Source organism: Lampris incognitus, chromosome 13 (assembly GCF_029633865.1).
Source record: "Lampris incognitus isolate fLamInc1 chromosome 13, fLamInc1.hap2, whole genome shotgun sequence".
In the NCBI taxonomy this organism is placed as follows: Eukaryota; Metazoa; Chordata; class Actinopteri; order Lampriformes; family Lampridae; genus Lampris; species Lampris incognitus.
In genome coordinates, this window is record NC_079223.1 from 38,360,989 (window position 1) to 38,505,167 (window position 144,179).

At 43.2% G+C, this 144,179-nt stretch overlaps 1 protein-coding gene across 1 annotated transcript; it reads right to left on the reverse strand.

The window, feature by feature from the left end:
* Positions 1-25,043: 25,043 nt before the first annotated feature.
* plpp4 (phospholipid phosphatase 4) lies at positions 25,044-97,607 on the reverse strand. The gene is made up of 7 exons (XM_056292143.1): positions 97,519-97,607; positions 60,570-60,678; positions 50,623-50,713; positions 46,900-46,963; positions 46,174-46,298; positions 36,389-36,559; positions 25,044-25,252 (listed from the first exon to the last, which is right to left on the reverse strand). The coding sequence occupies exons 1-7, from the start codon at positions 97,605-97,607 to the stop codon at positions 25,044-25,046; spliced, it is 858 nt and encodes a 285-aa protein (XP_056148118.1).
* Positions 97,608-144,179: the final 46,572 nt, after the last annotated feature.

A 144,179-nucleotide genomic window follows, 5' to 3' on the forward strand; every position in this document is an offset into this window, starting at 1 on the left:
CACCCCAAGGAATGGACAAGTAGACATGTACATGATATACCAAATGTGCAAAACTTTGCTGTTATTATATTTGATGGCTTTAGGGAAATTCAGGTGGAATTTTTTTTTCTTTTTAATCATTTCCTCCTGTCACACTATTACTTTTTCAAACCGGAGACCTCGAACAGAAAAAAACCCCCAAGTTCTATGGCTGATCCATTAAATATGAAACATTTCAATGAGACCTTTATTTGCTTCTCGCTTCCGATTTTACTCTCATCAATTATTTACAAGACGTCGGTCTGTCGAAAACAGATGAAAGTGTTAATCATTTAAGACTTGCGCTGTTATCGGTTGAAAAAAATGCACCTTACGAGTACACTGCTCATTTAGTTCATGATAAGGGAACAAGGTTAGGACACTGTTATTAAGAAATACATACATGAGCCCCAGGGGTTTGTGATTTGCCCACCTGTCTGAAGATAAGACAAGCTAAAACAGCCAGGCTATAAGAATTTCACTTAAATCTCACCTCCGGTGCTCTCAATAGGTGTGAACATAATATAGTGGAGGGATGAATTTATAATCTTTTAATTTCCCTCTTGGTTTGTTGTTTCCCTTTTTTGTATTTAGCCCACAGTATTAATTCTGGATTGTGAAATGGCTCTTCCCATATAGCTCAAGGGCATCCTTGTCCATGACCGGTAAACACTTAAGCTCAACCCCATGTCTCCCGAGGATGGGCGCATATTACCAAAAGTGGTGGAGGAGCATGGTATCTAAGTGCAGATATTCATCACACTGGAGCCACAGTGTTAGCAGCCCGTTTTACAGCTACAGTATACTGGAAGGTAAGTGGGCAAAGGCTTAGTCACTACTGATGAACATGCAGATGCTTACACTCTTACAACTGTTCAACTAATGCCAGATCTCATCTCCACATAAACTGTTTTTGACAGTCTTGTTAGTGTGTGCATTTTCCACAATGCTGCCATTTAGCGCTGCAGCAGAACAGCTGGCTAGCATAGACACCGGCCACTACGATGCTCAAGGACTGTAAATTACATTTTGCACTGCAAGTTTCACTTTTCACTTCACACTTGTGTGGTCATGTTCAATTATATCAAATCATAGTCTGTTGGCTCAGTGAGAAAATGCACATGCAATACTGTTTGAAATGGGGAGAGGGTACGATTTCTGGCTGAGGGGTGGAGATAGGTTTTACTATCGTGATTTAGATTTTTCTCACACAACAGAATGTGCCGGCGGGAGACAGCATTTATATATAGTACACTTTTAAAATTTATAGGGTGAAAGCGATCCTATGTCCACAATTTTCTATGTGCACCATTTTGTTATCCACGTCACATATAAGCTGTTCCCTGTGCCCTAATGGTGGGCACTAATGTTACTGCAGGTCTGTGAGACCTCCATCTACATAGCATTTGGATGGTTAGAAAGTACAAAGCGAGATGGAACATAATGTCTGGCATGCTGAAAGGCATTTCAATGTTAAGTGATATTACACACCTGCTATTTGTTGATGCATTAGATTCAATTTGATCTGACTGGCTGAGAATCAGTGCTCATACCTGGACAGCTACCCTTGAAGGGTAGAACGAATGATGTGAATTTTTTGTTTGTTTGTTTGTTGTTTTTTTTCCTTTTAATTTCCCCCATTTTCTCCCAATTGTACTTGGCCAATTACCCCACTCCTCCAAGCCATCTCGATCTCTGGTCCACCCCCTCTGCCGATCCAGGGAGGGCTCCAGACTACCACATGCCTCCTCCGATACACGTGGAGTTGCCAGCCACTTCTTTTCACCTGACAGTGAGGAGTTTCACCAGGGGGACATAGCACGTGGGAAGATCACGCGTTTCCTCCAAGTTCCCCCCCCCCCTGCAGGCGCCCCGACCAACCAGAGGCGCTAGTGCAGCAACCAGGACAAATACCCACATCCGGCTTCCCACCCACAGACACGGCTAATTGTGTCTGTAGGGACGCCCGACCAAGCCGGAGGTAGCAATAGAAAAGTGCAACATAAATGTAATAATAATAATAACAATAACATGGAGGTAACATGGGGATTCGAACCGGCGATCCCCGTGTTGGTAGGCAACGTAATAGACGATGTGGATGTTTGACACGCGTGTCTGTGACAGAGCACCTGAGGCATAATTTCCAATGCTTTTCAAAATCCCATTTGAGTCCTCCCCACTTTCAAAATCTTTTTATTGTTATTTTTTTCAACCGCAAAAATCATGCTTAAGATTCTGGCTGAGAATGTGAATTGTAATGATGTGCGAGTCATGAACGAATCGTTGAAAACGAACGACTCTTTACTGAGTCTGGAGTGACAACTGCTTGTCTCCATGAACTCGTTCACTTACTCGTCCCTCCCGCTAGCTAGTGCAAACCGCAAAGATGAGGCGAGACAATGCGTCACGATTGTGCAACTCTTATATAATAACTGTATTTGTGGACATTTATCAAGTTATTGTATTAACCTAGCCCTGTGAGAAAAGGAACCACTTTGGTGCTTGTTTCAACTCTGTACTCTCTCTCCCGGCATGAATTTGAAGGTCTCAGGCTGCATGAATCACTTGCTCACTCACTACTCGCTCCCCCAGCCCGGAGCCCGCTCCCTGCCATGAGCTGAAGGTCTAACTCGGGCTGCACGAACCACTCAATCCCCCACAAGATGGACAGGATTAGGAATGAGTGTATTAGGGACAGCTCAGGTTGGACGGTTTGGAGACAAAGCAAGAGAGGCGAGATTGAGGTGTTTCAGACATGTGTGGAGGAGAGATGCTGTGTATATTGGGAGAAGGATGCTGAAGATGGAGCTGCCAGGGAAGAGGTAAAGAGGAAGTCCAAAGACAAGGTGTATGGATGTGGTGAGAGATGACATGAGGGTGGTTGGCATAAGAGTGGAAGATGCAGACGACAGGAGGAGATGGAAAAGGATGACCCATTGTGGCGACCCCTAATGGCAGAAAAGAAAAAGATGTAACTTGAAAACGAGTCCACCCTTAACCACAGTAACTATCCGTCAACAATGTATGAAAACCAGAGTCTCTCTCACTGCTACTTCACTTAAATATTAGACTCACGCGTGGTGTCCGGGTGGTGTGGCAGTCTATTCCATTGCCTACCAACACGGGGATCACCGGTTCAAATCCTCGTGTTACCTCCGGCTTGGTCAGGCGTCCCTACGGACAAAATTGGCCATGTCTGCAGTTGGGAAGCCGGATGTGGCTATGTGTTCTGGTCGCTGCACTAGCGCCTCCTCTGGTCGGTTGGGGCACCTGTTTGGGGGGAGAAGGAACTGGGGGAAATAGTGTGATCCTCCCATGTGCTAGTGCCCCTGGCGAAACTCCTCACTGTCAGGTGAAAAGGAGCGGCTGGTGACTCCACATGTATCGGAGGAAGGATGTGATAGTCTGCAGCCCTCCCCGGATAAGCAGAGGGGGTGGAGCAGCGACCGGGATTGCTCGGAAGAGTGGGGTAATTGGTTGGTTACAACTGGGGAGGGAAAAAAAGGGAGGGGATGTTAGACTCACACCACAAGCTCAACAGGATAACTCGACTATGCTTTCATATCAGAGATCAGATCATAGGAGGTGTCTATGGTAGATGGAGGGCAAGGCAGGGAGACGCAGCACTGAGCTGCAGCTAAGTTATGATGACCAACGTATAATTATTTCCCGGATTTTGCACTGGTTAGCGTAGTCCCTAAATGTGTGTAAAAACTGGATGAAAGACCATCCAGCCATCCATCCATCCATTATCCAAACCGCTTATCCTTATTCAGGGTCACGGGGTTGCTGGAGCCTATCCCAGCAGTCATTGGGCGGCAGGCGGGGAGACACCCTGGACAGGCCGACAGGCCATCACAGAGGGCCCCCACCCCCCCACACACATACACACACACGCTATACGATTTGCGTGCTAAAAACTCTGCTGACACCAATTTAACTTCAGAGACGCGAATGCGCCGCTGCAGCGGTTTATATGTTAATTAATGAGCAGAAGAAAGTCTCTTTTTTGCTTATGCAGCAACATAAATGGCAGCTCGCAAGAAAACTGCACCATTTATTCTGGTTCGTTCTCAACTCCCCCCCCCCCCCCCCAAAAGGTAGAGAAGATAGTATTCTGGATTCTGGAAAAAATATTGATGCAAATATGCGAGACTGAATCAAGAATGATCACAGCCAGCCATTTTTAGAGTGACTTTTGAACTGATTTAATGATTTCTGATTCTCTAAATGTTTGAATTTCAATTGTTTTAATATTTGTTCAGGGCAGCATACTCGTGAGGTAGACTTTGTTAACACACGGGGCTTAAAATAATTACATTTTGTTGTAGTTTATTTGGATTATTGCAGCTTTATAATTTACCAGACGAGGGAATGCAGCCTTAAAAAAAAAATCACCGAATCACAATATTTAGAATATCTTATCATTAGATCTGAAAAATTAAAATGCGTATCGATTTGGCACTACAACATTGTTGTGACATCTGATCAGGAGGTACCTGCCGACTCCCAGCCCTACTTTCCTATCTATGGAAAACAGACGCACAGCATCCCCGAGTCGGATCGGAAGGGTTGCTATGAGACGGCGCTCATCAGAAAGTTCTCCATCAGCCGTGTTTAAGAGGAGGCTTATTTTACCTTTTATCTTCCCCCTCCTGTTAACTCAGCCTTGGGCTCTCTACCGGTGTCATTGGTTCTTTATCAAGCATTGAAAATGAAACACAATAGTGAAATGTAATGGCGTACCAACACACTTTGCTACAGATTAAGCCATGTTGATCTGTGGAATCTTTATCTTGTTTTCTGTTTTTGTCAGGTAAAGGAGGGCTAGTGTAGACTTGGAAAACAAAAGAAAAAAAAGAAAAAGGAAAAGAAACAAAGGCGCACTGTCATAGATGCAAAGCATAGCTGTTGTGTGACTTTGTTGTGAACATAACAAGGATACGGGATCATTAAGTTTGTGGTTGGAAGTAGACCTGGTATTGACTGCACATTGTCTAACTTTATATATTTTTTACATCATATCCTGACTGGATGCTTAACATTGACAGTGTAATTCTTCTTCTTCCCCTCCTTTTGGCTGCTAGGGGTCGCCACAGTGGCTCATTCGTTTCCATTTCTTCCTGTCCTCTGCATCTTCCTCTGTCACACCAGCCACCTGCATGTCCTCTCTCACCACATCCATAAACCTCCTCTTTGGCCTTCCTCTTTTCCTCTTCCCTGGCAGCTCCATATTCAGCATTCTTCTCCCAATATAACCAGCATCTCTCCTCCACACATGTCCAAGCCATCTCAATCTTGCCTCTCTTGCTTTGCCTCCAAACCGTCCAACCTGAGCTGTCCCTCTAATATACTCGTTACTAATCCTGTCCTTCTTCGTCACTCCCCAACGAAAATCTTCACATCTTCAACTCTGCCACCTCCAGCTCTGCCTCCTGTCTTTTCAACAGTGCCACTGTCTCCAAACCATATAACATAGCTGGTCTCACTACCATCTTGTAAACCTTCCCTTTAACTCTTGCTGGTACCCTTCTGTCCCAAATCGCTAGTCTTAGAGTAGGTGCTCTCACCCATGTTAGTGAACTGTAACAAATACCTTGGTATGTTTTTCTGTTAATATCACAGCTCATATAAAATCATATCACAGCTGGGTATACTGGTAGGCTGATGTCTATAAGCTGTGATTGCATTAGGCTACATATATCTATAACTCATACCCCCTCAACCATATAGGTGCTCAAACCACTGTGATAGTTATTCCTCGAGTGAATACTTGTAAAATACTTTACATTTCTGCTTTATTAAACTATTAGGGGAGCGCGGCAGTGATTGATAGTAGACATTGATGGGAAGAGTGTGGAAAGAGAGGAGGGATGACACATTTGTTCACATAAGGAATAAAATTGGTGACACAGTCACCGTGAAAACCCTAGTGTACTGTAATTACTTACCCATCCTTGGCTGGTAAGTAATTCTGGGTGGTGGTAATTGCTTAAGGTCTGGCCAAATGTCCAAGATGCACTCTGCAAGGAGCTTTGGGTGGCAGTCAAACGTCCATTATGCACTCTATGATGGCATAAGTAACAATTTAAAACTATTAAAACATTGTATGTATGGTTTACATTAGGCCAGCATGAATTATGGCTAATATTTCAGAATGTCAGACAACATTTAGCCACACTGCCTTACGAAAGCTAGCAAGTACAAAGACACAACTGTGCCACCCTTAACGAATCATATAGCTTTAACCGCCATGAGATTTGTTGTTTAAAAATAACAAATAAAAAAGAAAGATAATTTGTGTGATGATATGAAATGTTTTTCATCCTGTGGTAATTGTTTTGTATATATACTGTTCCAGCATGATGATTGGTTGATGTGATTGGGTGGTGAGAGGAAGTTGAGAGGCGACAGGAGAGCGTTTCAGGGCTGCCAGACTGGGTGGGTGCCTGCCCACTTGGACGTGTTTGAATCCACTCGGCAGGGGAAGAAGCCTTGGGTGAATGCATTCAATTTGGCTACTTTTCACAATATAGGGCAGTTTTTGTTTTCTGGCAAATTACACATTATAACCAAACATGTTTTCTAACAATAAATTAATACATTTCAAAAATTGTTTTGTCTTGCTTTTGTTTCTGCACTGAAACATTGACCTCCGATGATACATTTAAAAAACAAAGCTGCCAAAGCTAGGATTAATACCACCCACACCATCAGTTTTTCAACTTGGATAGCTATGTTGAAGTGAGGACCCAGGGCTTTCTTGCCGTGAGGCAGCCGCGCTAACCACTGCGCCACCTTGCCGCCCAGGCCTTGGCCCACCTCTTCAAGCAAGCCAGGGCACGGTACGCTTAACAGGGCCCAAGCATGGTACGGAGCGATCACACTAGACAAATGAACAGGACTTTGAGTGTCAAACCTGCTCGGGCCTAGCATGGATCATCTCATGTGAATACGCTGAGAAATGTCGCATCAGCAGGCTTCTCAAGTGACCAGACCATCGACACATTTTGGTTGGAGGTTGAAGACACTGGGGTAAATGAGTGTTTAACAGTTAGCCCTGGGTGCCATCAGAATGTTGGCTCTGCCAATATCCAACGCTCATGCAGAGAGAGCTTTTTCCAAAGTGACCCTGCTGAACGATGACACAAGGAACTGCATGGAGCTGAAAATCTTGTCTAGTCTAATGGATGTGTGCTCTGGCCTAAGAAGGAATGGATGGACATGAGCTACTTTCAAACTTCCCCAGCAGTTGTCGGGGAGATTTGATTCTTCCGATTTATTCGCAGCTTTTCTGGCTTGCATAGTGACTGTACATAGTTCTCAAGCTATTCTGTTGCGCAGCTGGAGCTCAGTGTTTTGTCTAGAATATTTTGGATATGTAGGCCTACACGCCCGCAGGAAACGTCAGCGCTGGATTCTGTTTAAGATTAGACCATTTTCATACTGGCCTATTGTTGCTCGTTTAATTGACCATGGGTGACAAATTGAGACGGGGGCGGGGGAAAATTTGGTCTGAATAGATTTGATTATCAATTACTCTGTACTGTTTATTAACGAATTAGGCTACATTAAAGACAAATGAAAAATGCAGAGAGAGAGAGAGAGAGAGAGAGAGAGAGAAAGAGAGATGAGCTTTTGGAAAAGATGAATGGGTTATGTTGAGCGAGCAATTTGTGCCAGTCTTGAGATATCACTTTCATTTGGCCATGATTTTCTAATGTAAAGCCCACTATTAATGTAAAACGATAATGTGTTTCATGTGTTTGTAGAGGTATTCTAAGTTTTAAGCAATGTTAGAACTGTCTTGCTCTCAAATGGTTTCTTATTGGATGAATCTTGGGTGCTTTTTTTATTGAAATGCGGGTTTTAACCTGCTGGTAGGTTTTCAGACGCGATTGGGCGGAAACCTGTCAGTCCAATCTGGCAACACTGGCTTCAGTCAGTCATTTGTTGTCAGGCAAACAAACAACAACTCATGTTGACATAATTATTTCATTCGATAAATGTGAGTTTATGTTGTTTGTGCAGACATTTTGAAACTTGGTATTTTCCGTGGATTAATTAACAGTAAGTTTTGACACATTAGAGTTATGTGTATGTTATGAAGAATACTACGCCAAGGAACATTTCGGTGGGGCTAACTAGCTTATGCAGCTAGCAGATGCACAGTCAGATGGCGCACGCCTCTGATGGAGACGCGGAAGAGATGAACTGGGTTGCTTAAAGTGCAGTACTAGTACTGAGTTTTGTGAGTACAGTGTTTTATTTTCTTTGCTCAAGTTGAGTAACGGGGCAGTTTGTTTGTTGCCACACCGCTCACAAGCAACAACCAGGCCTGCAACAGGGTTTATGTCAGTTGTGTGTTTGTGAATGTGCATGTGGGCCCACATTCTGATTTCATTAAATGTGTTGAGCGACCTAGTTAAGGGTTGATACTGAAATTTAATTGCAGTGTTTGACAATAACATTGAATAGTTATTGGTAATATTTTGTGTTGCAAGGAGAGGGCATTTAATTTAAATGTTTTGGTTTCTGGGATAGGCTCCAGCATCCTGCGACCTTTAGAGCAGGATAAGCGGTTCGGATAATGGATGGATGGTTTCTTATGGTGAGTTAGTAATATTTTTATGAGTATATTTCTAAAGGGTTAAACAATTGATGAAAGGGCATGATAAAAATGTGTACGCTCTTTTCCAACTTATCCTCAACATGAGACACTGCCTCCATAAATACAAAAAATAAACAAATAAACAGAAATAAGAATGAGGAAATAGAAAACAAGACAGAAGGTTCATACAATTAAGTATAACAAGGGTAATCAGACATAATGAAGGGATCATGGCATATTAAACACCAAGACCTACACTACCGTTCAAAAGTTTGGGATCACATTGAAATGTCCATATTTTTGAAGGAAAAGCACTGTACTTTTCAATGAAGATAACTTTAAACTAGTCTTAACTTTAAAGAAATACACTCTATACATTGCTAATGTGGTAAATGACTATTCTAGCTGCAAATGTCTGGTTTTTCGTGCAATATCTACATAGGTGTATAGAGGCCCATTTCAAGCAACTATCACTCCAGTGTTCTAATGGTACAATGTGTTTGCTCATTGGCTCAGAAGGCTAATTGATGATTAGAAAACCCTTGTGCAATCATGTTCACACATCTGAAAACAGTGTAGCTCGTTACAGAAGCTACAAAACTGACCTTCCTTTGAGCAGATTGAGTTTCTGGAGCATCACATTTGTGGGGTCAATTAAACGCTCAAAATGGCCAGAAAAAGAGAACTTTCATCTGAAACTCGACAGTCTATTCTTGTTCTTAGAAATGAAGGCTATTCCATGCGAGAAATTGCTAAGAAATTGAAGATTTCCTAAACCGGTGTGTACTACTCCCTTCAGAGGACAGCACAAACAGGCTCTAACCAGAGTAGAAAAAGAAGTGGGAGGCCGCGTTGCACAACTGAGCAAGAAGATAAGTAAATTAGAGTCTCTAGTTTGAGAAACAGACGCCTCACAGGTCCCCAACTGGCATCTTCATTAAATAGTACCCGCAAAACACCAGTGTCAACATCTACAGTGAAGAGGCGGCTGCGGGATTCTGGGCTTCAGGGCAGAGTGGCAAAGAAAAAGCCATATCTGAGACTGACCAATAAAAGAAAAAGATTAAGATGGGCAAAAGAACACAGACATTGGACAGAGGAAGACTGGAAAAAAGTGTTGTGGACGGATGAATCCAAGTTTGAGGTGTTTGGATCACAAAGAAGAACGTTTGTGAGACGCAGAACAAATGAAAAGATGCTGGAAGAATGCCTGACGCCATCTGTTAAGCATGGTGGAGGTAATGTGATGGTCTGGGGTTGCTTTGGTGCTGGTAAGGTGGGAGATTTGTACAGGGTAAAAGGGATTCTGAATAAGGAAGGCTATCACTCCATTTTGCAACGCCATGCCATACCCAGTGGACAGCGCTTGATTGGAGCCAATTTCATCCTACAACAGGACAATGACCCTAAACACACCTCCAAATTGTGCAAGAACTATTTAGAGCAGAAGCAGGCAGCTGGTATTCTATCGGTAATGGAGTGGCCAGCGCAGTCACCAGATCTGAACCCCATTGAGCTGTTGTGGGAGCAGCTTGACCGTATGGTACGCAAGAAGTGCCCATCCAACCAATCCAACTTGTGGGAGCTGCTTCTGGAAGCGTGGGGTGCAATTTCTCCAGATTACCTCAACAAATTAACAGCTAGAATGCCAAAGGTCTGCAATGCTGTAATTGCTGCAAATGGAGGATTCTTTGACGAAAGCAAAGTTTGATGTAAAAAAAATCTTATTTCAAATACAAATCATTATTTCTAACCATGTCAATGTCTTGACTCTATTTTCTATTCATTTCACAACATATGGTGGTGAATAAGTGTGACTTTTCATGGAAAACACAAAATTGTTTGGGTGATCCCAAACTTTTGAACGGTAGTGTACATGGAAATGTTCCTCGAGATCTCAGACCATGCTAGTCCGTAGAGACCACTCCAAAGGGCCTGGGCCCCGTCATCTCCAATATAGTGCGGAAAGGGGTACCAAATATGAAAGAACTTAAATGGTTTGTCCTTGAGCCCAGAAGCTTATAACTTTTAAAGGGATGAGTTCCATAACACTCCGAATCCAAAGTGAAACCATCGGGACAGTGTTGGAAATCCACTGAAGAACACATCTTGCACTAAAGAGAAGCACCTTAAGCCAGGGGTGTTGTTTCAGGAAAAGCCAAGATTTGGCAACATGACATGACGTTAACGACTAACTACACGCCTGTCCTCCGCTCCTCCTATTGCTTTGTCCTCCACGCTGAATCCAGTGGCATGTCTGAAAGGCCTATTACACATTACTACTAGGTACCAAACATGGCCACAAACACACACATGCAAAACATGCAATATTTATAGGCCACGTATCTTTATTTACTCAGGGAAGATTTGTTGAGCACAAATGAGTAATTTCAAGGTAATACATGTGAAATTATTTTCCTTTTGGGGGGAGGGGGATTTCCCCCCCCTCTTCTGAGCCATCCCGGTTGCTGCTCCACCCCCTCTGCCAATCCGGGGAGGGCTGCAGACTACCACATGCCACATGTGGAGTCGCCAGCCACGTCTTTTCAACTGACTGGGGAGTTTCGCCAGGGGGATATAGCGCATGGGAAGGTCACGCTATTTACCCCAGTCCCCCCCCCCAACAGGCGCCCCGACTAACCAGAGGAGGAGCTGGTGCAGCAACCTGGACCCATACTCACATGCAGCTTCCCACCTGTAGACACAGCCAATTGTGTCTGTAGGGATGCCCGACCAAGCTGGAGGTAACAAAGGGATTCAAACCAGCAATCCCTGTGTTGGTTGGCAACGGAATAGACCGCCACGCCACACAGACACCGTGAAATTACTTTCTTCATTTTATTTATTTATAAAAAAGAAAAACTGATTCCAAGATATGGCAGCTTCAGTGAAGAGAGGCGAAGGTTCAGTGCTGCTGACTGTATTCCAAGAATGCAGAAGATAGGTTCAAGGGCCAGTTTAAATATGCCAGTTTCTTTACACACTTTGACCCAGAAGTCATAGACAAGAGGGAATTGAAAAATACAATGGAAATACGAACCTTCAGTGGTTTTACACTTATTACAGTATTTTGAAAGTAAAGGGTTAAACTTGTTACGTTTCACCGGAGGAATTTGAAGCCTATGTATATAACCTTGAATTGCAACTCCCAAGCTTTGCTGGTAAATAAGCAACCTGAAGAGCTTGACCAAACACTGCCCCACTCATCATCCAGAATCGTCTCCAAAATCAACTTCCCAGAGAGACCTGATACGAGCTGTGCATTCTTTTTTTTTTTTTGGGCTTGACAGGGCCCTATAAATCCTGATGATAAGTTTTCTGGTATCAGGATTGTGAATAGCCTCCTCCACAGCCGAAAGAGAAAACCCATTGGGGTGCAACTAAATAGCAGAAGTGATAAAACTGCATATTTGCAACTATCTGAAAACATTATTCTGAGGAAGATTATACTTCTCTCTGAGCTGATCAAAAAATGTCACAATGCCATTCATCACCAAGTCACCCACAGTCCTTATACCCCTTCCAGACCACAAGGAAAAGGCATGGTCGCCCAAACCAGAGGAACATTCTGGGTTTAAGTGGACAGGTGTGAGGAGAGAAATGGAGCCCTTTGGTTTACTAGTTTTCTTGTTAGTCTCCAGACTTTGAGTGTCTGTAGGATAAATTACCCTTTACATTAATATGAACCCATTTCTTAGAAGCATATACAATGTATACGTAGAGTAATAGGGGCCACTGGGGCAGCCTCCAAGGTAAGCTATGTAGATTCAGGGTCGTCTCTAAACCATTACCACAGGTAACTACAGAGGCATGCAATTTGGTAGCATTTAATATCCAGCACCGCCATACCCCCTTCCTCAAGAGGGCGTTGTAGCATACTAAGTTTCAACCTAGCCCACTTATTTCTCCAAAAAAAAAGGAAGTGAAAGAGCTGTTTATAGCCAAATGTGATCTCCTTGTGAAAAGAACTGGGATCATTTGAAAGGGGTACAACAACCGTGGAAGTATATTAATCTTAAAAAAGGTTCACTCTTCCTAGGAAAGACAGCGGCAAGGCTGTCCAGCAAGCCAGGTCTTCTCTAATCTTGTGAATTAGGGGCAGGAAATTAGCTCTGTAAAGGCCAGAGAGGGTGGGGGGTAATATATATACATGTATACCCAAGTAGAAAAAAACCTGATTGGGACCAATGAAAAAGGGTCAGAGCAAGTTGGGGACCAGGATAAATTAGGTGCTAGCCATTGGAAATAATAGGTTTCAGAGTGCAGTGATGTTGTTTTCACATCGTGTCTGAAAGACACCAGCGATTGTCCGACCAATGAGAATTTGGTCAGACGAGAGCATAACATCAACCAATCGACCGGGAAACTACAGCCCTTGTAATAACTGAGGCATGAGGGTCAGCATATAGAAGAGAAATCCATTTAATAAAGATGTCACCAAAGTTAAATTTTGAGAGGACACCCAAGAGGTAAGGCCACTCAATCTTGTTAAAGCCCTTCTCCGCGTCAAGGGAACTAACTAGAGATTTGGCCTTCAACTTTGTGCCATACTGTATGAGGTTTAGGAGTCTCCTTACATTATAGCATGAATTAAGACCTAACATAAGATCAGTCTGATCCACTGAAATTATAACTGGGAGGATACCTTCAAGCCTTCTGGCCAGTATTTTAGCAAGTAATTTTCGGTTCACATCCACCAAAGCAACTGGCATGTAGGAGGTGCACTCATCTGCAGGCTTGGGCTTTTTTAAAATTAATGAAATATTTGCATCCATCACTGTGTTGGACAGAGCCCCAATTCAAAGGAGTAGGACAACATTTTGAGCAGCGGATCGATCTGCAGGCTCTGGAGAGCTTAATAAAATTCAGGAATCAGACCATTAGGCTCCGGGGCCTTGTTATGTTATAGATCATTGATAGCCTCTACGATTTCCTCACGATTAATAGGCCTGTTCAGCAGCTCTTTCTGTGTGTCTGAGGCTTGAGGGAGATTAATAGATGAAAAGAATTTATACATCAAAGCCCCAGAATGACAATCTGACTCAGAATTGTATGAGCATTCATAGAATTCAAGGAATGAGTTATTAATACCCTTGTTGTTATAAACTCTTTTACCAGATCTGTCTTTTATAACTGGAATAGCCTGGGACTTGGCTTATTCCCGAATTCATACATCCTATGCTTAGCAAACAGAATGGATTTCTGAGCCTCTGTAGACAGGAGAGTGTTTAGAGCTGCTGTAGCGGTGTCAGTTAGAAGTCTCAGGTCCTCTGAAGGGTTGAGGTTATTAAACTCTCCCCGAAGCTTGCTTAAATGTTGTTCAAGAATCAGTTGTTTAGCCTTCTGCTTTTTTCTTTTTTTTTAGATTTGCTGAAAACTATATAGTAAAGCCATGGCTAGCAGCCTTAGCGGTTTCCCAGAGTAAACTAGGAGACACACCAGGGGTTTCATTCTCAGTGATAAAATGATTAAACTCCTGTCCGTGGTGGTGTAGCGGTCTAAGCATCGGCTTTGTGTCGATGCAGCTGCCCACTGGGGACCGGGGTTCGCGCCCCGGTCTCCTCAGATCTGACAATGGCCGGACTCGATGAAGCAGCAATAACTGGCAACACTGTCTTCAGGAGGGGGGTGGAGTCGGCTTGTGTTCGTCACATGAATGCGTCTCTGTGTGTGTTGGAAAAAGCAGTGGTTCGGCCTGTATTCGCCTCATCTCCTTCGAGACTGCCGGCCGCAGAGATGCAATTGGTGAACACATGCAGTACGGGGGTGGGCGTTTGAACTAAAATAAGGATTGATTGGCCACTAAATTGGGAGAAAAAGGGAAAAATCAGAAATAAATTCATAAAGAATAAAATGATTAAACTGCTCTGTAAGATACAGTCTAAAATTAGGATTCTTAAGAAGGTGATTCGTAAACCGCCATTGCCCCTTGGGGCGTTGTACTTTGCTGGACATGACCAAAAACACTGGAGAGTGATCGCTACTAACAATATTGTCAATCGAGCAGGAAAGCACTCTCTGGACAGCGTATTTATGTGTGAAAAAATAATCCATTCTAGAATATGAATCTTGAACCCTTGAATAAAATGTATACTGCCTGTCGGTGGGGTGAAAAGTCCTCCATATGTCAGTAAAATGTCACTGCAGCAGCCAAGTGGAGACTGACCATGCCCCAAGTTAGACTGTGCTGTTTTATAAGATCTATCCAGATGCGGGTTTAGGCAACAACGACTGAAGTCACCAGCAACCACAGAGGACTCAACAATCCACTCTGAGAACAGGGAAAATACTTAAGAGTAAAAATAAGGGGAATGAATGGGGGGGGCCTTTAAAAATGAAACAGCATTCCTGTAGATTGTCCCCTTAATCATAACATACGATGTGTCAGCTTTAACTTCCACCTCTGTCAGGGGTAAGGACTTATGACCTAGGATGGCTACCCCCTTGCTCCTAGTAGTAAAGGAGGAATAGTAGACCTGGCCCTCCAATTCTCTTTTTAATGTTGAATGCTCACAGTCATTTAGATGAGTATCTTGGATCAGCGCTATCTGTGCCTTCTCCTTTTTTAAATAGTTAAGAATTTTCTTGTAATAGGGCACTGAATCCTGTGGACATTCCAAGAACACAGTTTAATTGGTGTGTTTTCAGCCATAATTCCAATTGGTGTATGCAATAAGTCTGTCTGAATCGCCAAGTGCTCCGTAAAGACTCCAAAAACCTTCTGACAAAAACAAAAATGAGGAAAAAAAACCCCTGACAAACCCTCTCCAAACGAAGCGTCTTATATACCCCACACTGTGCATCTTAATTGGGCACTAAACCAGTACTCCACATGTCAAGTCAAGTCAATTTCATCTGTACAGCCCATTATCACAAATTGGTTGCAAACGTCTAGAAAAATACCGTAACAAAAATAGGTTATAAACAAAACAGAACCGAGATGTTCTTCCAACTCACCACGCTCAGACGTGTAGGATAATGATGACTTAAAAAGGAATAATTTTAACATAGGTCCCAAATGTCTTTGCTCCTCTTCATTGGACAGCCTAAGCGGCTGTTATATAATAGAAACTGGAAGTTGATGAAACTTTATCTAGGGTTGGGCATCGTTTGGATTTTAACGATCCTGATTCCGATTCCGGGCGGCACGGTGGCGCAGTGGTTAGCGCGGTCGCCTCACAGCAAGAAGGTCCTGGGTTTGAGCCCCAGGGTAGTCCAACCTTGGTGGGTCATCCCGGGTCGTCCTCTGTGTGGAGTTTGCATGTTCTCACCGTGTGTGTGTGGGTTTCCTCCAGGAGCTCCGGTTTCCTCCCACAGTCCAAAGACATGTAGGTGAAGTGAATTGGCCGTACTAAATTGTCCCTAGATATGAATGTGTGCGGGTGTGTGTGTGTGTCGGCCCGGTGATGGCCTGGCGGCCTGTCCAGGGTGTCTCCCCGCCTGCCGCCCAGTGACTGCTGGAATAGGCTCCAGCATCCCCGTGATCCTGAGAGCAGGATAAGCGGTTCAGATAATGGATGGATGGATGGATGGATGATTCCGATTCTGCTTTTCAATTCAGGCTCTTAACGATTCTCGACTCCGGTTCTTTGAGAGGCGGGGTCAAAACAGGTCACATGCTTATTTCACAGAAGAACATTTTATTGAAAAAAAAACCTTTATACAAGCCATTCTGTTTTAAGAATGGATCGTTCATGTGAATGTCTCATTCTTATATTTACATTTACAACAACTGTCTTCATAAATGAAGTTGAAGTAATAAAGACACTGTCACAACCTGGTCCGGACTGCCAGGTATTAAACTCCTTTAATTAGAAACAGTTCTCGTTTAGGAAAAATGAGCATATCTGCCTTCTCAGGCTGTATACGCGAGCGTTCGGTGTTAGTGTCCTGTAATGTTTATCTTGTAACGCCGCTAGGGGGCACTGCTGGATAATTAAATGTGTGTTCTACGTTAATACAGTAAGAAGAGGAGAATATAAGATGGTGGCTACGCATGTAACGTTGAACGCTTAGCGATCTCAGTAAACCTTTTCTTAACATTACCTGCTGTCGTCACTGAAATCTACTACGATACCACAAATTGGCGACGAGGATCCCCAGCGTTTTATTGCTGACTGACCGGCAAAATGTCACATTTCAGTATCTGCATACAGTTTATAGCAATTCGTTCAACGTATAAGTTATCTGCTGTCTCGCTGTTGCGAATAAGACAAACGTTATTAATTTTCACTTACCCAGTTGCGACGAGGTGCTGCTTGTTGTTTGTTCCGGGTTGGTTGAAGACGACGCCGCGGCAGGAGATGGGACACCGGCGCAACGTGTCAAACACGGTACACTGGTTCATTTGTACACCGTGTAGGCGAAGATGTTTGGCTATATTTGTTGCGCATCCTCCCTCGCACGAAATAGTTTTGCCACATGCGTTGCACTGTGCCAACCCGTCATTTTTCAACGCAAAATGACGTCATACTTCCGACCGCCGCTCGCTCTGGTCCACGATGGCGCACATTTAGCTCGCGGAGGCGGAAACTACGGAAGCTGCATGCCGCCACCATGGCAACTGAAACAAACTTTAGCGCGAGTGAAATTCATCTAGGAATCGATAGGCAGGAGCGACTATGAATTTTTTAACGATTCCTTTGGGATCGGAATTTTGGAAGCGGTCCTCGATGCCCAACCCCCATTTGTCCGTTAAGCACCGTCTGCTTGACCTGCCAAGAGTGTCGGGGCTATGGTCTCCACGTAGAACAACACCTGTAGCCCGAAAAGGAAACAGTAGACCAGTGGTTCTCAACCTTTTTGGGGTGCTGGACCCCCTGCGTATTTTTGATCTACCCTGAGGACCCCTCCACCTGATCTTGGGGGAGGGGGGTTGCAATTTGATAGAAACAGTAGAAACTGCATTTTAAATTGCATTATAGCATTTATTCACTCTTTGGGGCAAAAATAAGAGCTTTCAGTTGTAACTTAGATATAGTTAACAAAACAGAATTCGTATGCAGTAACTTTCAGATATATATGTAACAAAACAAAATATGTATTCAGTAACTTTCAGATATATGTAACAACAGCATTTTTATGCAGTAACTTTTAACAATGCAAACAGGAGCGAGATATCTTATTAAAATACAATAAATTACACTTGTGAAACAGATGTAATTAGAGAAAAAAGTCCTGTTTTATAGTTTAGGTAGATAAAGGTCTCAGTCACATTTGAGTAAAATAATCCTATTTCTATAAATGTCATAGGATCTTTTTTTTAAAGATATTTTATTTTCACTGACCTCTTGCAATTACACCACGGACCACTAGGGGTCCGCGGACCCCCGGTTGAGAAACACTGCAGTAGACCATATCTGATGTGGGCAGCCTGGAGCTTCTGCTCGATATTGTTGAATGATGCTCTCCATTTAGCAACTTCCGTTGTAAAATCCGGCAAAATGTGCAACGGCTGTTCGTGGAATGTAAGCGGACCGTTTCCACTGATCAGCTGGCGGATGCGCTGCTTTACTCTGAAATGGTGTACCTCTACAATCATAGGTCTGATGGGCATCCTGAGTCTGGCCAAGAAGCAAGGCGATGTGCCGGTCTACATCTCTGGTCCATCAGGAATATCCATACCCAGCGTCTCATCGAAAAAGTCGTTGAATGACGTGCCTCGTGGCCCTTCCAAGTTCTCCGGAATATCAAACACGCGTGGACTCTGGCATCTACTCCTTGACTCCAGGTCCTCCGTTTTTGCCATTAGCAACTGGCGGCATTCCTCCAGTGCCTCACACTTGGCCCCAAGTACAACAATCCTGTGGTCACAATGCTGAAGTGAGGTCTCAACCACAGTGAGATATGAGCCAAAAGAGTCCATAGTAGACTGTGAAGTGCCCATTGAGCAGCGGGTTTCAGCTCACAAGGTTTCAACAAGTTTGACCACCGACAGGAGCGATGGGTGCTATTCATCATCGCCACGTTTGGGTGGTGGTGAAGGGTTGGCTTTCTCGCTAACATGTCCAGGCTCCACCTGGACCGTCGTGATGAGAACTACCTTCCCCTCTCATACCAAGATGTATCTTGAGTGGTTTGAATTTTTTTTTTAAATTGAGAGCTAAAATGACGTCTGCTACTCTATTAATGAATAAATACGTAGGAGCTGGTAAAGAGGCATCTACTCACTACCCATGCCCCATGCTGCCACGTGCCTCGAATTTGTAATAATTATATATATATATATATATATATATATATATATATATACTACCGTTCAAAAGTTTGGGATCACCCAAACAATTTCGTGTTTTCCATGAAAAGTCACACTTATTCACCACCATATGTTGTGAAATGAATAGAAAATAGAGTCAAGACATTGACAAGGTTAGAAATAATGATTTGTATTTGAAATAAGATTTTTTTTACATCAAACTTTGCTTTCGTCAAAGAATCCTCCATTTGCAGCAATTACAGCATTGCAGACCTTTGGCATTCTAGCTGTTAATTTGTTGAGGTAATCTGGAGAAATTGCACCCCACGCTTCCAGAAGCAGCTCCCACAAGTTGGATTGGTTGGATGGGCACTTCTTTGAGCAGATTGAGTTTCTGGAGCATCACATTTGTGGGGTCAATTAAACGCTCAAAATGGGCAGAAAAAGAGAACTTTCATCTGAAACTCGACAGTCTATTCTTGTTCTTAGAAATGAAGGCTATTCCATGCGAGAAATTGCTAAGAAATTGAAGATTTCCTACACCGGTGTGTACTACTCCCTTCAGAGGACAGCACAAACAGGCTCTAACAGGTACTATTTAATGAAGATGCCAGTTGGGGACCTGTGAGGCGTCTGTTTCTCAAACTAGAGACTCTAATGTACTTATCTTCTTGCTCAGTTGTGCAACGCGGCCTCCCACTTCTTTTTCTACTCTGGTTAGAGCCTGTTTGTGCTGTCCTCTGAAGGGAGTAGTACACACCGGTGTAGGAAATCTTCAATTTCTTAGCAATTTCTCGCATGGAATAGCCTTCATTTCTAAGAACAAGAATAGACTGTCGAGTTTCAGATGAAAGTTCTCTTTTTCTGGCCATTTTGAGCGTTTAATTGACCCCACAAATGTGATGCTCCAGAAACTCAATCTGCTCAAAGAAGTGCCCATCCAACCAATCCAACTTGTGGGAGCTGCTTCTGGAAGCGTGGGGTGCAATTTCTCCAGATTACCTCAACAAATTAACAGCTAGAATGCCAAAGGTCTGCAATGCTGTAATTGCTGCAAATGGAGGATTCTTTGACGAAAGCAAAGTTTGATGTAAAAAAAATCTTATTTCAAATACAAATCATTATTTCTAACCTTGTCAATGTCTTGACTCTATTTTCTATTCATTTCACAACATATGGTGGTGAATAAGTGTGACTTTTCATGGAAAACACAAAATTGTTTGGGTGATCCCAAACTTTTGAACGGTAGTGTATATATATATATATATATATATATATATATATATATATATATATATATATATTGGTGTTGTTGACAAAACAAAAATACTTAAAACAGACATGTTTTAATTAAAACATCATCTCCTATAAAGCGGTGCTGGGTTGGTTATTTAAAATTAGAGTGACAAGTATTCATTGTAATATTCAAACCCATAGTCCCACTCCTATTGTCCATCTCTACTTTACCCCAGTAACTGACGCTGAATAGAGGGGCTGGGCGCTATAGCCTACATTAAAACTCACTCCAGAGGGACTTCTATCTTGCAGCAGTCATAGGTGGCTTTCTACCACTTTGTGATGAATAGGCCTACATGGTGTTTTGAAATACAGTACTGGCAATACCTGATAGGAGAGAGACTGATGGTTGCCTGGAAACTGCCAATTTGAATTCTCTGACTTTTGGGGCTTTAAACTAAATCAAACACCTCCCTTAAAACGTAGTTGTTTGTCATTATATAGATGCTTATGCACCAGTTCAACAGAGCTAGTTAGCTCGTCTGAATCATGTTTCTTAGTGAACCAACAACCCAGAAAGGCAAACTGCCACATCAGACACACATTTATCAAAAGACTGTTTTGTTTGAGCAGGTTAAACGTGATAGAGCACCTCTACATCTCTGCCGATGGTGTTTCTGTGAAATCCTAAATCTCATAAAACTGCATGGGCAATACCAAGTGACAGGATATGAGGGACAGGCTGAGAGAAAAGTGGTGGAGGTGCAGAAAAAAATGTTTTGCCAGTTTTCTTAATTATGATGTTAATTAAAAAAACAAAACAAAAAAACCCCCAAAATCTTTCATGTTGTACCACATCATATATTTTTAGATGCACTCACTTGCAAACATTTTTGGAAGGGTCTCTCACACACACACACACACACACACACACACACACGCATCTACTACACAAATGGTACAGCTAAACGTTAGACTAAATGTCAGTTTGTGAGTGAGTTAGAAGTCAAGATTCATGAGATGCTTTGCATCTAAAACTATCAAATTAGGTTTCTGCCCTTGGAGTTACCTGAATGTGTCAGTTTAAAACAATACTGGCAGCCCTGTCATAATGCTTTTTGATGAAGATACAACAGTCAGCCGTAGGCATGTACACGTTTATTGGAAACACTCTATACAAGAGTGCGGCACGACCGTTGCAGGATAACACAACACACCTTCACTGAGAACACAACACACACACACACGCACGCACGCACGCACACACACACGCACACACACACACACACATTTCCTTCTCTGCAGCTCTTTCTGATTGAACAGTTCTATGTCCATTTACTTTTTGCAGGGAACTTGGGATATATTTTGTTTTTCAAACATCTGCTGCTGCATAATATAAGATTGTTCAATTGCATATGATGAGGAACATTTAATAAGGTCTACTTTCTGACCACTCCGTACACAGCATTTGTTTTATACAGATATTTTCAGATTGCATCACAGGATGTGTTGGACCCAGTGAAGTGGCTTGCATTTGTGACCCATAATTCCATCACAGCTACCAATGCAGGTTCCATCACAATCAGGTCCTTTGTTGTCATCATGGACAATTTTCACATTACTGCAGTCCTTTGTTGTACATAAAATATATATAAACAGCAAAACACAATTCAAAGAGTTCTCAAGGCCAGACATGCTTACCCATAGAAAACAGTCTTTTCTCACAAATGGTACTGGCATGCCATGGTCAATTAAGCATCTAGTTTTGTATTCTTTTTAACTCCAAAGACATCTATTCATTATGTGTGTATTCATGTATCTTTTTTTATTGTCTTTAATCATAGGATTGGTTAAATGACACTAAAAGCATACTTCCAAGAGTAAAAAGCCTTGTTCACCCTTGAACATCTGCTTTGGAAAAACTGATATATGCAACAATAATGTTATATAAGTTTTTACACTTGTGTTACATCTATTTTTGCTGTAGAAAATGACTTTCATTTCAAAATAAAAAAATCCACCGTTGGAAAAAAGTGATACCTATTCCTACAAAATGATTGATAGCACCAAATTAAAACAAGGTGTGGTACATGTTGAGAGATAGTGGCTAATGTGAGTCCTTACTGTACATGACGCGATGAGGCAACACTTTAAGACACTAAATTGTACATTATTTATGGAGAAATATATCCAATGAATGATGTTTTTTTTCCCCCGCCCCAGTAGAAAGAACTTCTAGCTCTTTATGGATGAAAACTTAAAACTTACTATACTAACTCGAGAAAATAAATGGCAAACCAGAAAATGGTAAATGTCTGGTGGCTCAGTCCAGCAACATGTAGGTTTGTGGAACATAATGTGTGACAGGCAAGAATGATCTCACCTAATATCTTCCATTTCACGTTCCAGATGGTAACATGATTTCCGGGGATCTTGTCAAAAGATGTAAGTCTCATAACACGTAGCTTTCAGGTGAAGCTCTCGGCAGTATATATCGGAGAATCACTGCAGACCTGTATGTGTCCAGAGTCGGGCACTTATTCAGTCGTATTCCACTGAAGATGTCCGCGAGCCTTTCTCGTCAAGAATTAGGCTTTGCACCTTTATGGCATGACCTTACCATACACGCCTGGCAAAGGCATGCTTAAACATACACACACACACATACACACACACACACACACCCGTAAGCATGCACGCACACACACACACACACACACACACACACACACGCACACACTTAAAAAGCTGCCAATGAGTAGAACTGATTGTGATAAAAGGCTTAATTATTGACTCGTTTGAATATTTTATATTTGAAAAAAATAAAAAAAAATAAAACAGGTCTTTCGTCAATCTTCATAAAAGCTAGCAGCCTAGTTGTGTCCATAGCGTACACATGGGTCTTCTGTGCACTTGACATTTCTCTTGATACTTGTATGCATTACAAGGTCATTATGAAGTCCGTTGACTGTGGAGATGGCCAAATACTTCAAATCAGGCATGGCAGAAATCATAGCTGTATAACAACAACACAAAATATGTATTTTAGATTTGTTTTACCGATTCAAAAACTGCATTGTTTAGAGTGTGCAACCTGCTAGTTTGTCATTTCCAATTTAACTATTTCGTCTAGTCTTTGTCTTGTTGTCACAGCTACTTATGTCAGGGAGCAAGGTGAGGTTGCATATCCCACTTAATGTCACAGCAACGTGAGAATAAAAAAAAATACCAAGAAGGAAAAAAAAATTAAAATCAAAGTGAGACTAAAAAGAGGCTACGGACCGCTTGGTTTGGTGTAAAGCCCACTGAGACAAATTTCTAATTTGTGATGTTGGGCTATACAAATAAAATTGATTTGACTTGACTTGACTTGGCTGTTGGTAAGGAAGCTATCATCATATCATATGTCATCTTCCAAAATGTGAATGGAATGGACCACAAACACTTTCAATTGCTGGGCAGCTAGCCACAAATCTTTGAGACACGCTGCTTCTAAACTGTCACCTGAAAATTAAGACTCTAAACAAGAAATATGGAGACACACACCTCTGAATATTTTTTTCAAAAGTTTGATCTTGGTTCTCACCTATTGCCTCTTAAATATCAGATTTTGATTAATTTTTGTGGGGTTACAGTGGGCTGAAAGGTATTTGCAATGCTTGTACTGTCTGCAGGTCACCTCATATGGCCTTCATGTTCTTACACGAAGCGCACGCAAACCTCCAATAATGAGGATTAATGCAGGATCAGATTGGAGTTCATGCCTGCCCAGATATATTTCCACCACGTCAACCCCGCATCCCTGTTTTTGATTAGATTGAATAAGGTGCAATTTGGGTCAAAATCCATGTACAGCGCCTGGGCACACGTTAAATACGGGGCTTGTAAGAAATTATGTTTTTGACAACAGAGAGAGAGAGAGAGAGAGAGAGAGAGAGAGAGAGAGAGAGAGAGAGAGAGAGAGAGAGAGAGAGAGAGAGAGAGAGAGAGAGAGAGAGAGAGAGAGAGAGAGAGAGAGAGAGAGAGAGAGAGAGCGAGCGAGCTTACACCAAGCAATCACCCAGGTTTGCAAAGACATCATTGTCAGCCAACTGCTGTCTAAATTCAGGGGTTACCCAGGTTCTACGCTGGTCTCTGAGACAAAATCCAGGGCTAAAAAAAACCCCATGGGTGTGTAAGAACAAATTTGTACCTACGAACAATTGATGAATGAGGCCCATTGTCCTTATCATCATAGCACTTCTGTCATCGATTGGACAGATTCTAAATTCATCATCATGTTTTGATTTATAAACTCTGATCTTTAAAAATCACTAAAGGGGAGACTGCAGTACCTTAATCCCTGGCTCCAGTCAATACAACTCATGACTGAAGAAGAAGAAGAAGAAGAAGAGAAAAAAAAGTGTATGTCAAGCGTCTTGTGAAACATATAAACTGTTAATACTGTGAAATCAACTTAAAGTTGACATGTTTAATTGCTATGTATTATGGTTTTATTGCTGTGACATTGATGGGATTTTGTGGCATATCTTGCCAAACTCCTTAACCCTCCCCCAAATTAACTAGATTGCAGTGTTGAAACACCAGATAACCCCATTTCACCACTAAGAAGACGTGAAACATTCCAACAAAAGCTGGCAGGAATTTCGTATTCATCAAATCCTCCCTTACTAACAGCCACCACGAGTCCTCTTAAATAACTCTTTCCTCAGGTTTTCAGTGTTTTTAGCCTCTTTCGCAGCAGTGGTGTCCCATATTTTTAGTCTCCTCTCATATATCAAATCTAAATATAGACTGGCAAGGCTGCTGATTCAGAAAGGGTTTAACAAATAAGGGAAAAGGATGTAGGCGGTGGAGCAAGGAACCGTAAAAAGCTTGGCTAGGTGAAGTACCGTCCACTGGAATGTATACAAGTTTTCGTCAGACAGTCGCTGGGGATGAGCAGGAGGGCTGGGTGGCAAAGGGGGTCTGGGTGGGGACTAGTCATACGGGCCCCTCCGTCAGCCCCTCCAGGGGTAGGGTGGTGGCGTTGTCAGTGGGCTGGGGGTCATCTTGGGCATGAGAGGGGATGTGGGTGGCAGCCGCCAGGCTGGCATAAGGCAGGTGGCAGTCCATGTGCAAAAATGGTGGGTAGTGTTGCCGGTAGCAGATGTAGGCAAAGACCAACCCAATCACTCCTCCAACAAAGGCGTCTGTGAAGTTAAAAATAAACAGTCAGAAGTTAAAAATAAAGTTTTTTTTATTAATTTTTATTTGTAATTGATTTTTTTTCCTTTTCACCCTTGTCTGTGTTTATGTGAATGAGGTCATTGTATATCTGTCACATATTTATCTGTACTTGATGTCATTTTGGAGGATGTTGGGGGGGCATGTTAGGGAGCAGGGGAGGGATGGGAATTATACTGGATTTATTTCATGATTGATTCTGTGATTTGTAAAATGCAAAATCCAACAAATATAAGTTTAAAAAAATTAAACAGTCACATCTGAGGATTTGTCCATAGCTGGTTTTAAATGTTGTGTTCTGTGGAAGTGGCAAAATGAAATTCGGCTCTTAGAATGAGCACAATTTTACACTCTGAGAGTTATTCCAGTTGACATTTGTTTGTTATCTGGCTAGTTGTGAGGATGATAAAATCAAATTGAAAAGGAAGATTATGCCTCTGTCTTGGGGCATGTTCAATAACCCAGGTAAGGAAATCAAAGAAGGTTGCATCAGGTCATCTGGATACAACGTTTATTGACAGATACTTTTCTTCACTCATCTAAGTGACCTCTTCAGTCTAAACTGACTGCAAGTATCCCCCCACCCCTTATAAACAATACAGTACAATACAGTTGTATAATGACCGAAACCAACGACCAGTTTCATATGCAAATGTCAGTGTGACCATTAACTAGAGTTGTCTGTGAATGTTCTCATTCATCCAGGTCATGGTTATCCAAAGGAATTGAATCGAGTGCAACTGGACTTGGTATATTTCCGTGAAGACGTTTCGCCTCTCATCCAAGAGGCTTCATCAGTTTGTGCCTTTCTGACTAGACCAAGCTAGCCTGACTGGCTGGTGATGAAACTCAGATATTTATCCTCTTTGCTCTGACAACAACTCCAAAGAGGATAAATATCTGAGTTTAATCACCAGCCAGTCAGACTAGCTTGGTCTAGTCAGAAAGGCACGAACTGATGAAGCCTCTTGGATGAGAGGCGAAACGTCTTCATGGATATATACCAAGTCCAGTTGCACTTGATTCAATTCCTTTGGATTAACTAGAGTTTTAATGGCCACGTGTACTGTTCACAGAGGATAAGGGATTGTTGCAATCACAGCATTGTAAGATGGTGACAGATGTATAACAACCGAAACCAACGGTCAGTTTCATGTGCAAATATGGGTGTGACCATTAACTAGAGTTTCGATGGGATGGTCGTGTGTACTATTCACAGAGGATTTTGGAATGTTTGTAATCACAGCATTGTAAGATGGTGACAGATGTACTCTTAGCCCCCCCCCCTTCTCAGTCTCAGCGGCTTTCAAACCCTAAAACACGCTGCACCAGAAGTTGGTCCACCCCAAGGATCAGATCCCCCGGCACAAACAGAGCAATATAGTGTACGCTGTTAAATGCCGGGAGGATTGCCGTGACTTAATATACATTGGGGAAACTAAACAGATGCTGGCCAAAAGAATGGCACAACACACGACAGCTAACACGTCAGGCCAGGACTCCACAGTCTATACCCATCTATAGACCAGTAGCCACTCTTTCAAGGATGAGGATGTGCACATCCTTGGTAGGGAGGAACGCCGTTTTGAATGGGGAGTCAAAGAGGCCATCTATGTGAAGAGGGAATGACCATCCCTGAACAGAGGGGGGTGGGGCCAAGAGTACATCCGTCAGCATCTTACAATGCTGTGATAGCAAACATTCCCAAATCCTCTGTGAATAGTACACATGGCCATTGAAACTCTAGTTAATGGTCACACCCATATTTGCATATTAAATTGGTCATTGGTTTCGGTCGTTAGGCAACTGTATTGTACAGTATTGTTTATAAGGGGTGGGGGTACCTGCAGTCAGTTTAGACTGAAGAGGTCACTAAGTTGATTGACGAAACGTATCTGTCAATAAACGTTGTATCCAGATGAACTGATTCAACCCTCTTCGAAGATTATGCCTCTATTCTGCTGAGTGCTCAGCTATCACCTCTAATTCAATTTGCATTTGGAAAGGCTCGCTCCCTCTCTTTTTTTTTGTTCTTATCTAGTGTAAAGCGTCCTTGGGTTCCTTGAAAGGCGCTATAAAAATAAGTTGTTGTTGTATGTCTCCAAAGGCTTTCTCTTTCTTTATGTCACCAACGCTGACATCTTGGACTGTAACTGACCATCTTTAGGCTATAATAATCATAATGTCAAACTGCCAGATATGGTTACAAATACGTACATCAAAAAGTATCTTGTTACAAATACTTGCTCATCAAATGTATCAAAATAAAATACAATACTGGTATGAGAAAATGTATTTGATCAAAATACAAGTAATTTGGAATTTGAAAATACAAAAAATACGTTCTATACAAACTGATATCACATTTTAGGCATTTAATAGCCTCAATATGGGTCTGACCTTAACCCCCCCCCCCACACACACACACATTGAAAAGATGAGCTCTGCTAATTTTCCCACATCATACATTTGAAGTAAGATATCTTGGAGATGGGAGGCTGCGAATTCAGGGGTACATACTGGGTGGTTTCTGTCAGTCAAAGCGGCCATTGACTGACTGAGTGAACAGCCAATTGAAATGCAACTGGGGTAACTGAACAGATAGGCCACTTGATGTACTAGGTCTTTCAAAAGACAATAAGACTGGGCATTTAGCAGATGCCTTCTTTAAGAGCAATAAATGTAAGGGCAGTGGAGTAAGTACATTTCTGAGAGCTCTAACTTTATTTGTTTGATATCTTATTTACTGTATTTGTTGTTAGGGTTAATACTCCTGTCTGTGTCCCTGAGCAAGGCAGTGTGAAGAAGACCTGGAGTTGGTCCCCATGTGCTGCAGCTGCCCACTGCTCCTACACAATAGGATGGGTTAAATGAAGAGAGCATATTCATTGTAAGAATACAATGACAAAATAAAGTAGCTTTATTTATTTCTTCTTCTTTACAAGCAATCAATTGAAAGAGTGCAACTGACACAACGGTACCATTACAGCAGAGTGTGATACAGGACAAAATAGCAGAAGAGAAAGAAAAGCACCCCCTTTACCCCCCAATGCCAACTGCCAACACTGCAGTCCTTGCATTTCCATTTGTTGTTTTTCAGCACAACTAATATCTAACAATTTTCTTTTTTTTTTTACATTTCAGTTTTCATTGTTTTTCAGCACAACTAATTTCTCCATCAGTTCATCTGTTAATCGCCTTCTGTGAGGGTGGTAAACCATGCCTGCAAAGATGCTCAACTGGTGTTGATGATGGCAAAGTGGCATTGAATCTCACAAAGAGTAGCTTGATCAGTGGATAAGAATCCAGCGAAGAAAGGTCCTTTCTGGGGTCCTCCAGAAAGTTAAGGGTCTCCAACTCTGCTTTGTTGGGGCTGGGCAACATCTCTCTGCCCAACTGGCTCTCAGTTCCTGTTGTTGGGATTGGAAACAGTAGAGGCAAACAAGGTTGCTATGAATTTGAATTCAAAGATTTTTGATATCACAAAAATATTTAAAACTGTGACATGAAACTAGCTACTTATTTTTTTAATTGAGGTAGTATATTCAATTTTGATGATTAATTCATGAAACTGCAGTTTAACTTTAAGACACTTAAGTGAGAGTAGTGTACTTATACCGTGGTCAGAGATGATGAAGAAGCTGTCTTCATTCTCTTCAGCAGTAATGAGGCAGTCTAACTTTCTGACAAGGCCAAGCGCTTCAGCTGAGTGCAGAAACAGGTGATATATCTATCCTCTTCTTCTCTGCAGCTAGTTTGGGAGGCAACCACCTCATCTTGAAAAACGGGTGGGTTGCTGTAACCAGGATGGCTTCACTGACACCAGTCTTCAGCTGTAAGAGGCTACTGAACCTTTTCTCAAAGCCAGCTATGGTGGCTTGTACGATATGTGAATACCACTGCAGGTTTGAAGCAGGCAGGTCATGTAGTTTAGCCTGAAGAACAAAGAGTGGGTATGAGCTCACCATAGTAGCATGAGGTTTGACCTTGAAGGTGGCGATCAATTGCAATGGGCTTGAGGACTTGGCAGTATTCCTCAAGGAAATCAAGCTATACCTCTTTTGTATGGTGGGAGTTACAAGGCAGGCGGGATCTCAGGAAGCTTCTCTCGAAGAAATGTCAGCTGACTCAAACAGTCAATTCCACCTACAAACGCAGGGTGTCTTCAGTTGCTGGTTTGTCAAGTCCTTTGAGTATTTCTGCATATTTTGGTCTGCTAGAAACATTCCATAGGGCTGAACACTTTACCATGGATGAATGATTCAGCCTGGAGAGAGTTGAATTGTCTTGGCGTCTGGATAGCGTAGTGGTCCATTCCATTGCCTACCAACACAGGGATCGCCAGTTCGAATCCCCGTGTTACCTCTGGCTTGGTCGGGCATCCCTACTGATACAATTGGCCGTGTCTGTGGTTGGGAAGCCGGATGTGGGTATGTGTCCTGGTCACTACACTAGCGCCTCCTCCGGTCGGTCGGGAGGATAACAGAGGATAACAGAATTATAATGGACATAAAATGTATGAAGAATATGATACGCAGGATGCCAAGCAGTGTCCAGATGCCATCGGAACAGTCCAGCACCCAAGCCACGTGACCAGCATCATCATGTTAAAAATATATATATAGATATAGATTTATAAAAATAAAATGTGATGAGGGGAATGGCAGGCAGCATCCAAGTGGTGACCACCATCACAACAGAGACCTGGGAGGAGAACTGACTGTATATGCACACAAGGGAGACTCACATGACACCATTCACACACAGAAAAAGAGAAAGGAGAAGACATCATTCAGAGAGAGAGAAAAAAACATGTGAGAGAAGAGAACAGTTTTCAACAGTAATTAGTCATAATCAGTTAAGTCATCAACTAGTCATAATCTATACTCTATAATCTCGTCAGCAGAACAATGCTTGGTAAATTCATTGAGACAGAAAACCAACCCGCCATGCAGTACAGGTTGTGAAGCACTCAACTTAAAGGCAACTAATTGTAAGCTAAGGCAAAAAGATGAGTTTTAAGTTTGGATTTATAGGACTCAACAGACTCTGATCGTCTGATGGCAGCAAGCAGGTTATTCCACAAGAACGGAGCAAGATAGAAAAAGGCCCTGCCACCAGCTGACTTCTTTTTAACTTTGAGTACACACAGGAGCCCTGTATTTTGAGAGCAAAGAGCTCAAGATGGAATGTACGGTTTAAAGAGATCAGACAGGTAAGATGGGGCCAGCCCATTTAGGATTTTATAAGTCAGCAGAAGCAGCTTGCATTCTGATCTAACATGGATAGGAATCCAATGAAGGGAGGCAAGAATTGGTGTAATATGGTCAAATTTCCTAGATTTAGTTAGGATTCTAGCAGCAGCATTCTGAACCATCTGAAGACTTTTAGTACTAGAATGTGGCAGACCTGAAAACAGAACATTACAATAATCAAGTCTGGATGAAACAAATGCATGTATTCGAGTCTCTACGTCAGCCATGGAGAGAAAAGACCAAATTTTAGCTATGTTACGTGAGTGGAAAAAGGCAGTCTTGGTGATTTCTTTAATGTGCTTATCAAAGGAAAGGCTGGGATCAAACGTAACACCAAGATTTTTGTCTGCCACACTTTGTGAAACCACAGAGTTGTCGATCGTTATCATTACTTGATCAAATTGGTGTCTGTGTCTAGCAGGCCAATGACCAGCATCTCGGTTTTATCCGAATTTAAAAGCAGAAAGTTAAGTGACATCCAGTTTTTCACAGTAGCCAAGCAGGCCTCTAAGTTAGTCATTTGAGTATGATCATCAGCCCTTATAGGCACATACAGCTGAGTATCAACAGCATAGACAAGGAAATTTATTCCATAACTGTGTAAAATTTGGCCAAGAGGTGTAATGTAAAGAGAGAAAAGTCGAGGGCCAAGAACTGAGCCCTGAGGCACACCATATTTAACGTCAGAAAATGTTGATATAATATTACTATAGCAGACACAATGTGTTCTTCCAGATAAGTAGGACTTAAGCCAAGAGAGAGCTAAGCCAGAGACACCAAAATTATAATTTAATCTATCTAATAGTATATAGTGATTAATGGTGTCAAATGTTGCACTGAGGTCCAATAGTAGAAGCACAGAAGTGGAATCAGAGTCCATAGCTAGTAGTAAAAGATCGTTCACCACTCTGGTCAGAGCAGTTTCAGTGGAGTGACAGGGCCTGAAAGCCAACTGAAAATGTTCATATAGATGGTTTTCTTTTATATGGGTGGAAGGTTGTTGATACACAACTCTCTAGTACTTTAGAAAAGAATGGAAGATTAGAGACTGGTCGATAGTTATTAAGACCCTGAATCGAGGTGCGGTTTTTTTAAGTAGAGGTTTAACCACAGCTGTCTTAAAACTGCTGGGAACAATGCCAGCAGGAAGTGATAAATTAACAATGTCTAGCATTGTAGGTCCAAGAAAAGGCCAGTGGTCTTTAAAAAGTTTTGCTGGTAAGGGGTAAAGTAGGCAAGCAGTTGGTTTAGAAGCTGACACAAGCTTAGCCAAAGTATCAAGAGAGATAGTCTCAAAAGCTGTAATAACTGGGACTGTCAGTAACTCATTGTATAGATATGAATTTGGTAAGACAGGATTTGCAGGAGTAGCTGGAGTTGAAGAACTAATTTTATTTAATATCTCATCAACCTTATTGCAGAAAAAAATCTAGAAATTCATGAGCTGTGAATGGTGAGCAGTTAATAGATGGCTGCTTTTTAGTAAGTTTAGATACAGTGTCAAAGAGAAATCTGGGGTTATGTTTATTAATATTGGTTAAGTGAGAGAGATACGCTGTTTTTGCTGCGTATCTCTCTCACTTAAGGGACAGAGCCATCTCTACTTTTTGAGGAGGCTGAGGTCCTTCAAAATCTGCCAGATAATACTCAGGATGTGGTATGAGTCTGTGGTGGCCAGTGCTCTCTTGTTTGTTGGTGTGTGTTGGGGCAGCAGATTGAGGATAGCGGATGCAAACAGGCTCAATAAACTGATCCGCAAGGCCTGTGACATTGTGGGGGTGGAACTGGATTCTCTGGGGGCGGTTTCTGAGAGGAGGATGCTGTTGAAATTACGTGCCATCATGGACAATGTCTCCAACCCACTCTATGACATGCTGGTTGGGCACAGGAGTACTTTTAGTAATAGACTCATTCTGCCGAAAAGCACCACAGAGCGCCACAGGAGGTCATTCCTGTCTGTGACTATCAAACTTTACAACTCCTCCCTCAAAGTGTCAGACACTCGGAGTTAATGATCATTGGACTGGCCCTTCAACTTGTTTTACCCTGTCGGGTTTTGTTTGTGCCGTTTGTTTTGTGCTGCGATAGTGCAGTATAGATAGGGTGTTATGTGCACCATGCTTGTTGATATATTTTGCTCTTATTTCAATTTCCTATCTTTTATTCTTGTTTGTTTCTGTTTTTCTAGTTTCTATTTGCTTGTTATCTTGTATCTTGTTAGTTTTTTCTTACTAGAGCTCGAGTGTCTGTAACAGAACCCAATTTCCTCTCAGGGATGAATAAAGTATTCTGATTCTGATTGGCAGAGGGGATGGAGCAGAGATCGGGACGACTCTGAAAATAGGGTAATTGGCCAAGTACAATCGGGGAGAAAAAGAGGAGAAAAAAAAGCCAAAAAAAAAGAGAATTGTCTTTAATTGCCCTTTTGGCATCAGTGGCTGAAACCAAACTGTGTTAGTGGAGGTGAGGTGGAAGAATAATAACACACTCTAAAACTTCTTCTCCATCTGGATCTATTATTACAAATGAAAGATCGTGTTCCTGCTCATCTGTCTCATCCTGTTCCTCTGAAATGACTGTGATATTGAACTCTCGAAATGCTTTTGAGAAGTTTGATGCATTGTCAGTTACAGTAGCCACAATAGTATCAGTTGTGAGTCCACATTCTGAATAATTTCCGCCATTAGTTCTGCAATGCGACTGTAGGTATGTGGACTGGGAAAATGTCTGCAAACAGGAGCAGCCGATTCACGTTCTAGCGTGTTTTTATCCAATGTACAGTGACTCCCATATAACTTGTTTTTTTTTAGTTAACTAGATATTTATAGTGGTGCAAACATGTATGCACACAAGCCTGTCCTTCAAATTTGCTGTTTTATTATTAAAGTCTTCATCGATTCTTCCCCCAAGTGTCCTACTGGACATAACTTAGCACCTTGGCAAAGTCCCTGTTCCAAGTCTATAAATGTTTTATGTTCAACAGTGGCCAAAGGGTACATGCCTTTAGTGACAAAGGATGTGACAAGAGTGTCAATTTTATTTTGTGTCAGTGGATCACGTTCAAAGAGAGTAGTTTGTATGACGTCCTGGTTTTTTGCTTTTCCCACTGGCAAATTCCTTTTTGTGGTCTTCAAATTCTTTTATTTTGTCAGGGTGCCAGTCGGTTTTAAAATTTGATGTTGCTGCAAGAGAGTCACATATTATGACTTTTTTGTTAATGCACAGCTGACACTCAGCCTCTATCTTTCCGTTTGGGATCTGCTTCACTACCAGAATTAGAATCAGAATACTTTATTCATCCCCAAGGGGAAATTGGGTATTTGGAAGTATTTCCCATCCAGCATAGCACATCTGAGCATTGGTGTGGCTTCTTCTTCTGCAGATTATGGGCCAGCTTGGCCAGGCTCTGATGGTCCATTGCCACTCATCTGCTGAGATGACTGATTTCTACCTAAAGAAAAATGTATAATGATGCCATTAAATTGATTAGGCCTACTAGCTGCAACTTAAAACCAGCAGCGTTTAAAAAATATTAACAACTCACATAATAGACACTAAAATGCAATCATTTATGTGTTACTTAAGCATTATCCCGTAATTGAGTCAATTCACTTTGAATTGTATTAACTCTATAATCCATATTGTAAAACATTTTGTACAAAACAATGAACAACATTTAGCTTTAGAGGAAAGATTTTTGATTGATACATGACTTGTTTTCTTAATATCTATGTTGAGTTTTTTTACCTAAACATTAACCTGACCATCCCCTTGGCATAGCAAACACTGTAAAATGTTATCCTCACCTCAAGCTATTTCCCTGAGAACTACTAAGAATGGCCACTATAAAACGCCTAAATGTAATTATGCTAGAAATTAAATTTGTCCCGAGTTACAGAAGTTGCTAACAATGAATTAATCTCACTAATGAGGCTTCCCATATGATGACTAACAACGAGATGCCACTGTTCCAGGCTCCCTGAGCATGTCTGTGATGTTAGCTGGTATGCTAACGTTACTAGCTAGTAAGTATATTTGCAAGTTCAAGAGCATGTGTTTGCTAATTGCTCTTTTCTTCTGTTGTATTTTAGAGTCATTCAGAAAGCTTGCCTTAGCATGCAATATCTGATCATATTTTCATTACATACCTTTATTTTAAGGGACATTTTCACCAAACACCAAAGCAGCTTCTTTCCTCAAGCGGTCACAAGGAACACAAATGAAATACGGTAGTTCAACAACGAGGGCATTGGTGGGCCCGACAGGACGTGTCACGAGACTCACTTGCATTTAGCCTAAGACTGATTAGGCGAATTGTTTGTTATACAGTTATTTTCTACAGTTTAAACCTGGGGATAAAAATGTGTCTTATTTGAGAATAAAGTGACATTAATAATGTATTTTATGTATTTCAAATACACAAATACAAGCTCTTATTTTGTTACAAATTACATCTTTTTTTCTGTCCAACAAAATACAAAATACTCAAAAAGTAATTAAATACATATTTTAAATACATTTAATTGAAATACTTCCCATCTCTGCACACTGCCTATAGTGTGGCTATGCTTCTGCATATCAAAATGATATTGCCAGTTGACATAGAGCTTACCACAACACAAAAACCACATAATACTAAAATATGTTCTCTTTTTGGGTAAATAAAAACACAACATAGCTTTGATTTCTACCATTCAGAAACCAATGCATGCTATTTCTCTGAAATTTTATTGACTACTGTCAACGGAATTTAACAGACTGTGACTTGATAAAATATACTAGTACAGTGGCCTCATCCAGGTGGCGATTGGAAGCCCAGCATTTCCCCCTGAGGACAGATAGTCCTTCAAAGTGCTGAGGGAGTGCGAGTATACCATTTTCAGTCAGGAATGGCTCAGTGGCCAGGCTAATGGGGGTTCCCAGCTTGTATTTACCCTGAGAGAAGATTGAGAATCCTCAAGTTTAATGGACCCCACCAGTACTGCTTACTTACAGTCTATTCACAGCTGGGAAGAAGGAGGAGAGGGGTTGACTCATGGGGAAAGTACAGGAATAGAACACCTCTGCACCAAAACTAAGGAGGACTCAAGGGAGGTACTTTTCTTGTTAGAAACTTTACATGGCTGGGATTTTAATGTAAATGGGGCGCTGATAGAGGAGTTTCCTAGTTGCCCTGTCTTCCATGCACACATCAGATCAGTACATGAGACGATTATCATCAAATTGCTACAGCCTTCTCTTTCTCAACTCCCTATCTGCTTCTGCCCCTCCCACCACCCCTTCCTCCATCAAAGACCGTTTTAAACTTTTTTTTTCTGAAGCGATAGGAGAAAAAGACAGTCGCAATTATTTTCTACCTCCCAGGGTGACATCTCCTGTGCTACCTTTTAGTCATGCAGGAAATCAAACCCACTCATCATCATCCTCTTGCTCACAGAAACAACCTTATTTAGCAGCAGTCTGGGCTGACACCCCAGGGATTGGGCAGGTAAGCAAGCAGTCTGTCATTTGACATTTACATTTTCTGGCCTTCGCCTCTTTCTGGAGGCTGTCTTAATTGCTTTACAAATTTGTATGCTTACAACTGAGCAGTTTTGCTGTTTGTCATGTGCATGACAGTGTTTTGTTTAGGCATTAAAAGTTTAGGACCGCTGGGAGTGTGTATTGAGCCAGACTTGGACACAGTACCCAATCCTCCATAAATTGAGATCAACAGATTTAAGAGTCTTTTTAACCTTTTGACAGTTGAGTTGGTTTGATTTTTTTCCCCCAGGAGCTCTAGCTCAAGCAGTGAAATTACATGAAGACTGTATCTCCTGCTGTGTCGAAGTAGTACGTGCCACTAACCTTGCCAGTGGTGTTTGTAGTCACAGGTACGGGACAACGCAATCATCAGGGCACAATAGAGGGGCAGCAACATGGCACACAGACGCCAGCTACGCCCCCGACCCTGCTCCGTGAAGCACTGCAGCTTACCCGCCAGGTAGAAGGAGGTGAAGCCAAGGCCAGAGAATGCAACTAGCAGGGCGACAAAGCAGAAGAGAAAGCGAGAGAACACTTTATCAAAAACCTTGAATATCATAAAAATTTTGCACTCAAAGTACCGCTTTTAAATCACATGCTTTCTTTCAAATGGAAAATATAGAACCATTTTCAAATCACACTTCCTCAACTGGCTGCCTGAGATTGGTGGCTTGGTGGTTAACACTGTTGCCTCTCAGCGAGAGTCCGGTGTTCGATTCCAGCCCATCTGTGTGATGTTTGCATGTTTTCCTTGTGTTTGCTTGTTTCCTCCCACAGTTCAATGACATGTATGTTAAGTAGTTGGACTCTATCAACTGCCTACAGGTGTGAATGGTGTGCGAGTGACTAAGTCCCATGTATGTTAAGTAGTTGGACTCTATAAACTGCCTACAGGTGTGAATGGTGTGCGAGTGACTATGTCCCATGTATGTTAAGTAGTTGGACTCTATAAACTGCCCACAGGTGTGAATGGTGTGCGAGTGACTATGTGTCATGTATGTTAAGTAATTGGACTCTATTAACTGCCCACAGGTGTGAATGGTGTGAGAGTTACTATATGTGTGGGCCCTGTGATGGACTATTGACCTGTCCAGGGTGTTTCCTTCTGCCCAATGCCTGCTGGGATAGCCCCAATCGCTTGCAACATTGAATTGGATTACATTGGTATAAATACTGTAGTGTATGGATGAATGGTAGCCAGAGAAGGCCCGAAGATAATTTTTTTATATACAACTAAGGTGACCTAGGTGCTTGGCTTTCTGTGCTCCAGGGGGTCTGTGTCTCCATTGACGGTGATGAGTACAGGAGCAGCAGTGCCGCTTTAATTGTATGACTTAAAGGGGCTGTGATGGAGCTGTAGAGGGTGGTGTGGAGACAGGGTCATTTGTTTATTGCCGCAGCAGGCCAAACAGCACCCATCAGCACCCATCAGCTGCCCATTTGTCACTCGACCCCCAAAACCGGCCACGAATACTAAGGAAGGCACAACACGTGTGCAGCCTGGAGAGAAAGTGAGGGGAGGAAAAGAGCATGAAAGGGAGAATGGGTGGAAGAGTGCAGAGAGAGATGGTACAGCTCTCCCCGTAGCAATCTCACTGACAGAGTTGGTACCATTAATAATTAAACCTTCTGTTTCACTACGACCTGTGTGATACCATACCATACCACATCACACCATATCATACAATATCACACCATACAATACCATATTACACCATACAATACCATACCACACCACACCTTATCACACCACACAATACCATACAATATCACAGTATACCATAGCATATCACACCGTATAATACCATACATATCACACTATACAATACCATGCCAGATAACACCATACCATACCACACCATGTAATGCCATATCATATCACACCCTACCATACCATGCCATATCACACCATCCATCCATCCATTATCCAAACCGCTTATCCTGCTCTCAGGGTCACGGGAATGCTGGAGCCTATCCCAACAGGCGGGGAGATACCCCGGACAGGCCACCAGGCCATTACAGGGCCAACACACACACACACACACACACACACACACACACACGCACACACGCACACACACACACCGAGGGACAATTCAGTATGGCCAATTCACCTGACCTATAAGTCTTTGGACTGTGGGAGGAAACCCACACAGACACGGGGAGAACATACAAACTCCACACAGAGGATGACCCGGGATGACCCCCAAGGTTGGACTACCCCAGGGCTCGAACCCAGGACCTTCTTGCTGTGAGGGGACCGCACTAACCACTGCGCCACCATGCCACCCTCATATCACACCATGTAATACCAAATACCATACCACATCATATCACATCATGTCATACCAAATACCATACCATATCACATCATACAATACCATATCACACCGCATAATATCAAATGTTTTTGCACCTCTTGAGTTGTATTTTATCGTTAACTGTGTTGTATTTTATACCTTATACTGCTTATATTTTTTGCTTATATTGTTTAGACTGTACTTTTTATTGCTGGCATTTTATATTTTCTTTTTTATATATATGCACCATTTTGAGGTTGACACAACTGTAATTTCATTGTGCAAGCACAATGACAAAGTTCTTGAATCTTGAATAACATACCATACCATACCATAAAAAACCATATCACACCATACAACACCATGGCATATCACACCATACCATTCCATACAATACCATTCACTAGCATAGCATAGCATATCATACCATGCCATACTAAACCATAGCACATTATACTATATTATACAATACCATGTCACACCACACTGTACTGTACAATTTTCTGTCCCTAGTTAAGTGTAGTGTACCATTTACAAACCAAGACATTAACTGTACAAAGTGCAAGAGCACACAAGGCAAGAAAATGCTTGTTGTTTGCAAAAGAAGACATGAAGGGATGTGAAAACTAGACCATTGTCTGCACACAACATCACACATAAATCTTTGGAGGGTTCATTAGAAAAAAAGAGTTTGAGTCTTTCATATACATTCAATGTGTTCAGTCAGTGTTCGCAGTGACAAAAGCAGTTAAAGACCTGTGATGTGGACATGTATAATGCATTTGTGACAACATGTATGCCTGTCTCATGCATTATTACAGCACACTGACTTTTATATGTCATTTGCATGATGAATTCTTGAGCACTTTTTAAATCAGCTGAGTAATGCCATGTGCATTATCATTTTTCATCATCTGCGCAGCAGGAAAGCAAACCTGGGTGCACAGTACATACTGACAAGTGAAGGAAGATCCTGGGGGTGGGGGTACAGAATCTGGAAACAAGGACGGAGAGGAGACCCGGGAAGAGAAACCTCATGGTAATGAATCTATTTCATGCAAATTAAAAGCTTTGACAAGTGAGTCAATAAAGTCAAAACAGACAGCTGTCTAATGAGAGTGGGGGCTTCAAGAACATCATCACATCATGTTTTGTTCTCATTTTATTTTCAAACAGACACAAAGATTTGGTCAACACATCGATAGCGCCGAGTGCTGTGATTGCACATAGACTTTTCAGAGCTGAATGAGTAATCTGTTTTTGGTATAAATCGCAAAATACATACATTACGGAGACAACAGTATGATATCACAATGTCTCAAAAATGTCTATAAAATACCAAAACACAAATGACAAATGACCTCCAGATAGTTATTTGTCTGCGGTCATGTCATAAAAAGAGGAGATCTAGAATTCTTCATTGCCTTGAAAAGAGTAGATAAAAATCTCTCGGCTAACAGTAAAGCAACATGAAACTCTGTGATCTAGTATGAAACAGACAGCCACGGTGTGCATGTTAAACATCCTGGCTAATCTGCTCATTGTGATTAAGGTGAACAGGTTAATGGGTTATTCATCACTGATTCTGCACTGCGAATGGCTTTGACCATATCATTTTACGGCTCATCACCTGCCACACAAAAGAGAATGACAAAATATCTAAAATATGAATACATCGATCACATGGGGTATATCCATCCATCCATTATCCATGCTGCTTATCCTACTTAGGGTCGTGGGAATCAATAAATATAATAAAACAGAAATCATTAATTGTAAGATGCAGTCTGTCTGTGTACAGGTGGACAGACATACAGACAGAGATATAGATAGATAGATAGATAGATAGATAGATAGATAGATAGATAGATAGATAGATAGATAGACAGACAGACAGGATTTAAGTGCTCAGACGGTGATGTGGACAGACAAGAAAGATGGAAACCTTATGCAACTGAAGAGGGCTTGTAGTAAATGTATCTTGTAGGTCTAAGGTCATCTTAATATGGTCAACAGGATGTCTCCTAAACGCCAGTTTATATTTGCAAAATCGATTGGTTTTTAATCTCTCACTGAGTCCTTGTCCGCTGGCAAGCAATAATCTAAGCAATGTCATATTCACATTTATTGTTTGCATTTGAGGAGCTGGCGTGAATGGCTCCGATAAAAAAAAAAAAAAAATTGAGGAGGCATTTTATACAAAGGAAACATACTCGAACTGCAGTATGTTTACCACTGGGCTGCCGGGCGGCACAGTGGTCCAGTGGTTAGCGCTGTTGCCTGACAGCAAGAAGGTCCTGGGTTTGAACCCCAGGCCATCCCAGGTCCTTTCTGTGTGGAGTTTGCATGTTCTCCCTGTGTCTGTGTGGGTTTTCTCCACGCGCCCCGGTTTCCTCCCACCATCAGAAAGACATGCATGTTAGGGTTAATGTTCCTGTCTGTGCCCCTAGGCAAGGCAATAGGAAGAAATAACTGGAGTTGGTTCCTGGGTGCTGCACGGCGGATGCCCACTGCTCCTAGCTACACAGCTAGGATGGATTAAATGCAGACAGTACATTTCATTTGTATATATGTACAAACTGACTAATAATAAGTACTCTATTCTATTCTATTCTATTCTACTACTACTTTTGGCTGCTCCCGTTAGGGGTCGCCACAGCGGATCATCCGTTTCCATCTCTTCCTGTCCTCTGCATCTTCCTTTGTTACACCAGCCACCTGCATGTCCTCTCTCACCACATCCATAAACCTCCTCTTTGGCCTTCCTCTTTCCCTCTTGTGTGGCAGCTCCATATTCAGCATCCTTCTCCCAATATGCATCTCTCCTCCACACATTTCCAAGCCATCTCAATCTTGCCTCTCTTGCTTTGTCTCCAAACCATCCAACCTGAGCTGTCCCTCCAATATACTCATTCCTAATCCTGTCCCTCTTCATCACTCCCAATAAAAATCTTAGCATCTTCAACTCTGCCACCTCCAGCTCTGCCTCCTGTCTTTTCATCAGTGTCACTGTTTCCAAACCATATAACATAGCTGGTCTCACAACCATCTTGTAAACCTTCCCTTTAACTCTTGCTGGTACCCTTCTGTCACAAATCACTCCTGACACTCTTCTCCACCCACTCCACCCTGCCTGCACTCTCTTCTTCACCTCTCATCTGCACTCCTCATTACTTTGTACAGTTGACCTCAAGTATTTAAACTCGTATGCCTTTGTCACCTCTACTCCTTGCATCCTCACCATTCCACTGCGCTCCCTCTCATTCACGTATATGTATTCTGTCTTGCTCCTACTGACTTTCATTCCTCTTCTCTCCAGTGCATACCTCCACCTCTGCAGACTCTCCTCAACCTGCAACCTACTCTCGCTACAGAGCACAATGTCATCCACAAACATCAATGTCCACGGAGACTCCTGCCTGTTCTCGTCTGTCAACCTGTCCATCACCATTGCAAATAAGAAAGGACTCAGAGTCGATCCTTGATGTAATCCCACCTCCACCTTGAACCCATCTGTCTTTCCAACCGCACACCTCACCACTGTCACACTTCCCTCATACATATCCTGCACCGCTCCTACATACTTCTCTGCAACTCCCGACTTCCTCATACAATACCACACCTCCTCTCTCGGCACCCTGTCATATGCTTTCTCTAAATCCACAAAGAATGGATTATTCTACTCTATTCTATTATGAATCAAGGGTTGCTTTTGCGGGGAAAGAGGATTTGGCCAAACAGGATTTAGCTTTGATGGCGCAAAACCTCTGCAGACCTTTTAACTTGGCTCAATTTGTGCTTGTCAATATATTTTTTTTTTGGTCTTCTTTTGAATTAGCTAACCAGACAGGCAGCACAGGGTTTGTGTAACCTCTACCTCCTGTCGTCAAGTTCAACTTTATTGTCGCGTGTTAGAATACAGTGAAATTCCTGCGCTCTGGCTCTCTGCATTAACACAAAGGACACACTGGGAGGAACTGCATGCTGCCTGGTGACCAGGACACGCATGCTGCTTCCTTTACTAACACACAAGGGTATGATGACAACTCTTCATCATCAGTCTATCGTGAAGGCTCTACTTCCCTGTAGAGTAGCTACTCCAAACCCCTTCGGGTAATCCACGATGACCGAAGCATGGCAAATTGTGGTCTCTGTGATAGTAGACAAATGAAAATTTGTTTTGCAGAGGTAAAACAATAAAATAAAAATCACTCTTGGTACTGAAGTAATATGATGATCAAACCAGATTAAATGCAAAATGGATGTTAAAATGAAAGAGGGGTTTAGTGAGGCGTCGGGACAATTTAATCAAATTTGTGCTGTCACATAGGATTAAAATAGGCAACTGGAGGAGAGACTGTTATCAAGAAAGCTTTAAAAAATTGCATTTTAACTGATTATTTCTAATGTCTTCCGATGCACTGAGGGAGGACTTTAGATAAAGTATTTCTATGGTGGATGAGTGTATGAATAACAAGGAGGCAATTTCATATCGCTCGGCCGAAGCCAGGGACATGCCGGTTTCCTGTGGTCTTTATTGGTGCACTGATTCTGGCTGGTTTGTTTTCAGCTTTTTGTTTTTCTCTTTCCGAGAGCTGTCTCTTCCAATTTCTCTTCCTCTTACACTTGCCTACAGAGAATAACAGCGAATCTAATTTCTGAACATCCACGCAGCGCCGGGAACTTTAAAATGTAATTGCATTTCATCCACTTTGAACACTGCTGCTCAGCTTTACAATTTGGGACAGCTGAGTCTGAGTGTCAAGCTTGAGTGATATTCATCCCCTGGATGATCTGCACTCTTTTCTTTTCTTTTTTTTTTTGAGATTTTTTTTTGGGTTTTTTTTGGAGAAATTTAAAGATTCTGTGCATGTTTAGCGAGTTATTTTAACCGATATCTGTCACGGTCTTATTAACCCAACGTCTTTGTCAGCAAGAAGGGAGGTTAATAAGGAAGGTCCCCTCACAGTCAGGTGTCATTTTAGCTGGAGCCAAGTCTGCTTTCAAATCTATTCACCTTTATCTTCCTCCAATCTCTGATGATTGTGGCTTTTATTTAGTGAGGCACACTGCAGCACACGCAGGGTCCAACAAGGCGTTGCGCCGGTGAAAGGGGACACAGACAGGAAATTGGATTTCTTTTACTCTCTGGATGTGGCGTGTGGGTGCTCTGCCTTGCCCCGACTGGGCGGCTCTCAGTCACACCGCGACTCAGCGTGCTGAGCAGGAAGGCCATTAGAGCAGCCCTGCAGTTGAATGCAATGCATACACAGAGGAGAGAGTTACCGAGCAATCTACCTCTCCGCCATATCTAATGGGATGCGGAGGGCACTTCTAACAGCTACCTTCTTACAGCAGGTGTCTGAGAAGCTGCTGTAAGTATATGCACCTTTAATGTTATGCTCAAACATCAATTTGGAACGAGACTCGGCTGTGAAATTGCATCCATCTTGAATGTCAGTAAAATAAAAAACGTCAATAAAAATCCCCGGCATGTCGTCTCCAACAGCACACTGTATATAGGGCACACGTTCAACCATGGTGGCATGTTGCTGTAATAGGTTCACACAGAAAGTCCAAGCAATCCCATATTATATTTGATATCCCCCCCCCCCCGTTTTTTTTCTCTCTCCAATTGTACCCGGCCAATTACCCCGCTCTTCTGAACCATCCTGGTCGCTGCTCCACTCCCTCTGTCAAGCCGGGGAGGGCTGCAGACTACCACATGCCTCCTCTGATACATGTGGAGTCGCCAGCCACTTCTTTTCACCTGACAGTGAGGAGTTTCACCAAGGGGATGCAGCGCATGGAAGGATCACGCTATTCCCCCCAGTTCCCCTTCCCCCCCAAACAGGCTGACCGGAAGAGGCACTAGTGCAGCGACCAGGACACATACTGACATCCGGCTTCCCACCCGCAGACACGGTCAATTGTGTCTGTAGGGACGCCCGACCAAGCCGGAGGTAACACGGGGATTCGAACCGGCAATCCCTGTGTTGGTAGGTTACGGAATAGACTGCCACGCCACCCGGACGCTGCCTATATTTAATATCCTGTATATATAGTCAGTGAAGAAGTCAAGTCTGTTACACTATCGGCAGGATTACATGTAAAAACAGTGCTCCGCAAATAATGGACAAGCTGAGACTAACAACAAAAAAATGCATGTGTGCAAACAAGTACTCATGTGTACGCATACAAATATGCACACACTGTAATAGGCATGGATGCACATATAGAGAGACATGCACAAACAATCAAAGCACACAAACACATGCACAAATACAGAGAGAGGGAGAATCCTCCCTCCTCATAGTGTGGGTTCAGTACGCGGTGCAGCCCTTTAACCCTCGTCAGCTGCACATTTTAGACAGACAACAAAACAGGGGCAACAAAAATCTAATTTCCAATAAGAAAATCGAACAACAAAAAGGATTTATCATTTTCAAAGCACCCCAGATTGCCACTTTTCTTCGACGAGTCTTTGCATATTTTCCATACCGGATGAATCACTTGGATGAAATCGTCGCATTATTTACTATTCTCTCCCGAGCACGCTCCCCTGATGAATTCTGCATGGTTATCTTGTTTGCTGTCAATATGTATCTAGTTTCACAGCATGGCAGGGATTTTGAACAAGAAAAGAAACAATGGTGTGACATGAATTTTGAATGCACGCGGCAGAAATAAGATGTAACATCAGAGAGCAAGCATATCTGTAATGCAATGTACTGTAGTATGCAAAACTACGAACACCCATCTGAACCTCACCATGTTTGCGTAATAGGATACGGTGACACGAGATGGAAGATTAGGGAGAGATAAGTGAAAAATTTAAACCCATCCTGTCACGAATGCTGTCGTTTCTGTGGTAAGTCTTTATAAGTACTGCACAGTTATACATATGCCATACATTTCTTTTGCATTTATTCAGCGACACTAGCATCTGTGCTGTTCATAGCAGACACCTAATACACAACAAACTTTTAGTTGACCACAAAGCGTGAATTATTCAACACACTGCTGGGCCAAGAAGAGTTTTGAGGGCAATATAGACTGGAAGATGTCCTGCATTGGTTCACACAGCAGATGCAATTTAATGATGTTGAAACGGCGCAAGCGCCTCCCGCACTCCCAAAGTGAGCAAACATAACTGAATATAAATAAATCCAGCTTAAAAACTATTCTTTACGCTGTATGAGAATTAAATGACACTTTATAATGGATACCTTTTGAAGAAAGGCCCCAACTAGATTATCATATGAGATTGTGAAATTGTACAGCCAACTTCTTGTACATGCGCCAAGGCATAAGAAAGCCACTTTATTTTTGTCATTGTACAGTTGTTGGGTTACAGTGAAATTTGTCTCCTGCATTTAAGCCATCCTATTGTATAGGAGCAGTGGGCAGCTTCAGCACCTGGGGACCAACTCCACTTCTTCTTTCCATTGCCTTGCTCAGGGGCACAGGCAGGAGTATGAACCCTAACATGCATGTCTTTTTGATGGTGGGAGGAAACCGGAGCACCCTGAGGAAACCCATGCAGACATGGGGAGAACATGCAAACTCCACACAGACAGGACCTGGGACGGCCTGGGGTTCGAACCCAGGACCTTCTTGCTGTGAGGCAACAGTGCTAGTCGCTGGGCCAACTTGCCACCCAAAAAAGTGAGGGATTATTTCCTGTTTGATAAGATGATCCCCAAGACCTCCAGGATCAAGCATGGCAAATATCTATTAGTTCTCGGTTACCATGTCTGCTCTAATATCACTGCATTACCAGTAATAATAATAACTGATGTTACTCACAGGATGAGTGGCTACTTGGGAAGCTCTTGCGTCCTTCGGACACTAGATCTGGCTCTCCGGTGCACAGCATTTTAGCATTCATCTGTCCATCTGGGAAGCAGCGCTGGAAATAGTCTGGCCTTGGCCTGTGAGATAAATAAAAACATCCAGAAATACTTTAAGTAGCTAGTTAAAGAGACCTCGGTATTAGGCAAAGAGACTTTTCTGTACCTTACGAGGGATTGGTTCGCTCCTGGACATATTCACAGACACAACATCTATCCATCCATCCATTAGCCAAGCCGCTTATCCGAATTTGGGTCGCGGAATGCTGGAGCCCATCCCACCAGTCATTGGGTGGCAGGCGGGGAGACACCCCAGACAAGCCACCAAGCCATCACATTCAGACCTAGGGACAATTTAGTATGACCAATTCACCTGACCTACATGTCTTTGGACTGTGGGAGGAAACCAGAGCCCCCAGAGGAAACCCACGCAGATATGGGGAGAACATGCAAACTCCACACAGAGGACGACCTGGGATGACGCCCCTAAGGTTGGACAACCCCGGGGTTCGAACCCAGGACCTTCTTGCTGTGAGGCGACCGCACTAACCACTGTGCCCCCCGGACACAACATAAGATGGTGTTTTCATTTGCTTGGCCCTATTCGTTGTCTGTCGAAACAAAAAAAAACAAAACATGAATGGTGTCTACAGAGCCATGTGTGTAAATCTGTCCAGCATACCTGCCGACAATCAATTTGATAGTGTTTGTGAAGACTCCATTCAGGGCCAGAGCCAGGGAAACAGCTGTGAAGAAAGAGAGACAAATATGCTTTCTAAAAAATGATGTCAACTTTACCCCTATAGTGAAACAGACGTGGTTGACATTGCATTAGCAACATATTCAATTAACAGGGAGCGACCAATGATTTATGGGAGAAAAGCTGTCTGCCAAATATTCTGCCTCACTGTACTATCTATGCAAAAAAGATTCTGGCATGGTGCCTGCTCCTCTGAGATGATAGAAGGATAATAATAACAGTAGCCACCATCCTCTGAGGTCTCTCAGGCAAATGAAAGGATAGGTATCTTATTATGACTCCTGTTTATAACCGCTGCTCATTTGTCAGCAGCCTTTACGAGCAAGGTAACATATTTTTACATTATAGGCTGAAAAAGTTACACACACACACGAGCGCACACACACAAGTTCATTTGTACACCCTTTCATCTGCACCAGATCCCCGGTGATGCAAAATGAATAGAGGTTCAATTTACTTTACCAACGGCGTGCCTTCTGTCCTCACATTATATTCAAATGAGGATGAAGTCTGACTCAAAAATAAGGCGAGAATGAAGCAAGAGCTTCCCTCATTAGGAAAACATCCATCAAACCTCTCACATCGGCAGGACACAGCCCGGAAAATGTCCTTTTCATTAGCACTGGTCAAAAAGACACTGCCTAGTTTGTGCTTTAATGCCACTAAGCTCGCTGCAAAATTTGAGCATAAAACCCTAATTAAACTTGGTTAATAGCACAAGCCTTGTCTGCAGTTTGTTGACAGGTAGACATTGCACAGTAAGTGTACACCCATTTAATTAGGAGTGTGGCAAACTGCGGGGACTCGTCATTAGGCATCATGCCTGCCTTCATGGGATAATCTCAGCAGTCTGCAGGCCAATTACGTTCACCCCATGTAACCAAGACCGAGTGGTATTATCTCCCCGGCCCGGAGAGCGGAGCACAGCCTCAATATCATCTAACAGCTTATTCATTTGGGCGTATCGGCTCAAAGCGCAGAACAGGACATGTGCCTCATTAACCAAATGGAGTGATCAGTTTGCAGCATTCCCTCTATTTCCACGCAGAGTGGAGGACTGATTCTGCACCTCCAGAAAGTGTTTCTGGGTGTGCTGGATCAGGGGAAAACTATCTACCAAGGTAAGAGGCAACAATTACCTTAACAAAAAAAGGAAAGAGGTGAAGATGCTGATTTCACAACTCCATGTATTTTTCTCCTTTTACTTCATATTTGCGTATGCAGAAAGCGTAGAGCGTAAATATGTCTGCCTTGGCCCGACAAGTAGACTACACTGAAATTTTTGCCTCGGTTCTGTGTATGAAACTTTTTTTTTCGTAAAGGAAAATATAGAGTGAAGGAAATAGAAGATTTTGACCTGTGAAATCAGCCTTTCTCTTTCTTCTTACTTCAGAGTGTTTTTTTCCCCCTGAACTTGTGAGGAGTGCGGTTTCCCCTTATATACCCTCGATTTCATCTCCCCATCTGTATACGAAACAGACCGAGCACAACAGACGGCACGATGGCGGCCTGAAAAGAAACCTGCATCATGGGCTGCAGACAACACTTCAGCCCTCACATGCAGACCGGCCTTGTGTGTACATTTTTTTCAGCCTGTAAATGGACAGTGATTGTTTAACGCTTTCCTAGCTGCAACAGGCCACTCAGAGTGCTTTACATTCACTGAATTCCTCACATTCACCCGTGCACACACGCATTCTTACACCGGTGGCGGTGTCAACCGTGCACGGTAACCACCAGCTCACCGGGGGCAGTTAGGGGTTTTGCTCACGGACACCGCGACGTTTTTGCAAGGAGCCGAGGATCGAACCCGCAACCCTCCAGTTACCAGACAGCTCAGTTACGTCGGAGTCACTGTCGCCTGTGTGCGCCTACTCACATTTAGAAAAAAGGATATAAAAAAAATGGGGGTGTAGATGAAGAGGACAGTGATGGTGGTATTTGTGTGAGGGGGTGAAGGTGGGAGTACTGTGGCAAAAATACCCCACTTCCTCAGAAAGCTACCCTGGGAGTTTAGGAGGTTAACATTGACTTATGTGATCCATTGATACAGGTGTGGATTAGCTAAAGCCTGTTAGGCTTGCATAAATCACTGAAAGTTGTCCTACGACTAGATTAACTGGCAGATCAGAGTAGTTCTGCAAACAGCAGATGCTGCCGTGGTTCTCCTCCTTCATGATCTTGCATTTAGTACATACGTAATAGTCTTAATGCCATATAGCCTAGATAAAGAAGGCTATGCAGTACTCTAATCCACTTAAGCTAATGTATGGCAGACTACACTCTAACAGAAGCTTAATGCACGACTTTAGCAGGCTAAATTCTCTTTTTTTATATCATACGGCTGGCATAAATCTTACTCAGAGGTGCTAATGTACACCAGCTCAGTCTTATTTGCATGAATATGTCCGGTATGTCCTTAATTATTGGACCCAAAGACTAACTCTGAGTATGAGCAAACAAATGGTGGAATAGTAATAGTGATTTATCCCCACCATGATCTTTGAAGGTCCAACCTGTGATTTATTGGACCATGTAAACTGAGAGTTTCAGTTTCGAAGTGAAAACAAGCATTTTTGTGTCTTTCGCAACTGGTTGTAATAGAAAATATGGACTTGTTTTACGCCGACCTTTGCGAACATTACAAATATCAATAAACCTTTTACAACACTGTAAAACATTAAAAACTCAGATGTGTTGTTTAGTGTTACTCCTTTGTATTGAGACTTTTCAATCAATATGGGAGTGATAGCAGGTTCCAATCAGTATATATTATATTTTGGTAGCGGGGCTATCATTTAGTTTCCATTGGAATTAAGGATTTCACCTTTAACTTCAGAATGCAAAGGCTTTGACAAAAAAAGGAGCAGGTCTTAATGAGGACTGGGAGCCACACGACCTTCTACATGATTATACATCTGGACCCTGCTGTAGATGGCTGTAATTTGCCAGGATAATTGTCTCCTATCTCCTTTTTGGTTCTTTCGATGGATGATATTTTCCTTGGCTGAGCTGAAGCCTTGTAGCGGCGTTACTTTGCGGGCCGTAATAGGCCTGTTAAGTAATTCGCAGGGCCGACGCACAAAGCCATCTTCTCTCTCCATTGCCTCATCTTTCTGTGTCTCCTTAATTGGGTTTGTGTTAAACCTTCCTAATGCTCTCCGGTGTGCCTTTGCCTCTGCATTTGTCGATCTTCCAACATGAGGGATGCACAGGGAAGAATCGACAACAAAGCAGTGGCCCGACCGCTGACTGAGACTTGAACAAATTGCGTGATATTTCAAATGGGTGCAAATGTTCGTCACTGCCATAATCCCATATTGCCTGTAGAGATGAATCAGATAAATAAGCGATCGGCATCATTAAACACACATTTGCCAGTAAAATGGAGCTGGATGAACAATTATACCTCATTTCCAGGCAGTAATAGGAAAAAGATGGGAGGCAGTTATGTATAAGCAGCAAAACAGGCAGGAGAACAGACGTTTCAGAGGTTGTTTATATGATTTCCAGGCGACTAATATTCTCGCAGCACATAAATTCAGGAATCTTATGAATAATTACTGTTGCCAATAATTTTCTTATTTACGCGCAGAAAGCAGGTGTAAATAAAACCGAGGATTTCACGTCACCGGCTGCACATACCTAAACACGCCTCCTTGATCTCGGTCTTGTCCGTCCTCCTAATGATCTTCACCACAAATATCACCGCCAAAGGGGTAAGGAAGGAAATTGCCTGAGAGGAAATAAAGACAAAAAAAAAAGTACAGTCATTACAGTGACATAAGAGATGTGCCCCAGCGTTTCCCAGAGTCCGGTTTTCTGGTTTATCACAAAATGGTCTCCCGTGCTCAAGGGTTCGACACGGAAGCAATTTTTTTATTCCGAGTTAGATTTAACGAGGCAAACTGAAATGCCAAACTCGGGGCTTGTTATTGTTCTCTGGAGTGAAAAGATAGGTTTATTTTCCCCCCGTCGCTTGATAGGAAATTTTGGCCTTCGCAGCAATCAGGTAATTATTCATGCCTCAGAAAGTATTAATTACTTCCAGGATAAATTCAATTTTATCTTTGCCTTAAGCAGCTATGCTAGTGAATACAAAGGCCAAGTTTCAATGCCATTATTATGCCACACACAATTTGTCAGAGGTGCAAGTTTCCTGAATAATTTTGTGCTAAATTATTATCATTTCAGCTATCTGTACAGCAAACATATTTTTTTTCCTCTGCTGCTCATTATGCGTCTTTGCTTTCCCCACACTTTTTATTCACATTTGTAATTTGTGATGTTGGGCTACACAGATAAAATTGACTTGACTTGACTTGACATTCACTGCTGGAGTCAGAATCAAAACTAGGGTGCGACACAAGTTGTCCGTCAAGCACAATAAATGTTGAAAACACAAATTTGCCTTGGTGACAGGTGTCTGAACAAGTGACAATAATAATAAAATGGACAACTTCCATGGTTATATACAGACATGCATACGTCAAGGATGATAAGACCCTACAAACAAATTAGAGGAACAGTGCTAGGGATGGTAGAAAGTGAGCCCTTCACTAAATGTGTGTGTGGTCAATATTCACAGAGAATCAACAGCCTCCTCACTGATAGCAGAGACGCACAGCACTTGTGGAAGGGCATCCAGGCCCTTACTGGCTACAAGCCTCCTTCTCAGAACTGTGGTGGTACCCCCACCTTCCCAGATGCACTGGATGACTTCTATGCATGATATGACAGACTGAACAATGTGCCGGTGGTGAATACTACATCCCTGATGGATGACCATGTTCTGCAGGTGACTGCAGATGACGTGAGAAAAACCCTCTCCAGAGTCAACCCACACAAAGCTGCGGGTCCAGACAGAATCCCAGGCCGAGCCATCAGGGACTGTGCTGAGCAGCTTGCCGATGTTCTTGCTGACATCGTCAACATCTTGCTGTCCCAGGCAGTCATCCCCACGTGTTTCAAGTCTGCCACCATCATACCAGTGCCAAAGAAGTCCCCTGTGTCCTACCACAACAACTACCACCCTATTGCACTGACTCCCATCATCATGAAGCGCTTTGAGGGGCTGGTCATGAAGCATATCAAGTCCAGCCTCCCCTCCACTCTGGACCCTCTCCAGTTTGTATACCATGCTAACCACTCCACCTAAGATGCCATAACCTCTGCCCTTCATCCACCTGGAGAGAATTAACAGCTATGTGAGAATGTTGTTCATCGACTTCAGCTCAGCTTGTAACATAATCATACCACAACACCTGATCAGAAAACTGAGTCAGCTGGCCGTTAACACCTCCCTCTGCAACTGGGTGCTGGACTTCCTCATAGGAGGCCACAGTCAGTAAAAATTAGCAAGACCACCTCCAGGACCATCACACTGAGCACCGGCATGCCACAGGGCTGTGTGCTTAGTCCGCTCTTGTTCACCCTGCTGACTCACGACTGCACAGCATCATCCACCTCCAACCTCATCATAAAGTTTGTTGATGATACTACAGTGGTCGGTCTCATCAGCAACAACGATGAATCAACATACAGAGCGGAGGTGGATCAACTGGCGGTGAAATGCAAAAACAACAACCTCTCTCTACATATAGAGAAAACTAAGGAGATTATTATTGACTTTAGAAAGACCAGCGCCCACCATACCCCTCTGACCATCGATGGTATGGACGTGGAGAGAGTCAGCAGTGCTAAGTTCCTGGGAGTTCACATCACAGAGGACCTCTCCTGGTCCTCACATGTCACATGTCACTGAACTCTCCAAGAAGGCCCAGCAGTGTCTTCATTTCCTGCGGCATCTGAAGAAGGCGAGTCCCCCCCCCCCCCATATCACATTCTACAGAGGCACCATAGCGCATTTAGACCAGCTGTATCACTGTCTGGCATGGGAAATGCAAGGCCTCCGACCACAAATCCCTACAGCGGATAGTGAAAACAGCTGCAAAGATCATAGGAGCTGCTCTCCCATCCATCCAGGCCATCTATGATGCACGGTGCACCCGGACGGCTCCAATATTGTGAAGGACCCCACCCACCCTTCCAACATACACTTCACCCTCCTACCCTCTGGCAGGAGGTACCGGAGCATCCGTGCTGCCCCCACCAGACTATGCAACCATTTCATTGCTCAGGCTGTGAGGTTCCTCAACAGCCTGAACACTTAGACCTTCCACAAAATGACGTTTTGACCTTCTCACTGTCCGTGTCAGGTGTGCTTGTGATGTTTAGGTCTGTTTTTAATGTACTTTTTGTTTTTAATATTTACTGCTTGTTATTTGTTTTTATGTGGCACTGTGGTCAATGTGAAACCTAATCTCATTCCCCTGTATGTTTGAGACATGCGCATGAAGCAACGATAAATAAAAGCAGTCTAAGTCTAACATGTTTGGAATACAGTAGAACAATGACTGCAGATGGAACATTTTTTACGTCTTTGTGCGTTAGTATAATGCCTGAAATAGTCGTACTGAATAGAATGGACAGCAAGAGCTGTAAACATCTAAATACACATTCATCCACATTTTCAAGGCCATTTTTAACACACAGTCAGATGGATACATGGATCTAACCAAGACCGAGGCCCTCACACTGACTTTGCCTTAACCCTTTGACTCATTATAAGGGTGGTGATGCACTTTTTATCATTGTAGATGGGCAATGCTCCCAGTAAAATGTTACCAAATGAGACATCGGGGAGGCGTTCATGTTCTTAAATGTCCCCGAAAACAATATGTGACCATGTGACGGAAGCAACAATACTGACGCAGCTTGATGGGTAATGTTACCCACCGGAGTAGCTGAAAACATTTCCCTGTTTTCAGCTACTCCCTTTTAGACAGCTCCGTCCCGCCAATTAAACACTAAAAAGTAGGGGGCAAATTGTCAGGGAGCTCTCCACATGAGAGGACCACGTTTAATTATAATCTACCCAGTGGTCACCATCAACCCTTGTAGTATCAGTGATCATTTCTTACCTACCACTACCTATGGCTTACTAATCAGAAACATGTATTCATCCCCTCCAAACAGCATCTCCAGGTGGCCGTCAGACAGTCAACATTAACCAGCATTGTCCTCTGAGGACAATTACAGCTGTCAAAGTTGTGAAGAGTCATACTAAGCTGAGCAGACCAGTAATTAGCCTTATATGACAGGTCCCTTTACACAGCCTCACCTCACATCTCTAATAACTAATATTGGATATGAATCACCATGGAAACACCTTCATAAATATATTCAAAGATCCAAAATATTACATTTTCAAAAAAAAATGAAGATTAATTCAAACACTGAGCACTGCATACTTTTCAAATTGAAGGCCCTAAGAAATATGAAATTATCCCAGCTTATGAAAAAAAAAACAATTCATCTAAAAAATGTGAAAAGAACAAAAATGGAAGGTACAAGGTTTTCCTGATTACAGCTTGCATCTCCTATGGGGAGACTGATAGCTTGTGTGTGTGTGTGTGTGTGTGTGTGTGTGTGTGTGTGTGTGTGTGTGTGTGTGTGTGTATGTGTATGTGTATGTGTGTGTGTATGTGTGTGTATGTGTGTGGCTGTGCCAGTATAGGATTCAAGATTCAAGGATTCAAGGACCTCTATTGTCATCTCACCACGATTACATTTATACTTTTCAGTGTCAAATGCTGCCTGTGAAGAAGAAATGAAATTGCTTTGGTGAAATGGTAGCATAAATGCACAGGTATTAAATACATTAGAAGAATTAAAATATAAGGTTAAAAAAGAAAGAAAAAGTAGAAAAACATATAATAAATAGAGAATATTAAAAAAAAATCTGGTGTGCCAGGTTAAATTGATAGAGGTATAAAAGAGAAAATAGCAGTGTTCATGAACATGGATTGTGCAAAAGATTTAAATAGATCTAGCTCATGTTCTACAATGCAGAAGTACGGAATAGACAGAGTCTATTCTCCTGCACTACTGCGGAGTCAGATCCTCCTGCAATAGTACAGGAGGATCCTCCTGTACTATTACTAACTATACATCCGGGGAGGGTAGTGCAATTTGATTTAATGTGTAAGACTATGTATAGGGGTGGTATTAGGGCCATGGGGTAGTTGTGTGTAGAGAGTCTCTCTAAAAGTGTCTGTCGGGTGCTAGGTGGTAGCAGGGTGTTGAGGAGTCTCACAGTCTGTGGGAAAAAGCCGTTTCACATGCGGAAGGTTCTGGCTTTCAGGCTGCAGAACCTCTTCTTGGTGGGGGGGGGGGGTGAAGATGTTGTGGGAGTGGTGTGAGCTATCCAGTACAATGCTGCCGGCTCTGTGGATGCAGCTCTTTTGAATGGATGGCAGACAGAAGGGCTCCAATGATGCGCCCAGCTGACCCTCTCCACTGTTGTGCGATCCGCAGAGGTGCATGACCTGAAACATGTGGAGATGGAGTTTGTAAATACGCTCTCAATAGTGCTTCAGTAAAAGGCGGTGAGGATGAGGTGGGGCTGGGGGGGCTGCTCGCTTCAGGCATCGCAGAAAGTAGAGGCACTGTTGTGCCTTCTTGGCCATAGATGTGACATGGCAGGCCCAGCTGAGATCCTCAATGAGGTTTACACCAAGAAATTTTGTGCTGGCCACTCTCTCCACTATGGGGTTGATGGTATGTAGAGGAGGACAGATGTCTCCGGATCGCCTGAAGTCCACCACTATTTATTTTTTCTTTGATTTTCCCCCCTTTTTCTCCCCAACTGTATCTGGCCAATACCCCACTCTTCCGAGCCTTCCCGGTTGCTGCTCCACCCCCTCTGCTGATCCGGGGAGGGCTGCAGACTACCACATGCCTCCTCCAATGCATGTGGAGTCGCCAGCTGCTTCTTTTCACCTGACAGTTAGGAGTTTCACAGGGGGGACGTAGCATGTGGGAGGATCACACTATTCCCCCCAGTCCCCCCCCCAAACAGGTGCCCTGAACGACCAGATGAGGCGCTAGTGCAGCGACCAGGACACATACCCACATCTGGCTTCCCATCCGCAGACACAGCCAATTGTGTCTGTAGGGATGCCCGACCAAGCCGGAGGCTGCCAACATTTCTTTGGTTTTGGCAACACTGAGAGTCAAGTTATTCAAGCTGCACCAGCTCACCAAATGGTCCACCTCAGCTCTGTACGTGGACTCGTCATTCTGACTGATAACACCCACCACAGTTGTGTCATCAGCAAACTTCATTAAGGTATTTGAGCTGTACCTGGCACAGTAATCATGGGTCATCAGAGTGAATAGTAAAGGCTAAGCATGAAGCCCTGGAGGGAGCCGGTTCTCAGTCTGATGACGCCAGAGGTGTTGTTGCTGACCTTCACAACCTGTGCTCTATCAGTCAGAAAATCCAGGGTCCAATTACAGAGAGTGATATTGAAGCCAAGCAGGTTCATCTTTCCAATCAGCTTCCATGGGATTATGGTATTGAAGGCAGAGCTGAATTTCAGAAAAAGCATCCTTGTGTCGGTGTCCCTTCTGTCCAGGTGAGTTGGTGTGGTGTGGAGTGTGTGGTGGAGATTAAGTCCTCCACACATCGGTTGGAGCGGTATGCAAACTGGAGGGGATCATGTGTGATGGGGAGGCTGGATTTGATGTGTCTGGAGACTAATCGCTTGAAGCATTTTATGACAGCTGAAGTCAGTGCTGCTGGGCGATAGTTATTCAGACAAGTCAAAGTTGATTTCTTGGGGGATGGGGATGAAGATGGCGGACTTGAAACCACAGGGGACAATGGCCTAGCTCAGGGAGATATTAAAGATGTCGGTGAGCACATCCGCCAGCTGGTTTGCACATTCCCCGAGGACACGGCCTGGAATGTTGTCAGGACCCATTGCTCTGTAAGGCGTCACACTGGAGAGCATGCTCCTCACCTCAGCTGTGGTTAGGCAGAGGGTCTGCTCATCTGATCGGGGGGAGGGGATTTTTCCTTGCAGGAATGTTGCTGAGCTCCTCGAAGCGTGCATATAAGTGATTGACTCTATCAGGGAGCGTCCTATCGCTGTCATGGGCCTGCAGGTTTGATTCGTGGCCAGTGATGGAGAGGATGCCCTGCCACATACGCTGGTTGTCAACTGTGTCACTGAAGTGTTGTTGTATTTTCAGTGCGTGGGTGCGTTTTGCTTTCCTGATCGCCCGAGACAGACTGGCTCCAGCCGACCTTAAGTTCAGCCTCATTACCCGCTTTAAAGGCAGTGCCCCGGGTTTTCAGTAGTGCATCCACCTCTGCTGTGAGCCAGGGCCTCTGGTTAAGGGTGTACAGTGATGGTCTTAGTGACACTGACATCCTCCACACACTTGCTAATGTATCACACACTTGCTAATTAATGTAAGTACTGTATTAACATAAGTACTGTAAGCTAAGTACTAATTAATACTCATGATTAAGTACCAAGTACTGTAAGCTAAGTACTAATTAATGTAAGTACTGCATTAATGTAAGTACTGTAAGCTAATTAATGTAAGTAATGTAAGTGTGTGTGTGTGTGTTGTGTGTGTGTGTATGTGTGTGTGTGTGTGTGTGTGTGTGTGAGTATTGGGCACTCACATAATATATTAGGCCCTCATCTTAATCCAGTCCCTTGCGTCACTTATTTTCTTCATTTTTTTTAACCATGTGATCATTTATACTTTCCAGGGTTTGCTCTGAGGAGGAATTTGAATTTCAGCAGTTATTTAGGACTCCGGCTAGATTTTCCAACTGGATATCATGAGCATGATTTTCCATGTACCAATATATGAGAATTGCAACCATTTGTTGCTGCTACTGATAAAAAAAAAAAAAAAAAAAAACAGACTGACGATCACTGTGGTAAGAAAACAAGATCCAGAGACAAGCCTGTCGATCTAATGAACTCTGTCCATCCATCCATTATCTAAACCACTTATCCTGCTCTCAGGGTCGCGGGGATGCTGGAGCCCATCCCAGCAGTCATTGGGTGGCAGGCGGGGAGACACCCCAGACAGGCCGCCAAGGCATCAAAGGGCCAACACATTCACACCTAGGGGCAATTCAGTACGGCCGATTCATCTGACCTACACGTTACGGAAACCAGAGCACCCAGAGGAAACCCACGCAGACACGGGGAGAACATGCAAACTCCACACAGAGCACGACCCGGGACGACCCCCAAGGTTGAACTACCCCAGGGCTCGAACCCAGGACTTTCTTGCTGTGAGGCGACCATGCTGACCACTGTGCCACCGTGCCGCCCCCTATGAACTCAAAAATGTTGGAATTTAAGTGAAAACAAACAAGAGTGACTCATGAGGCTTTTATCTGCGGCTGATATTTTAGAGGCATGTCATTGTCAGAGATTCACAGGCGTTCAAGTTCATCACATCCCACAGTTGAAAATGCAAACGAGAAAGGGGAGTGCAGATGATAGCTCATGGGCTTATCTTGTTGTCACTGTCTGCCTTCCTGTGAGTCCAGATGATTGGCATAGGGAAATTAATTGCAGGTATCAATATTGCTCTGTGTTGTCAGCCTGACAAGTGGGGTTTTTAATGTTCCCTGGGGGGGATTTTTGGCTAACTGACGCACTTCCAAATGTTTATGCCAAACAGCCAGCAATCACCATGATTCACAGCTCACCTTTTATTCATGAGAAAATGCATAACTGTTTATTATAAGGAAAAAGATATACTATTCTTATAAATGTTTAAAGTTTATAGTGGGGTGCTCCTCTGTGCTGGTCCAATGGTGCATGATGATTTAATGGCTACTTGATGTGGCGTGCAAAGTGCGTGATTATTAATCCATTAGTGATCTATTGTACAGTGTATGTCACCAATGTTACCATTATCATAAAAAAAATCCCATTTACTTGGTCAGCTACAGCAGATAAGCCCTTGTAAACACATTAACAGGGTTTTCCATTCTAGCTATTAAAAAAAAAAACGGCATTTTTGCTCGATGTGTCAGCACATTTTTCTGAGCTTTGCTGGACTGCATAGATTAAAGCCCTATTCAAATTGGATTAGTTTCACCAGGGGAGATTCTGTAATTTAAGCGATTACCAACAGGATAATAAGGGCACAGATCTGCAAGGTCTGTAGGTTTTACAAGTCTGGAAAGTTGAAAACACCACAGCAAACTTTCTACTGCCTGAACTCAGACGACCTCCAGTAAGAGGACTCTTGTTGCAGTCGGCCCCACAGCAGACTACACAGGACCCAGCTGCTACCACGCACTGGGGCTCTTCTTCTTAATCATCAGCAAGTGAAATGTATGTGATCGTGAAGTTTCCATCCTATGTGTGTTCATTTTGGGGGATATTATAGTGATCTTTTATATCCCGTATGAATATACCACTAGAATTACAAAAAAGAAAAATGACAAAATAGGACCTCCCCTGGCAAAACTAGTGCAGTTTGAAGACAGTTTCAGCCAGTCCTCATTTCAAAATTCAGATTCACAAGCAAGTATTTTTTTTTTTTTTGCAACTGTCAAAAGGCTGGGATGTCGTCCAGCTAGCAGAGCAGTCTATTCCGTTGCCTACCAACACGGAGATCACCGGTTCGAATCTCTGTGTTACCTCCGGCTTGGTCCGGATCTGGGTATGTGTCCTGGTCGCTGCACTAGCGCCTCCCCTGGTCGGTCGGGGGCGCCTGTTCGGGGGGGAGGGGGAACCGGGGGGAATAGTGTGATCCTCACTGTCAGGTGAAAAGAAGCATGTATCGGAGGAGGCATGTGGTAGTCTGCAGCCCTCACCGGATCGGCAGAGGGGGTAAATGGCCGGATACAATTGGGGAGAAAAAGGGGAAAAAAATCCAAAGAAAAAAAAAAAAAGACTGGGGAGTCACAAAGTTGTCATGTTAAAAGCAGACTGATATGCCACCATCTGACTACATCGCCTCAGCTTCCGGCTTGTAACTCCGCGGCAGCATGTACGGCAAAACTTGAATTATTGCACTTTTGGCACAGAAGTTTTCCCCACTGCAGGCAACGTGTGATTTGTCAGATCTGATATCATCTCTTGTTGCAAATGAAGTCTGAATGCTGCACCATGACTCAAAACAATATGAGATGTATAATAAACCCTGGTATTACCAGCATATTGTAGGGGTACCTTAGTCAACAATTGCTGCTTAGCTTGGGAGAGATGAAAATCGAGAGTAATATCACTGCAAATGCTCCAACATGGGCTGTAGCCAACTCGAGTATCTGCCTGGAGAATTTTTGGGTTACGATGTTCATTATTTAAAGCCATTCTTCGGCGGCAGAGAGATGCTGTGTTCATGGTGTGTTGGTGAGGAATGAATCCATGGAGGCAAGAATCCTACACACTGTCCCCTGCTCGGCACAAAAACAGAATACTGTCACTGGCAACACTAATAATCCCAGGTCTGTAATGCTTTTCACATATCTAACAACCTCTTCTTAGGCCTGGCTCTAGCAGTGAAAGAGGCCTTTTGGAATCAACCTAAATGTGGGATTTTCACTGTACAGTGATAACTAGGATAATATCAACATCGGCTGTGTAGCACATCTTTATTGCCAATCAGGCAGGTCATTACGGTAAGCAGTGACCAAATATTTAGAGGCGGTGATCTGTGTAATATGAGGAATGGGTAATTGCGGGGACACTTACAAACATGACCCTCTTGGGGATGTGGTCTGACTCCACCAAAGGATTCTTGTACAGCCAAATCTCCTCTGGTTGGATTACTCTCTCAAAGGGCTCCAGGAACTCTGTAAATCTGAACAGAGAGACAACACAGACACTGACATGGTGTTTTCACACGTTTAGCTGACGCTTATTTCAGCAGCTACTAGGAAGGAGTGAGCAGGTAGAATTTCACTGTTTTGTTTGAGAATATTTCCGCACAAGAATATATATATATATATATATATATATATATATATATATATATATATATATATATATATATATATATATATTTGTGTGTGTTGATTTTTCTCCCCAATTGTATCTGGCCAATTACCCCACTCTTCCTAGCCGTCCCAGTCACTGCTCCACTCCCTCTGCTGATCCGGGGAGGGTTGCAGACTACCACATGCCTCCTGCGATACATGTGGAGTCGCCAGCCACTTCTTTTCACCTGACAGTGCGGAGTTTCACCAGGGGGACGTAGCGTGTGGGAGGATCACGCTATTCCCACCCAGTTCCCCCTCCCCCCTGAGCAGGCACCCTGACTGACAAGAGGAGGCACTAGTGCAGCAACCAGGGCACATACCCACATCCGGCTTCCCACCTGCAGACACTGACAATTGTGTCTGTAGGGACGCCCAACCAAGCCAGAGGTAACACAGGGATTCGAACCGGCAATCCCCGTGTTGTTAGGCAATCGAATAGACCGCTATGCTACCCGGATTGCCCCCTAGAATATAATTATATATGAATGCATATTATACATATTTATATATAAGATTGTATATGCTGTCTGCAAATACAAATTTGTATTTCACTTTTATGTTGCGGTAGAACTGAAAATGGAAATCAGTGCTAACGAAAGACAGCGTGTAGCCTGAACGGGCTGAAAGCCTATTGTATTGTAAAAAAGTTGGCTGTTATCTTAAGGGGAGGACATGGATTTAAGTGGTACACTTCCATTTAGATCAGTAAATAATAGGCATCAATAATACCAAAAAGGATCAAGTCATGGATTTTCATGTATTTGGCCATTACTTAATTAGCACGTGTTCAATCAATATTTCCATTTAAGGGCACCAGTGCACACATACACATAGGCACCTTGGCTCCAGCCTCTTTTCTCCATTTGCTACTTTCCATTATTGGTGTGCTACCTGCAATTCCACCGTACATCCTTCAACATTTGTTACACAACCTCTTCAGTCTTCATAGCCATTCAGCCCTCACGTTCTCACAGGTTCCCATTTCCCATTAGGGCTTTAACCCCAAAGGGCTACATAATTTATTCGGTTTTTATTGCAGACAGTCACAAAGGCAGAATACCCTTTGGGTAGTTTCTTTTTCTTTTTTTTAATGAAGATGAAATAACACTAAGTCAGACAGCCATGTGCGCAGGCTGACCTCATCCTAAGGCCACCTACACTGAAGAGGCTTTGCTGTCTCACTCGCACACTGAGCAGGAGAAAATTAGCATACCCTCGCTTCCTCATGCCACCTCCTGTCCACCTTGAAACCTGTCAGCCACAATCTTGTTCACCGTCATCTAAACAATGAGATTTTGTCGAACGCAGTCCAAAACAATTGAATTGCCCCGACTCCGGGGTAGCGCCACAGTCTACTTTCCAGAGCCAACTCCACATATTCAAAACACTACACTGACAGTACAGTACAGTGATGTGAAACCAAAGTACTGCCCAGCAAGCCAGGCCGTCGCTGCTGACAATAAGATGGATGGGCAATTTTGTTCTTTGGGAAATTTTGTGTTTGTAATGGTATTGGGGAAATGTATAAGCCATGGATACCTTAATTAGCTTTGATATCAAAATCAGATTAATCTTCCCCGTTCCCTTTCCCTCTCCCTGTGACTACCAGCAACTACCAGAGAAACTAATGCAGGATCCTAAACAACAGGCAGAAAGAAGTAAGAAGAATAGGAACTGGAACCAGCAAGGTGTTTCAGCCAATGTAAGAAAAGTATTCTTGGGGTGTCCGGGTAGCATAGCGGTCTATTCCGTTGTCTACCAACACGGGGATGGGCTGTTTGAATCCCCGTGTTACCTCCGGCTTGGCCAATTGGCCATGTCTGCAGGTGGGAAGCTGGATGTGGATATGTGGTTATGTGCCACATATGGATATGTGGAGCACCAGTGGATACGTGCCCTGGTTGCTGCACTAGCGCCTCCTCTGGTTGTTCTGGGCATCTGTTTGGGGGGGTCTGGGGGAGTAATGTGATCCTCCTGCGCACTACGTCCCCCTGGTGAAACTCTTCACTGTCAGGTGAAAAGAAGCGGCTGACGACTCCACATGTATCAGAGGAAGCATGCGGTCGTCTGCAGCCCCCCCCCCCCCCGGATCGGCAGAGGGGGTGGAGCAGTGACCGGGGATGGCTTGGAGAGCGGGGTGATTGGCCGAGTACTGGGGAGAAAAAGGGGGGACAAATAACAAAAAAAAAGGAAAAGAGAAGTATTCTTCAGACCAGAAAGGCATTTGAACTAGCAAGTTATGTCCTGCTGGAGAGAGTGGTTGCACTTTTCGTCCCTTGTCTAATAGATAAGATACTGTGATACATTTAATTAGAAAAAAAATTAGTACAGAAAGAGTCCGTGGAGAGTCTATTTATTGATCTACGGGTTAACCATAATGGGAGAGTAATCAGCACTTGCTCAGTCTGCACCTTGCTGACTCTACATGACTGATCTCTACAGCGTTGCCTTTATAGCGTGCGGTGTACAAAAATATATATACTATATATATATCCCACCGTTATAATGATAACCCACATGCTTCATAAATTACTAATTTTTACCAGCAGCTCTCTTTGATTCACTTTTTCAGAACTCACTGCCCCCAAGTGTTATTAAAGAAATTATTAGCACACTGATGCATGTACTGAGGTAAAGGCAGTCAAGCCGTACACCATCCTCACCCCGCTGGCTGCAGCCTTACGCATGGCTCGCTACTCCTCGCTGGTCACTAACCACTGCACATGTCTACCTGTCATTCGACAAGGCTTATCTTGCACGCAAATCTTTAGCATCTTAATGGGTTTCAGGGACACGCCGTCCGCCGAGGGTAACCGAGAGATGAAGAATATTGAGCAGGATATTTTCTTGGACGGGGTTTACACGGGGTCATATATTATCAAAATATTAACTCATAGGGCGTGTAAAGTGCGTGGGAGAAAAGATAAAGGGTTGATATGCATTAAAGAGTAATGCATTTGTATATCATGAGATGTGATGGAGGGCATTTCAATGAACCGCCATCTGTGACGCGATCTGTTTCATGAGATTAATACTTAGACATGGAACAACATCCCCCCTGCTGGAAAATTAGTATCTGATCTCCTCTGAGAGATCAGCAAAGCTCAGAGATGATTTCCCTTGCCACAGGAAACGAGAGATCATCCCATCAAAAAAAAAAAAAGGCAGTATGGGGGTTTGAGATATTCCTTAAGGGCTCCAAGGCTTGCAAAGCCAAATACATTTAGAAAAGTCATGCAGATACTCCAACCAGAGAAAAATATGGCTGGTTGTTTGTTAAAATGGATATAATCTCCATTGTAATTTGGGGCCAAATATCAAGGCAGTGCAAAGCGGACTCTTTAAAGCTTTTGACAGTGGCTACATAAATCAGTGTGAAGGAGAAATGACGAGGTTGATCTTTGTCATATTAGCAGTGCTAATATCAGAGATCAGAACAGTGATGACACACACTACACGTACCCCTGATATACCCTGCTGGGGAGTAAATGTACTCATGCTGGATCAAAGCTGTCCTGCACTTGTATGTATGGTTTCCAATTACAGACAGACAGACAGACCGACCGAGACAAGGACAGTGAGCGAGTGAGAGAGAACATAATAGAAATAAAGACGAAGACAGAGAAAGAGGGGGAGAAAAGGAAAAGAGGAAGAAGACGTGGAAGCTTTAACTCTAGAACGACCTATCCAAAGGAACTGCTCACAGAACTGAAAGTACTTTAAGAACAATTTACCTGCAGGAGTAGAAGGCCAAGGTAAACACAAATTGGTGAGATAGATACTCATTAGCAAAGTAATATAGTCTAATCTGGTTTGTTTATGGTCGTTAACTGTTCAGCTGCAAATGACTGTTTATTTTTGCCGGGGCAGGCGCTCATCGGAGCTACAACAAGACCCTAGGCCTTCCGACACAAACTCTGCCCAGAGCTGATGAGGGCATCAAGTGCCCATAAATACAAGGCGCACAAAAGACCCTGAACCCCACACTGCCTGCCAGTTGACTGGTAAGTGCCTCATTCATCCCATTCCTCTTCATTACCTCTCTGAAGTGAAGCCATTGGGCTCAGGGACAATGCTTTCTATGAGGGCCAAAGCCTTATTGAAAGACCACTTGCCTCAAAACTGCCTGGAAAGTCCTCAGGAGATTTTGTGAAGTTCTTTTCAATAAAGATAATGACATCATATTTTCTGAAATCTTTAGAGTGGTAGAGCGTTGCGGAGCCTCTTTGTCTGCGAATGGTTTCCTAACTGTAGGAGTCAATAAGGTTCAATGGACATAGGGTGTACCACATTCCACCACTTTATATTAATTTCTATACAAAAGTAGGCCCCAGCTTTATAACTTTATTGCTGACCTTTCCTAACGGGAAAACTTTGCAGCACTTACGTAGCACCCTCCTCTGTTGATCTACATAATGGATTGCAGTTCAGCAGTTCAACCGATTCATCATTATCAATTCATATCTGCCCCTGTTGGATACCTACAACTAAGTAACCTGTGAGGCTGAATAACCACAGGCAGGATGATAAAATTCAGGTATTCCTCCGTATCTCATCTCGCCGTGTCCACAACTCTTTGGAAACAAAGCGCAAAGCTAGTTTGATGAAAGGGTAAGTTTTACAACGCTTCTTGGGGAGAATATTTGCCCTTGGGTATAAATATCCTGTGCTGTACCGCCATGTAAAGTAGAACAGTTGAGAAATTCCTTTTTGTTTAATTAAACATTCTGTCGAGCCACCAAGTGTGGAATAGCTCAGTTTGGATTAAACTATAAACTTTGGGCAATCATCCATTTTCACCAATTCGAGTCTGAAAGTAATGTTTTGGCTGGATCCCTGTGTGTGTGTGTGTGTGTGTGTGTGTGTGTGTGTGTGTGTGTGGTATCCTGATTTATGTACCGACCATACACTGATATACTAGCCAAACATAGAGTTGGAGCAATTTAATCAATATCGATTGTATTATACCTGCCAGAAGTGTATGGTTAAGCATTGAGCGCTCGCAGCCCAGGGCTCCCATTAAACTCCAGTCATATACAGTTTTATATTCAGAGATGCAGGGAGCCCTCTGGGCAGCCTGTACACTCCTCACTTGATTTAGCTGTAAGGGCTGTGACCCTCTTAAGGAGAATGGTAAGGTAGCTTCACAATCCTCTTGAACCCAAGGGGGTCATGAAATGTGTCAAGGCTATGGTGATTTGGGCTTTTGTGTGGATGCACAGAGAGCCAGAAGTAGCTCATCTGGCATCAGGGGAGCATAGCGGTCTATTCTGTTGCCTACCAACACGGGGATCGCCGGTTCAAATCCCTGTGTTACATCCAGCTTGGTTGGGTGTCCCTACAGACAGAATTGGCCGTGTCTACGGGTGGGAAGCCAAATGTGAATATGTGTCCTGGTCTCTGCACTAGCGCCTCCTCTGATCGGTCAGGGCGCCTGTTCAGGAGGGAGGGGGAACTGGGGGGAATAGTGTGATCCTTCCATGCGCTACGTCCCCCTGGTGAAACTCCTCACTGTCAGGTGAAAATAAGTGGCTGGCAACTCCATGTGTATCTGAGGAGACACGTGGTAGTCTGCAGCCCTCCCCGGATTGGCAGAGGGGGGTGGAGCAGCGACCGGGACAGCTCGGAAGAGCAGGGTAATTGGCTGGCTACAACTAGGGAGAAAAAGGGGGGGAAAATCCCAAAAAAAAGAAAGGAAAAAAAGTGGCTCATCTGACAAAAAGAGACTTTGACTGACAGTTAGCTTCTCTGTCTATGTGTACATATGGGTTTCAGCAGGCATGGAGACAATTTGGACTATGGACATGATGGTTTACCTGTTTTTTCCCTGTTATTTCAAGTAATTACCTGGCATCTATGTAACATAACTGTAAATGTAGTGTAAAAAGGTGTAATTTATGTAATTTAGTCAGTAGGGCTAATCTTCCACCTCAAAATCAAGTCATATTTTGGCGGTGTGGACGAGTGACGAGCAGCTGTCGTGATTGGTTTGCAGAAGCCGTGACATTTCGTAAGAACCACAGTCAGTAAGGGGGGAGAAAACTTTCAACAATCAAGAGCTTCGCAAGGAGGGGTTCAAACTTGTACATTGATGGAGATTTCCGTTGATGTGATGAGCGGGTATGCAGGAGATTTTAGAGCTCCCTGCCAGTTGTTCAATAATTCGATAAAACAATGGTGCTTTTATATCTACATTGCCCATTTTGTTCAGTTGGAGACAAATAATCATTCTGGTGGTATGTTTTTTTACTACTTCATCTTTTTGAGTAGTACATTATAACTACGCACTATGCCTACTACATGTGTTAAGGGTGTTAACATGACAGCTAACACCACCCAAGCTAACTCCACCGCCTCGGACAATGCTGTTCTCAGTGCTATCGAATCACTTCGAGCTAGGGTTGCCAACTTTTACACTACCAAATAAGGGAGAAAAGGTGGCGTGCCGCAGCGGTGTGGGTAGTATGGTGTTGTGGGAATATACAGTGTATTGTTTTAAGCCATTTGTCATAATGATAGCTAATCTCTTACAGTCAAATTAAAGATCAATACACAACTCTCATGCCTTGGCACACATACGGTAGGTTTAATAATAGTTTGTTAATTTACAGCTGGTACCTTTAACACAGTCCTTTATTTGAACCATTACCTGTTACCTTTACTATTAGTCTAAGTCAGTACACTCTTGCACTGCAGGTTAGAAAAAGTTATCCCCTTCTTGTTAATCCTACAAGTGACAAACTAGAAGTAACAATAGCTTTTGTATGCTGTAGTTTTGCAGAGGAATCAAACAGCTGACTCACAGAAGGTGCACCCTCTGTGTACATAAACAGTGGCGGGGAATGAATGCTTCATATTCTTATTCATTAAAACTATATATAAGTTGGAAATCCCAACTTGGACCCTCACAACAACAACAAAACATTTAAATGCAAAAGAGGAAAAGAGGGGCATGCCTCTGCTCTCCAAGTCTACTTTTTCCATGGATATTTTTTCCCGCTCTCGACTGATTCAAGCAATATTTTGTCCTTTTGTGCAGCCAGAGAAAAGTCCTGACATGACAAATCACAGTTCACAGATATTTGAAGTTCATTTTTTGATCAGCTCTGTGCTGCATCTGTTTCTTGAGTCTGACCATTTAATGGTCATCAGGGAGAAAATCCTCTCTGCAAAGGCATTTGAGCCTGGAACACTGAGGACAAATGAGACAATCATGAACCTGTTGATCAAGTTGGCTTTCCCTATGTTTTGGAAAACTGCCACCCACTTCTCATTGGTGGATTTTGTGGTATCCTGTCTGGCTTTCTGTATGTCCTCCCTGCTAGCACAAAACTCTTGATAAGAGTTGGTCCATACTGACTGTCTCTGTCATTTTGAGGGCAGCCACCAGCTGCTCCAGGTCAGTGAAGGAGAGCTCTTTATGTAGGCCGATCGGTTTCAGTTTTATCATTCATTAAATTTTCTGGTGAGAAATCAAACGACTTGTCAATGTGTGCATCGGCAGAGTCACAGAACTTCAGAAAGTCTTGTTGCTGCTTTGGTCTTTGTGCTGACACTTGTTTGTCCATCAGCTGCTTGGTCTGGTATCCAAAAAAAAACTGTCGTTTCCGCTGAAGCATCTTCACTTTGAATCTTCCCACCTCCTCGTAAACATCTGTGATGCAGAGCACTGTTTCCTCCAGCTTTCTAACGGGCTCTCCCTATTGGTACCCACATCACAAAAAAAACAAATCAGTCTTTCGTCCCCTCTATTTCTGATGGAGCCTTTGCGCTTTGGAGACTCTGGAATATTTTCTTTGGATGACCTATTTATCAATGATGCTTTTGCATCTTTCAATTAGCTGTCTGAGAAGTTTAATTTACCTCGAAGTCACTTTTTAAGATATTTTGCCTCCAAAGACCCAATTGGACCACATTATTGAAATTAATCATGTTGAAAAAGGGTATATCAATAAATGTGATTATGCAATTAATACTTTTGGCCAAATACCACTTGAACCCTTAAACGGTGGGAGAGCGATATGGAAATGTCCATTCCAGAGGAAACTTGGGATCTAGTAATTAAGAGGATATACCCCTCCTCTATATATGCAGAGGGCATGGCATAATCCAGTTCAAAGTAGTGCACAGTCTTCATTGGCACAAACAGAAATTGGCTAAACTCAGATTTAGACCCAACTTGTGACAGGTGCAACCAAGACACTGTCAGTCTCTTACATATGTTCTGGTCCTGCCCGAAACTAACTCAGTTCTGGCATTCCATCTTTGAGGCCTTGGTCGCTGTTTTATGTTTCCCACTTGAACCATCTCCAATGAATGCCATCTTTGGGGTCATTCCAGCTGGTGCACATTTGAATGCTACTCAGGCAAATCTGTTGGCCTACACGAGATTGACACTGTGCAAATGGAAGGAGGCTTCCCCTCCTATTTTCGCACATTGGGTTGCAGAGGTTATGCAGTCACTGAAATTAGAAAAGATTAGATATATGAGAGGATCTTTTTCCAAAATATTAGATATATCACGAGAGGATCTATATTCAAATTCCACATGACATGGAAGCCCTTTTTAGACTTTGTGGAGGAGTTAGATGCTGGGTTGGTGGCTGGGGTTGATGAGCTTGCAATCTAGTTCTCAGCCCTTTCTCTTCTATTCTCCTCTTCCCTTTTGCTTATTTATTTACTTATTTGTTAGTTAATTTTCCCTCTTTTCTTTTGTTCTTTTAATTTATGCTTGCTACTTGTTTACTTTGCTAGTTTTTGTTACGGTTTAATTTAATTCATGTTATTTCGGGTGGCATACCAGGCGGGGTGGGAGCGTGGTGGGGGGTGTTGGATGGGTGGGCAGTGGGTTGGGGTTGGAGTTGTGGGTGTGTTTTGAAAATTGAAAATAAACCTTGTTTACAAAAAAATTGCACAGTGATTTCACTTCATTTCACTTGCAAGGCTACCATACTGGTAGAGGAACGGTTGAAACACATTTTTCTGGTGACAGCAGACTAACAGCTTCCTGATGTTAGACGGTCATTTCTAATGGCCAAAGTGGATTTCGAGCAACTAAGTGACTGACTGTAGTCACCATCTATCAATGTTCAGATCATGGATTTTATTTAGGTCGCTAGGCTACGCAGATCAGATGTGACTAAAGAATAACATACAAAATGTTAAGACAACAAAAAAAGTACAAGTCTTTATTTGAAAGTCCATTGATGCTCGAGACCAGCCACAGCACTCAGGATCAGAAAACTGAATTGATTAACATGCACAGATACAAAGAGACAAAACGTGTCATCCATCCATCCATTATCTGAACTGCTTCTCCTGCGCTCAGGGTCGTGGGGATGCTGGAGCCTATTCCAGCAGTCATTGGGCAGCAGGCAGGGAGACACCCTGGACAGGCCGCCAGGCCAGCACAGGGCCGACACACACACACACACACACACACACACACACACACACACACACACACACACACACACACACATTTGTACCTAGGGACAATTTAGTACGGCCAATTCACATGACCTACATGTCTTTGGACTGTGGGAGGAAACCGGAGCCCCCATAGGAAAACCATGCAGACACGGGGAGAACATGCAAACTCCAGACAGAGGACGACCTGGGATGACCCACCAAGGTTGGACTACCCCAGAGTTCGAACCCAGGACCTTCTTGCTGTGAGGCGACCATGCTAACCACTGCGCCGCCGGGGCACCCACAAAAAGTGTCAGTAATATAAAAATGTGATTTATGTGGCAGGCCCCCCATATCATTGGTTAAGAATCTTAGCCATAGTCTCCCTGCAAACCGAGCCATGTATTGTGTCTTACTGTATTCACGATGCTGTCAGCTGTGTGGTGAGCAGAACACACTAAAGCGTTTGACCCAACTTTGGCAGCTGCATTATTTTCTTCAATAAACCGGGTCAGCTCGTTTCAAAATTTTTGCTCTTGCAGTTGACAGGGCAAGCTTTACTTGTCATGTTTTCTGTCAACCGGCGAGCTAGTTTTCTTTTCTCTTGGTGGTGTTAACACTTGCGGAATTAAGGACGGGGATCTCTGAATGCTGGGATTTGCAAATTAGCTAGCTGAGCTGCTTCACCTTTATAAATCACAAGATCTTAACTGCCCACTGTTGGTAACTATGAGGGCATCGGCATGGCAGTATTTTTTACTGCATTTTCACTAAAAGATAAGTGCTCATTTTCACCATAAGATAAATACTGGAAATGACTTCCTGTAAGACAGCCCTTGTATAACTAGGACCATGTCTTTCTCCTGGGGAAGTTCAGAATTAGTTTTGTGGAGTAGAGCTTTATTTTCTTTCCTTGTGTTTTTTATTCTATGCCAGTTCAGCACAGAACAGTGACTTCTTCTAATCTTGCAGGAAAAAAAATACAGGGTTGGTATTTCTTTAGGAACCCAGTCTCACGGGCAAAAGTTAGTATCCAACTTATCTGCATTTCCCAAAAAGTATTGAACGCGAATGTTCTGTCTCGTGGAGACAATGCGATATGACATGTTAACGCTACACGGCTGATGTTTGAGGCATGTGCAATATCAGCATATCAAATATGAAAACAAACACAAGTCCACGCTACTTATATCCCCAATGTTGCTCTTTTTACACAATCCAGGCCAGCCAAACAAGGTTTGGTTGGGCACTGCTTTGAGTTCAGACTCATCGGTGTCTGATCACCTTTGAAATGGTCCAGGATGAGAAGCAAGGGGGTAGCTGTGGTGCTTGAACCAAGTTGTGTGTGAGTGGCGCTGTGACAGGGGAGTAAGCTACTGGAGTTCACCATCTGTCAGGCCTGGAGCAGAAGTTCAAATGGTTTTTTCCCCTCCCATCGCAGTATCCTCCAAACAGTTCAGACTCATTATGCTGCCTTTGACAGAGGAGAGCCTGACGGTTCCCTCAATGTCACCCCCGACTCATTACTTTGGCTGTGTAGTCATACCGCAGGAAGCAGCAGAAAACGTGACTGCGTGGGGTTTACAGGCACGTATCGCCGGAGTCTGTGTCGAACCTCTGGGGAAATTCCACCTCCTCCTCTCCTCACCGCATCCTTCGGTTCATTTGCCACCGGCAGCTTCCCATTCAGCTTCTTAAATGCCATCAAATCCAATTTGTGAACTTAGCCATTTAATAGAGCTAAATGGTCAGCGGAGGAGAGTGAAGGCCGAGGCTTTAATGCAAATTATTTGAGAATTATTTGAGAAAACATGTTTTAGTTGGAAAAAAGATCCAAGAATGGGCATGAGAAATGTACTCATACCCCCATAGGGTATAACACGCATACAGATCTTTTTTTTTTACATTAGCTGATTGGCCAACATATTGAACTGGAAAACAAAACACACATACACATAAACACAAGCAAATACACAAAAAGAAATATACATTCAAACACACACACAAGAAGATACAAAAGCAAATTTACACACAAATTCAGACACGCACAAACACACACACAAACACTCACACACACACACACGCACATGGCCATGTATACATGCACAAACTCTGCATATTTGCATTGCCTTGCAGTCGGCACTGTGTGACAGCAGAACTGCTTGCTGCCAAACGCTGAATGTCATCAAAGTCCAGAAGACAACCGTCAGAGTACACCTCGCTCTGAGACTGCTATGCAGCCTGGCTCTAAAAAACATGTTCCGCTGAATCACTTGTAGAACACATTTACTGGGATGTCACAAAGGAAACGTGACATCCGGAAGTTGTTGAGAGACCTCATAACCCCCAGGCTGCTCCCCAGGCTGCTCCCCTGGCTGTCACAGACTGTGACAAACACAATTCATTATAGATACAATGGAAGGCCATGGTAACTTATTTACACAATTTCAGTGCCTGCAGTTTGTTTGTTTGTTTGTTTGTTTTCTCCTAGCTTCATAGAGCAGATGTGCTGCCAGTTTGCAGACTGGTATGAACGTGCCTCTTAAAACCATTGGAGCTGTGGCTGTGGGCCGTTCTGCATCAACGCCCTGTGCTAAACTCTGTATGTGGCCCTCGATGTGTTGCTATGGGTGGTTAACCCCATCCAATAAAACAGTTGTTCTTATTAGAACAATGTGCTAATTATGCCGCAGTATGATAATTATGATGAATTCAACCTAAGCAATAGAAACGCAATTTAGTAATGCACAACAGTGCTTACGGTCAGGTCCTCATTAATTTCTTGGTGAAATTCCACATATTATGAGAAAAACATCTGGACAAATTGCTCATCCTGTCAGTTTTTTAACTCACAACTCATCTTATTTAAACAGCAGGTCCTGTTTGATAATCTAACTGACGGTTAAAACAAAAATTAGGCAGTCCCTCAATTTTACCAAACAAAAATTCTAGCATTAAATCATCATGCAATTGTAATACCGGCGACAAATACAACAAAAGTTATTTAACACTGTTTAAAAAAAAGCACTTTTCACAATGTTATTTTCCACAGTTTGAGGGTTGGCGGGAATCCTGTGCTGAAATGTGTGCCCACGTTTCTAAAAGGCAACATTTCCTTTTCATTAGTTTGTGCCATGGAAGGTGAGATCCAATTCCCATATTCACAACTAGAGCAATATGCAGCCATCGTAAAAACAAGACTCCCTCTGGGTGGATTAGTACAGCAGAGATTTGCACTAGAATTGCCTTTTTTTTCCACTCACTGTGCAGTAGAAGTCATTAGTTTGCTTTTTCCACTTCTCTATTAATGCCGAATTAAGATATAGAAGACAGCCAAGTTGTCACAGCCCCAGCCGTGTGTCCAGTTGTTGTCCTTGTGTTTTTTGTATTAAAGCAGGGACAGCCAGAACACAAGATTTTCATTGTGTTCTAAATACATATGACAATAACGTTGAACTTGAACTTGAAATGTTTTCCCCTGTGTGTGTGTGTGGGGGGGGGGCGTGGCTTCCTTCACTGGCACTCTCCGGCTCCCTCCTGTTTCGCCGGTTCATTCTCTTCACCTGCCCAGCCTGCACACCTGCCTTCCATCAGCTCAACAGTATATCTACTCCAGTTCTCCATCCGCTCATCCACAGATCGTTGTCTCTACTACAGTGGTGGTCTCTCACTCTCGGCCGCTCCACAAATGCATAGTCAAGAGTTATTCCTCATGCTGTTTGCGTTATCTGTATTTACGGTCTCCTTCTACTTCCGGGATAACTACTCTCCTGTCCCCCTGCCTGCCTTGCCTGCTCACTTACTAAATCTCCAAGTTTGTCCTCAGCCAGCCAAATTCACTGGTCCTGCTCAGCTCAAATTTACCATCCACCGTTCAGCTCAGTCCCCCCAGCTCTGCCATTGCCTCTACTTTCTGCCTCGCCTGCCATTCTCATTCGCCTTTATTCCTACATTAAACCTCTTTCACATTACTTGAACCCATTGTCGGAGTCTGCATTTGGGTCCACCTCTACTGATCATCACAAGTGTTCTTAATTCAATAAAATGCCATCACAACTCGATAAGGGGTGGGTCATAGTTGGCAAATAGGGGAGCGGACTGAGGAAGTGGCATTGATTTAATTGTGCTGTTTGATTTAATTCTTTATTGGACCCGCAGCTCAGAGCAGGGCTCTGCTGGCTTGATGATAAATGTTGATGTGTTGATCGTCAAGGGCCTGGGAAAACAATGCTTTCACGGACAGGGGGAATTGAGAAGGCTTTAGGTGTTATCTACACTCCAGGTTCCCATACACTTCTCAGACTCACAGAGACAATCCTGTTTTTCAAGTAATAGATTCGAAGCTGCCTGTTTTGGCTGTGAAGTGCCATAGTGCACAGAGCTGCTCAGGGACGGTGGAAGGGCTCAGCAGAGGGGGTGGAGCGGCAACCGGGATGGCTCGGGAGAGTGGGGTAATTGGCCGGATACAATTGGGGAGAAAAAGGGGGGGGGCACAAAAACAACAACCTTAGAATAGATTGTTTTAAATGTTCGTGGAACCTAGAGCAGCAACAGCATCAAACTGTCACAAGAAAAACATGCTATATCTAAATGGGCTTATTTTTTACAGCCCAAACACAGCAGCATCAGTTTCCATTCATCTTCATAGGAAGTGACAGCCATTGTGGCACGCCCCCTTGATTTACTGATCATTTGGGCTAAATTCATTCAGCCCTCAGGCCGCTAGCTATTGACAAATGACAGCAGACGTACAGCGTAATGGTACGTACAGTGAGGCGTGAGAGCGGCGAGGGGAGGGTGAGCGGCAAACAAGAGGGTGTAACTGTGACAATGGAGGGCGTTAACATGAACGAGGTGTATTATTTACTTAATTATCCATTTGCTTTGATGTCTTTGGGGGAAAGTGGAAGTGAAGAGACTGGGTACTCATTGTCCAATTGATGTGCAAATAAAAGGACAAACAACAAAATCGTAAGTTGTGTGTTACTTGGTTTCAATGAAAGGACTGGCTAATGGCAAGCGTGGCTAAGAATTCACTTTTCTGTTTCCCATGCTTACTTTTTTGGAGGACACACAGCTTTGATCCAACAAGGAATTGCGGATTTGAAACATTTATCCAACAAAATTAGGAAACATGAATGCAGCATGAGTCACATTGGAAGTAGCATCAAGCTATCAATGCTGGGTAAAGTTAACATCGCCTGTCAACCGATGAGGGCCACCACCTTTCTATACAGAGACACAATGAGCTGGTAAAGAAAAACAGGCATCCGCTATCACAGATCGTGGACTGTATTAAATTTTGTGGGGCTCTGAAGCGGTCCAACGAATCTCCCACATCACTCCACCAGGGCATGTTTCTGGACCTCGTTGACCAGTTCTCTTTTTTAGATAGCCAGTTAGCCAATCACCTGTCAAACACACAGGTTGCCAAGTACACATCTAAGACTAACCAAAATGAGTTGCTTGATTTTATGTTAGCTGTTTATGGACAAAAACTGGCTGATAAAATATCACAGGCATCATTTGTGGTTGTGCAATCTGACAAGACCACCAATGTGGCACGTGTAAGCCAGAGATTTCTCTGTTCCTCCCTGTTAGTGGATAGGACTGCGATGGGACTTGAAAAACTCCCGAGGGAGAAGCTCCAGCCATATAAATTGGAAAACAAATTGATCGCACAGACTTATGATGGGCCAGCTGTAATGAGCGGCGCTTCATCAGCCTTGCACGCAAGATGTGCGCTGCTATGCCCATCAGTTAAACCTTATCACGCAGCAGGCCTGCTCATCTCTCATGCCCGTCACATTGTTTTTATGCCAACATCTCAGCTTTTGCAACATTTTTCTCCAAGTCCCCCAAGAGAACTGGAGTCCTGGATGAAGTGCAAGTCCGCAAGTTTTTTCCACTCTGCCTTTATGCATGTTGATATTCTATACAGCATTCTTCAAAAACAAACCACAGATTCTCTCAAAACTAGACAGGCCCTGGAGAATTCTTCCTGCTCCATAGCTGAACTGGACAAGCTGACCACAGATGACATCCAGCCACATCCACAGCTGTTGCTGCAGCAACGCCATGCAGGATGCGGCAGTCTGATGTGTCAGTAGCCTTACAGGGCTGTGAAATAATGATAGAGCAGTCAAAGGCTCAGTTTGAGAAAGCCTGGCACTTAATTCAGAGTCAATAAATTCAAAAGACACTGTTTCCATGGTTTAAGACCAGCTTCCCCCAGAAGCAGCTGGACATTGCAAGTAAACATTTCTAATTGATACGCAGAGAAAAACTGAAAGGTGAGCTGATGGTGATGTACAGGAGTGTGGAGTTTGTGGGTTTAAAGTCTGCCATGTCACTTTTGAGGGTGTTGACAGAACAATCTTTAGAGCAGTTTTTCTGAAACATTTACATTAATGCAAATAGCCATCACAAATCTCATGACATTGGCAGAATCAGAGAGGTGTTTCAATACACTTAAGAGGATCAAATTATTTCTCTTAAGTACTTTGGGACAGAATAGGCCGAACGGACTGGCTATGCTCTCTATCGAGTGGGACGTCATCCAAAACCCAACAGATTTCAATGACATGGTGATTAACCTGTTTGTGTTCCAGAAAGATTTACAAAGCACTTTATCTAGACACCCAAAGTGCTTCTCAGTGAACGGGGGAAACTCACGTCAACCAGCACCAATGTGTAGAACCCACTTGGATGGTGCACAGCAGCCATTTTATGCCAGAACGCTCACCAAACATCAGCTTGAGAGGGAGGAAACACTGAGCAAATTACACAGGGGGATGATTAGGTGGCCAGATGGAGACAGCCAGGTTGGGACATCGGGGCAACAAGTGCCATAGGCTCTTTAATGACCACAGTGAGCCAGGACCTCCATTTCAACATCTCAGTCGAAAGATGGCATCTCTTACAGCACAGTGTGTCACCATCAATGCACTGGGGCATTGGGTTTTTTTTTTTTTGGATTAGAGAGTAGACTGCCCCCTACTGGGTCACCAACACCACTTCCAGCAGCAACTGCGTTTTACCCGGAAGGTCTCCCATCCAAGTACTAGCCAAGCCCACACCTACTTAGCTTTTCTCATTCAGCAGAGCCAGGGTATATCTTGGTATGGCTGCCAGCCCAAGTTTACCGACCTCTTAAAAGACTATCACACACATTTTGTTTAGTTTTCCTGTCCACATACTGCCCGTCTCTTTCCTATAATGACCGTTATTTTTGCTGTACTTACCAAATTGTTTTATTCGGGACATGATGTTTGACACAGTGTGTTGCAAAAGGGTTGTGATAAAAACAGTTGCAGTATCTACTGGCAGTCGTTGCAGTTGGATCACGGTTTGTAGTGCATCCCTAGCTGGATGCATCGTGTTCTATCATGTAGCCTATCATGCTTACGTTTTGGTTTTGTTAAAAATGGCATGTGCTAATGTGTACAGAGAAAAATAGTCAAATGGCATGTGTGCGTGTATGTGTGTGAGAGAGAGAGAGAGAGAGAGAAAGATAAAGACAGATACAGAGAGTTTTTTTTTTGCATCATGCCATTGCTGTGAGAACTTCTGTATACTGTTGTTGTAGATCACTTGCTATAACAACTTGTCATAGCAAGTGATCTACAACAACAATATACCACATTATTAACAAGGTAGCTGGACACATTCTGATATATTCATTCACTTATTCATTCATTCATCTTCAGCCACTTCTCCGGGGTCGGGTCGCGGTGGCAGCAAACTAAGTAGGGCACTCCAGACATCCCTTTCCCCAACAACGCCCTCTAGCTCCTCCTGGGGGATCCCAAGGCATTCCCAGGCCAGATTGGACATGTAGTCCCTCCAGCGAGTTCTGGGTCTATCCCCGGGGTCTCCTCCCAGTTGGATGTGCACGGAAAACCTTCAAAGGAAGGCGCCCAGGAGGCATCCTAATCAGATGCCCGAACCACCTCAACTGGCTCCTTTCGACACGAAGGAGCAGCGGCTCTACTCCAAGCTCCCTCCGGATGGCTGAGCTCCTCACCCTATCTCTAAGGCTGAGCCCAGACACCCTACGGAGGAAACTCATTTCAGCCGCTTGCATCTGTGATCTCACCCTTTCGGTCACGACCCAAAGCTCATGACCATAGGTGAGGGTTGGAACGAAGATTGACTGTTAAATTGAGAGCTTTGCCTTTCGGCTCAGCTCTCTCTTCACCACAATGGTCTGGTACAACGTCCGCATTACTGCTGATACTGCACCAATCCACCTGTCAATCTCCCACTCCATCCTACCCTCACTTGTAAACAAGACCCTGAGATACTTAAATTCCTTCACTTGAGGCAACAACTCATTCCCAACCCGGAGGGAGCAATCCACCATTTTCCAGTAGAGAACCATGGCCTAAGACTTGAGGTCCAAGGCCATGGTTCTCTGATATATACAGTGCATCCAGAAAGTATTCACACCCCTTCACTTTCCCCACATTTTGTTATGTTGTAGACTTATTCCAAAATGGATTAAATTCCTTTTTTTCTCACCAATCTACATACAATACCCCATAATGACGAAGCGACAAAGGTTTTGAAGAAATTTTTGCAGATTTATTAAAAATAAAAAACTGAAATATTGCATGTACATAAGTATTCACACCCTTTACTCAGTACTTGGTTGAGGCACCCTTGGCAGCGATTACAGCCTCAAGTCTTCTTGGGTATGAAGCTACAAGCTTGGCACACCTATATTTGGGGTATTTCTCCCATTCTTCTCTGCACATCCTCTCGAGCTCTGTAAGGTTAGATGGGGAGCATCACTGCACAGTTATTTTCAGGTCTTTCCAGAGATGTTCAATGGCGTTCAAGTCTGGGCTCTGGCTGGGCCACTCAAGGCCATTCACAGACTTGTCCCAAAGTCACTCCTTCGTTGTCTTGGCTGTGTGCTTAGGGTCGTTATCGTGTTGAAAGGTAAACCTTCGCCCCAGTCTAAAGTCCTGAGCGCTCTGGAGCAGGTTTTCATCAAGGATCTCTCTGTACTTTGCTCCATTCATCTTTCCCTCGATCCCGACTAGTCTCCCAGTTCCTGCCCCTGAAAAACATCCCCACAGCATGATGCTGCCACCACCATGCTTCACTGTAGGGATGGTATTAGCAAGGTGATGAGAAGTGCCTGGTTTCCTCCAGACGTGACGTTTGGCATTCAGGCCAAGGAGTTCAATCTTGGTTTCATCAGACCAGAGAATCTTGTTTCTCATGGTCTGAGAGTCCTTTAGGTGCTTTCTGGCAAACTCCAAGCGGGCTGTCATGTGCCTTTTACTGAGCAGAGGCTTCCGTCTGGCAACACTACCATAAAGGCCTGATTGGTGGAGTGCTGCAGAGATGGTTGTCCTTCTGGAAGGTTCTCCCATCTCCACAGAGGAACGCTGGAGCTCTGTCAGAGTGACCATCGAGTTCTTGGTCACCTCCCTGACCAAGGCCCTTCTCCCCCGATTGCTCAGTTTGGCTGGGTGGCCAGCTCTAGGAAGAGTCCTGGTGGATCCAAACTTCTTCCATTTACGAATGATGGAGACCACTGTGCTCTTTGGGACCTTCAAAGCTGTAGAAATTTTTTTTGTACCCTTCCTCAGATCTGTGCCTCGATACAATCCTGTCTCGGAGGTCCACAGACAATTCCTTTGACTTCATGGCTTGGTTTCTGCTCTGACATGCACTGTCAACAGTGGGACCTTATATAGACAGGTGTGTGCCTTTCCAAATCATGTCCGATCAATTGAATTTACTACAGGTGGACTCCAATCAAGATGTAGAAACATCTCAAGGGTGATCAGTGGAAACAGGATGAACCTGAGCTCAATTTTGAGTGTCATAGCAAAGGGTGTGAATACTTATGTACTTGCAATATTTCAGTTTTTTATTTTTAATAAATTTGCAAAAATTTCTACAAAACCTTTTTTCACTTTGTCATTATGGGGTATTGTATGTAGATTGATGAGAAAAAAAAGGAATTTAATCCATTTTGGAATAAGGCTGTAACATAACAAAATGTGGGGAAAGTGAAGGGGTGTGAATACTTTCCAGATGCACTGTATACCTTGTTATTAACAAGGTTTATCTCTCTCATCTTTCATCATCAGCCACTTCTCTGGGGTCGGGTCTTAGTGACAGCATGCTAAGTAGGGCACTCAAGACATCCCTCTCCCCTGCAACGCCCTCCAGCTCCCCCTGGGGAGCTGGGGAGGCGTTCCCAGGCCAGAATGGATATGTAGTCTCCAGCGAGTTCTGGGTCTACCCCGGGGTCTCCTCCCTATTGGTCCTCCTGGACCAGTCTGCGATGCCAGAAGTTGGCATGCCCCAGTCCCCGCCTTTCCCTTTCGCCCAGCCTGCATTGCACCCTACCCCAATGCTCATCCCCGCGGGTGGTGGATCCATGGTGGTTGCTTCACAGCAAGAAGGTCCTGGGTTCGAGCTCCGGGGCAGTCCAACCTTGGGGGTCGTCCTGAGTCATCCTCGATGTGGCGTTTGCATGTTCTGCCCGTGTCTGCGTGGGTTTCCCCTGGGGGCTCCGGTTTCCTTCCACAGTCCAAAGACATGTAGGTCAGGTGAATCGGCCTTACTTAATTGTCCCTAGGTATGAATTTGTGTGTGTGTGTGTGTGTGTGTGTGTGTGTGTGTGTGTGTGTGTGTGTGTGTGTGTGTGTGTGCTTATTGCCAAGAAGCATTGTTACAACAAAGAAATAATCTACCAAACACAAATTTTTTTACTTTTTGTGTATATATATATATATACACTACCGTTCAAAAGTTTGGGATCACCCAAACAATTTCGTGTTTTCCATGAAAAGTCACACTTATTCACCACCATATGTTGTGAAATGAATAGAAAATAGAGTCAAGACATTGACAAGGTTAGAAATAATGATTTGTATTTGAAATAAGATTTTTTTTACATCAAACTTTGCTTTCGTCAAAGAATCCTCCATTTGCAGCAATTACAGCATTGCAGACCTTTGGCATTCTAGCTGTTAATTTGTTGAGGTAATCTGGAGAAATTGCACCCCAAGCTTCCAGAAGCAGCTCCCACAAGTTGGATTGGTTGGATGGGCACTTCTTTGAGCAGATTGAGTTTCTGGAGCATCACATTTGTGGGGTCAATTAAACGCTCAAAATGGCCAGAAAAAGAGAACTTTCATCTGAAACTCGACAGTCTATTCTTGTTCTTAGAAATGAAGGCTATTCCATGCGAGAAATTGCTAAGAAATTGAAGATTTCCTACACCGGTGTGTACTACTCCCTTCAGAGGACAGCACAAACAGGCTCTAACAGGTACTATTTAATGAAGATGCCAGTTGGGGACCTGTGAGGCGTCTGTTTCTCAAACTAGAGACTCTAATGTACTTATCTTCTTGCTCAGTTGTGCAACGCGGCCTCCCACTTCTTTTTCTACTCTGGTTAGAGCCTGTTTGTGCTGTCCTCTGAAGGGAGTAGTACACACCGGTGTAGGAAATCTTCAATTTCTTAGCAATTTCTCGCATGGAATAGCCTTCATTTCTAAGAACAAGAATAGACTGTCGAGTTTCAGATGAAAGTTCTCTTTTTCTGGCCATTTTGAGCGTTTAATTGACCCCACAAATGTGATGCTCCAGAAACTCAATCTGCTCAAAGAAGTGCCCATCCAACCAATCCAACTTGTGGGAGCTGCTTCTGGAAGCGTGGGGTGCAATTTCTCCAGATTACCTCAACAAATTAACAGCTAGAATGCCAAAGGTCTGCAATGCTGTAATTGCTGCAAATGGAGGATTCTTTGACGAAAGCAAAGTTTGATGTAAAAAAAATCTTATTTCAAATACAAATCATTATTTCTAACCTTGTCAATGTCTTGACTCTATTTTCTATTCATTTCACAACATATGGTGGTGAATAAGTGTGACTTTTCATGGAAAACACAAAATTGTTTGGGTGATCCCAAACTTTTGAACGGTAGTGTATATATATATATATATAATATAAAATCCAATGAGTCAAGTAAATTCCTTATGAGACAGTACAAGCCTGTTTCATGCCATAAGCAATCATCAGCTGTCAATAAAGCTTTACTGACAGCTGATGTCAATAAAGCTGAAGTCTACTTGAGGGATGGAGCCCCATTCTTCCAAAAGATATTCCCTCATTTGGTGTTTTGATGATGGTGGTGGAGAGCGCTGTCTAACAAGTCAGTCCAAAATCTCCCATAGGTGTTCAATCGAGTTGAGATGTGGTGACTGTGAAGGTCATAGCATATGATTTAGATCATTTTCATACTCATCAAACCATTCAGTGACTCCTCGTGCCCTGTTGATGGAGACATCATCATTCTGGAAGAGACCACTGCCATCAGGATAGAAATGTCTCATCCTAGGATAAAGGTGATCACTCAGAATAACTTCGTATTGATTTGCAGTGACCCTTCCCTCTAAGGGGACAAGTGGACCCAAACCATGCCAGGAAAATGTCCCCCCACAGCATAACAGAACCTCAAGACCCCCGCACCATAGGAGTCATAATGTTATTAGCTGAAACTGTTTATCATGTTATGCTAATATCACAGAGTATACCAAGTGCCAAGACGAGCCTACCATGTTTTTCGCCTTTACGTGATTTTTAACCTGTAGATATTAGCAAACTCGCTAAAATGGTCTTTAGATACAATGTACTTTTGCCACTGGCAGGGCTACAAAACAGCAGGTCCTCGTTTTGTTTGTATCATATTTCTTCCAGCACACACAGGGGGAGGAACATGCATGCCACGAGCACGGGGTGGAGTATTACACATTTCTATGGAAAAAGCACAAAGAAGAGGAACTACCAAACCAGAAATCGAGCTGCATCGATATGCATCCAGGAAATTTGAAATAGAAGAACATCAACAAGAAAATTATGTTGACCGCCAACAGCAAAGGTGTTGCTGCAAAAATAAAGAAACGAACACCTGACCGTAACACAAAATGAAGAAGATAGAAGGATAAATGATAAGGTAGAGTTAGTCCTGGCTGACGTTCAACAACTCTTGGAAATTGTTCCCTGACTTCAGCCTCGGGCATCCTCAAGACAATATCCCGGGCAGGAAAATTAGGGAATTGTCTTAGAAAAAAACCCACCTATAAATATTTAAATAATGCGTGTAGGTATGAGTGCAAATAATGCGCAAGGGCAAGTAAAATCAAACATACCTATATATAACGTAAGACACCTATATAACGCGCATTTTTATGTATCATCTAATCTTTGATAATCTGCGTTAACGATGAACATCTTTTCTTATCTTCCATTCGTTATACAAGGGCATAGGATTGGTAAATGCTATATTTAGATTTTGTTGAGCATTATTGAATCACACAGAGTAACGTCACATACCCGCTGGACTTGCTCTCTCTCTCCTCCCGGATTCCTTGGACCCGACCCTTGTCTTGTTGTGAAAGCCCTCCCCGCTGACAGCAGCTCCTCCTCGCACGTCTGGACCAGTACGACCGCCTCTAACCCTGCCTGACTCCATGACGGCGACCCTCGCATGTTGATGGCTAACGGAAGACCCAGCCAGTTTACAAATGAAGATTATGCATCACTGCACAAAGATTATTCTCGACAAATTTACCAGGCAATAACAGACATCATGTGAGCACGTTCTTCATTCTGAAGATTAACACACGTTTTGGTCATGAAATTAGTTAGCGGTAAAATAAGCTAATTCACATACTGTAGCGAATTCGGGGGACAACGCAATCACAGGAACAGCCGCGGCCGGGAAGCGAACCCGTATCGCCCGCACCGCAGGAGGAATCGCTAACCGCTCGACTAAAGGGTCAGACTCGCCAGCCAATGGCCAGCGTGTCTTCTTGTCCATGCACGTTACAATACTTTGAACAATCAACAGCAGCTGGCGTTAGCCGGGTATATATGAGCACTAGCTTTTTATGATATTACCTTTCTGAAAACGTGTTGCTGTCAGCCACACGATAAACAGCCTAATGTTAAGCTGATCCAGAGACTTGATGATGTCAGTCAAACGAAAGGTTTGATTTTTGGTTTCACGCTCGTCTCTCTTGGTCACACGCAGTATGACAATCGTGGCAGTAGCGTGCTAATGTATCTTGACGATTCGACGATAAAAAGAACAGAAAAAGAACGTCGCCAGTCGTAAATACAACCGCTTTCAAAATGTTACACATTAAGGCCTTAAAATTTACTTCTGGGCGTCCGGGTAGTGTAGCGGTCTATTCTGTTGCATATCAACACGGGGATCGCCGGTTTGAGTCCCCGTGTTGCCTTGGTCGGGCGTCCCTACAGACAGAATTGGCCGTGTCTGCGGGTGGGAAGCCGGGTATGGGTATGTGTCCTGGTCGCTGCACTAATGCCTCCTCTGGTTGGTCGGGGGCACCTGTACAGGGGGGAGGGGGAACTGGGGGGAATAGCGTGACCCTCTGTGATGTCTTGAGTTGATGCAGTTGGAGGACAGTAGGGGGAGCTAGAGGGCAAGATAGGACGTAAGTGACTTTAAGAGGGGAGAAGGAGTGTGACGTGGGTTGTTCTGTTAGCGTACGCTAACAGACGTGTGTCTTCGAGTGGTCCCTTAGCAACACAACACCCTCCCATGCTATTCCCCCTGGTAAAACTCCTCACTGTCAGGTGAAAAGAAGCGGCTGATGATTCCACATGGATCGGAGGAGACATTGGCCAAGTACAACTAGGGAGAGGGGGGGGGGGGGAAGGGGGGGGGTGAAAAAAAGAAACTCCATCCATGCAGCCATTATCCGAACCGCTTATCCTGCTCTCAGGGTCGCGGGGATGTTGGAGCCTATTCCAGCAGTCATTGGGCGGCAGGAGGGGAGACACCCTGGACAGGCCGCCAGACCATCACACAGGGCCGAAAAAAGTAAATAAATAAGTAAATAAAAATTACTTCTGATATAAGCAATATATGGAACGTGTTTACTGGGCTTTCAGGACATGTGTGTTCGTAATGTGTTTTGGTGAGAAAGTTTGAATGTAAACAATAAACCAAAGCGAGTGTGTTTACAAGGAAAACTACTGTAGCGGCTCCGTGCTGGGGAGGCGCAGGGGCTCATGGGACGGTAAATGTTTGAGTTGATTGTGTTACATTTTTGCGTGTTCGGGTGTTCTGTTCATGTTGGGATGTGTTGCTGTTTGGGGGTTTCACCCGGACTGGGTAGAGGACTGTTGCTGACTCGACTGACCTTAGGACGTTAGACTGGTGTCGCCAGTTGTGACCTTGGGGGGGGGGTCATTGTGTGCAGTCAGTTCTGGTCTGTTCTGGCCAGTGTATAAATAAAAGTGCACTCCAGGAGTTGTGCGGTGTATGGGGGCACGGGAGTTGCGATTAAAAAGAGATCTCTGCCTCTCGACTCATTCTTCCACGCCGGCTCGCCACACTACATTGGGTACCTTACCATGGTATGTCAGTACCACCGCAGCAAAACGCCATTTCTTTAGATGAGCTGAAATCTGCCAGAGTCAAAGAGCATTTCTGTTCAGTGGCCATAACAAAATGGAATACCGAAGATGAGTTCTCCATGTGTAATGAGTGACTTCTCTCTCTCTCTCTCTCAGTACAGACACTGGACATATTGAGCGTGTCAGGACTGCTCAGCACCAGCCTTATGAAGAAGAGTGTGTGTGTGAGGGAGGGGAGAGAGTGAAGGGGGGAAGGGGGTAGAAAGTGAGTGACATTCGCCTGGCACAGTGTAGACCTCTCCAGAGATTTCAGAGAGATTTCCAGAGGAGTTGACTAAAGGGGAAGAAGAAGACAAGGGAAAACTCTCGTCGCCCTGCCGTCCCTGATCGAAGATGCAGCATGAAATACGGGATTTGTTCCTATCAAATTGGGCAATTACCCTTTGTCGTCGAACAAGTGCAGATGGTTTACTGAGGATGAAACAATATAATGAGCAAGGAAACAACAGCAGACTTGGGCTAACGGCAGGTGTCTCAACATGGGGAAGGCCTAAGGGATACGCTCAAAAGGTCGTGAGCTTTTTCATCACGACACAAGCATTAGGAAAGACAATGGTCTGAGGTTAGTCTGACAGGGCCAAAGGACACAGAGGGATTGGGGAATCAAAGAAGTGTGGCGTACATTTCCAGTTGGATGTGGGGAAAGGGAGAGACAGGTTGCTGCACACAGATGATCCGTCTCTCAGCGGGCCGTGCAAATGCTCGATAGATGCAAGCAGCGTATTCACTGAGCATATGAGGTGAAATACATCAGCTTTACTAGCTTTAATAGCACTGTCTCATGAGATCTGCTGTTTTCTCATGTTCACTTCTACAGTTCAAATTCTTTTGCTTTCCAGCCACTGCTTTGTAAACATAAAAGCTTTTGTGAAGCAAAATATCTTAAATTACTCCTAAATTTAGGGGTAAGTACTCTAACCACCGTTACTTCAGCTAAACTTTACAGCTATTTTCATCTAAGCGCTGTGGAGTCATCCCATAACATCTGATTAAACCGCACAGTTCACAGCATCGATACTCCGTCCTGGAGTTACTGACAGTCTACCTGTTAGACCCATCCAACATCAAATCTGGTTTAGATGACACCCTTGAATGTGCACCAATGTGCACACACAATGGTTTGACTCTCAATGGTGGGACCCAGGGAGTCCTTGAGGGTGCGTGGTGTCTACATGTTAAGCGACGGGGTAAACAAGTAGGGAGTGAGAGAAAGAGAGAGACAGAGAGAGAGACAGAGACAGAGACAGAGACAGAGAGAGAATTAAACCAAGACACCATGACCGCTCACTCTGGAATGATCTTCTGCACAGAAATGGGATTAGGCCACCAAAATGACATTTATCAAATGTTGACACACTTATTATTCATCCCTGCAAATGTCAAAGACGACAGCGTCAGAAGAGAAATTTGGGGTCTGGCAGTATCGGTTCATCCATTGAATGCAGTGAAGAAGTAATGAATGCAGAAAACATACGAGTGCCTCCGCACGCTCGCAGATGTCTGAACCAAGTCATTACTGAGTGCCTCAATGATAAAGATGGACGAAGACATAGGCCTATTAAAAGATACATTCACACATCAGTGGTTGCAGGCCGCACACACAAACACACAATGCACAAATATACACAGATGCATTTTGCAGATCTGTGAACACAGTTTATCTCTAAACTTCATTAAGTTCTCTCGACGGTAATATACTCTCATTTTTTCCTGTAGGGCTATTTCACATGTAATGTCAGTGCTGTTGTCGGTAGTACGAACACTGAAGCTCGGTAATAACAAGGTAATGGTGACGCCCATTCCATGTTAATTCACAGGGACTACTGTCTTAACAACAAACCATCATGTCAATACAGTCAAGAAAGAATTTTATGAGATAAAAACAGAACTGAAGAGAAACAGGTACTTCTGCGTTTTCCAGCCTTGTGTCATTAACTAGCATTTGTGTCTCTGGGTAGTAAACAAAGGGTAATATTAAGATGTTCAGTGTGAATCGCAGTCAAACTGCTACATCGGTAACGTGTCCAGGTAGCGTAGCAGTCTATTCCGTTGCCTACCACCACATGGATCGTCGGTTCAAATCCCCATGTTACCTCCGGCTTGGTCGGGCGTCCCTACAGACACAATTGGCCGTGTCTGCGAGTGGGAAGCCGGATGTGATTATGTGTTCTGGTTGCTGAGCTAGCGCCTCCTCTGGTCGTTCGGGCGCCTGTTCAGGGCAGAACTGGGGGGAATAGCATGATCTTCCCACGCGCTACGTCCCGCTGGCGAAACTCCTCACTGTCAGGTGAAAAGAAGCAGCTGGCGACTCCACATGTATCGGAGGAGGCATGTGGTAGTCTGGAGCCCTCCCTGGATCGGCAGAGGGGATGGAGCAGTAACCGAGACAACTCGGAAAAAAGGGTAACTGGCCAAGAACAATTGGGGACAAAAAGGGGTGAAAAAAAACCCTACATTGGTAACTACCATAAACTACTATTGCTGCTCTGGTGGTGTTGTTGACTCATTACTCTGGAATTGCCTCGCTATTACACTCTGTCTTATTAGCTAGCCGCAAGTCACAATATGCTAATATGTTTGAACTCCCTTACTTGTTACTTAGGCATTTTCTAGTCTGTGTGTATCACCCTGCCCGTGATGAGATGTGATGTTTTGTGGTTTCTGTGTAGCTGTTTGTGATTTTTTCTCCTTTTTTTTCTGGGGCAAGACAGTTGTATAAACCCTAAGGGATGCCTATGACTCAACAGCAGAGAAATAGATACTGTTTTGCAATTTCTAAGATATGCATATGAAAATCAACAGAAGCTGAGAAATCCAATAGCTTATAGCTAATAGACTAGGTCTCTTACCCTTAAGCAATATCAAAACCATCAGGGGTGAATCAAGATGTACTCTACATACACACCCGCACATACAGAAACAGGCAGAATCTTTATTTTCGACTTTTTTTTTTTTGAGATCCTTTTTGATCCCCGTAGGGAAATTACGCTCTGCATTTAACCCATCCTGGTCGTGTAGCTAGGAGCAGTGGGCAGCCACTGTGCAGCACCCGTGGGACCAACTCCAGTTCGTCTTGCCATGCCTCGGTCAGGGGCACAGACAGCAGTATTAACCTTAACATGCATGTCTTTTTGACGGTGGGGGAAACCGGAGCACCTGGAGAAAACCCAGCGCAGACACAGGGAGAACATGCAAACTCCACACAGAGGACTACCTGGGATGACCCCCAAGGTTGGACTACCCTGGGGTTCTAACCCAGGATCTTCCTGCTGTGAGGCAAAAGCACTAACCACTGCACCACTGTGCTGCCCATTTATTCTGCAAAAAGCTACCATTAACTTATTTTCTTGCTGTTTATCTCCTCGGACTATGAGGTGGTCTATTCCCACCGACTCTTGTGGCGGTGTACTGTTCTGAGATAGTCAACAGATCAATCTATACTGTGGTGTTTAAAGAAGGGAACTGCAAAGGAGCCACCAAAAGGGTTGTTTAGTCTGACAACAAAACCCAGTTGCCCAAATACACAGCAGCCATTGCTGCAGCTAACGGATGGCTACAAACAAATGCGTGTGCACACATACAAACACATACAAGATGCTTGTATGTGCACAGTGTCACGCACATGCACACGTACACACACACACAAACACACACACACAGCATACCCTGGGCAGCAAGGGGACTGGTTGTTTTATTTTGGAGAGATTTGCGCCAGGGGACCACAGAGTGAGCTTGGTGCTTTTCAACTTCTCTCCCCCTTATCTGCCTTCATACAGATAAGGGTATGAGGCTGGAAATGACAGTAATGGAATGGATCCAAGAGAATACCTGTGGGGGTGACAGCGTCATGGAGACAGAGAGGGAAGGGAAAGCAGAGACACTGAAGACACATGACTAGAATGGGCATGACAGGAGAAAAGGGGTAAGCCACTGCAGAAACCCCAACAGGTACTGTCACCTCCACGTCACTTGCACACTTCTGTCATCTACCTAGTGTCCCAGTACACCCCATCCCGCCTGCTGCCGAACTCAAACCATGTCGAGAAAGATTCATTATCTTGTTTTATGCACGTCTGCTCGGACTAACGGCGAGTAGTGACAGTAACATATGGGTGAGTGGAAGGACACGAGACGTTCTGTGACAAAATGATTTGAAGACAGACAGACAGACAGGCATACAGACAGAATCAAGTTGCTGACCATCTTCTTCAAATTAAGCTCATATATTTCTACATGTAGTGCATTATTCATTATTTGGTTGTCCTTTCAACAAATTGGTGGCTACCCCTATTTCAACTGCAAATCTGCAAGTATGACCTTCAGAGAGGATCGGGAGTAGGTTTTTCTTTCCTGACAGTGGTGGATGGACTCCAACATGTGATTCTTCTCAGTTTAAAGTGCCTTTACAGGTGCAAATCCTCGCTAGCGTCAGCGACATACTTGGCTACCGCACCGCATTCCCAGTGACACTAATTTGATTAAGTGCACCCCCATAAATGCTGCGACACCTGATTAATTTTCTTAATTTCATTTGGTAATGAAAGCCACGGGGGTGGATTTGGAAGGAAGACTTCGGATATTCAGAGTATATTATACCCTTCTCGGATTTTTTTTTATTTTGTTTTTTTAGTTTAAGTTCATTAATGTCCTCAAAAGCAGAAACATCAGAGGACGAGGAATTGCTCACACATTTATGAAATGTGGGTGTGATCTAAAAAGCACTTGTTAAACTATCTGCAGACTGCTGGAGAGAGAGAGAGAGAGAGAGAGAGAGAGAGAGAGAGAGAGAGAGAGAGAGAGAGAGAGAGAGTGCATAAGGAGGGATAGACGTGGATTTTGCTGAATTACCCGCTGGGACGGGGAAAGGAAATGTGCTAATACAGTGAATATGGGAACAGAAATGATGGAAGGATGGCAGACAGGTCGTTAGGGAATCCCTCGACCACATTTGGTAGCCAGCAGCACGTTTTCTCTCGCAGGAGTCATCACCACCTCCGTACCTGCAGCCTCCCCCTGAGCGTGGCTTTTCTCTCGCTATCATTCTTTTCTCCCCCTATTCTCTTTTAGAAAGACTCCCCCCCACCCCTCCCATCAAGTTCATTTCACACCAATCCATTCTCTTCCAGTCTTTCTACAGCTCACCTTCTCCCACAGCCGAAATAAATAAATAAATAAACAGACGCCTTGCTCCCTCTGCTCATGTACAGAAGCACTGCTTCCTTTTCTGTCTAAACGTCAATCTCAGCACCTCTTTACCTTTAAGCCTTTCCCTTCCTCCAAAGCCTTAGTTAGGCCTGGTCCTGAAATCCAGGCTCAACACTGCACACACACATGCACACACACACACACACACACACACACTCACAAAACTATACTTATGGGGCCCCCTCATTGACTCCATTAATTTCCTAGCCCTTAACCCTAACCTTAACCACACAAACTACATGCCTAACCCTAACCCTTACCCTAACCCTAATTCTACCCTTAACCCTAAAACCAAGTCCTGACCCTAAAATACTAGACCCTTTCATTTGTGGGGCCTGACAAAATGGCCCCACAAGTTAGGTGGTTTCTGAGTTTTTCTATACTAATGGGGACATTTGGTCCCCTTAAGGATAGTTAAACATGGTGTACACACACACACACACACACACACACACACACACACACACACACACACACACACACACACACACAACCAGGCATAACGGTGAGAACAGCATCTAAACTGTCAAACTGCTTACAAATGAAAACGGGCGACTCTCTGAAGGTGTCTTGCGCTATCAGTGCCAGCTGCCGGCCTTGTAATTTCACGTTTGTCATCAGCTGGAAGTGTTTAATTGATTTTCCATGTTGCGCCCCAGTTGGGCTTCTCGAAATGAAATGGTGTTTTTCATAAGCTACTCCGGTAAAGAAGAGATTTTAGCGAATCAATGAGAACGGCTGCTGCATTTGCACTCTGCCTTTTCTTTTGAAGATCTATAGTGCTATTTCCCACCACAATTCAATTATATTCAGTTCAATTCAATAAACCTCATTCATCAGCTACGGGCAATCAGTCGGAAAGTATCCACACATATGCAGCGCATACATGAAACCCACGGGACACAAGTTCACTGTGGGGCTGACTGATACGCCAGTAAGGTGCAAAACGGGGTGGGGTGGAAGGGGGTGATGGGGGGGCGGGGGCTAGTCAATATCAGAATCAGTCAACTGGTGGGGCGGGGGGGGGTGCAGTCCAAAAGCCTGAGCGCTTCAATGGTCCACCGTCTTACAGTTTTCCACTGCCAGTGTTTCAGGGGCGACAGTGGCTCGGCGGTAGGTAGAGCAGGTCATCGGGCAACTGGAGGGTTGTTGGTTTGACCCTCGGCTCCTCCTTGCAAAAATGTCAAGGTGTTCTTAAGTGAGACAACTAACCCCTAACTGCTCCCGATGAGATGTTTGTAACCTTGCATGGCTGACACTGCCGTTAGTGTAGGAGTGTGTTTCTGTGTGTGTGTGTGTGTGTGTGTGTGTGTGTGTGTGGGGGGGGGGGGTGAGGAATTCATTGATTGTAAAGTGCTTTGAGTGGCTGCTGCAGCTAGAAAAGCACTATATAAAATGCAGTCCATTTACCATTTCACCCTGGGCCAGGGAGGGTCCCACAAGTGGGCAGTCATTCAATAGCAGATCCATTTTACAGTGGCACGTTTCACCTCGGCACATCGGCTACCGAGACCGATATTCCTCACGCCAATCTGTAACCAAACATCTGCAAGGACGCACACTCCCCACAACCAGAGAACAACAGACCCCATTCTGAGTGCGGAAGCTGAACAATCTGCTTATTCTTGGAAAGTTCAAGGCTTGACATTCGATTATTCCTCGGCATCTTACAGGGCTTTCTGAGGCTTGTCGAGACTCCGGGCTCTATCCTTTAGCTAATCCTAAACTCCCCAGTGAAAGCAGGGGATGATATGCGTTGATCTGAGCCGCGTTTTGAGGGAAGAGTCTCGTTCCACCAGTATAAACTCTCCCGTTTACCTCCGCTGCCATGTACGTCTCTACTGAAATGTCATTTCTACTGTGAAATCAGACCCTGTCAAGATCAACAAGGGGTGGACGCCAACTCGCGCAAGGGCCTAGAGGTTTACTGTAGAGGGGCAAAAGATTATCGAGGTGTCCGAGGGAACATCACCGGACCAGCGCGATTACTTTTCACATTTTTATACGTGATCTGTATGACCCCGCTCCACTGGATTTTGATCTCACCGGACAACATTGTATGAGCCTTTAGCACTAAATGGCTTGTCCAAATGCAACTGAATTAAAATGTTATTGTGAGAGCTGTCAGTTGTTTTTATTACACACGATGAAGCTGGGTGTATTCGTTCTGCCTTATGATGAACAACTGCGTCCTGTTTTCGAAGACATATGGATTTTAGGTCATCAAAAGTGTGGAGGGGCCATATTATATCACTGTCCCTTCACAATCCCATGCCTTTAACCTCGCGGACACATCCTGGCTTCTTCCTGTGGTTTTGATTTTCTTTTTTTGATTTTGAGATACTGTATTGATCCCCGTACAGGAATTACACTCTGCAGCACCCGCCGTGCAGCACCCGGGGACCAACTCCAGTTCATCTTGCCATGCCTCAGTCAAGGGCACAGACCACAGACAGGAGTATAAACCCTAAAATGCATGACTTTTTTGATGGTGGGGGAAACCGGAGGACCCGGAGAAAACCCACCGCAGACATAGAGAGAACATGCAAACTCCACCAGAGGACGACCTGAGATCGTCCTCTGCTGGAGAAGCTTGTGTGTACTAATGATCCCAAGAGCTATGCTGTCCTGAGCTTGGCTCCTGGTAGAGTCACCCAAGGCGGATAGGTCAAGGGGGGAGGTTTCAGACGAAGCGTGATCTAACAAAGACCTCAACAGCGGAACTGGCGGAAGACAATGCCAGTGAAGGCGGATGAAGGCTGCAACAGAGGGTGGTCCCCAGTTGTCTTGGTTCTCCATGCCATTGGACTCTGGCCGCCCCCTGCCAAGGAACGTGTGGCGGCTGCAGGTGCATCAGCCACTCCACGTAAAAAGCTGTCACGCGCAGGCATCCTCCTGCAAGGATACGCACGAGGACCTAGAAGGAGGACAAGTCATACTTGACCCCGAGTGACTGCCGAGTCTGCCTAGCTACCCTCAATACAGCCGCTCTGTTATCTGTATACATGAGTCCTTAAGACAAGCCTGCTTTCTTTTTTATTATTCAGTCAAGCTTTTTGCCACGTGTGTTGGGCTGCCCCAAATTTTTAAAGGATTCTTTATCTGGTGGGAATCTGCCATTGCTCCGACTCTACCACCAAATGACCAAATAGGCAAATATTAGCATATTTGGTCATTTTTCTTTCAAATCTGCTGCTCATTTTGTTATCTCATTCTTTCTTTCACTCACCCTTTCCCTTTTCCTCCTTTTCCCATTTGAGCAAATACTCAGCTGTATTTATAGAAATGCATTTTCCTATTCAAGGGACAAATCATTTATCATAAGCCGAGCTCCAGCGCAGTGCTTCTCGTGGTGAACTTAGCGTGTTGATTGATTCAGGAGGGCACGTGGGCGCCCCCCCAGTCATTCAAGGGAAAAATGACTTCTCCGTATTTGTCTAAAATCTCGCTTGGTTTGCAGCGGATTACACGGAAAGTTAAATAGCACCAACTTTATAATCCCTTCGCTGCATGACAAGTACAGTACCATACAGCAGAGAGGGGGGGGGAGATAAAAAATATTTGCCCTTCCTCCCCATTTCTACTTTATTATGCCTTTATTTTCCTCATTGCTTTTAAATGTCACAGATCCATTTCCATTTAGACTGAACTTTTGTTTTACTCCAGAGATCTGTGTGACTTTGGCATACTTAACCCCTGTTATGATGGCTGCATAATGGCATAGTGAGGGCACAGGGTCAAGCTAATGTCACACATTTAGCCTGTGGCTAAGGTCAGCTCACCACCTGGGGCTAGTACCACAGAGACGGCTGGGTAAACAAGGCTGACATGGGATATTCCCTCAAAGGAAGGTCATATTTTACACAATATTGATATGTCTAACGGGGGGAATACAGCATTATCAGTGTCGATGCTCTTCTACACAAATGGAGACAGTTCTCTGGGAACAGGGAGACATCGTTTTCTGCACCGAGGAGAAAAACGTCGGGTTGGGATTACTAAAGTACAGAGCCTCTAAGCAGTCAAAAACAGCAGAACAAAGTACAATATCCCCAAACACGCTTGAAACAACAAAGAACAATTTACTAGCAATGCACTGTCATAATCAATGTTGTTTAAACCAGATTAGAGACAGCAGAAGGAGGGCTTGCATCAGCTTTAGTTAAATGTGTGATCTGTGATTAAAGACACCTCTCTGATGCACCAAACTTCTGGCTTTAAGCCTCAACCAAAATGCTTATTTATTTACAGCATCCCTCGGTACATGCTTAAACTACAAAGGAAAAAAAAAAGAATTGCAAAATGAGGGACCCAGTTATTTCTTCTCACATTTACTTCAACTCGATATTTTGCATAAGAGGGAGAACGAGGCAAGCGATGCACCCAGCCGGGCTGATCAATGCAACCCCCCCCCCTCTGTCAAAACCATACTCTCCTATGGGGTAGCAAGGTTTTAACCAAGCAATGGAATAAACAACAACACAATCTCATCGTTAGACATTTATGGGTGCAGCTGCGGCTTTATCCTCGATATAAATTCAACGATACAGAATTATCATTCTGCAGGAAGGCTAATTTAACACACGACACCAGCAGTTTCGCCTAAGGTTAAAGGCATCCTCCTCCGGTACTGTAAGAAAAAGATCACAACAGTCAACTGTCCCCAATTATAGTACACTTTGCCTCAGGTTTCAGAGAGAGACAGCAACACAGAGCCGCTGCCCTTTAGGGCCGCAGAGCTGCCGTTTCTTATCTGCAGGGGGAATGACTTATTCTATAGGGCAATTACTGCAAGCTACAAGGCATTGCATTAGACCGCTGCTCTCAGGAGATAGAAATCACACCTACACAACATGCTGTCTCTGCCAGAACACCTGCTGAATCTCATTCCCAGGAGATTTAAGCTATAAGCCCTTTTGCTCCGATACTGATAAAGCTTTTTAAACTGTTTTCCCAACTTGTCATCAAGTGGCTTATGTCATGCACTGCTGTACAAAACATTATGTGAGTAATGTTTAACTCTGCTCCCTTTGCAGTACGGAAAATGTAATTTATTATATTCTGGGCATGGCTCCTCTCGACAGTGCCATCTATCTCAATTTTCCCTCATAGTCTATCTAGGTAAGATGTCACATGAGTCTGCAGATATTGCTAAACTGTGCACAGGAAAGCAACATGTGGACGGAGCTGCGCGTGCATATGTACATGAACGCATTTCTACCTTTTATGCCTCTTTGTGTATTATCATCTATGAGTGGTAAATGCAAATCTGTAACGTATGTTGAGGTTGCTCGATGCATTTTGTGAGGTGCAAGATTTCATTATCTGCTTTTAATGTGATGTGCACTCCAAACGGTGACGGGGACGACGCTGCAAGCAGGGAGCAGATGAAGGCTACTGATTGGGCTTCGCGACAAAACACATTTTATGAGGCTCAGCCTGCCGTGCACTTGAACAAGCAGGATGGGAGGTAAAATTCAATTAATTACAGTAATCAAAACCCCATCCATGTGACTGGAGAGGTCACTGTGGTGGTACGCAGCAGTCAACCGACGAGACACTACTGTTTGAAATCTATTTCATGTGATGCTGCTTGGAACTGACACCCAACACAGACGCACAAGTACGCGAACAGTCTCACGTGTGCATGAAAATGTGCGCGCGCGCACACACAATCAAATTAAAAGACCATTACCGTGAATTAGTAGTATACCGCAATTTGGAGCCTGGCTACTTAGCCCCAAGACAGACATCAGTGACAAGTGACGCTGGCTTGCTAGGCAGAGCAGTAACACTCCACAGCATGGGAAGCTTTAGACGGCTGGAGAAGGAGGCGAGAGTCGCAGCAAGGTGGATGGATCGTATCAGATGACACAACCTGCTCACACCAAGCAGAAAATTAATAAACCTGATAAATACGCTAACAGGACCCGACACCTCTCGGTCGGACAAAGCAACTGAATAATTAACATCCGCATTACTCTGAAGTTCATTTCATGCACCACAGGACCCTTCATCCCGGTGTACGTGTCACAACAGAGAGACAAATGATGAAGAGTGCTTATAGCTCTGCCAGTCGGGGGGGGGGTTGTACTTTTTGAAGAAAAGGAAAAAAGGCAGGTTGTGTTGTGTTTTTAATTAAACCCGCTTTATCTCGTCTCGTCTCAGACTCTCGGCTCAGCGCGCACAAACACGCGCACACGCAATATTCTCGACAACGGCTCCCCGCGGCGAGGCGGCGGGCGAGATCGTTACACACAGTTTTAATTGATGGGATGAAAGTTGCCAATTAACCAACTCGCCTATAAAGGCAACCTGCTCGCGTGTCAACGGGAGGTCTGCGTCCGGACACGCAGCCGCCGTTCGTAGCGGGGCGCGTGCGGCTGCGAGGGATCTGTCCGCCGTGCTGAACGCCGCGAGACACATGACTGACGATGTGGGGGCACGCGAGCGACCGCAGCGACGGACTTGGCCGCCGAGGTGAAAATGCGTCAAAGGAAGAAAGAAGAAAACATGGACAACTCGGGGGGGGAGGGGGCAGGGGCGACACACAGCCTACTTACACGAAAACTCCGAAAAGGAGAACTCGGATGCCAATCTCCAAAGCCAGAGCCCGAATGTTTTTCCTGCGGTCAGGAGGCGACATATTCATGGTTCTTGAGGATATCCGGACCAACAAAAAAAAAAAGTAAGACGGAGAAAGAAAGAAGAAGAAAAGCTGGCGGAGGGGGACCGTTCAGTTCGGAGTCTGGCTCACTTTGTAATCCACCTTTAACTTGTTTTTCTTTATCTTTTTAGGCGCTGTTGGGAGGCGGTGCTCCTGGCACGGTTCGCCGTGTCTCCGCTGTACGTCTCCTCCTCCCCGCCCGGCCGCGCTGCTCCGTCCCAAGCCTCCGGCGATCGTCTTTTAACGCAACTCTGCTGCTGGCACCTAGCTGTTCCTTGGCTGTTTCTGAAGTCTGCTTCGTCCGGTCCCCCAACTGCTAAAATTAGGCTGGAGTTGCGGAGACAGCAAGCGGACGTGTGAGAGGACACAGGAAGAATTGAAAGGAGGAGGCGCGTTTGTAAGAAGCCGAGGGAGAAAGTAGAAAAGACAAAGCAAAGTGACGAGAGAATAATGGTGAGCGACCTCAACTAAGTGAAGCCTAATGTGCCGACCTCTCCCCCTCTCTGTCTGTCTTCCTCCCCTTGCCCTTTCTCCCCCATGCCCCAGCTCCAAGGCTGGATTAGTATCCCCTGGGGCCCCTGGGCACTGAAACTCCTATCCCCCCCCGTCCCGCCTCCCACACACGCGCCACGCCCACGCCACCCACCGCAGCCATTAAACCCCACCTTAATAATACTGAGCTTCCAGACAAGCTGGCGTGTGAAATCCACCACACCATAATCACACACCTATTGGTCAAAGGCCGAATAACCAGTCCAGCTGAGCAGGTATGCATATACAGTTCAATAGACCAAGTACTGCCATTTCACTCAAAATTCACAAGACAAGGAGACAACGGATTAAATCATCCCAAGGCAGTGTATGACTCAAGACTATGGCAATGTTTGTGTTCACTGAAAACCATCTGAGCAGACAAGCGCACCAGTTATTACTGATACATAATAATGTGACTGACCAGGGATAGTCTTACAACAATGCCATTCGAAGGTAATCTCACAGCACAGCTGAATGCAGGTTTCAAAATGAGGCTTAGTAAGTGAGCTAGGCAACTTCACACAGATCTGCAAAAGCCAACGTATAATGAACTTGACAAACCGACTCCAACACAATATAGCAGCATCACACCACAGTGATGCACGTTATACAAACAGCATATCAAATGAACTCATCTACCAAATATACAGCAACACACGATCACAACAGATACTGCTCAATGCACAGACAGCATAATCAGATGGCTCTTACCTTTAGAAGTTCTTCTTTCTTGACTTTTTCTTTGCAAACTCTGTGATTAAGTCCTCAAAATCCAGCTGTGCATCACTGCAACTGATGGTAGACGCTTCTAGGCTAGCGCTACTGCTAGCTAGCTCAGCACCCTCTGTCGGAATGCCCTCTTCTTCACTTTGTTTAGCTTTTTGAAAAAGCTACTTATTACTGGGATATGTATATATATATATATATATATATATATATATATATATATATATATATCCCAGTAATAAGTAGCACACACACACACACACACACATATATATATATATACACTACCGTTCAAAAGTTTGGGATCACATTGAAATGTCCATATTTTTGAAGGAAAAGCACTGTACTTTTCAATGAAGATAACTTTAAACTAGTCTTAACTTTAAAGAAATACACTCTATACATTGCTAATGTGGTAAATGACTATTCTAGCTGCAAATGTCTGGTTTTTGGTGCAATATCTACATAGGTGTATAGAGGCCCATTTCAAGCAACTATCACTCCAGTGTTCTAATGGTACAATGTGTTTGCTCATTGGCTCAGAAGGCTAATTGATGATTAGAAAACCCTTGTGCAATCATGTTCACACATCTGAAAACAGTTTAGCTCGTTACAGAAGCTACAAAACTGACCTTCCTTTGAGCAGATTGAGTTTCTGGAGCATCACATTTGTGGGGTCAATTAAATGCTCAAAATGGCCAGAAAAAGAGAACTTTCATCTGAAACTCGACAGTCTATTCTTGTTCTTAGAAATGAAGGCTATTCTATGCGAGAAATTGCTAAGAAATGGAAGATTTCCTACACCGGTGTGTACTACTCCCTTCAGAGGACAGCACAAACAGGCTCTAACCAGAGTAGAAAAAGAAGTGGGAGGCCGCGTTGCACAACTGAGCAAGAAGATAAGTACATTAGAGTCTCTAGTTTGAGAAACAGACGCCTCACAGGTCCCCAACTGGCATCTTCATTAAATAGTACCCGCAAAACACCAGTGTCAACATCTACAGTGAAGAGGCGGCTGCGGGATTCTGGGCTTCAGGGCAGAGTGGCAAAGAAAAAGCCATATCTGAGACTGACCAATAAAAGAAAAAGATTAAGATGGGCAAAAGAACACAGACATTGGACAGAGGAAGACTGGAAAAAAGTGTTGTGGACGGATGAATCCAAGTTTGAGGTGTTTGGATCACAAAGAAGAACGTTTGTGAGACGCAGAACAAATGAAAAGATGCTGGAAGAATGCCTGACGCCATCTGTTAAGCATGGTGGAGGTAATTTGATGGTCTGGGGTTGCTTTGGTGCTGGTAAGGTGGGAGATTTGTACAGGGTAAAAGGGATTCTGAATAAGGAAGGCTATCACTCCATTTTGCAACGCCATGCCATACCCAGTGGACAGCGCTTGATTGGAGCCAATTTCATCCTACAACAGGACAATGACCCTAAACACACCTCCAAATTGTGCAAGAACTATTTAGAGCAGAAGCAGGCAGCTGGTATTCTATCGGTAATGGAGTGGCCAGCGCAGTCACCAGATCTGAACCCCATTGAGCTGTTGTGGGAGCAGCTTGACCGTATGGTACGCAAGAAGTGCCCATCCAACCAATCCAACTTGTGGGAGCTGCTTCTGGAAGCGTGGGGTGCAATTTCTCCAGATTACCTCAACAAATTAACAGCTAGAATGCCAAAGGTCTGCAATGCTGTAATTGCTGCAAATGGAGGATTCTTTGACGAAAGCAAAGTTTGATGTAAAAAAAATCTTATTTCAAATACAAATCATTATTTCTAACCTTGTCAATGTCTTGACTCTATTTTCTATTCATTTCACAACATATGGTGGTGAATAAGTGTGACTTTTCATGGAAAACACAAAATTGTTTGGGTGATCCCAAACTTTTGAACGGTAGTGTGTATATATATATATATATATATATATATATATATATATATATATATATATATATATATATATTATATATATATATAGTTAAGGCCAAAATTATTAGCCCCCAAGGAACTTTGGAACATTTCTCTAAAATTTTGCCCAATGTTTGCATCATTCATAAAACTTTACATAGTAAAACATTCATCAATGTTAAGGCCCCTATCTGGTACATTTTGGAATGTAAAATAAATCTTGAGGTTTGCTTTCTACCAAATGTAGTGAAAATTAAGGTGGTCAAAATTATTAACCCCCATGTGATTTTTTGCTTTCAAACCACACATAAGCAATCAATCAGCTTTCAAAACACACCTGAGCAATCAATCAGCATTGAACTTTACTCAACGGACTAAAACAAACAGGGCTAGTGGCACTTGAACACTTGATTGAGAGGGCCTACTCTTAAATTCTTGGTAAGAAATAATTTAATCATGCCAAAAAGTAAAGAAATCCGTCTGGAACTCAGAAAGAAGATAGTGGATGCTCATCTTAAGGGGGGGGGCTATATTGCTATTTTCAATTGTTTCACAGTGTCTAGAATAGCTGTGCGTTGCATCATTGCAAAGCACAAGGAGACAAATTCTGTTAGAAACAAACCTGGGCATGGTCGAAAGTGCAAGATTTCAAAAAACTTTGGAGAGGAAAATAGTCAGAGATGTCAACAACAATCCCCGGATCTCTGCCAAGATGACTGTTGCTGAACTGGCCTCTTCTGGACTTGATGTTTCAAGGAAGGCTGTTGTGAGGGCTCTTCATCGTGGTGAGCTTCGAGGTCATCGTCCAAGAAAAACTCCACTGCTCACACAGCGGCACATCAAAGCCAGACTGAAGTTTGCCTGTGAACATTTGAAACATGGGCATGAGTTTTGGAAGTCTGTCCTTTGAGACTAAACTTGAGCTGTTTGGGCACATGGATGTTGCTTTTGTTTGGTGAAGGAAGGGAGAGGCCTTCAACCCTAAAAACACAGTTGCCACAGTTAAACATGGTGGTGGGAGCATAATGCTGTGGGGCTGTTTTGCTGCTTCAGGCATAGAGAACTTTGTTCGGGTGCATGGGATCATGAAGAAAGAAGATTGTGTTGACATTTTGAAGGATAATGTAAAGAAATCTGCTGCCAGTCTAGCTTTAGGTCGCTGCTGGGTCTTCCATCAAGACAATGACCCGAAGCATACATCCAAGTTGGTCCAAAACTTTTTTGAAGGACACCAAAATCAAGGTCCTGGAGTGGCCCTCTCAGAGCCCAGATCTCAATCCTATTGAGAATCTGTGGCGGGAGCTCAAAGTTAGTGTCCATGCTCGAAAACCACACAATTTGGATGAGCTGAAACAATTTGCTATGGAAGAATGGGCTAAGATCCCTCAAGAGACATGTGCCAACCTAGTTAGGAACTACCATAAGAGGTTGTTGTGAGTCAGAAAGGTTACACTATATTAATTGTCAGAGGGCTAATAATTTGAGCCTTGTCATTTTTGTTTTTCTTGTTTCAATTCAGTGCGTCAGCAAAATATCTTAATCAAGCTTAATGGAGATTTTGCCTTTGTTCTTTTGGAAGCAATTAAACTATAAACACTTTTGGTTATGGTCATTTCCATGGAAAAGCTAAGGGGTTTGTTTAATTTCATAAAGGGTTTTTTTTTCTTGCACCCCCTTCTTTCCCTTCCTTTTCCTTTCTTTTCTTGCTTTTGGCAGTCCCACTGAGCTTTTGGTAAACGCCATCCATTTTCTGCTGTGCTCGGCAAGTTTTCCCATGCACTTCTCACTGATACGCCTGACTGATAGTGGGTCAGGTAAAAATTAATTCCACTGTTTTAACCTGGGGCGGCCCAGTGGTGCAGTGGTTAGTGCAGTTGCCTCACAGCAAGAAGTTCCTGGGTTCGAGCCCCAGGGTAGTCCAACCTTGGTGGGTCGTCCCGGGTCGTTCTCTGTGTGGAGTTTGCATGTTCTCCCTACGTCTGCTTGGGTTTTCTCCCAGAGTCCAAAGACATGTAGGTCAGGTGAATCGGCCATACTAAATTGTCCGTGTGTGTATGTTGGCCCTGTGATGGCCTGTCCAGGGTGTCTCCCCGCCTGCCGCCCAATGACTGCTGGGATAGGCCCCAGCGACCCTGAGAGCAGGATAAGCGGTTCAGATAATGAATGTTTTTTACCTCAACTTGGCTTGAGAAAAACTGATCTTGAATCTGTGCAGTGTAAGCCCCCTGCTCTCTATGCCCACCCACCTTGACTATTAGCATTGCTGCTTGCTCACCAGTCACCACTTGCCCAGTCATCTCACCAATAAAACAATCAATTCATGAGACTTAATTTTCTTGGAAACAACTTTTATTTCATTCTGATTGGATAATCATCGAAACCAAGAGAATGGGTCAAGCTTTGTGTCATATTTATGTGGATCTCAACATAAAAAAATAAATACATAAATGTTTTTCCTCCCATCGCGGAGGGCCCTTTTGTGCTCAGGGGCCCCTGGGCACGTGCCCAGGTAGCGCCAAGCTCCACTATGATTAGTCTGATGTCAGTAAATCTCGAGAAAGCATTGAGCTCATCACTAAGCTTCTTCACAGAGGGATGGATGTGTGACATCGTTCATCCAGAGGTTTATATATCACTCACGTAGTTACTTCTTCACTGTATCTCAAAGAACAAATCCACACACTGCACTTTATGTAATTTAATTGTTGTGCCATAACTCAATTTTAAGGCATGTTCTCTCTCAGAACACTATCACAATGGCCAGATATGCAGAGACATTATATATAAATATAAAACCACAAACTGGGTGCAGGGCATTAATACAGGTTAGCCTCCTCGCTGAGGCTGACATGTGAAATTACATTAGTGTGCCAAAGCAGGCCAGGCCGGGGGAGCCCTGTCCTAACCCGGCGTTTGTCCCTCTCATCTCTCCCTCACTGTCCAATCAGGAAGCCAGTGCCTCAGGCCCTATAGGAGCAGCCAGACAGTGATAAAGGAGCACAGGCAGGAGCAAACCTGCAGGCTTAGGCAACCTGACTAGCACAGATACAGTTGAATATTTCATACCCTCTAAAATGGTTTTTCTCTGCATTACTTGCCCATCTGGTCTCAACATATACACAAGTGTTTGTGTGTGTGTGTGCATGCATGCATGCGCACGTGTGTGTGTGTGTGTAGGTGGGTGTTTGTGTATGCCTATGTGTGACAACACTGCTTAATTTAGCAGCAGCTCTCAGTTCTGGACCACCTGCGTTCTGGCATCTATTTGTGAGGATCTAACACCTCTTGTGGCAAATAAAATTGATTTTTGTTTGTAATTATATTTCAAAATATAACATGGTCCTATAATAGTAGCAATAATAATAGTAATAATACTAATACTGATAATAAATCTATTTCTCTCCCTCCAAAACAGTCATCTCTCTAGACTTCTATGTGGACGGGTGATGAATTCATTAATAGCTGGTGTGGCACTCAGCATAATCACACACCACAGGTCTGTAAACCTGCTTTTGTCAAAGTGAAAGTGCAACAGCTGAAACATAATGCAGGTTACTGTAATTGTCAAAAGGCAATTGCAACTGTTGAAGCATTTTGTTTCTGTTCCTATCTGATTCCCATGAATTTGCTCATAAATGGTTTGGTAGTCCACTCTGGTTCATGGCCGATTGCTGTTACACTTGAGTTTTTCACTTACATACGACATGCCGAACATCCCGGTCATTGTTGTTGAGCCGAGTTGTGAGGTGATGACTGTGTTTGAAGGCTACAGCATGGGTTTTCAAAATAAAAACCTTATATCATCTTGACAACCTAAAATCCCTGACGTGTTTTGCACACCAATGTAATGGAAGGCCTATATGTAGCTATAGGACCGCTCTCTTTACAGTCCACCTGCTGGGTAAGCACCCTGTTCCTGTTCTGGGACCTTGTGATTTACAAATTAACCAACATTAAAAAAGACACTGACCCCCATCATTTTCTAAGAGGCCTTTATAGGCTGTTAACAAGCTTTAAATGGGACGTATGACAATCATAAATTGCTCAGCTAACTGGTGTGCAAGATTTACAGTTAGATACAAGTTACTGAGAGAAATGTGTGCGCGCACACGCGCACACACACACACGCGCACACACACACGCGCACACACACACACATTCACACCCACACTCACATACACATTAGAGTAGGTATAGATTTTGACCCACCCCTTGTTTTCTAGATGTCTTCTGATCTTTCAGTGCTCTTATGCTAATGAGAAGAAAACAAGAGGAGGAAAACAAATGGCTTTTCAGGGTGAGAGTGGAACAAACCTCAAAACCTTTCAACCTTTGTGGTTTTCACATTTTAAAGAGTGCATTATTACAGCTGTAAATGTAGTCTTTTCTTTTTTTATGATATACTTTACTGATCCCATAGGGAAATTACACTGCATTTAACCCATCCTAGCTGTGTGGCTAGCAGCAGTGGGCAGCCGCTGTGCAGCGCCCGGGGACCAACTCCAGTTCATCTTGCCATGCCTCGGTCAGAGGCACAGACAGGAGTATTAACCCTAACATGCATGTCTTTTCTTTTTTTTTATGGTGGGGGAAACAGGAACACCCAGAGAAAACCCACTGCAGACACGGGGGAGAACATGCAGAGGATGGCCCGGGATGACTCCCAAGATTGGCCAACCCTGGGGTTCGAACCCAGGACCTTCTTGCCGTGAGATGACAGCGCTAACCACTGCGCCACTGTGCCACCCAACGTCATGTTCACGTTTCACATCATGTTTCACTCAGCATGCGTTTTCAGGTCTGTCTGAGCATTAAGACAAGGCTGCATCAGTCTGTAGACCTAAAAAATAGGAATGCGAAACATGTTTTCCGGCATATTTTTTGTCTCGCTAAATTACACTGATCGATCGTCTCATGACTCTGTTATTGAGATGGATACTTGCAAAAGGAGGCCGCATCGTCCCTTTTTTTGAACGCACGAGCAACATTTTGAGGATTTTTCTTTCGTTTTACCTCACAATAGGTCTGAAAACCCATCTTCTTCATTTTCTGAAGTGCAGACTGTGACTCACATTTCCAGAGGGTGTGTTTATTCTGCGAGGTTAGACATATGGCCTATTCTGAAAAAGGCTGTGCTGTGATAAATCAAAGTTGAAAGTGTTTCAACAAACTGTTCCTAATTATCTGCACAGGTAAAGGCGTGCATGTTATGTCCAGGTCTGTGTCATCCTCTGCGATGGAGTGACTCATCTTACATAGGGGGCTGGACCATTACCCCGAGTTTTAGGCTTTATTGGACAGCATTGCTCATAACACCCTTGGCCAGGCTTTATTGAAGAACATCCCTCATCCTGTGTTTTCAGTGTATAGCGTTACTATGTGGGCACGGGTCTTTATTTGTTGGCTTACTAAAGAACGTAAACGGTTTTCGTTTGGGATGTGTTCCTGCTGCAAGATCGGATATCCCTCTATCGAGCCTGCAGAGTGGAAGTTTGATACACAAGGAAATATCCTTTTGGAAAGATGTGACACCTGCTGTTACCAAATGGCTTCCTGGCACAAAATTTAAACAAATTACCGGGCTCTTTTCACAGACGATGGGTGATTTATATCCTTTGCAGACAAAATAACATTTTCAGAGACAAGGTCCCCTTTTGTGGCAGAAATGTTAAATGATTATTTTCAGATTAAATGGAATAGCTTTCTTTCATCATCTGTCATAAGATCAGTATAAAAATAAGATTCTATTGCTCCTCACAGATTCACATGTCTGCATGCAGAGGGTATCCAAGCCTGGACAAGCCCAATGTGAATATTAGCATTGCAAGACAGCCAGATTCCTTTTTTTGTCCCCCACAGTTGACCATCAATGGCAAGAACAGATCCTTTGACAAACATTGGTAAAACAATGCAAATACAGCATGTTCCATGAAACATGTTTTCATTCCCCCTGTGTGACCCCAGCAAGAGAAGGCCTAGCATAATGAGACTAAGAAATGCAAAGACAAAGAGAAGTGTCAATGGACCAGATTAAACCAAGATTAGCACGCCAGATGTCACAATTCAAACAGTTCTCATAACCAGTGCAGCACACAAGCGCGCAGACTTCACTCATAGATTATTTATTGTCAACACCATTATATTTGACTTCTACCAATGTATTATAATGTTAGGAGACAAGTAAGGAAGGAAACAACACACTCGGTGAGGTATAGATTTACAAATCTACACTTCACTGAGTGTGGATTTAGATCTTCTGCAGAAGACCTAAATCTATTAAACAATTTGAAGAAGAAAAGAAAAGTCACACATCTCTTCTGTTTCTTCCAGGAAGACATGAATCTTTTCTATTCCCAAAAGCTGCATGTTACACACCAACATGTGACATCACAGGAAGTTGAATCAGTTCATCTGGACACAACGTTTGAGAGAAAAGGTTCATCCCCCATCTGAAGTGACTTCTTCAGGCTCAGCTGACTGCAGGTAGTCAGTGGTGTCCAGATGAACTGATTCAACTTCCTGTGATTTTCTTACCTGGATTATAAGACATATCATGATAGTTATTTTGTCAGGCCAACTGCTGTGATTAAAGGCAAATAATGGGCAAGACAATATGTAAAAAAGTATGTACTTTGGATTGCCTGTAAATGTAACATTTCATCTAAATTGCATTAGCAGTTCAAATAACTGAAAATGTTAAGCCGATATTTACTTCTGATTCATTCTTAATTGATTTTCTTTTTACATGCACACTCCCTAGTCAAGTGATCTTTGAAGGTCGAGAAATTATGGTCCTGTTCTATTCATGGACACACACCGCCTTTCACTAAGCAGTCATTTTATGGGACATTTAATAGAACGATGATGTATAATGAGTTGCTAAAACTGTTTTCTCTCAACTGTGAATGTCAAGTCAGGTCAAGTTAAGCCAAGTCAATTTTATTTGTATAGCCCATTATCATAAGTTACAAATTTGGCTCAGGGGGCTTTACAAGCAGTACAACATCCTGTCCTTAAGGATAAGGAGCAACACCCTAAAAAAAAACCTTTAGCAGGGACAAAAAAAAACAAAAAAAAAACAGGAAGAAACCTCAGGGAGCGCAAGAGGAGGATCTCTCCCAAGATGGACAGATGTGCAATGGATGTTGTGTGTGCAGAATAAAACAGTTTACAGAATACAACATTGAAAGAGAGTAAACAATTAATTGATTATATTAAGAATATGATGAGGAGAATAACAAGCAGTGTCCAGATGTCACCGGAACAGCCTAGGACCTGAGCCACGCGACCACCATCACCATGTAGACTCGGTAGGTGGACATTACTACACATGCACACAGGGGAGACTCACATCACACTATGCACATACACTGGAGAAGAGACAAGACAAGACGTTAGTCACACATTGGACAGAGAGGGTGTGACAAAGTGGGTGAGAACACAACCATTTGTCCCATCATCATCTCAGTAGGTACCAGGTGTTGGCTTTCCTCGCCCCAGTGGTGCAGCCTAAACTCAGGTGCTGCTGGTCAACTCCAAGGGAGTGTTTAAACAGTAGCTTTGGAGCTGTTAGGGGGCTGAAGGACATCAGGGTGTAGCTGTGTGCATGAGCTATTCCAATTGTTGTGAGTTGCGTTTTGTTCATTTATTTGTTAGTTTAAGTTCAATTGGGAGTTGAGTTGCTTCAGTTCATATGTAGCTACACCCTGTAAATAAACTTTTATTTTATAGAAACTGTTTTGAGTCTGCCTCCTATATTTTAGCCTCTCTGGCCAGGCTACCCCACAGAAGGATGCAACATTGAAATAAGATAAGATTATATGGATTTATAAGATATATAAAAAAAAGTGTGATGAGGATTGCCAAACAGCATCCAAGTGGTGACCACCATGGAGACCTGGGGCCTCATGTATCAATCGTTACTATGGGCAAATTTGTTCTTACACACCCATGGGATTTTTTCACCCTGAAGTTTGTCTCAGAGGCCAGTGTAGAACCTGGGTAACCCCTGAATTTAGACACCGATCAGCAAACACTGGTGTCTTTGCAGGCCTGGGTGATTGCTCGTTGCAAGAGGTAGACAATAGATGTTAGGATGAAGGAATTACAAATAACCATCATGCTTTGCTATTGGCTGTCAGACAATCTTAAGGGCTAAAAATATTCCATGGGTGCGTAAGAACAAATTTGCCCCTAGTAATGATTGATACATGAGGCCCCTGGGAAGGAGGACAGACTACACATGAACACAGGGGAGTGTCTCATCACACCATTCACATACACAGGACAGGAGAAGACAGAGATTACACACATGTGAGAGAAGAGAACAGCTTGCAATGAGTCAATAATATATACTCTATAATATTGTCGACAGGTCAGTGCTTGATAAATTCATTGAGACAGAAACTGACTCACCATGCAGTACAGGTCATGAAGTAATCAATTTAAAGGCAACTAATTGTAGGTTAAGGTAAAAAGATGTTTTAAGCTTGCATTTAATAATAACTGTATTTATATAGCACTTTTCTAAAACTGTTACAAAATGCTTCACACACCAAAAAAAAAGAAAAAAAAGCAGACGAGGCAAAAAATAAGAGCAAGATCAAATAACAGTAAAATTAAAAACAGTATAAATGAAAACAAACATTTGTAAAAGCTTTCATAAAAAGAAAGTTTTAAGGCAAGATTTAAAAGAAGCTAGAGACTTAGTTTGTCTTAGCTCAACAGGAAGAGAGTTCCGTAGTGTGGGGGCTCTAACAACAAAAGCCCCACCAACCTTGGTAACAAACCGAGACCTGGAACTACCTGGGATTTAAAGGACTCAGACTGTCTGACGGCAGCAGGCAGGTTATTCCGCAAGAACGGGGACCGATAGGAAAAGGCCCTGCCACCAGCTGACTTCTTTTTAACTTTGGGTGCACACAGCAGCCCTATATTTGAGCAGAGAGCTTGAGATGGAATGCACTGTTTAAGGAGATCAGACAGGGATGATGGGGCAAGCCCATTTAGGATTTTAAAAGTCAGCAGAAGAACCCTGAAGTCTGATCTAACATGGATAGGAAGCTAATGAAGGGAGGGAAAAATTAGTTCAATATGGTCAAAATTTCTAGTTTTAGTTCGGATTATAGCTGCAGCAATTTGAAACATCTGAAAACTTTTGGTACTAGCATGTGGCAGACCTGAAAACAGAACATTACAGTAATCGAGTTTGGTTGAAACAAAAGCATGCATTGGAGTCTCTGCATCAGCCGTAGACAAGTAAGACCCAATTTTATCTATGTTACTAAGCTAAATAAGTCAGTCTTGGTGATTTCTTTAATGTGCGTATCAAAGGAAAGACTGGAATCAAATGTAACACCAAGATTTTTGGCTGTCATACTTCATGAAATCACAGAGTTGTCAATTCTTATTGTAACTTGGTCAAATTGGTGTCTGTCTACCAGGGCCAACAATCAGCCTCTCAGTTTTATCCAAATTTAAAAGCAGTTAATATAGTGACATTCAATTTTTCATAGCACCCAAGCAGGCCTCAAAATTAGTCATTTGAATTCAAGCATCATCCTCTCTCACAATCTTCAATACACCGATTTGAAGGTACAGATGGTTGAGACTCCCATTTGGACTAAAATGCGTGCCAGATATTGTCCAACGTATCATGGACGAAATGCTTGAGGACATCAGAGGAACCATCAGCATGATGGATGATATTCTCATAGCAGCTCCCACAGTGGAGGAGCATGATGCAATCCTGCACAGAGTAGTTGAGAGAGCAACGAGCAATAATCTGAAGCTCAAGTTCAACAAATGTCAGATTCGTCAAACAGAAGTACCATATGTGGGAAATCTAATAACGGCGGATGGACTGAAACCAGACCCAGTGAAAGTTGAGGCACCACGGTGCATGCCACCGCCAACAGACAAAGATGGTGTCCGCCGCTTTTTCGGCTTTCAAAAAAGTTTATATCAAAAAGTCAAAGTTCATACCAAACCTCAGTGAAGAGGATGCTCCACTGCGTCAGGTCTTCAAGAGCGATGTGGAGTTTGCATGGCAGTCAGCACAGCAGCGAGCTTTTGACAAACTCAAGGAGTTGTGCATGCATCCTCCAGTGCTGAAGTTTTTTGACCCCGCAAAGCCTGTCAAAATATATTGTGATGCCAGCAGCAGTGGACTAGGAGTGGTTTTGCTGCAGGACCGTCACCCCGTAGACTTCTCATTCAGGTCACTGACTACCTGACGCAAACGTGCTGTGCGCAAACTGAAAATGAGATGCTCTCCATTGTGCATGCCTGTGTCACGTTTCGCAACTACATGTTAATTTAATTTTCATTTCATTATTATTTATTCTGCTCATAGTGATGCACAGCTCCAGAGAAAAACAAGCAATTCATGATCAAACGCAACTCAATTTACACATTCCATGATTGAAAAGGAGCAGGGAGAAGAAAATCTTATTTTGCCTGCCCCTTACTCAAACATAAATAAACAACAGAATAGATGGTCTGTCAGTCAGCTACTCGACAACTAATACTTACAGCAACACGAGAAATGAAAAGAATCAAAAAGCCATACACAATAATTCACCATCAACTGAAAACCCATTACCTGACAACTCCATATTGTCTAATTACTCTTTCCTTATACATTTTCTTGAACTGAAAGATATTCATACAACCCTTTAGATCATTCTCTAAAGAATTCCACAGTTTGATGCCACATACTGAAATACACATCTGCTTTAAAGTAGTATGTGCATACTGATGTTTAACATTAAATTTCCTTCTATGGTCCTCATCCTCTGAACTAAAACCAAATAATTTTTGTAAATCTAATGGGAATACTCTGCTTTTTGCCATAACTAACAATGTCTGTAACTCAACTAAATCTTTAAGTTTCATTAATCCTGACTTCATAAACAGTCCGTTGGTGTGTTCTCTTGGATCCACTTTATGAATAATTCCTACTGCTCTTTTCTGTAATATAACCAACGGCTTTATGTTGACCGTGTATGTGTTGCTCCGCACTTCCACACAGTGACTAAAATATGGCAAAATAAGTGAATAGTACAGAATTCACATTACCTTGTAATCTAACACATACTTTGCTTTGCTCAGAACAGAAATATTAGACACCTTTGTTTTTACACATGCTATATGAGATTTCCATGTCAGTTTTTCATCCATCATTACACCCACAAATCTAAACTCAGATACTCTTTCACTATCAACTCCATCTATAGACAGTAAAACATTTTCAACCTTTTTCTGTTCAGCAAAAACCATAAACATAGTGTTGTTCAAATTTAACGATAACTAATTTTCATCAAACCATCTTTTCAGTTTCACCGTTTTATTTACAATGCTTTCTGCTAAACTTTTAAAATCATTCCTGAACTAAAAAAAAATAAAATAGTGTCATCTGCAAACAAAACAAACTGCAATATCTTTGACGCTTCACATATGTCATTGATTTATAAAATGAAAAATTTTGGCCCCAACGCCGAGCCTTGTGGGACTCCACATTCAATCTTCATGCACTCAGATATATTGCCAGCAAACTGTACAAACTTTCTGTTATCTTAATAACTGCTTAACCAGTTTAAAACTACTCCTGTCACACCATATGTATATGTAATTTAGAAATTAATATATTTTGATCTATTGTGTCGAATGCTTTTTTTAAATCAATAAATACAGCTATTTTGTATTTCTTACATTTTATTGCTGTTGTAATCTCTTCCATTATGTTCATTAATGCTAAAGATGTAGATTAATTTTCTGAAAGCCATATTGACTCTCACTCAGCAATTTGTTCTTTTCAAGAAAAGCATCTACTTTTTGTACAAACAGTTTTTCAAGAACCTTGGAAAATTGTGAAAGCAAAGACACTGGTCTATAGTTATTAAAGCTGTGTTTATCTCCCGTTTTGAAAAGTGGAATAATCTTTGCTGTTTTCATTCTGTCTGGAAAAATACCTGTACGAAAAGAAAGACTGAAAATATATCTTAGAAGTTTGATTGTGCAGTCAATAGTTTTTTTCACTATAATCATGTCGATCCCATCACTGTCAGTTGATGTTGTAGTGGTTGCAGGGGTACATAATTCCCCTTATTGAGCTAGTAGGAACATTGTTTTACAGCTGCTGTTTTCTCGGTTTGGGTTTACTGTGATACACTTCCGCTGCGCGGGTTTTTGTTGTTGTTGTAATGGTGGAAGGAATAAATGGTGCACGTTGTGTAGCCGAAAGAGAAAGTTGTCACGACTCCTGCTTGAGCTCCTCTACAGTGTCTTGTTTTTGGATTTTGCTACAATGGATCTAATTTCCTTTTCACTCACCTCCCCTAGAAACATAGACTGTACCTCTTTACTTCCACCATTCCGGCCACCTTGCCCATCATTATGTTTTTTATTGGAATTTGCAAGATTAGGCCCAACATTAACAAAAAAAGGAATTAAATTCATTTACCATTTTATTCATGTTTTTTATAACCTTATTATCGTCGTTGATGAAATGATTGGGCAGATCAATAGACGCAGAGTTATTTCCGATTACATTGTTTAATATTTTCCAAGAACCTTTAATGTTATTTTGATTTTCTTTTAACATTTTATTATAATATTCTTTCTTGGCTTGTCTCAATATCATTGTCAACTTATTTTTGTAAACCTTATATTGATTTTCAGCTGTCTTTGTTCTAAATTTTATGAAGTCCCTGTAAAGTTTATTTTTCTTTTTGCATGCATTTTGTAAGCCCTTTGTTGTCCAATGTTTTTTATTACAGCTGTGTTTATGTTTGCATGGCATTATTGGACAATGTAAATCATACAGTGATAAGTAGCTCTTTAGAAATGTCTCATATGAAGCATTTACCTCTTCTACACACACCCCTTTTCACTCTTCTTTTAAGAGGTCATTCCTGAATTTCTCTGTTGCATCATCTGTTCTTACCCTTACATATGTATAGTAATTTCCTCCCTATTTCTCTTTATTTGACAATCATGTGTTAGAAATACAGGTAAATGGTTGCTTATGTTGTTTATTATTAGGCCACTTTTAACATTGTTCTCCGTAATATTGACAAAAATATTGTCAATTAATGTTGCACAACTCGAGGTTATTCTACTGGGCTTGGTAATCAATGGGTATAGCTCTCTGCTATATAATGCATCCAAAAAAATCTGATGTTGTTTTATGTTTAGATACATTTAGAAGGTCAATACTGAAATCCCCACAGATCATAAATGTTTTAGTTTCATTTAGCCTATCCATTAATTCTTCCATACTATCTTTAAATGTATCTGTGTTTGACCCTGGTGTTCTGTATACACGAGTGACAACGATATTTCTCATCCTTTCCATTTCAATTTCCACAGTTATGCATTCCATTAAACCATCGATTACAGTTGTCATGTATTCAGCTGGTCTGCATTTCAAGTCACTGTCCACATACAGGGCCACACTCCCTCCCCTCTTGTTGACTCTATCTGGAACGCATGTCACAGCATACAATGACCACAAGCCTCTCGAAGATATCTTTTTTAAAAATCACTGCTGTCTACCCCCATGCGCATCCAGAGAATGTGTCCTCGACTACAACGGTATGATTTAACAGTCAAGTACAGGAGAGGAAAGGACATGGAGCTGCCTGACACTCTGTCCAGAGCACAGCTTCCAGAGAGCACGCCTGAGACGGATGGCCTAGACTAGAATATGTCTCCATGCTCAACTTTGTTGCAGTTGGCGACCAGAAGTACACAGAACTGCAGGAGAGCACAAAAGAAGAGCTGAGCTGTCTCCAACAGACTATTCAGCATGGCTGGCCAGAACACAGACGGGAAGTGCCCATTCCTGTTCAGCCATATTGGGACTTCGAGAAGCCAGCTTGGGTTATCTGATGGAGTTGTATCCAAAGGACTACGTATAGTAGTGCCCCCCACCATGTGAGAGCACATGCCAAGGCTTACACACAAATCTCACTTAGGGATGGTGACGAGTAAACAGCAAGCCCATGAAGTGCTATACTGGCCAGGCATGAGTGCTGAAATCGAAGAAATGGTCAGAAATTGCAGCAAGTGTGATAATTTCCAAAATAACCTGCCCAGACAACCATTCAAGCCAACAGAAACGTCAGAGCTGAAAGACATGCACAGTCGCACCACCATAGAGACTCTGAAAGCTCAGTTCAGCAGGCATGGGATCCCTGCCACTCTACGGACAGACAACGGTCTGCAGTATTCATCAGAGGAATTTAAAGACTTCGGTAAGTTGTGGTATTTTACACACGGCATCTTTACCACACACGCCACACTCAAATGGTGGCACTGATGAAAAGACAGGAGGCAGAGCTGGAGGTGGCAGAGCTGAAGATGCTAAGATTTTCACTGGGAGTGATGAAGAAGGACAGGATTAGGAAGGATTATATTAGAGGGACCGCTCAGGTTGGACAGTTTGGAGACAAAGCATGAGAGGCAAGATTGAGATGGCTTGGACATGTGTGGAGGAGAGATGCTGGGTATACTGGGAGAAGGATGTTGAATATGGAGCTGCCAGGGAAGAGGAAAAGAGGAAGGCCAAAGAGGAGGTTTATGGATGTGGTGAGGGAGGACATGCAGGTGGCTGGTGTGACAGAGGAAGATGCAGAAGACAGGAAGAGATGGAAATGGATGATCCACTGTGGCGACCCCTAACGGGAGCAGCCGAAAGTAGCAGTAGTAGGACAAATGAAGAAGTTAGAGCACAATATAGAGGAGAAGAGAAAGTACAAGAATAAAGAGCAGTTATCGATCTCACAAAGCCGATCTCACGGAAGCTGGAAGCCAGGCGGACAAGCAGACCATTTTTGTGACATTTTTGTCACACTTGTTGATTCCCGAGGTCTGTTCATGACTCCAGCATGTGCCTCAGCAATGTGAGCTGTGCGCTGTTGTAAAGGCCGTTGTATTTCAGTCCAGTTTGTAAGACTTTACTGATAACAGTTGACAGGGAAAGGCAAAATACTGACATTCGACCCGCAATGGACTACTGTTTGTACTGTGTTGAAAAATTGACCGGCGTTTTGAATAGTTGTAAAATGTAATATTTTGAGAATGTGTTATCCATCAAGATTTCACACACACACACACACACACACAAACACACACACCAAACTGATATAATACTCCAGAAAATGGTGGTTTGGTTTTTCGGTGTGCCCCCCACACATAATTCAGCTTGACTAATCCAATAACCACCACTTTTATCAGTGCTAATGACGTCAATTCAATTAGTAGTTAAAGTCTGTCATTAGTCCTTTCAAAATGACTCAGCGATATTCACTCATCGGTTCTCTTAGATACTGATGAACAATGACTTTTCTTTTTTTCCTTATTTTTTTACTTCTATCTCAATGAAAATCTCTCTACTTAATGTGGCGCCAGTTCAACTACAATAGCAGGTCTGCTTCTGGAGAGAGAGAGAGAGAGATGTACCACACATTAGTCTATGATATGTGTGAAAGATGAGTGTGATGCTATCTAAAATGTCAGAGTTGTTTGGAATTATTTATCATGACCTATATTTTTATATTCAAAGCATGACTGACCTGCCAAACTTCTCGGCTCATAGTTGTATCTGATACCGCAGCCGCAGCAACAATCCCAGAATTGCCTGATATGAGAATCTTATCATTGATCAGTCTCTCTACACTTGCCCAAAGTGAAAAACCACTGAATTTACGATTGGATCCATACGTCTTTTCTTCAAATAAGGGCAGAAAAAAAACACCATTAATTTCCTTAGGGATATCATTTGATGTTGGGTACATTGCGCCCCACTGTTGGCGATTCCAATACCTGTATTCTTGAACTTTATGGCTATTCAACACAGCTGCTGTTCCCCAGTACATGACTGCTGAAATGAAACCAGGCAGCACGGTGGCGCAGTGGTTAGTGCGGTCGCCTCACAGCAAGAAGGCCCTAGGTTCAAGCCCCGGGGTAGTCCAACCTTGGGGGGGTCGTCCTCTGTGTGGAGTTTGCATGTTCTCCCCGTGTCTGTGTGAGTTTCCCCCGGGGGCTCTGGTTCCCTCCCATAGTCCAAAGACATGTAGGTCAGGTGACTTGGCCATACTAAATTGTGTGTGTGTGTGTGTGTGTGTGTGTGTGTGTGTGTGTGTGTGTGTGTGTGTGTGTGTGTGTGTGTGTGTGTGTGTGTGTGTGTGCGTGTGCATGCGCCTTGTGATGGCCTGGCGGCCTGTCCAGGGTGCCTCTCTGCCTGCCACCCAAAGACTGCTGGAATAGGCTCTAGCATCCCTGAGAGCAGGATAAGCGGTTCAGATAATGGATGGATGAAAATGAAACCAGAATGCTGGAGGGAAAAAAAGCAGGTGTACACACACACCTGGCATGCATTTCAACATCGATGACAGACTGACGCTTTAGGATCACAGTCGTCACCTTATTTTGGGCGGCATAGTGGTGCAGTGGTTAGCGCTGTCGCCTCACAGCAAGAAGGTCCTGGTTTTAAGCCCCAGGGTTGTCCAACCTTGGTGGGTCATCCCAGGTCGTCCTCTGTGTGGAGTTTGCATGTTCTCCCCGAGTCTGCGGTGGGTTGTCTCTGGGTGCTCCGGTTTCCCCCACCATCAAATAAGACAAGCAAGTTAGGGTTAATACTCCTGTCTGTGCCCTCGACTGCATGGCGGCTGCCCACTGCTCCTAGCCTCATAGCTAGCATGGGTTAAATGCAGAGAGTAATTTATCGATGGGGATCAATAAAATATCTCAAAATCAAAAATCTCAAATAAAAAAAAATTCCGCATCAATTGCTTGTGGCTTTTACACGATATCAATCAACAAAATACAATCCATAGCTTAACTGGAAGATGCTGCACTCTATGGACTGCAACGCATCTTAACATCTACTGAACACAAATTAGAGCATTCAAAATACACATTCATACTTATGAGTTTAGCTCCATATGTCAAAGTAATATATTCAGGTTCCAGACTTTGATTCATTGCAACACTTTGGAGCTGCAGATTTGAGCTTCCTCCGAGCAACCCCCGGGCTGGAGAGAGGGATAGAAACGATGCCTGTCTTGAGCAATGGCAAAGAAATTGCAGCAAGAGCTTTTTGAACCTCAATCCATCTGTTCATCAATCTTTATGGATGCAAGCCTTTGTCGTATTGTCTCAGGGAGAAGAGAGAGAATTCTGAGCCTAATGAGAAAAGAAAATATCCAGGGGGTGTTTAAAGAGATAAAGGCTGGCAGGGAAAAATTGAGAAAAACTTTTTTCCCTTTTTTTTTTTAAAGAACAACTAACATGAGGATCCACGTTGATGCATTATGAGAAATGAATGATTTCAGTTGACGCAGCTTGTACATTCTTCCGTGTTATCACTCATTTGGCATGCCTTATTCACAGCTAAATTCATTAAGGAGCAGCCTGATTGTCTATTTAGCTGAATAGCACGTGTTCTGAATACTCCCTCCGTTCTGTTATACATTAAGCCTACAAGGTTTTTTGGTAAAAACATCAATAACATTATCACAATTACCTTCATCCTGGCCTCAGGGGTGTTTCAAGGATTTGAGGACATTTGGGGCTTAGCCCGGACTTCAGTGGGGGTCTGGGGGGGTCCTCCCCCCCCCAGAAAAAAAATAATAAACAGGCTCTATCTTGATGCTTTTTATGCACTCTGGCACCGTACTTACGTTTAAAGTACACGTCTTAATCACTGAAAAATTGAAATGTGTACCTCAAAAACTGTTGTTTACTCTCCAGATTAATTATGAATTGTGATGTTAAAAATATTAGTAGTTGTTAGCATTAGTATTGAGTAGAAGCAGAATACTTCACAACTGCTATCATTAAACGTTTATTGACATGCTGTAGTACCAGACCTGAGGAAAAAAAGTTAAATATATTTATGTTAAAACTAGTTTATCGGAATATTACATTTTCACACACACACACACACACACACACACACACACACACACACACACACACACACACACACACACACACACACACACACAGAGTTAGTTTAGAGACCTACATTTATTTTGACAGGCTGTTATGTTACGAAGACTATCGGACATTGACACGTTACACACACGTTAGGTTTTTTGTCGGGCCTCACACAGGCTCAAGTTTAAAATTATATTCGGGGCTACACTCAAAACATTTGGGGCTTAAGCCCCTGCAAAACGACCTGGCGACACCGATGCCTATAGCATTATGGGCAGACTGCTCATTGAATGAGCACAGATATTTCATTTGTGCACAGGAGTGTCCTGCACTTTGTAAACCGTGCGTTCAAATGTTACCGTCAACTCCCGGGTTCACAATACAGATATGCACGGTACCCTCACCGACTGAGACAAGTTATCAACTCTATCAAGATGGTGGGCAATATGAACTGTTGATCAAGGTCAAGGACTGGAGCGGGGGGGGGGGGGCGCACTGCATTTGTTTGAATACCAAATCAAACTTGTGTGTTTCTGGTTCTGACGCCCTGCTGAAACCCCAAATAAAGAGGGAGTGCCTGTCTGTGCATGTGCAATTACGCAAGAGAGAAAAGAGAGAGAACTGTTTTGACTTTGCCTCTTTTCTCCTCCAAGCAAATTACACTCCCTACGTGTGTGCTTGCTTTCAAACTACTCCTTGTAATTTCATTTTAATATGATTCAGGAAGGAAACAAAACAAGATCTATTTAGCTCCTGGTTATTCTGCCGAATTCAACTTGCAATCTGCTGCCAAAACAAAGTATTTCAAAATAACAGTCAGGATGTACCCCCCCCCCCACACACACACACACACACAACAGAGCATCCTGCATATCTGTCAAGGACACCAAGGGTGCAAACAGCAGGGCATTTGCTGCTGCCGCCTTTGTGTTTTTGAAATAAAGTCCATTCCAATGCCGCATGCCCATGCAAGCCTATTCAGCCTCAGGCAAATATCCAGAATATAGACACTTAAAGAATACATAAATGCCATACAGAGTCGCCTTAAATCATAAAATATAGTGAGCCTTGGTAAAGTTATGCAAAAAGTAAAGTATTTCAGTCCCTCCAGCTTGTTTTGTCTGCCTGATACATATGGAAGAGGAAAATGACAGTGAATGAGAGCCATCCCATTCATATGGCATTCCTCCAATATGTCTTTATGCAATAAAGACGCCGCAGTGCATCTTGGCTTTTATGCTTTGAGGATGATTTTAAAATTGCATGGACAAGGAGTTCATTTGAGTCAAGGGCAGAGTCTCTTTTGAAGAAAATTCATCATGAAAGATGCTTTGCCTAAACAAATAAACCAGCCATAGCAATGAAGGGTTTTTTAATTCTTTACATAAACAATTTAGTCAGATGCTTTCCCAGTAAGAAATGTGCTGTGAAATGCATGACATTGACTAAGGATAGTTTTTTTTGGGGGGGGGGGGGCAACATCATACAAAAGAAAGAATTGTCATCAAATGAATATGTGGTAAAAGATTATGTAACTCCTCATAATGAGATTTTATCAATAAATAGAAGGGAATCAAGACAATATGCAGACTTACTAAACACATCAAGAAGTAGAATCCAAGGACAAACAACATTAAAAAGGCAAACAACCCTGTTGGTGCAGTTAGTTACCATAAAAGATATGTATATTAGCGATGTCCAAGGTTCATCCACCTTTAAATGTTTCAAGTATATTAAACAAGAGGTCTGCCTCACCCATTCTGGACTCTGTCATAAATGAGAATATAAAAAAAGGTGAGTTGGGGGCTCATTTTCCTTTTGAAATGTTGACTGAAAAAATTTGCTTTTTTTTTTTTAGATTAACAGCTGTCAAAATTACCTTTTTATAGTGATGTGATGAAGAAGGAGTTTAAACTGTTTTCAGCTGTGTTTCTGGTGGTCACTCAACTAACCATGTACCGTGATGCCTTGTGTTAAGTATGTTGTGTGTCAAAACATCAGAGGTCGTTCTCATGGTTCAATGGAGCTTTAGCGAAAGTTCAGTCAGGAAGACTGTGTGTTGCATGCATCGGCCTGTAGTTATATTTCTTATTTTATCCTGCCATTCTCATCTCGCACACATGATCACTCCTATTCCCCTTGTTGTCATTGTCTGGGACTGTTAACTGAGTTATCATCTGTTCACATCACCATCAGAGGCCCCCACACTGGACACAATTAAAAGCAGGTTAAAAACCTTACTTTTTAAAACAGCCTACAGCTAAATTCATAGTGTGTGTGTGTGTGTTTTTTTTTTTTTAATATGTTTTTGCTATTTTAGATATGCTGCTCTGTTGTTACTTTTAATTAATCAGTGTTTATGGCACTTTTATTTATTTATTTTACTAACTCAGTTTTAAACTTGCCTATACTTTACTAAAATTTGCCTGTACTTTCATTAGTGTATTTTTTGTGAGGGGGGAGGGGATTTTATTGATTTCATTGTTTTATTCTGTGAAGCACTTTGTGTTACATTTGTTTGTATGAAAAGTGCTATACAAATAAAATCTGATTGATTGATTGATTGATCACCTGTTCTCATCTATCCAATAGCACAGCGACACACCTGCATGGTTAGCCTATCATCTTGCTGCTGTCTTTTTTCAAATATGTCTCTCTCCCCACTTCTAGTGTGTTCGTGCTGTTATTATGCCCACCTCTCGACCTCCCTGTCACCGCCTAGTCCTCACAGATCATAAGTTTCGTGTCTTCGTCAGCCTCATTGTCCATATCAATCTCAGCAGATGTCATCAAGCCACCACCACCAGTGTCTGGATTTCATATGCTGCTGCTCAGGGCTGATGCCCCTCGATTAAAAAAAAAAAAACCTGTTCAGTCTATGTGGCAAAGACTTTCTTGTCATGACTTTATTCTCACTAAATCATCTGTCATAATAAACATTATCTTTATTTCATTCACTATGTCTATCCTGACTGAACTGTTGTACATAGCATTTAAGATGTCAGATCTTCATGGTCAACATGGTGAGATAACCGCCGCTTCTTTTCTCTCTTCTTGTGACAGTCAGCCAGTCTCTCTCTTTCTTACTCTACTGCACGCATACACACACAAACACCGTAGAAGCATTCAGCCATATATCCCAGTGTGCATGCACACCAAGGACCATACACTCGACTGATGCATTAAACCATGTACTGACCCAGTGTGCTAACCTGTCAGTAGTTAACCATGGAGTACATGAGGTGATGCTTTATCTAGTGGTCCATTTCAAACTCTCACTAAACACCCTGAAATAGCTATCAGAGGGCTGGCCCCGTGTGTACTGGCATGCCATTGGCATCACGGTGGACACCTTCCATCACAGATATTTTGAAAAAGCTGGACACAATGCATTTTTTCCACACTAATTCCACTTAATCTGTAATCCTCTACCACTTGCATATTTACTGGTGATTTACCCATTGCCCGCTTACGCTAATTGTGCTGGAAATGACATTCCTTTTTTGTTACAACTTATTCTGCCCTGAATTACTATAATTAACCCAGGGCAGAATAAGTAGCTTCTACACCTAAAATGAAGACATGACAGGGATGTAGCGCTCTCCCAAACAAAAGACCTTCTGCTAGATGTCTTGTTTTTAGCTTTTGTTTTTCTGCAACTTTGTTTTTAATAGACGGGCTGTTGAGCTCCCGGTCCATTGTTGCCTCTGTCTCTGTGCTGGAGAAGGCCAGCTGGGCCTGAACCACCACAGATATATTTCTGTTAAGTGCTCCAAGATGCCTGTATGCCAACACACATGGACCTGCTGATTGCGGATACTCTCAGGAAGTCATTTTGGATAAAAGCATCCGCTACTTGGAAACATGTAAATGTCATTCCACGCATATGAATGATAGGAAAATCAACCGACCATTAAAACAACAAACTCATGGCACTTGATGCACATCAGTATTTGGGGCTTTGATAACAATATCCCAAGTGTCTATATAAATCCATACATCTATTTGGTACTACTACTACTTTCGGCTGCTCCCGTTAGGGGTCGCCACAGCGGATCATCCGTTTCCATTTCTTCCTGTCTTCTGCGTCTTCCTCTGTCACATCAGCCACCTGCATGTCTTCCCTCACCACATCCATAAACCTCCTCTTTGGCCTTCCTCTTCTCCTCTTCCCTGGCAGCTCCATATTCAGCATCCTTCTCCCAATATACTCAGCATCTCTCCTCCACACATGTCCAAGCCATCTCAATCTTGCCTCTCTTGCTTTGTCTCCAAACCGTCCAACCTGAGCGGTCCCTCTAATATAATCGTTCCTAATCCTGTCCTTCTTCGTTACTCCCAGTGAAAATCTTAGCATCTTCAACTCTGCCACCTCCAGCTCCGCCTCCTGTCTTTTCGTCAGTGCCACTGTCTCCAAACCATATAACATAGCTGGTCTCACAACCATCTTGTAAACTTTCTCTTTAACTCTTGCTGGTACCCTTCTGTCGCAAATCACTCCTGACACACTTCTCCACCCACTCCAACCTGCCTGCGCTCTCTTTTTCACCTCTCTACTGCACTCCCCGTTACTTTGGACAGTTGACCCCAAGTATTTAAACTCAGATGCCTTTGTCACCTCCACTCCTTGCATCCTCACCATTCCACTGTCCTCTCTCTCATTCACGCATAGGTATTCCGTCTTGCTCCTACTGACTTTCATTCCTCTTCTCTCTAGTGCATACCTCCACCTCTCCAGGCTCTCCTCAACCTGCACCCTACTCTCGCTACAGATCACAATGTCATCCGCGAACATCATCGTCCATGGAGACTCCTGCCTGATCTTGTCCGTCAACCTGTCCATCACCATTGCAAACAAGAAAGGGCTAAGAGCCGATCCTTGATGTAATCCCACCTCCACCTTGAACCCATCTGTCATTCCAACCGCACACCTCACCATTGTCACACTTCCCTCATACGTATCCTGCACCACTCCTACATACTTCTCTGCAACTCCTGACTTCCTCATACAATACCACACCTCCTCTCTCGGCACTCTGTCATAAGCTTTCTCTAAATCTACAAAGACACAATGCAACTCTTTCTGGCCTTCTCTATACTTCTCAATCAACATTCTCAAAGCAAACATCACATCTGTGGTGCTCATGAAACCATACTGCTGCTCGCTGATCGTCACCTCTCCTCTTAACCTAGCTTCTATTACTCTTTCCCAAATCTTCATGCTGTGGCTGATCAACTTTATACCTCTGTAGTTGTTACAGTTCTGCACATCGCCCTTGTTCTTGAAAATCGGTACCAGTATGCTTCTTCTCCACTCCTCAGGCATCCTCTCACTTTCCAGGATTGTGTTAAACAATCTAGTTAGAAACTCCACTGCCATCTCTCCTAAACATCTCCATGCCTCCACAGGTATGTCATCAGGACCAACTGCCTTTCCATTCTTCATCCTCTTCATAGCTGCCCTCACTTCCTCCTTGCTAATCCGCTGAACTTCCTGATTCACTATCCCTACATCATCCAACCTTCTCTCTCTCTCATTTTCTTCATTCATCAGCCCCTCAAAGTATTCCTTCCACCTTCTTAGCACACTCTCCTCGCTTGTCAGCACATTTCCATCTCTATCCTTGATCGCCCTAACTTGCTGCACATCCTTTGCAGCTTGGTCCCTCTGTCTAGCCAATCGGTACAAGTCCTTTTCTCCTTCCTTAGTGTCTAACCTGTCATACAACTCACCATACGCCTTTTCCTTTGCCTTTGCCACCTCTCTCTTTGCTTTACGCTGCATCTCCTTGTACTCCTGTCTACTTTCTTCATCTCTCTGACTATCCCACTTCTTCTTTGCCAACCTTTTCCTCTGTATAATTTGCTGTACTTCCTCATTCCACCACCAAGTCTCCTTGTCTTCCTTCCTCTGTCCTGATGACATACCAAGTACCTTCCTAGCTGTCTCCCTCACTATTTCTGCAGTGGTTTTCCAGCCATCTGGCAACTCTTCACTACCACCCAGTGCCTGTCTTAACTCCTGCCTGAACTCCACACAACAGTCTTCCTTCTTCAACTTCCACCATTTAATCTTCGGCTGTGTCTTCACTCGCTTCCTCTTCTTGGTCTCCAAAGTCATCCTACAGACCACCATCCGATGCTGCCTGGCTACGCTCTCCCCTGTCACCACCTTGCAGTCTCCAATCCCTTTTAGATGGTGCCTTCTACATAAGATATAGTCCACCTGTGTGCACTTTCCTCCACTCTTGTACGTCACCCTGTGTTCCTCCCTCTTCTTGAAATATGTATTCACCACAGCCATTTCCATCCTTTTCGCAAAATCGACCACCATCTGTCCTTCCACATTTCTCTTCTTGACTCCATACTTTCCCATCACCTCCTCATCACCTCTGTTCCCTTCACCAACATGTCCACTGAAGTCCGCTCCAATCACCACTCTCTCCTCCTTGGGTACCCTCTCCACCATGTCGTCCAACTCATTCCAGAATTCTTCTTTTTCATCCATCTCACACCCAACTTGCGGGGCATATGCGCTGATAACATTCAGCAATAAACCTTCAATTTCCAGCTTCATACTCATCACTCTGTCTGACACTCTCTTCACCTCCAGCACGCCCTTGACATACTCTTCCTTCAGAATTACCCCTACCCCATTTCTCCTCCCATTCACACCATGGTAGAAGAGTTTGAACCCACCTCCGATACTCCTGGCCTTACTCCCCTTCCACCTGGTCTCTTGCACACACAGTATGCCTACCTTTCTTCTTTCCATCATGTCAGCCAGCTCTCTCCCTTTACCAGTCATAGTGCCAACATTCAAAGTTCCAACTCTCACCTCCACATGCCTACCCTTCCTCCTCTCTAGCTGCCTCTGGACATGCTTTCCTCCTCTCCTTCTCCTTCGCCCAACAGTAGCATAGTTTCCACCGACACCCTGCTGGTTAACAGTACCGGTGGCGGTCGTTGGTAACCCGGGCCTCGACCGATCCGGTATGTAAGTCTTATTTATGATCCGCATATTTGATTTGGCAAAGATTTTACACCGGATGCCCTTCCTGACGCAACCCTCCCCATTTGTCCGGGCTTGGGACCGGCACTAAGGATGCACTGGCTTGTGCATCCTCAGTGGCTGGGTTCCATACATCTATTTGGTAGAGGTCAACAAATTGTTTTTTTTTGGAAGGATGATTGGGAAAGGAAACACTTAAAGAGGTACTAAACACTTAAATCTGAGCTGTAAACTGAATGATATAACACATCAGTGCTGGTGTTAATATTGTAAACTACTAATGAGATATCTTAGTCCCCAGCAAGCAAACGAGTCCGACCCTTTAGCCGAGCGGTTAGTGATGTCGTCTTGTGGTTCAGTACACCCCGAATCGAATCCCGCACCGGGCAAGACCGGTTACAATGTAGAGATTTCTTACCAAAATTATAAAAATCGGCATTTCATGGGTTGAAAATGAAGAAGACGAGTCATCTACTGTTTTAAATCAGCCATGAACTTGCAAGGCCAACGCTGACGTAGAGTCGACCGGTTGGTGATTTATCCACGTAAAGAAACTAAAAAAAAAAAAAAAAAAGTTACCGCCCTCTAATCCGACTGTTAACGCCCTCTAGTGGCTCCCGAGTGTGAGCGCGAAATCGCGCTCATTTTCAAGTCTGCCCACGGCGGCAGGAGTTTTCGCTAATTTTTGCTAACCTCGCGCCTTTATTATATTTTCTAACACACTTTTGAATTTCTCCCGATTTACAGTTAGTTATAGTTATGTAAACTACTGATAAGACACGTTAGTCCCTAGCTAACGGGTCTGACCTTTTACCCGAGCGGTTGGTGACGTCGCCTTGTGGTGCAGTACAATTCGTATCGAATCCCGCACCGGGCAAGGAAATAACCGGTTACACTGTCGTTATAACGTTACCGCGTGCAAAATGCTGTTACGGTGCCCATTTCCTTAACAGTCCAATAAAGACATACGCTGGTTTCCTTACTCGTGTTTTTAACTCATATATGATGTTTGCTTAATTTTAATCTTTGACCATGTATGACCTATATACCATGTTTAACTTTAGTTTACATTGCTTGGATAGATGCTCAAAGGTAGTGCTATAAAGTATTCTCTCCCGTGTGGACGGATAAAGGCATATTGTTAACTGTTAGCTGATAGCAGAGGAGTGTGTGGGAAGCTCACTCTAGTGTAACAAGGTTTGAAGGAATGGTCCTCGAAAATTACGAGCTGGAAGATAAGGATGAGAGGAGACCTGAACTATGAAGTCTTTGAGCAAGTTCTGTTATCCATTAGGAGGACAGTCTAGCAATAAAGATGAGCTACTTCTTCCAACCAGGATTAGAGAGAAACTCTAGGTGTACATACCATTGTGATAGTGACAATGGGCACGTATGGGCTTGCAAGGTATAAAGGGTGTGCGTTCTGAGATCAGGGCACGTACTTAAGTATCTATGCTTTGTATGTTTGTTCATGAACATATTAAAGTGTGACAATACTAGTCTCATTCCCTATTTAATTTCAAGAGTGGAATCAAACAATTGCCACGACATCCGTCTAAACAACAATGCACGGTACATTGCTTACATCTTATAATATTCACCATGCTAACTAATATAAGTTAACAAAATAGATGATTCATTGTTACCTCACCCATAGAATGAATGAATACAGTAAACAGGAATTATGAATATTCCAGATATTTTAGGTATGTGTACAAAGTTACTGTTGTGATCCACTGCATCATTTATCTTCCCTTTAGTTTATGAAGGCATTCAGCATTCAAGGATTAGTTAGGCTACTTATCATAAGCCTCAGAGAAACCTGCTCCTCCCTACCATGAAGTGGCAGGGGAAGAGACCAAATTGATCAGATCCAAAACAATATTGACCGTGGGGAAGTGGTTCTTGGTGGTGATATGAGAGCAGACACACCAGGTAAGTATCTGATGATGTGGCTTGTTATAGGAAATTATTATCAAACTCTTTTACTGCAAACAGTAGCACAGAAATGTAACGTACATTTCTGTCTCTAAAATTCAGGATGTTGCGCTAAGATGGGCAGGTACACTGTGATGGACCTCAAGGCCAAAAAAATACTGGACATCCAATTGGTGCAGGTAAGGCAAAAAGTTGTTTTTGTAGCATTGCTCACAATTGTCAAGGCCAGGGCATCTCAGATGTGTCGCTATGGTTGTATAATAACTTTTAACTGCAATTTTTTTCTTCTGTATCCACCTTATAATGTAATGACATTTTTACTATGCAGAGCAATGAGGTTGGAAACAGCCTGCGAATAGAAAAGGAAGGCTTTGAACGCAGCCTTAAATTCCTTGAGCGCAACAGTATGGCCATCAAAACCGTTGTCACTGACAGACATACCGGGGTGCAGAAGTTTACGAGAGAGACCAGACCTCACGTTGCTCACCACTGCGACCCATGGCACATCAAGAAAGTTAACTGTTCCCTAATTTTTTTTTAATTGAAGCACAACATTTTTTTGTGTTACTCACATGAGATTAGATGAGATGAGATGTGATGAGATTTAGATGACATTAGATTAGATTGCTTTATTAGCCACAGGATCAAAACCAGTGGAATTTTTTTTTTTGGTATACATTAAACTCTGCAGCACAATACATACATGGACAACAACAGACATTCCACATATTATCACGAACAATACAGTTACACAATAACAGAAATAAACATATCACGCATAACAATTAAGTGAATGGTGGTATTTATGCCAATGGTGTGTGAGGAGGGGACTATAGAGAGGAATTCAGAGTCCTGATGGCTTGGGGGGGGGGGAAACTGTGAAGCATTTAGTCTTCTTATCCCTTAATGTCACGTTCTGATAATCTCTGATGCCATAGTGTTCATGTTTTTAATCATGTGTTAAGGATTAGGAAAGAAAATCAATGCCTTGGAGAAGGTGAGGAATTGCCATGAAGTTGGCCCTTGGAAGAAGAGTATGGTAAACCATTTATTTGTACTGGTGTGCATCGTCATCATCCTCAGGAGACGAGACTGTGGCTAAATGGAAATCTGTGGCAAACCATATTCAGGATGTCCATACACACGACTCTGTGAAGCCAAGTATGTTTATATTAAAATATTTTGTCTTTTACAATATTGTATAACCTATATATTCTGTTAGAAAAATTGAAAATAATTAAAATTATGGGGCGTTGGGGTTTGCCACTCTCAGTGAGGCATTTCTCTTAGACATTATGAGGCATAAGGAAACCTTGTATATTGATACTGAGTACAAGTAAATGGCATGGATTCTGAACTCTGAAGTAAATCTCGTTATTTTGATTAATGGTAGAGAGGAAAAAAGCTTGCCCCCCCCCTCCCATAAAGCTGCTGCAACTTTGATGCACTAGCTTTGGTACCTGTTTTCTCTTCAGGCTATCGCAATAAAACGAGACTAGGTTAATGCTGTAAATTATTGCAGTCAATTTACAGCAGGATTTCGACATTATTAACCTGTTATTTGTAAATTCGGTGCTCTACTGTTAATACAAAAGAAGATCCAGAGTATCTCAAGTAATGGTATCATGCAATATTTTTTGCATTTTGGGAAGAGCAATTTCACCTGAACCGCAACTGTGAAGCTGGATCCGTTCTTTTCTTCATCCATCCCCATCTTATTGGTGAGTAGCAATTTATTTAATTCATAAATCTGGGCAAAATGTATCGATGATCTTTGCAGTTTGTTTGCATTACTGAATATGCGCAGGTCATGATAGTAGGATTCAGCAGCTAGCTAGAATTTCATAGATGATTGCCTGTTAATCAGACAACACAAGCAGCTCATTTTAATTGCTACACGTCTAAGTTAACATGTGGACACATGTATTTTGCCAGGGAATTCATGAAGCATAATGATATTCTTGATAGTGTAAACCTTTTACAGTCTATGGAAGTCATTTCAACAGTTAAGTAGTATTAAGACTTTAGTTCATGACAGTTATTGGGTGGTAATTCAGCAATGCAGATTCAAAATTTAAGGCAAGGTTATTTTCAAGATAATCGTTGGGTCAGGAATTAAGGGCTGGAGAAAATTTGCTTTTTTGTAACATACTGCTTCAAATCTGCAAGTGTGGTTGTTTTTCTCAAACTTGTATTCATTGGATTGGCATGAGTCTGCTTGATGACATGTTAAATGTGCAGTAAAGGCCATAGAGCAGAAGCGGTGGATGTACTAGTTAAACTACTGAGTGTTTTGTGCATCATTTCAATTGGACTGTTCTGTTGTATTTAGGTTGATTTTTGACATGTTTCTCTGACATTACAGATGCATCAGACTATTACCACTGCCCTACTCATCACTGGAAGTACTTGCCTGTTCATCACATGACACAAATTATCAGTTCATTTTTCAGACCCCGCGAATACTGAAATAGGCAACTGCCAGGTGAACTGGCAAAAGGAGCTGCTGTTTTCATTCTTGCTTCACATTCTTACAATTGCAATTTACAGTTTATTGAACCATACCAGTCAGGTCTGTTTGGCTTGCGATGATGTTTTCTTATCAGATCTGTGGACAACAGTCTAGCACCTCAGCGGCCTATGTGAGACATATGAAAATTCACAGCAGTATACCTAATTTAGTACCGTGGTGTTGTATGCCTGATTGCAAAAGGACCTTGTGAAAATGTGCAGGTCTGAAAGCACATTATACAGAAATCATAAGGAATGCGTGATTGAGCCCAGATTGAGTATGTCAGTGGACCTGACGTGCCATATTGACTTGTGCAGTGCCAAATGTGATTTGTTGACTGAGTTTTATTCTCACCTTAAAGTGCACATCAAATAAGGACAAGCAGTTGCATGTCCTTTTAAGTAGTGCGATAAGACATCTACTGTTGTATCTACATTGACTTCTCATTTGTCCTGAAAACAAAAAAGTGCAGAGGGAAATTTAATACAGTCCATCATTGCCCCAGCAGATGTAAGTGGAACTAGTGGCACTCATAATGATAGTGATTTGCTGTGTGATTTTCAGCTTGATGCTGATGACAATACTGAGTATTTGGAGGTTAGCCCAGAAAATATTGATGATGCATTGTTTTGTTTTGGGTTTTTTCTTGTTTTTTGTTTTTTTTTTCCTTTTTCCCCCCAGTTGTATCCGGCCAATTGCCACACTTTTCCCGAGCAGTCCCGTTTGCTGCTCCACCCCCTCTGCCAATCCGGGGAGGGCTGCACACTACCACATGCTTCCTCCGATACATGTGGAGTCACCAGCCGTTTCTTTTCACCTGACAGTGAGGAGGTAGCTCGTGGGATAATCACACTATTCCCCCGAGTTCTCCCTCCCCCCTGAATAGACGCCCCGACCGACTAAGGGAGGCGCTAGTGCAGCGACCAGGACACATACCCATATCTGACTTCCCAGACACAGCCAATGGTGTCTAGGGACGCCCAACCAAGCCGGAGGGAAAACCGGGATTTGAACCGGCGAGCCCGATGTTAGCAGGTAACGGAATAGACCGCTATGCTACCCGGATGCCCCGATATGTTGTTTTTGAAGAATCCTGCTCTTTTCACTTAGACTACATGCAAAGTTACTGCTTCAGTCCTCCACTATTCAGACAATTATTAAAGATTTCTAGTTAATACATTACATCAGCCAGTCACAATTACTTGTTAAACTGAATGAGATGTTGCCTATGCTTGGGATTCCAGATGATGCCATTAGGACTCTTATTAATGAACTGAAAGCAGACAATCTTTTCCAATCTCACAATACCCACACACTGAAAACAGACCAACAGAGCAAAAATGTTCAAGAATCAATATAATTATGTTGAACCTGTGCCTATTTGTCTGAGACAAAATGAAGCAGGTAAAGTGTGTTGCTCAATATGTCCCCATAAAAAAACAAAAAAACACTTGAGGCTCTTTTTCAGTGCAAGTCTGTAAGTGAACAAAATAATCAAGTACACAACATGTCCAAACTAAGGATGTTTTTCAAGGTGTGTGGGATGGAGAAAACATTACTGAGAACTCACTCAAAACAGAGGGGTCTTCTTAAAGCTTGATCCTTTATCAGGATGCTTTTGAAGTTTTAGAAAAAGTGCTGTCTCACACTGGCAGACCTATTACCACACCACAGGTCGAGTATCGACCAGGTGCAACTAGTTCTTCAATGCAAAGAACAAGATTTCAAGTATTTTGGTCAGGATTTGGTCATGGGTCGCCTGGTAAAAGATCTGAAAGACCTCGAGATCACTGTTATAGTGTTACTTAGTGTTACTTGATGGACAGGTCTGTAAATAAATACTGCATGCTATCACTGGTGAGAACTTAGGGTTACATGGCATTGGAGGATTTCTGGAGAATTTCAGTTTGTGTGTTAAGCTGGGATCAGACTACACAATGTTTTTGTCTTTGTCACAATGGTCACTGTGTCAGATTAGATAATCCTAGTGCCATAAATTCTTGGCCAGGAGACTGGCCACTCTACAAGTATGACCTCGACCAATGATCGTATGCTGCCTTTCACGATCTTGCCTAAGTTCATAGGTCGTCAGGGAGGAGTGTAAATAAATTGTCAATCATGGCTACAGAAGCGCTCTGTGATGCTGGCGGTCTTGTGTTCTGAAAAAAGAAGACAGAAAAAACGATTGTGAACCTATCCGTATGGGCCGTCTATCCTTCAAAGTGAACTTGAGGTAACGAATGTCTTAACATGTCGAAAACTTTACGTAGATGGCTACCAAGTTCACTGTATGTAAACAAGGTCTCATGGAGGAAAGAAATGATTGTGTTTTGGGAATTGTATACTTAGATAAATGAAGATACATACAAATGTTTTGTTTTGTTTTTTAGAATATTAAATTTTCGTATACAACACAAAACACAACAGGTCAGACACGACATGACAGAATGAGTAAGTAAATAAAAAAACAGTGGGAATTATCTCCATCCCCAACCCTCACCACCCTCTACAACAGAGAAAGGCAACATCAAATAAATATGTAAACAAATAGCAAGATTACAGGAAAACTGGTTTTGCAATAGAAAAGGTACAGGGACAGGCTAGACCGGTTCAGGAAACCCTTGTAATATGGAAGATGACAGCGTAGGTCCAATATGTTCTAAGTAAGGCTCCCAACCTTTTTAGAAGGCGTCCAGTTAGGAGCGAAGCATACATGATATGTATACGACTTTTTGTTGAAGCGATGTCCTTGATCCAAAAGAGCAAAATATTCTTCCTAGCGGCAAAAGTCAATAGATTGAATAGCCTCTTGTGTTTAATATTTATAATATGACCATCTGGGAGACCAAGAAGGAGGCACATAGGATCTAACTCTATTAGAGCACCAAAAATATCACACAGTTCATCCACAACACCAGACCTGTAGCTTCTCACATGACCAGAAACAGTGAATGTAATTGCCAATCTCAGAGTTACACTTACAGAGGAGCAGAGACACATTAGCAGCCATCTTGTTTTTGAGAGCAGGTGTTATATGCTCACGGTGTAAAAATTTTAACTGAGTAGATTTGGTTCGATTACAGACAGATATTTTCATAGCATGGGCCCAAACTTGCTTTTAATATCAGGTGGTTTCACAATCACTGTAACTAAAATTTAAAAAAAGGTCAGTACAGCTCCAGTTCTTTTCATTGACTACCGCCTCTGAAGTGACAGCATATGCGTTCATTTTACATATAAACGTCACATAGCCCTAGGGCAATTGACAGAGTCTTCTATCAAATGCCAAAGTCATGTCATTGGATATCAAAAATGAGCTGAATGCAACCATCCATTCATCCATTATGCAAGCCTCTTATCCTACTTAGGGTCGCAGGATGCTGGAGCCTCCCAGCAGTCATTGGGTGGTATTCGGGGAGACACCCTGGACAGGCCACCAGTCCATCACAGGGCCGACACAGTCACACCTAGGGACAATTTAGTATGGCTGATTCACCTGACCTACATGTCTGGACTATGGGAGGAAACCCATGCAGACACGGGGAAAACATGCAAACGCCACACAGCCCCATAGCTAAACACCCTACAACCACACAATCATTAAGTGGCGTGCACAGAAGCATGGCAATTTTAAGGTACTATATAACTTATAACATGTTTATTTACATTAAGCCCGTGCATAGGGTTTTTATGACTGTCATATAGTCCATGTTTTTACCAAAAGTCACTGAAGTAATTTTGGGTAAAATGTTTTAACATGTAGGTCAGTGAATCGGCCATACTAAATTGTCCCTAGGGGTGAATGTGTGTGTGTGCCCTGTGATGGACTAGCGGCCTGTCCAGGGTGTCACCCCGCCTGCCGCCTAATGACTGCTGGGATAGGCTCCAGCATCCCTGCGACCCTGAGTAAGGATAAGCGGTTTGGATAATGAGTGGCTGTTCAGACACATTGAGTTTCCAAATAGTGCCAAAGATTTGTTCGAGTTTATTATTCTATAGAACAATGACAGGAGCGGTTTCCTCGATCTTCTCAGGGTGGATGTAGAAGATTTAGTTTTTCAGTTTTTACCCACTTGGAAAGGTGGAGCCACTCATCCGCAAGAGGGACAAAATTGAGGAGGGCCATCAGTGCCAGATAGCGGCTGTCATTCACAGTACAATTCCTTGCTGCTGGTAAAGAGAATCAATTTCAAAACACTGTGTGTGTCAGACGCAGCGCTGTTTGACCAGTCAGACGTCTGTACTGCCATGGACAGAGATCTATTGAATGCTCCCCGTCCAGAGCCACTGCCAGATACCAACATAACCATGCCATATGTGTTTATCGGCGATGAAGCGTTTCCTCTCTGGACCAACTTGGTCAAGCCATATCCTCATCGGAACCTGGACCATGAACAGTGAATATTTAATTATCGTCTGTCCAGGGCAAGGTGCACAGTCAAGAATGTGTTAATTTTGGTCAACAGACTATGCGTTTTACTGACCAACATTGCAGTTGAGCCTGACAAAGTGACAACGATCACACTCGTGTCTCTCTGTTCACAACTTTGTCAGGGAGAATGCATCAGTGCCCTACCTGCCCCCAGCCTTTGTGGATATGGAGCATGAGAACTACAGAATCATTCATGGATCATGGCGAACAGGTGGCGAACTCGCCTCTGTGGCAGTAAACAGGGCACAGAATGCCACAACAGCAAAAGAACAACAAGACTATTTTAAGGCATACTTTCTGTCATCTGCTGGATCTGTTCCCTGGCAGGAAAATATAATTGTCATGGACATACTTTCCAGCACCTGCTTTATTGAAAGTAGTTTTTTTGTTTTTTGAAAGCACACCTTCTTGCAGAATGCTAAATGGTTAAAATGAATATGTTTCTGGTGTGTGTTAAAAGCAGAGAAAGGACCAGAGATGTTTCTAAAATGTATAAATGCACATTTTTATTGGCATAAAATGTCATTTGATGTCCCGAGTCATTGAAATAATATGTTAAATGGTTTTCCTCGCTAGGGCCACCACCAGGTGGCCCAGTGGTTGGCACTGTTGGCTCACAGCAAGAAGGGCCTGGGTTCAAACCCCAGGCCAACCCAGGTCCTTTTTGTGTGGAGTTTGCATGGTCTCCCCATGTCTGCGTGGGTTTCCTCTGGGTGCTGTGGTTTCCTCCCACCATCAAAAAGACATGCATGTTAGGATTGATACTCCTGTCTGTGCCGCTGACCAAGGCAATAGGAAAGGAACTGGAATTGGTCCCCGGGCGCTGCAGCTGCCCACTGCTCCTTTACAATAGGATAGGCTAAATGCAGAGAACAAATTTCATTGTAACTGGACAACTGTACAATGACAAAACAAAGTGGCATTTTCTTTCTCTTTCTTTATTCTCACTCCACCTTAAAATAACAATATAAAACAAAGTTGTGGCTCATTACTAAAAATTTGAGCACAAGGAGACATGAATAGAGGTCATATAAACATGGCCACTACTCTGCAAACTTGCAAACATGGCACAGTAGCTTTACCATAACACAGCTTGTAAACATAAAAGTCCAAAAATGTCTTTCAAGGCTCAATATGGCTGCTACCTGAATTAAACATCACTTTTATCATTTCACATATAGTCTAGCACCACAGAAGAGAAGGAACTGTATTCATCAAGTTTCTAGCATGTCTTTCTCCTGGTCATATGGCTCATGTAGTGCCACCATGTAGGTCATTGGAACGAATGTTTGCATGTGGCAGGTTGAATTTGATAGTAAGATGGCTGAATATTATTACTTGTGTTCCCCTGCCAAGGTGTTTGATGGGTGTACATTGGGTGTGTTGTGCTCTGAGGGACTGGATGTGATCACTACTTGGCTTCGTGTACATCATATGTCCTAATAATGATATTTCTTTACAATATTTTTATTTGAGTTTTCCACTGTACAGTAGAAAACAAACCCATGTAAAAACAAACAAACAAACAAACATTAGAAACAAAGGACAGAAAAAGAAACAGCACATATTTAAGGAAAGTAATGAATTACACTGCTGCATCACTAGCATAACACGTCTTAGCACAATGAGAGAGGTGGGTGGCACTGTATTTTGTTGCTGGTCAGATTCAGTGTCGTACTGAGCAAGGTGATCCAGAAATGGCTGCCATATATCAGAAAATATATTAAGTTTGGCTGTCATGTCATATCAGACTTTCTCCGTAGTATACCAGTGAGCTCAGTTAACCAGGTCTTAAACTGAGGCACAGTATCTGACTCCCAGAACCTTAAAATTACTTTATTTGCAATTACCATTCCATATATCATAGCGCTTTGCACGGAGACACTGTGGTTTAGTTGAGAAAGAGAAAACCCAAATAGTACAATCTCTGGATCAGGTTCAAACACACAGCCATACATGTCAGAGAACCATTTGAATATGTCACACCAAAAATTATATAGTTTTGGGCATGTACAGAATAGGTGGGTCAGAGGGCCTTCTGCAGATTTACATCGATCATGTAGAGAGGAAATGGCAGGAAAGATTCTGTGCAATTTAGTTTTTGAATAATGAAGCCTGTGCATCACCTTGAATTGGATTGATGATGCCTAGCATTAATTGAATAAGATCGGGTCCTGTTAAGGCCCTCTTCCCAAACATCATCCCCAATCTATATACCTAGTTCCTCCTCCCAGGCATTTTTCAGAGCGTGTGGCATGAATCACTTGTTCAGAAAATAAGTTTACAAGGTCTGAGACCAATTTTTGAATTGAGGTGGGCCCAACAAAAGCTTATAAATAAATGTTCCTTCAAGGAGAGACTCAGAGTTAGGCACACACTGACGGACATAATTCCTAATATGTAAGTATCGGAAGAAATGTGTTGTGGCAAGAGAGAACTTGTTTTCAACTGAATAAAGTAGGCAAATTGCTTAATATACAAATATTTAAAAGTGACTACTTTTTAGCCTCCAACTGTCAAAAGATGCATCTGAGGGATGGGGAGAATGCATGATTGCGATATACTGGGGTATGAATAGAAGTGTCTGGTCATCTGCAGCCCTTCTTAATTTGCTGCCATATTTTTGAGAAATTCAAAATGAATTGTCCACTTTACTATTTGCAGGGGAGCTGGGTACTGAGAAAAGGAGTGCTGGAAGAGAGCTGTTTTTGACATCACTCTTTCAATGGTAACCCAAGAGGGAGTCTCAGTGGATACTTCCATTCTGTAACCTTCCTGCAAATAGACAAGGGCCCTCGCATTCGCTGCCCAGTAATAATGCAGGAAGTACGGTAGTCCTAGTCCCCCATCTCTCTTGGTTTATGTAAATTAGTTTTTGATATTCCATGAGCTTTAAAGCCCCATACAAAAGGCATAACTATTGGCTCTAATGGTTTGAAAAAAGACCTCATCAGTAAATAAATAAATACATAAATGGGTAGATTTTGAAAGAGATGCAAGAATCTTGCCAGAGAGACAATTTTGATGGCATTTATACAGCCCACCACAGAAAGAGGACAGGGGAGAATGTAGCTAGGCAGCATCGGATGGTGGTCTGTAGGATAACTTTGGAGACCAAGAAGAGGAAGAGAGTGAAGGCAGAGCCAAGGATCAAATGGTGGAAGTTGAAGAAGGAAGACAATGGTGTGGAGTTCAGGGAAGAGTTAAAACAGGCCCTGGGTGATAGTGAAGAGTTGCCAGATGACTGGGCAACCACTGAAAAAAAATGGTGAGGGAGACAGCTAGGAAGGCACTTGGTGTGTCATCAGGACAGAGGAAGGACAACAAGGAGACTTGGTTGTGGAATGAGGAAGTACAGCAAAGTATACAGAGGAAAAGGTTGGCAAAAAAAGAAGTGGGACAGTCAGAGAGATGAAGAAAGTAGACAGGAGCACAAGGAGATGCAGCGTAAAGCGAAGACAGAAGTGGCAAAGGAAAAGGTATATGGTGAGTGAGAGGTTAGACACCAAGGAAGGAGAAAAGGACTTGTACCGATTGGTTAGACAGAGGACTGAGCTGGGAAGGATGTGCAGCAGGTAAGGGCGATCAAGGATAGATTCAATAAAGGACTGGTTGTTAAAATCCCTAATATGTACACTGCAACAGTTTCAGTGGGAAATAAACTGGAGATGGCTGCCAAGGTGACATTGCCACCACCAGGACACCGTCAGTTGTGTACCTCAGCATCACAGGGTGTTTTGGCCTTTTATCACAAGACACCCTCCGCGGAGGCAGGCCCACCACAGGTTGATCGGTCCTGGGTGTGTGTCCTGTGGTTAGCTGTTCACCCTGGCAACCCAGACGGCGTCTCTCCTTTTGATCCAGATCCAGTGGCTAGTCCTCTCAGCAGTGTCGGCTAGTTCTTTGATCGCTCTCCTGTGGGCCTGCCCCCTGACTCCTAGGGAGGGAGGTGAGCAGTGGGCAAAGCCTGCAGTGGCAGAAGTGGCAGGCGACAGGCCGCTGCAGCTGATGTGGCTGACAGTCTCAGGCAACAGGCCACTGCGGCTGGTGTGGTTGACAGAAAGGAGGGGAGCAGGCTGCCCCCCCATACGGACTGAGGCTGGTGGCTCTGTGGTCAGAGCTGCCGGTGCTGATGGCTCTGTGGTTGGGGTCCCTGGTGCCTACGGGTCTGTGTCTATAGATAATTCAGCATGGGTGGTGAACGCTGAACCTGTGGTTAGGACAGTGCAGAGGGAGGATGACGTGGGGAGGTCAGAGAAAGATGTGGAGCGTTTTGCAGCACATGAGGAGGAGCAGGTGAAGAAAACGGCTGGTGGCAATGGTAATGTGACTGACAGGAGTGTGAATCTGAAGCTGAATCTGATGGTGTTTCTGTTGTGGACAGTGTTTCTCAGAATGTAAACTTGTTTTCATCAGACTTTAATGGATTTCTGGATGACACATTTGGTAAGTCAGCTGATCTCAAAGATTACTTTCCTGATAATGGAAAATTTATTCGGTCAGTGACTACAAAAACTTTTGGGTTAGATTAACTGGATAGCAAATAACATATCGCCTCAAGAAGCATGTCAGTGGTCTAAGGAGTAAAAGTGCCTAAGGCTAAAGTGGTAAAGAAAATGAAACTCAAATTAAAATGACCATGATCATAAAACACGGGCGTTTCATCTCTGCTGTTTTTTTCTGTATGGCTTCTTACTGGTCTGTCTCTCTCTGTTCTCCTTATATGCAGGGGTTAAGGGTGGCTTCATTAAATATGAATGGGGTAGAGATGCACAAAAAAGAGCCTTAATAACAGAAGTAATTGAACAGAAAAGACCGCTTCTTCTGTAAGAAACACATAGTGACAGCAGGGCAAATTTTTGTCCATGAGTTGCTGTTTTATATTCTTCTACTCTAAATGCAAACATTATATCCAGCACAGAGATTGTGAAGAGCAGAGTCCTTATGGTGAAAGCTAAAATAGAGTTTCTCTTTAGTTTTATATATGTATATGCACCAAACCAAGGCTCAGAGCATGAAGGGCTTTTTAAAATACTGAAAGAAAAATTAAGTGGCATTGATCCAGGAGAATGTATTGTATTGGGTGGAGACAGGAATTGTTGCACTGATTTTACTTTGGATAGGACTAGAGAGGAGCCACACCTTTAGTCATCCTCTGTTTTGTCATGTCTTAAAGAAAACTGATTTGGTTGGTGTGTGGTGGATGAAACACCCTTCAGTTAGACAGTACACTTTGGTCAAAATATCAGATGGCAGCGTTAGTGCAGCTACATTAGACAGGTTTTATGTAGCTGGTTCTTTTACTGCTCGAGTTGGTAATTGTCAGATCCACCCTGTCGCTTTTACAGACCATCATTGAGTTTTAATGGAGCTGATTTTATCTCCCACTTGAAAACCAGACTCTTTTTGGCATTTTTGTGTATTATTACGTGAGCTCAATTTTTGTGAAAATTTTAAATTGTTTTGGGATTATTGGAGATGTAGTAAATAAAACTTTCTTTCTCTTTTTCAGTGGTGAGATGTAGGAAAGGCCCAAATTAGTGTGTTTTGCCGCTAATAGACATGCAATTCCACAGCGTACATTAAGAGAGCTGTACAGAATTCAGAAGAAGAGATAAAAGACCTGGAAGGGTGTCTCTTTGTCACAAACTGATCAGCAGAATAATGATCTCTCACACTGTAAAAGACAGCAGCTGAACTTCTTCCTGCCAGACTGAGGCTAAATGAGCTTTAGTCCGAGCACACTTCACCAGACTCCAGGACATAGATGCACCAACCACTTTCTTCTTTAATTTAGGGAAGTCAGTGGTTTGGAAAAAAACAATTGGTGTGTCTTTGTCTCCCTGATGGAAAGGTGACCACAGTTTCAGCTAAGATGAGGAAATATGCAGTGGACATCTACACATGCTTAATCAGGGCAAACAGCTGTGATGTGGACTCTGCTGCAGAGCTTCTGCAGGGCTTTCCTCAGCTGAGTCCAGAAGAACTGGATAAATTAATGCCAGGATCAGACTGCACAATTTTTTTTCTTTAACAATGGTCACCATGTCAGATTAGGCAGTCATGGTGCCATAAATTCTTGCCATGTCTTGGCCAGGAGACTCGCAACACTACAAGTATGACCTCGACCAACCATCATATGCTGTCTTTCATGATCTTGCGTGAGTTCATAGGTCGTCGGTAGGAGGGTCAAGAAATTGTTAATCATGGCTACAGAACTGCTATGTGTGATACTGGCGGTCTTGTGTTCCAAAAAGAAAAGAAAAAAAAACTAGTCTGGATGTTGTTGCAGCTAGTGCTACTGGGAAATTATAACCTAGCATAGCTTAATCAGCTACTCACCGGGTTGCTGAAGTGCCTCCGCTATTACTCACTAGGTTGATGAAGTGCCTCCACTATTTCTTGCCAACATTCACCTTTTTTGACTGTGTCTTGGTCCTTCCTTGTGGAAACTTCAAAAAGGCCTGCAGGGGTATTGTTCCCACTGCTCAATGAACCTTCCCTCGGTTTCGTCGTTCCACCTGAAAGCAGCAACAGCAGCATCCCTCTTTTTCTTTGCCATGTTTACATATGTGCACCAGAGTGCACTCTGTCATCTTATTGATCATCGTCAAGGAATACGTCATAGGAGTTATCAGACTAGGCAGGAAAATACAAAAATTTCTGACATGCTAGACTTTTTATCATTCCTAATTGGGCCTGATGCTGGAAATTTGTCGACGATGAAAACATCTTGTCAGAATTTGGCTGAATTCTTGTAGTCTTATCCCGGCATTAGATTGGACATAACTCTGGATGAACTGACTGTTGCTTTGTCTCAGATGGTGTCAGGCAAGGCTCCAGAAATCGACGGCTTGCCAACAGACTTTTTTAAACACTTCTGGAGTATTTTGGCACAGGAACTTCTGGACATTTTTAAAGTGTTTTAAAAAAAGGGACACTTCCAGCTCTGTGTAGGCATGCAGTTCTCTCTCTCTGCTGCCTAAGAAGGGAGATTTAGTCTTTTTAAAAACTGGATACCAGTAGCTCTTTTATGCACAGACTATATAAAGTTCTTTCCAAGATTTTATCAAACAGACTGAAAATATATATTCAACTGTTGATTGGTGCAGATTAATCTTACTGTGTTTCAGAGAGGTCTATACTGGATAATTTATTTTTAATGAGAAATGTGTTTACTGTCTGTAAATTCTGTAATATAAATGTTGGTATTATATTTATTGACCAGGAGAAGGCTTTTGACCATGTACATCATGCTTTTCTTTACCTTGCAGGCTTTTGGTGTTGGAAGGAATTCCTTTCCTGGGTAAAGCTGTTGTCTATTGGTGCTTGTTGTGTAGCAAAGGTGGGGGGATGGTTGAGCTGTCCTGTGCCAGTTAGGAGAGGGATCAGGCTGGGCTTCCCCATCTCAGGCCAGCTTTACAGTATCGTCAGTTAGCCTCTTCTGTACAGGTTGGGGAGCAGGCTGAGGGGTCTCTCTCTGCCAGAGCTAGCTCAAAGCCCTCCTGTTGTTGTATCATTATATGCGGATGATGTTAATGTGTTTTTCCAGGGTTAGGGAAATGTCCAGGAATTAAAAGAGAGCCTGATCTATGTGAAAATGTTTCTTCAACCAGGATTAAGTGGGATAAAAGTGAGGCTTGTTTGGTGGGTCAGTGGAGCTCGGGAGCACTGCTGGTCTCCCTGGGAATTTTAGGTGGGGAAAATATATTAAAATCCTAGGAATATACTTAGGAAGAGAGGACTTTCAGAGGCTGAACTGGGAGGAAGTGCTGGAGAAGGTGGAAGCCAAGTTGTCTAAATGGAAATAGTTGATTCCCATTTTTGACCCAATTTCCCCTCAGGGATGAATAAAATATTCTGATTCTGATTGTTACCATAGCTGTACTATAGGGGAAGAGCTTCGATAGTCAATAATCTGGTCACCTCATCGCTATGGCACCGACTCATTGTTCTAGCGCCACTGCCAGGCCTTGTGAAAGAGATGCAGAGGCTCCTGGTAAAAATTTTCTGTTCTAGTCAGCACTGGCTGAGAGTGTTGGCCCTGTAGCTCCCAGCGCCGTGTATAGAGAGAGTCTGGCCAACTGGCTACATGGGCGCCATATTGCCTACCAACTGGTAGGCGTCCCCATGCGTGCGCTATTCAAAATCGCGCTCACTTCATGATCTCTCAATCGACACTTTCAAAGAAATAAGGGAAAACAGTACCATTAATTTTGAATTTTCCAACATTCAGTCAAGTATTCAGAGTATCAAAAATTATGTAGTTTGCATCACTCTTTATCAGTAGTCAGAGTACCAGAAATTATGTATTTTCCATCATTCAATTCCAGTACGCACCAGAAATTGCAGTGCCTCTCAAAAGTATTTATGCAGTGGTATGCAAGTCTTAAAAATTCTAATGACAGCCTCAGAAAAGCTCAAAACCCTTGTTGAATAGTGTCAAAAAGTTGTCTAAATTATTTAATCTATTAAATTCATGTTCCTGTAAGTTGGGAGTCACAGGTCAAGTGCTATGATAGAAATCTGGAGGACGATTGAAGCACTCCATATAATAGGGTAAGCTATGGGCCCACAGCAGTGCAACACAAAGACAAAAACACATATCCAAAAGCTACAAGAACTACAAGAACACTTCTATCCAAACTAACACATATATCCAAACTAACACATATATCTAAACTAATAAAAAAAAAATCACTGTCCAGGAGGATGAATGCCAGCCAGGATGACTGTCGGAACTGCAGGTCTGCATGGGCTTGCAGTTTGCTTAGCGTACCGCACTTCTGCGTCCTGTCAGACCACCCTCAGTGTTTCCTCCTTGGGCGCAGCTCCAGTCAGGGCCGTGGTCCTTGGGCCCACAGGATGTAGCAGACCAAGCTCTCTCAGCCAATCCAATGCTAGCTGTCCCAGCCAGACACCTTTGACACACCTCCCCGCACTCCACATAACGACACTAAAAACAGTCAAGGCTAGGTGAGGCCACCGCCAGACCACCCTCGGTGCTCAGTGTTATCTGAACTGCCGGTGTGCATGGGCTAGCAGTTAGCTTAGCCTGCCCTGCTTCCATGTCCTGTCAGACTGCCCTCAATGTTACCTCTTCGGGAACAGCTCCAGGCAGGGTCATGGTCCCTGGGCCTATAGAACATAGCAGACCAAGCTCTCCCAGCCAATCCAGCGCCAGCTCTCCCAGTCATCAAACCAAGACAAACTTAGACACATACGTCGACAAAGACACTGCGTGGACAGTACTGAGTGTTACACTAATTTAATGGCAATCCTGCTGCCAGTTGTTTACTGTTTTTTCTTCCCACAGGAAAAGTATTAACAATGGCTACCACCACAAATATATTTCTGACCAGCAGGAAACACTGATATAGAGTGTTTTTCAGCCAATGAACAAATAGCAGTGGAGATTAATGATAATTTGGAGAATGGAGGTGGCACAGTAAACAAAATTTGGCAAAACTTTTTGAAACTGAATGGCAATGACCCTCTGGATAGCCTTTTATAAATAGAATGATACGATAGAAGTTTGTCACAATAAAG

Excerpts from the sequence above, each read along its gene's own strand:
- plpp4 (XM_056292143.1), bottom strand. The coding sequence starts at position 97,607 with ATGAATATGTCGCCTCCTGACCGCAGGAAAAACATTCGGGCTCTGGCT. Across the intron at positions 60,679-97,518 it reads CTCCTTTTCGGAGTTTTCGT|ATTTACAGAGTTCCTGGAGC; the intron begins GTAAGTAGGCTG and ends CTCTCTGTTCAG. Across the intron at positions 25,253-36,388 it reads CTACAAACACCACTGGCAAG|ACGCCTTTGTTGGAGGAGTG; the intron begins GTTAGTGGCACG and ends TTAACTTCACAG.